The sequence below is a fragment of the Equus caballus genome, chromosome X, assembly GCF_041296265.1.
Source record: "Equus caballus isolate H_3958 breed thoroughbred chromosome X, TB-T2T, whole genome shotgun sequence".
In the NCBI taxonomy this organism is placed as follows: Eukaryota; Metazoa; Chordata; class Mammalia; order Perissodactyla; family Equidae; genus Equus; species Equus caballus.
The window spans coordinates 24,770,673-24,914,851 of NC_091715.1; the positions used below are offsets into that span (position 1 = coordinate 24,770,673).

The 144,179-nt window shown below is 40.5% G+C and overlaps 1 protein-coding gene, 1 long non-coding RNA gene and 2 pseudogenes across 16 annotated transcripts; 2 read left to right on the plus strand and 2 right to left on the minus strand.

Annotated features, from left to right (window-relative positions):
* Positions 1-29,987: 29,987 nt before the first annotated feature.
* LOC106781338 (myoneurin pseudogene) lies at positions 29,988-38,792 on the minus strand (annotated as a pseudogene).
* TAB3 (TGF-beta activated kinase 1 (MAP3K7) binding protein 3) lies at positions 35,132-103,670 on the minus strand. Of its 15 annotated transcripts, XM_070257251.1 has the most exons (13): positions 102,719-102,970; positions 89,429-89,531; positions 85,909-85,993; positions 85,541-85,663; positions 76,900-77,023; positions 66,328-66,519; positions 62,121-62,236; positions 60,404-61,865; positions 59,166-59,326; positions 53,426-53,519; positions 50,221-50,304; positions 43,414-43,515; positions 35,291-39,288 (listed from the first exon to the last, which is right to left on the minus strand). In XM_070257251.1, exons 7-13 carry the CDS (start codon positions 62,172-62,174, stop codon positions 39,140-39,142), a joined length of 2,106 nt encoding a protein of 701 aa, XP_070113352.1. In that variant the 5' UTR covers positions 62,175-62,236; positions 66,328-66,519; positions 76,900-77,023; positions 85,541-85,663; positions 85,909-85,993; positions 89,429-89,531; positions 102,719-102,970; the 3' UTR covers positions 35,291-39,139. The 15 variants fall into 15 exon arrangements, 13 of the variants coding, with proteins under 13 accessions (XP_005614112.1, XP_070113347.1, XP_005614114.1 ...); XM_005614055.4 differs by lacking the exons at positions 62,121-62,236; positions 102,719-102,970 and adding an exon at positions 103,084-103,248 and having other exon boundaries at positions 35,132-39,288; XM_070257243.1 differs by lacking the exons at positions 62,121-62,236; positions 102,719-102,970 and adding an exon at positions 103,639-103,669.
* LOC111771602 (uncharacterized) lies at positions 43,500-54,361 on the plus strand. Its single transcript, XR_002805512.2, has 2 exons — positions 43,500-43,606; positions 54,168-54,361. It is a non-coding gene; the product is annotated as an uncharacterized lncRNA (long non-coding RNA).
* Positions 103,671-118,963: 15,293 nt separating the features above from the next.
* LOC100052785 (tRNA 2'-phosphotransferase 1 pseudogene) lies at positions 118,964-119,740 on the plus strand (annotated as a pseudogene).
* The last annotated feature ends 24,439 nt before the right edge of the window (positions 119,741-144,179 follow it).

Here is a 144,179-nt window from a genome sequence, read left to right on the forward strand (position 1 = left end):
ATGGGTACATATCTAGAATGTTTCTAGATATGACACCAAAAGCATAAGCAACAAAAGAAAAATAGATACATTGGACGACATCAAAATTAAAAATTTTTGTGCTCTAAACAATACCATCAAGAAAGTGAAAAGAGACTCCAGACAAAGATGGTGACATAAGAGGCTCTTGAATTTCTCTACTTCCATAGATACGTTGAATATACAGCTACACACAGAATGAATTCCCAGGAAACACATTCCCTCTGCACTGAGCCCAGGGGGATAGCTGCAACAAGTGCCCATGTGCCCATAACAACTGCTTTTTTGTTTGCTATGATCCCATGGGACTTGTGAATGCAAGACCCATTGACTTTCAGAGCCAGGTGGTTTGGTGACCCATACTTTGAGAGGCAGCCTTCAAGTTGGGCCATTAAATGTGTGGTTCAAACCTTTGGCTCCTCGGGGACAAGCTGGGAATTGGGGATTCCCTCCCAATTGTATGGTGCTGTGCTGGGGGTGGGACTTATGGTGAGAGACTGTCTCAGCCACTCTTACCCATGTCGATATGGGTATTTCCTTAGCCACCCAATGTGTAAGAGTCACTCAACTAGTTTCTGGATTTCTCTCGAAGGGAATTCTCTCTATGTGTAGCTGTATATTCAGTGTATCTATGGAAGTAGAGAAATTCAAGAGCCTCTTATGTCACCATATTTGTGTGGAGTCTCTTTTCTCTTCCTTTTTCTTTTTTCTTTCTTTCTTTCTTTTTGTTTTTTTTGAGGAAGATTAGCCCTGAGCTAACATCTGCTGCCAATCCTCCTCTTTTTGCCAAGGGAGGCTGCCCCTGAACTAACATCTGTGCCCATCTTCCTCTACTTTATATGTCGGACGCCTACCACAGCATGGCTTGCCAAGCAGTGCCATGTCCGCACCCGGGATCTGAACTGGCGAACCCTGGGCTGCCGAGAAGCAGAACGTGTGAACTTAACTGCTGCGCCACTGGGCTGGCCCCTCTTTTCACTTTCTTGATGGTATTGCTTGGAGCACAGAAGTTTTTAATTTTGATGTCGTCCAATGTATCTATTTTTCTTTTGTTGCTTATGCTTTTCGTGTCATATCTAGAAACAGTGGCGTAATCCAAAGTGAGAAGGTTTACTCCCATATTTTCTTCTTCTAAGAGTTTTATAGTTGTAGCTCTTACATTTAGGTCTATGATCCATTTTGAGTTAATTTTTGTATAGGTTGCAGGGAAGAGGTCAAACTTTATTATTTTGCATGTGGGGATCCAGTTGTCCCAGCACCGTTTGTTGAAAAGAGTATTTTCCCTTGTTGAATTGTCTTGGCACCTTTGTTGACAATCAGTTGACCTTAAATGTAAGGGTTTATTTCTGGACTCTCAGTTCTATTCCATTGATCTTTATGTCTATCTTTATGCCAGGACCATGCTGTGGCTTTGTAGTAAGTTTTGAAGTTAGGAAGCGTTAGTCCTCCAACTTTCTTCTTTTCAAGGTTTTACTGGCTTCTGATCCCTTGCATTTCCATATGAATTTTAGGATCAGCTTGTCAATTTCTACAAAGAAATCAGCTGGGCTTCTAATAGGTACTGCAGTAAATCTGTAGATCAATTTGGGGAGTACTACCATTTTAACAATGTCGTCTTCCCATCCGTACACATAGGATGTCTTTCCACTTATTTAGATCTCTAATTTCTTTCTTTTTTTTTTTTTTTTTTTTAAGATTTTATTTTTCTCCTTTTTCTCCCCAAAGCTCCCCGGTACATAGTTGTATATTTCGTTGTGGGTCCTTCTAGTTGTGGCATGTGGGACGCTGCCTCAGCGTGGCCCGACGAGCAGTGCCATGTCCGCGCGCAGGATTCGAACCAACGAAACACTGGGCCGCCTGCAGCGGAGCGCGCGAACTTAACCACTCGGCCACGGGGCCAGCCCCGATCTCTAATTTCTTTACACCATGTTTTTTAGTTTTCAATGTACAAGTCTCACACTTCTTTTGTTAATTTTACTTCTAAGAGTTTTCTTCTTGTTGATGCTATTGTAAATGGAATTGTTATTTTAATTTTCATATTGTACATTGCTAGTGTATAGAAATGCAATTGATTTTCTGTATTGATCTTGTATCCTTCAACCTTGCTGAACTCATTTATTTTTTTGTGTTTTTTTTTGTTTGTTTGTTTGTTTGGCTTTTTTTGAGGAAGATTAGCCCTGAGCTAACTGCTGCCAATCCTCCTCTTTTTGCTGAGGAAGACTGGCCCTGAGCTAACATCTGTGCCCATCTTCCTCTACTTTATATGTGGGATGCCTACCACAGCATGGCTTGCCAAGCAGTGCCATGTCCACACCCAGGATCCAAACCAGCAAACCCCGGGCCGCCGAAACAGAACGTGCTTAATGAAGCAGAACTTAACCGCTTCACCACCGGGCCGGCCCTGAACTCATTTATTAATTTGAGTAGTGTTTTAGTAGATTCTTTAGGACTTTTTGTATACAAGATCATGTCATCTATGAATAAAGATAGTTTTACTTTTTCCTTTGCAATATGGATGCCTTTTCTTTCTTTTTCTTGCCTAACTGCTATGGCTAGAACCTCCAGTACAATGTTGAATAGAAGTGGTGAGAGTGGGCAGCCTTGTCATGTTCCTCATCTTAGGGGGAAAGCATCTGATCTTTCACCATTAAGTATAATGTTAGCTGTGAGTTTTTCATAAATGCCCTTAATCATGTTGAGGAAAATTCCCCTTATTCCTATTTTGTTGAGTGTTTTTATCACAAAAGCGTGTTGGATTTTGTCAAATGCTTTTTCTGCATCTATTTAGATGGTCATGTTGCTTTTGTCCTTATTTCTATTAATATGAAGTATTACATTGATTTTGATATTAAATCCATCTTGCCTTCCTGGGATAAATGCCGCTTGGTCATGGTGTATAATCATTTTTATATTTATTTGGATTCAATTCGCTAGCATTTTGTTGAGGCTTTTCGCATCAATATTCATAAGGGATCTTGATGTGTAGTTTTCTTATGATGTTTTTGTCAAGTTTTGATATCAGTATTACTAGTCTCATAGAATGAGTTGAAAGTGTACCCTCCTATTCTGTTTTTTGGAAAAGACTGTGAAGGATTGGTAATAAATCTTCTTTACATGTTCAGTAGAATTCTCCAGTGAAGCCATCTGGGCCTGGGATTTTCTTTGTGGGAAGTTTTTAATTTTTTTATTTGTTACAACCTTATTACATTTTTCTATTTCTTTTTGAGTTAGTTTCAGTAGTTTGTGTTTCTCTAAGAATTTGTCCATTTCATCTGTTTTCTAATTTGTTGCCATACAGTTGTTCATAATATCCCCTTACAACCATTTTTATTTCTGTAATGATGTCAGTAGTGATGGCCCCTCTTTTGTTCCTGATTGAGTGATTGGAGTTCTCTCTCTTTTTATTCTGGTCAGTCTGGCTAAAGTCTTACCAATTTTGCTGATCTTTTCAAATAACCAACTTTACATTGATTTTTCTCTAGTATTTTTCTATTCTCTCTTTCATTTAATTCTACTCTAATCTTAATTATTTCCTTCTTTCTGTTTGCTTTGAGTTTAGTTTGCTCTTCTTTCTCCAATGTCTTTAGGTGGAAGATTGGGTTATTGATTTGAGATCTTTCTTTTATAACGTAGGTGTTTACAGCTATAAACTTCCCTCTAAGCCCTGCTTTAGCTGCATCCCATAAATTTTGATATCTTTTGTCTTTATTTTATTTTATCTTTTTAAAAAAATTTTTTTTTTTGAGGAAGATTAGCCCTGAGTTAACATCTGCCACCAATCCTCCTGTTTTTGCTGAGGAAGACTGGCCCGGAGCTAACATGCATGCCCATCTTCCTCCACTTTATATGTGGGACACCTACCACAGCATGATGTGCCAAGCAGTGCCATGTCTGCACCCGGGATCCGAACCAGTGAACCCTGGGCCACTGAAGCAGAATGTGCGAACTTAACCGCTGTGCCACCAGGCCGGCCCCATCTTTTGTCTTTTGATGGGTTGAGTCTGAGTTATCTGTGGAATGTTTGGGTGGAACGATTTTGTAGGAAGATGAAAACAGGCCTGGAATTTGAGAGAAAGTTCAGGACTAGCCATAAATGGAGATAGGAGTCATCAGTGTCCAAGTGATAGTTGGCAGGGGGTGGATGGGTTTGTCCAAGGAGAGGACATGGAGTGAAAAGAAAACAGGGTCAGTGATGAAACACTGTGTCAACAACGTGAATATGATGCACAGGGGAGGCGGAATCCAAGAAGGAGGCTAGGAAGTCATCAAGAGTGGAAAGAACCCTGGAAGGTCTGAGGTCTTAGAGGCCAGGACAAGAGAGAAGCAGCTGCAGTTAACCTCACAAGGTCAAGTGAGACAAGGCCTGTGACCATGGCATTCTCAAGTTGAAAAACACTTTCAGCAAGCAGTTCGGCAGAGTCCAGTCTGTGGCAGAGGAATGGGCAGTAGTCAAGAAAGAGTAGAGAGCTAACTCAAGCAACAAGTGTCTATGAAAAGGACTGGGGGGAAATGAGTGTTTGGGGAATTTAAAAGTACATTTAAAAAGTCAGAGTGATTCATGCACATGGTTCAGATAATACCGAAGGGCTACTATTGACAAGCAACCATCTTCCACCCAGAGGTAAACACTGATAACTGTTTCTCTGCTCAGTGTTGTGTCTCTAAGTCACATGTTTATACAAGTTCCTGATTTCACAACGAGAAGACCCCAAAAAAGTTTTTCTTTTTTTGAGGAAGATTAACCCTGAGCTAACTACTGCCAATCCTCCTCTTTTTGCTGAGGAAGACTGGCCCTGAGCTAACATCCACGCCCATCTTCCTCTACTTTATATGTGGGATGCCTACCACAGCATGGCTTTTTGCCGAGCGGTGCCATGTCCGCACCTGGGATCTGAACCGGCGAACCCCAGGCCGCTGAGAAGCAGAACGTGTGAACTTAACCGCTGTGCCATCAGGCGGGCCCCCCCCAAAACGTTCTTGATTGATCAAATTTAGATAACACCCAGTGGCTTTCTGTTTTCACATATGAGGACTGAACTCATTTACACCTATGCCTTATCTCCCTTTTCCTCCCAATAGAGTCATGTCACTGTTTTAGTTCCCTACTCAGTTGCCATTGAAACTTAATAATATGCTTAGAGCTCTACTTCTTATGTCATCAGTTATAGCCAGTGTCCTTTCTCTCCAGTTTATCATATTGGGACCTCAATGCCAGTACCCTCTTCATGTCTCCGTTCACCGGTCTCACCTCCCTGCTTCTGTCATATGTACTTTTACATTGACCACACTGATAACTTTTATACTCTAACTTCTAACCACAGTTCAGTCATTGCGGCTTGGCCTCCAGGTTGATTCTAAAAGTTAAAAATCAATAGTGTTCATATTGCTATGACTTTGTTAACTGTAGAACCAAATTGGGTATTAATGTGTGATTTCCTGGAGTTTCTAAGAAGCGAGAACACTCGCTTCTGTCCGCCTGTTGCCATCTGAGTTGATTGCCTCTGCACAGCATCATCTGGAGGCTTCTTTTCATTGCTCTGCTGAGAGGCACCACCTGGTACCTAGTTACCATTTCTCCTCCTCCTTCTTTACTCCCTCATTTTGCCAGAGCATATCCTCTAGAAATTTCTCCAAAAGGGTACGGAAAAGGTAAACTGCTGAGTCCTTGCTTGGTCTAAAAGTGTCTTTATTCTGTCTTCACACCTAATTGAAAGTCCTTAAGTATATAATTTTAGTTGGAAAATCATTTCTGCCCAACACTTAGGATGAAAACCCATGTGGTGTTAATGTTGAGCATTCTGACACCAGGCTGATTGTTAAACCTTTTTAGGTGATGTAGTTTTTTCTTCCTGGAAGCTTTTTGAGTCTGCTCGTTTTTAAGAAGGTCACTGTGAGGTGTGCAGGTCTTCCGCTATTTATCCAGGTAAATCCTAGTATTTTCCTTAAACTGGAGGAACATTCTTGCGTCTCTCCTTTGATAAGTTTCTCCCTCTGTTTTCTCTCTGGAACTCAGGATTTGGAGACTGAACCTCTTGAGTTGAGCCTATTTCTCTTCGTTTTTCTCCTATTTTCTCTGGCCTTGTGTTTTGCTGTACATTTGGGAGATTTCCTCAACTTCCAACTTTTCTATAGATACCTTCTATTTGAGTAATTGTATTTTGTAATTTCAAGGGGTTTTTATTCCATTCTGATTATTCCTGCTACAGCATCATGTTCCAGCTTACTGAACACAATTTCTACTCATATTTCTCTTACGGAAATAATGAGATTTGTTTTCTTAAGTTTTCTTCTGATCCCTGAATGATCTTGGTTTTTTGCTGAGGTTAGTTATCTGTTCCTTGTAAGTTGCAGGCTTACTCAACTGTCTGGTGATCCTTGATGGTTGGTTATTTTAAAGGGCTCACTGGGCACAGGACTTGTTCTCTGGCAGAGTGTGTTGGTAGGAAGCTGCCGGTAGCTCCAATTTGTTCCGTTTCTTTGGAGAAATGTCCTCAGTTTTGTTGGGTTTTGCTGGATGATGAAACACATGGTTGCAAGCAGTTTTGAGCTGGAGTTTGGGAGAAGAATGCGGGGATTTGATGGTTTTTCATTCCACTTCTCTCTCCCGTCCTCCACAGAACCCGTAGACTCAAGCCGAAACCTGTTCAGGACCTTGCGGTAATGTTGGCTGTCTCCTCGGTTGTAAGATCTTTCGCAGATATTCTAGATGCAGGTTACTCCTATCTTCTGTCGTCAGTCCGCTCGTACTGCCCACCAGAAATTTGTTGTGATCTCTTGTTCCTCAATCGCCCCCACTCTGTTTGTTTAATGTTGTGGGTTTGTAGCTTTTTATTCCTTTATCACTTTAATGGAGTCTTGATGGGGAGAAGATAAATACTACCTGTGCCCATTCCACAACTTTGAACTCAAATTCTTGAGGATTTTGGGGGGAATAACACTTTTTTTTTTTTTTTTTTTTTTTGGTGAGGAAGATTGGCCCTGAGCTAACATTTGTTGCCTATCATCCTCTCTTTGCTTGAGGGAGAATCTCCCTGAGCTAACATCTCTGCCGATCTTCCTCTATTTTGTATGGGGGACACTGCCACAGCATGGCTTGATGAATGGTGTGTAGGTCCATACCTGGGATCCGAACCTGCGAACCCCGGGCTGCTGAAGTGGAGCACACAAACTTAACCACCATGCCACCAGGCTGGCCCCAGGAATAACTTTTTATGTGGATATAAAAATCATTTTGCAGGGCCGGCCCAGTGGCGCAGCACTTAAGTTCGCACATTCTGCTTCAGTGGCCTAGGGTTCGCTGGTCGGGATCCGGATGTGGACCTACACACCGCTTGGCAAGTCATGCTGTGGTGGGCGTCCCATGTATAAAGTAGAGGAAGATGGGCATGGATGTTAGCTCAGGGCCAGTCTTCCTCAGCAAAAAGAGGAGGATTGGCAGCAGATGTTAGCTCAGGGCTAATCTTCCTCAAAAAAATATCATTTTTCTCTATTTGTTTTATCATTGTCACATGTGTGTATACTATATATACATATATGTACACATATATACACATGCACATTTTTTTCTGAACAATTTGAATGTACATTAATGATACTATCCCTTTTATCGCTATATACTTCAAGTATATATTTCCTAAGAATTAGACATTCTCTTACAAAAGACAGTATGATTTTCAAAATCAGGAAAATTATTTGATATGATACTACCTAACCCATGGTCCATATTCAAATGTCAATTTTCATGATAATGTTTTTATAGCAAATTTTCCTGGTCTAGGAGCAAATTCAGGATCTCACACATTACATTTAGTTGTCCTGTCTCTTTAATATAGAACAATTCTTCTGCCTTCTTTGTCTTTCATAACATTGATATTTTGAGGCCGTTATTTTGTAGAGTGTTCCTTAATATTGAGTTTCTCTAATATTTACTTACGATTCAATTCAGTTGCGCGGTTTCAGCAGGAATACCACATGAGTGACGTGTAATTCTCAGGATGTCCTCCTGTCAGAAGCCACCCAACGTGGGTTGCTTGCGTTTCTGGTGATACGCACTTTGCCACTCGTTTTAGTTGGGGTCTGCCGTGTTTCTCCACTATGGAGCGACTGTTCTTTCCTTTGTAGGTTGTAAGCTGTTTGTGAGGAGATGGGGAATTTGAGTGGGGAGAAGCCTTGGGCATATTTGAGGAGGAAGGAGCCAGTGAAGAAGCAGAGTTTAGGGAAGGTAATTGAAAGCATGGGATCCTGGAGGCGGGGAAGGAGGGGTGCCACTGTGAGCGGATGCTCCTACCAAAAGTGTAATACCAAACCATGGCAGCCGGCCCGGTGGTGCAGCGGTTAAGCACGCACATTCCTCTTTGGGGGCCCCGGGTTTGCCGGTTCGGATCCCAGGTGTGCACACAGCACCGCTTGGCACGCCATGCTGTGGTAGGCGTCCCATGTATAAAGTAGAGGAAGATGGGCATGGATGTTAGCCCAGTCTTCCTCAGCAAGAAGAGGAGGATTGGTACCAGTTAGCTCAGGGCTAATCTTCCTCAAAAAGAAAAAGAAAAAAAAAGAAAATATATGGGGCTGGCCTGGTGGCACAGTGGTTAAGTGCGCACGTTCTGCTTTGGCAGCCAGGGTTCGCCGGTTCGGATCCCGGGTGTGGACATGGCACCGCTCAGAAGACCATGCTGTGGCAGGCGTCCCACATATAAAGTGGAGGAAGATGGGCACGGATGTTAGCTCAAGGCCAGGCTTCTTCAGCAAAAAGAGGAGGATTGGCGGCAGATGTTAGCTGAGGGCTAATCTTCCTCAAAAAAATTTAAAAAAATAAATTAAAAAAAAAGAAAAATAGTGGCAGTCCTACGAACAGGCATGTCGTTTGCTTTTTCACCAAGGCGGACAGATCTGATTCACAGATGATTCACTTTATTTCAGTGCCTTTCAAATCTAGTGCTCCTTCTAAAACCAGTAACAGGGGTTGTCACTGAGGAGCAGAAGTGGACAGGCGAGGACAGAGGTGGAGGGGCCGATTTTCTTTCTATGCTTCTCTGTAATATTTGGATGATAAGCCTTTTGGTTACATTACCTATTATAAACTACAAATTGAAAAAGAAAACTTTTCTGATCATTCTGAAAAGTAGTTGCTAATTTCTTCTCTCTACAGGTCCAATTTGACCAAGGACATCAATATTCATATGGCTCATAATTATCAAATCTTATATCTGTAGCATTATCAATATTTTGTTTGACCACAACTACTGTTCCCTTTCTTTACCTTTTTTTTGTCTTTTTAATTAAACTTTTTGTTTTGAGACAACTGGAGATTCACACGCAGTTGTAAGAAATAATACAGAGAGATCCTGTGTAGCCTTTACCCAATTTCTTCCCATCTCACAAAACAAAGATACAGTATCATAATTGTGTCACATCGATACAGTCAACACATAGAACATTTCCAACATCACAAGGATCCCTCCTGTTGCCCTTTTATAACCATAACCTCTTCCCTTTGTTGATGTAAATAATCCATAATCAATCTATAAATCAAAATTGCAGTGAGTTTATGATATGAGCCAGGTCTGAGGACTATAGGCCAGGGGGTTCCTTCCCAAGGAAGCAAGCGCTCCAAAGAAGTGGGGTGTACGGGGTGATTATATACCATCTTGGAGCAAAGAGCAGACATCACATATGACAGGAATCCCTCTTTTACTACTGTCACGAGACGCTGAGCTACCACAGCAGGCCAGTGGTCACCAGGTGAGCACGGCAAGTCAGTGGTCAGCAGATCTGTCATGAATCCTTAGTTTCCAGGAAGAAATGCTTAGCCTAAAGAAATGCTGCTATGGGGGAGGCAACATCCCTATCTTTAAGGGCACCATTCTTGGCTTTGGGACACTGTCAATGTTTGAAGCAGATGTACGATGCATGCTCACTAGGCCATGTCAGGCCTTTCTGGAAAAACAAGGTCAGGCCGAATTAATCTTAAACCAAATGGCTTCCTCATATCCTCCAATATATCCTATTGCTTTTCATTTATTTATCACCTCCCACCCTCACTCTTCCTTACCACCTGTGAGTTCAACTATTTAAAATGTCTTAATGTGTATATATTTAATGAAACAAAGATCTTTCTAGATGTGTGCTCCTATGATATCAGAGAAGAAGCATAAGAGAGCCTTTCTTTTCCCTGCCTTAATATTAGTTCGTAAATTGCCTGGCAAGTCTAATTCTGCCTAATAAGATGATGTAAATGGCAAACATTCACGATCTTCTGTAGCAAAGGCTAGTAATCAAAGGCTTACTGCTTTATTTTTTTTAATAAAATTTCTGTTTTGGAACAATTTTAGATTTAGAGGAAAGCTGTAGAGATAGTACAGAGAGTTCCCATACACCCTTCACTTGGCTTCCCCTAATGTTAACATCTTACATAGCCATGATACAGTTGTCAAAACTAAGAGGTGAATGTTGGTACGTTACTGTTTACTGAACTCCAAACTTTATACTTGGATTTCACCAGTTTTTTCATTAATATCCTTTTTCTATTCCAGAATCCAATCTAGGATACCACAGTGTGTTTAATTATGGCATTAATTTAATTATAAGAATTCATCCTGGGCCAGCCTGGTGGTGCAGTGGTTAAACGTGCACGTTCCGCTTTGGCAGCCTGGGGTTCCCTGGTTTGGATCCCGGGTGTGGACATGGCACTGCTTGGCAAGCCATGCTGTGGTAGGCGTCACACATAGAAAGTAGAGGAAGATGGGCACAGATGTTAGCTCAGGGCCAGGCTTCCTCAGCAAAAAGAGGAGGATTGGCAGTAGTTAGCTCAGGGCTAATCTTCCTCAAAAAAAAAAAAAAAAATTCATCCAGGGGCTGGCCTCTTGGCCAAGTGGCTAAGTTTGCGTGCTCTGTTTCGGTGGCCCAGGGTTTCACTGGTTCAGATCCTGGGTGTGGACATGACACCGCTCATCAGGCCACGCTGAGGCAGTGTCCCACGTGCCACAACTAGAAGGACCCACAACTAAAATATACAACTATGTACTGGGGGGATTTGGGGAGAAAAAGCAGAAAAAAAAAAAAAAGATTGGCAACAGTTGTTAGCTCAGGTGCCAATCTTTAAAAAAAAAAAGAATTCATCCGGTGTGCGTTGGACAACAAAAAATTATAGAACAATTCTATTTCTGATCCTAAAATACGTGCATGTTAAGAGGCTATCCAAATCCAGCCAATTTAATAAATAACATCAGTTTAACATTTTTCCAGGAAACTCTGCCCTAGTACCCGAGGAAAAATTGAAGCAATAAACTGAGGGGCTATTAACGTGTTTCAAAGCTGCTTGGGGAATTGTGGTCATGTTGTTTTATGGTTATTTGCTTGGGAGAGAATTAGAACTGGGATTTTTTCCTTTTTCTTTTGAGGAAGATTAGCCCTGAGCTAACTGCTGCCAATCCTCCTCTTTTCACTGAGGAAGACTGGCCCTGAGCTAACATCCGTGCCCATCTTCCTCTACTTTCTATGTGGGATGCCTACCACAGCATGGCTTGACAAGTGGTGTCATGTCCGCCCCCAGGATCCGAACCGGTGAACTCCGGGCCACGGAAGTGGAACGTGCGAAATTAACCGCTGAGCCACCAGGCCGGCCCCAGAACTGGGATATTTTTAAAAAGGAAAATTGAAGGTTCACAAAAACAGGTACCATTGTCCTTCAGCTTATTCCCACTTTCTGGGTGGTGGAAATACAATATGATAATTATTTTAGAAGTCTTCCTTCAAACTTATTCATTTATTTCCACACTCTTTCATCAGATGTTTGCTGAATATGCCTACAGTATGCCAAGCACCGTTTTAAACCCTTGGGACTCCTGGGTGCAGAGTGGACATCCCGAGTATAAAGGGTTCTTGGTCTCTACCCACACATCGCAGCCACTGTCTTCATGGCTGTAGCTGTTAGTGATGCCATTTGCCTCCACAGGTAGATCCACGTCACTCAAACCTTTAACAGTCACCCTCCTCCGATGAGACTATACTCACCACTAATCCTTCTTTTCAGATAAGCAGTGGTTTTCCTCAGCTGTGCTGAGAAGGGTTTTCTAGCACACTCTGGCTTTTTCTGGTGGGAAGAGGCTTCCACAGTGTGACTTGCAAAGAGACTGCTTATATTCTACTCACTGCTTCCCCCCACCCCCCAATCCCACTGATGCGGGTTTGGTGAGTCAAGGAGTGAAAGAAAGATTTCTTGGACTCTCAAGGTCTGGTAGAAGTGCTCTTTTATTCAGAGAATAGCATGGGGACAGGACCCATGGGCAGTGAAGAGCCACAATGTGTTGAGGGTTAGAGCTAAATTTATAAGGCTTAGGTATGTGAGTTATTTCTTTACAAGACAAAGGAAAGATCATGAAAAATATCGTTAAAATGGTAGCAGTGCAGGTGGGGTCTGGTTATTGGGTGGTCCTATAACTTTAGATAAGAATCAGATCGGATCAAGCCAGGACGTTTCCGGAGGATGATATAGATCATAGGTATGAAGGACCAAGTCACCTTGAGCTTCTCTCCCTGGGGCAGCCGTGATCCTCATCACCACCATCAAATGTCCTCTGGGCTACAGCAATCTTAGTTAAAAACTATCCTCTCTGCAAAGAAGGCCCCACAGACTGCATGATTTCTTTATATAAAAGTGGGCAAAACTGATGTATGATGATCAATTAAAATAATGGTCACCCTTTGGGGAGAACTAACCCTGAGAGACCACAAAGGAGCCTTCTAGGTGCTGGAAATATTCCAAATCTTGATGCGATGGTTACAGCAATGTCTACATACGTAAAATTTTTCAGGCTGTGTGGTGAAGATTTATGTGCTTCTATCAGTAACTCATATAAGGAAACAGACTTATTATCCTCTCTAAAATAATTCTTGCTATCTGTGATATTATAGTTTATAATGAGACACATATATTTGTGCTTTCCGGGCACAGAGCTCCTAAAGCCTTTGGCATTTCCTAAGTGAGGAGAATGATAAAGATGTCTTTGTTATGTTAATGAGGTGACTTCTGGCATGCCCCTAAGTCACCTAAGGATGGGGGCTGGTTGCCAGGGGAACCAACCATGTGAATAGAGAGTTGGAACTTTCAGTCCCATCACCCAGACCTCCCGGGAGGGGAGATGGGCTGGAGGTTGAATCAGTCGCCAACGGCCAATGATTTAATCAATCGTGCCTATGTAAAGAAGCCTCCATAAAAACCCAAAAAGGACAGGGTCCGAAGAGCTTCCGGGTTTAACACGTGGAGAGGTGGGAAGAGCTGTGCGCCTGGAGAGGGCATGGACGCTCCGAGACCCCGCCCGGACGTCTCTTCCGTCTGGTGGTTACTGAATTATATCCTTTTACAATGCACCGGTGATCTAGTAAGTAAGTAAAATGTTTCTCTGAGTTCTGCTGCTCTGGCAAATTAACTGAACCTGCGGAGGGGTCGTGGCAACCGCTGATCTATAGGCAGTGGGTCAGAAGTACAGGGAACGACCTGGACACTGCGTTTGGCATCTGAAGTGGGGAGGGAGGGGGCAGTCTTGTGGGACTGAGCCCTTACGCTGTGAGATCTGACTCTATCCCCAGGGAAATGGTGTCAGAATTGAGGTGAATTGTAGAACACCCTGGTCAGTGTCACAGAGAATTGGATTGGTGGTGTGAAAAAAGCCACATTGGTCTATCTTTATAGAGTTTTTCCACTTAATCTTCTCATGTTTCTTTACCTGTATGTGTTTATTATTTTCACATCTCTCTTGTGTATTAAACTCTTTCTTTAGCTTTGCGTTATAGGATATTAGTAAAATCCCTGTATGATACGATGGAGGGGTTTCTGGAGTAGGTTGGAGTAGCGTGGAGAATAAAGATTCTCCTTGAAACAATAGAAACTCTTGGAAATACCACCAACAGAAGCCATACACTTGTATGCTGTAAACTCAAACTCAGAGGCTCTAGAACTAAGAAGCGGATGTGGAAAATGAATTCTGCAGGACAATTAGGGGGTCCGTCCCAGACCTGGTGTTTCTGGGAGTCCCCAAGACCCTTTCCATGTGTCCCAAGTTCTGGTGGGCGAAGACTGTCATGGCTAGAGGAGCTGGGATTCCACTGCTGAACCAACATGCCACTGGAGTGAAATCCTCAGCTGTGCCTTCATGCCCGTTCCTGATCATTTCAAAATTTCTCCACTATTTCTAGGGCCGGCCTGGTGGTGTAGCAGGTAAGTTCGCACGTTTCGCTGCGGTGGCCCAGAGTGCGCCGGTTCGGATCCTGGGTGCAGACATGGCGCCGCTTGGCAAGCCATGCTGTGGCCGGCGTCCCACATATAAAGTAGAGGAAGATGGGCACAGATGTTAGCTCAGGGCCAGTCTTCCTCAGCGAAAAGAGGAGGATTGGCACAGATGTTAGCTCAGGGCTAATCTTCCTCAAAAAAAAGAAAAAGAAAAAGACTTGTCTCAAAATTTCTCCACCATTTCTGCTCCAAAGAAGAAAGGCACAGGGCGCTCCTTCCCTCTGTTTTTCTCGGTAGGAGACTGAACCTAAAGAAGGGCGCCGGCCCAGAAACCCTGCAGTTAGCTCAGATCGGGCACACCTCCTGGGTGGCTTAAGTCAGAGCTGCTCTGGCACTGCCATGCAGCCGTAGTCTCACAGTGGGGGCAGAACTGTCACCTCCTTTTAACCTTCAGCTGAGACTGGCTTACCATATCGAGCTTCTTTCCCTTATGACAAAATCTCTCTCAGTGGTCCCGCTGTTCGCTCGTAAAATAGCACTTTTGTCAGTTCCCTTTCCTCACCCCCGGCAACCCCCTCCACTCCTTGCCCCAAGTATACCAGACATTCATTCAACCGAGTCCTCAGCAAGCATTTATTATTTGCCAGGCAATGTGCACACCGTGTATTCGTGTCTATAAGACGTCGCTGGGGACATGGGTTGAGTTTTTCTTTTGTCCTATGTGTCCCCTCAGCAGCATATAAATTAGGGAATGGAATTAAGTAGAAATATGTTGCTTAAATCTACCTACCAGAAGATTCAAGTCCCAGCCCCAAGTCAGGCAAAATGCTGTTACGTTTCCTTCTAAGAGAGAGGAAACCTAGAATATTCCACATGGAAAGCCTGCCCATCACCCAAAGGTAGTATGTTTATAGCAATCCCAATAACTGATTACCAGAAAACAAGCCAGAGTTCTAAGGCTGAGATTGAAAAGGAAGGGTGGGGGATGGAGCAGGGACGAGAGACCTAGGGAGAGAAAGGGAGGGGGAGGGGAAGGGGAGAAAAGAGAGGAGGGAGGGGTGCGGGGAGAGCGAGTTCTCCAGTTCTTTTCATTTGACTTTTTCTTGTGCCAAAAACAGCAGCACAAAATTGATCAGAATTGAAAAAGAGTTAATGATGTGAGGATACTTGAGGCCAAATAGATTTTGATGAGCATGTGATTCAACCAAACCTATGACTCACTTCCAATAAGGACACACTTACATGTCTCAGAGGGAAGGAGCCCTACTCCCAGGGAACTGGCAAAGTCAAATTGTTGAGACGGATTGCTTCATGCACAGAGGATCTCGGGTATTTCACTGAAGTAGGTGGCGTCTCCCAACAAAATCCTGGTGCTCGGACACCGTAACCAGGCTTGTCTTGTCCAGTGGTTCTGATCCCTGGCTGGAGATTAGAATTACCTAGGGAGCTTTGTCAAAATAATGATTCCTGGGTCCCACCGTCCATAAATTCTGACTCAGGCAGACTAGGGTGAGGTCTGAAGATCTAATCCTGTAGACCAGCGCTGTGCCTTAGAAGGTTGAGGAATAATCTGTGGTCCACATTGGTTTAAAAAGATAATAAAGGGCATAAAACAATAATCCATCCATCAACTGAAATTCCTTAACTCCCGGAATCTTAGGGGACCCGATCATTAGGTATCATGCTCCAGGTGAACATCCTTAAAGACCAAACCAAGGACAAAAGTCATCCGCTCAAAGCTGGGGTATGAAACTTAATCTCCTCAAGTTTCTATGACTGAGATGGACGAGTTCCATCCCATTGCTGGAGATGAGACAGGGGGCTCCCTCAGAGGAGACCCAGAGACGGGAAATGAGATCAGCAGATGCTGCTGTCAAAATCCCCACTTGTGACAGTTACATTGAACTCAGGAACATAAGGCAGCAGTCCATTCGAGTCCTAACTTCACACAGTGGTGAACTCACCTGATGCCAAACCTCGCCCAATCCTCCTTCTGTAAACAATCATAATCAGTTTTAGCTTGGTTTTAAAACCATGGACTTGAGATACAATTTAGAATTCTAAACCTTTTTTTTTTTTTTTGGTGAAACAGTTCAAAAGACCCTAAAAATTAGACACATTTTTTTTTTTTTTAAAGATTTTATTTTTTCCTTTTTCTCCCCAAAGCCCCCCGCTACATAGTTGTGTATTCTTCGTTGTGGGTTCTTCTAGTTGTGGCATGTGGGACGCTGCCTCAGCGTGGTCTGATGAGCAGTGCCATGTCCGCACCCAGGATTCGAACTAACGAAACACTGGGTCGCCTGCAGCGGAGCGCGCGAACTTAACCACTCGGCCACGGGGCCAGCCCCAAAATTAGACACATTTTAAGTGGCAATAGCATTCGAGATACACATGCACACACTTTTGTACCTACAATACACATTGCTTCGTTTATTTCATCTCAGCTCCCAGGGAGAGAGTATGTGGAAGAATTAATTTGCAATTGGGGGAGTAAGGCGTGGTCTATAAGAATTTTCATCAGGGCACACACAATGATTCTGGGGAAAAATGGAAATCTAAGCAGACAGGGTCCATCTTGTGTCCTATATTTCTCTATGAATGGACGAAGATTCACATCGCCAACAGCAGAAGTATATGCAATTATTTTTATTGGGATATAATTGACATAGAACATAGTAGTTTCAGGTGTACAACAAAATGATTCGATATTTGTATATTGCAAAGTGATCACCATGATAAGTCTAGTTAACATCCATCACCATACAGTTACAGAATTTTTTTTCTTGTGATGAGAACTTTTTTTTTTTTAGGAGTAAAACATGGCCTCCAGGAGGCTGTTTATTAGAAGATTCTGGTTCAAGCCTCATGCCAGCTTAGCACGGCAACCCACTCAGGCTCGCCATTCTTGTGTCCTGCTGCTTCTGCTTCTTCAATGATGTGGACCAGGTGGGTGTAGGGGGGTGCCCACCGGGCCCTGGCGGGTGGCCTCCTGGGCCATGGTGGTGCCCTGGGCCATGGCCAGGGGGGTGCCCACCAGGCCCTGGAGGGGGGCCCCTGGGCCATGGTGGTGCCCAGGGCCGTGGCAGTGCCCCTTTGGATATGGCTCCCTCCTTATGGGGCAAGCACAGAGGGTGACAAATGGAACACCTGAGAGTGCAGAGCAGGGGAGCAGGAGGAAGTCTCGAGAACTTTTAAGATCTACTCTCTTAGCAGCTTTCAAATATGCAATAGAGTGTTATAAACTATAGTCGTCATGTTGTCCATTGCATCCCCATGTCTTATTTATTTTATGACTGGAAGTTTGTACCTTTTGACCCACTTCACCCATTTGGCCCACCCCTCAACCCCTACCTCCGTCCGGCAACTACCAATCTGTTCTCTGTATCTATGAGCTTGGTTTTTTGTTTTCCTTCGATTCCACGTACTAGTGAGATCATACACTATTTGTTTTTCTCCATCTGACTTGTTTCACTTAACAAAATGCCCTCAAGGTCCATCCCTGTTGTTGCCAATGACAAGATTTCATTTTCTTAATGGGTGAATAATATTCAATTGTGTGTGTGTTACATTTTCTTTATGCATTCATCTGTTGATGGATATTTAGGTTGTTGATATATGTTGGCTATTGTAAACAAGGCTGCAGTGAACATAAAGGTGCAGATATCTCTTTGAATTAGTGTTTTCATTTTCTTTGGATAAATACCCAGAAATGGAATTGCTGGATCACATGGAAATTCTATTTTTAATTTTTTGAGGAACTTCCATAGAGTTTTCTGCAGTGGCTGTACCAATTTACATTCCCACCGGCAGTGCACAAGGGTTTTCTTTTCTCCTCATCCTCACCAACACTTGTTATTTCTTGTCTTTTTGCTAATAGCCATTCCAACAGGTCTGATGTGATACATCTCATTGTGGTTTTGATTTGCGTTTCCCTGATGACTAGTGATGCTGAGCATCTTTTCATGAACCTGTTGGCCATCTGTATGTCTTTGGAAAAATGTCAATTCAGATCATCTGCCCACTTTTTAATTGGATTGTTTGTTTCTTTTCATTGAGTTGTATGAGTTCTTTATATATTTTGGATATTAACCCCTAATCAGATATGATTTACAAATATTTTTCCCCCATTCAGTAGGCTGCCCTTTCATTTTGTTGATGGTTTCCTTTGCTGTGCAGAAGCTTCTTAGTTTGATGTATTCCCACTTGTTTATTTTTGCTTTTGTTGCCTTTGCTTTTAGCATCAAATCTAAAAATTCATTGCCGAACTGATGCCAAGGAACTTGCCACCCATATTTTCTTTTAGGAGTTTTGTGGTTTCAGGTCTTACATTCAAGTCTTTAATCCATTTTGAGTTGATTTTTGTGTGTGGTGTGAGATAGTGGTCCAGTTTCATCCTTTTGCATGCGGCTGTCCAATTTTCCCAACACCATTTATTGAAGAGACTCTCCTTTCCCCACTCTATATTCTTGGCTCCCTTGTCATAAATTAATTGACATATATGCATGGGTTTATTTCTGGGCTCTCTATTCCGTTGATCTATGTGTCTGTTTTTATGCCAATACCATAGTGTTTTGATTACTGTAGCTTTGTAGTATAGTTTGAAATCAGGATGTGACAAAGATTCACACCACCAACAGCACAAGTGGAAATTTTTTTTTCCTCTTCTCCCCAAAGCCCCCCAGTACATAGTTGTATATTCTAGTTGTAGGTCCTTCTAGTTCTGCTATGTGGAACACTGCCTCAGCATGGCTTGCTGAGTGATGCTAGGTCCACGCCCAGGATCCAAACCGGTGAAACCTAGGCTGCTGAAGCGGAGCACACGAACTTAACCACTCAGCCATGGGGCCAGCCCCAGGACATGTAAATTTTAATGTCACCATTTTGTGGGGTTTTTTAAATGAAGTAAACAGTGTTTTATTTATTTTTCTTTTACCTATTTTTTTATTGAAATACATCTGACATATAACATTGTGAAATTTACGGTGCACATGTAAATTGGGTAATTTATATACAGTAATATGTTTGCCATTGTAGCAATAATTAGCATCTCTATCATGTTACCATAATTATCCTCTCTTTTTAGTGATTGGATTAAAGCAATAGTTTAACAAACTCTTATGACTGAGAAAGGAGTAATGAAATAGTGACTCTTGGTATGTTGTTGTGGAAATCTCTATAATTATATTTAAAAATCAGAGTGGTGGTGCCAGCCCATGGCATAGTGGTGAAGCTCGTACGTTCTGCTTCGGTGGCCCAGGGTTTGCCAGTTTGGATCCTGGGTGCGGACCTATGAACTGTTCCTCAAGCCATGCTGTGGCGGCATCCCACATAGAAGAACTAGAAGGACTTACAACTAGGATATACAACTATGTCCTGGGGCTTTGGGGAGAACCAAAAAGGGAAGATTGGCAACAGATGTTAGCTCAGGGCCAATCTTCCAAAAAAAAAAAAAAAATCAAAGTGGAAAATAGATTATGATTCTCTTGTATTAAGATAAGGTTCACCTGGGTCTAATTTAGATTTTTGAAAGTCAGTGTTACAGAGCACTCTTGTCAATGAAGATTTGCGGCAACATTGTGAAAACTAGATCCAGTCTGGACGCAGCATTCAGTGAATCACTTTGGAGAGCACGGTTATGGTTGGGTACCTAAGGTAATTTGATGTCTTTACAAACTTTTGACATCATTTTTAAAACTTTTTAATTTGGAGATAATTGCAGACCCATAGGAAGCAGCAAAGTAGCACATAGAGTCCCGTGAGTCCTCATTCGGTCCCCCCAATGGTGACATCTTATGTAACCGAAGGATAATACCATGATAGCATTTTATATTAATAATGGTTTTGGGTTCAGTCAAGATTTGCAGCAAACAGGCTGATTGAGCAAATAATTTCATCTGGCACCACTGAAGAAGATTGCACAGAAAAAGAGTGGTGGCATGTTCTTTTCAGATAAACAATGTGTAATCTTAGAAGAGGTGTCATTCATGTACACAAGAGAGCCCTTCACTAGTTAGGACATGTTTTGTTTAAGCTTCATCTGCTTTAAATTTAACACAATGCATCCTAATGGTTAGCTGATCAACCTTTGATTCTCTCTAAATTCATACATCCTCACAATTTTAGTTGAATGTCTTCTATACTCAATTGCCTATAATTAATGTGACAATCTTTAAGTCACATAATAAGACATTCAATTCTGTTGAGTAAATTGTGCTATTCTAAGAGATGATATGGCAGTTTAAGATCTAATGATATTCCTACACATTAATATCTCAATATAAATAATCATATTCACTATTTGATATCTGTTTAATTGAAGTATATATAGATATTTTGGCAAAGCAGCTGTAAGGGAGGAAGAACTATTCCTTTACCTTCTAGGTCCTTCTGGCTGGTCTGAGAATTAAATTGACATGAGACAGAATAACAGGAGAAAATCAAACAAAGTTTAATAACATGCATACATGGGGAAAACCCAGGAAAACTGAGTAACTGTCCCAAATGGTCACCACGTCAAATGCCATCTTCAGCTAAAGACAAAGGAGGATGTTGGGGGTAGTGGTTTGGGACTTCAAAGGGGAGGAAGGCAATTCACATGGAGATGGAAAAGCAAATGTTTGGTAAACAAATGCTTGCTGGGCCATTTATAGACAATGTGACCCGGAGAGAGAACTTTGATAAAAATGGGCTTGGCACAGATCCTCCCAGCCTGCCATACCGAGTTATCTATGGTGATGGCCTGTCCTGGGACAGGCTTTCTATCTTAAATGCTTTTAGGCAGTTAGGGGAAACTCCAAGTTTCTTTCAGAGTCTTTTGTTCTTAAAAATAATCGAGCCAAAGACACATTTTAGGGTGGCAAATTCTGATCTCCCACATAACCCATCCACGTGGATGAATGAACAGAGCTAAGACTTCCAGTATTTTACTTTAGGTTTACTTAAGTTTATAATCTATTCTGTAAGCATCTTAAATTTGCCTTCTAGGCATGCTGAGGCCTCAGTGATATGGACTAGCAAAGTGGAAGAGGAGCTGAGAACCATCAAGGCCAAGACCAAGAGAGCAAATTTGATCACACACTTGGTCCTAGGGAAGCGTATTTTGCATTTTTAAACAGAACATTTTCCATAACTGAACCTTTAAACATGTTGGTATGGTCTATGCACCTGTTTTTCAAGATGAAGAAAGACATAATATTCTGCAGAAAAATGTCCCCAATTCAGAGCCCATCATTTGCTTTACCTTTTTATATCCAAACAAGGTTAGATAATTCCAACTGTATTTTAAGAAATATCCTTTACATAGGGGATTTGCACTGATCTGATCTTGACATCGTGTGGACAGGGGTGTGCCAACACATCTAGTCTGGATCAAGAAAAAAATATTTTTAAAGGATGAAGGAAATCTATTTGGGTTGTAAAGAAATCATAACTTTGAAATTTTTTTTGGATTATATCAAAGTTTGCTCATATATGCATTTTACTTAGCATTTTGAAATATACCAACTGAAATATTTATTACTAGACTTAGTAGCTTGGATTTACTAGGAAAGGAAGAAAAGCCAGATGATACAAGTTTAAATCATCTGAAACGGGTATTTCAGAAATTTTACTGGTGCAGTTGGAAATGGAAACCACTCTAGTCATGCCAAGCGGGAAGTTATTTAACACAGGGAATTAGACGCTCACATAATCGTTGGAAGGGATGGAGGAGGAGGAGTCTGGAGGGGCTGCCATGGTCTTTCAGATCACACTGATGGAACTGAGATCCAAAGATGAGGAAAGTTCAGAAAACTCCAGAAAAGCGTCTAGTTCCATGCCCTCCTCTCCACAAAGCTGGTGTCTAAACAGTGATGTGGGGAATCTGGCCACTGCAAAAATTCATTTCTGTTAAGAACTATCAGCAACCCCTGCTACAAGATGATTTGTCTCTCCTCCTCCATCCAAATCTCACATGAATTGATGGAACTTAAATTGTATCTAGTTAGTGGAAGGCTGTCTGGGAAATAAAATTTTCAACCCTCTAGCCCTCATAATAGAAGGAGGAATGCCAAGTGCTAATTGACGATATCTGGGACTGAAGACATATATACGCATTTGGAAATACCATATGTATATATGTTATGTGGTTTAGCATGTCCCAAAGAATATTTTATGGAAGATTCATTCGGCAGGTATCAATCAGGAAGAAATGGGATTCATGATGAAAAGGGTCTAGGGATCCTTGCATGCCCATCTTTTGGAGAGTCGTGGGGCATATTAGCATATTAAAGATCTTGAGAAGGCCTACAGCAGAGAAGTCCTCTTTTCCTGTCTGGAGGGCACACAATATACTATAACAGTGGTTGTCTCTGGGAAGTGGAAATAGGGCATCAATGACCGTTACTTGCCACTTTCTACCCTTCTAAACCAACAGAATTTGATACAATGGTGAGAAATTTTCATCTTTTATAAAAATAAGGTTTGTTTTCCTTCTAAGGTTCAAATAAAAATTTTAGGTGTAAAAGCTGTGGGTGTGAGCCCCATGGATGAAGGAGCCCGTGTGCTTTTTACACCAGAGGAACAATATGAGTGTTTTCAAAGTGAGATCTTTGGACTCCCTGTATCAGAATCCCCTGGGGGAAGAGTGGCTTATTAAAATCAAGATTCTGGGTCCCTCTTGAGATGTACTGTCAGAATTCTTGAGAGGGGGACCTGATTATTTGCATTTTTTAAATGGAGGCCCATAATTTTTTTCTTTCTTTTTCATTGTGGTAAAATAGACGTAACAATTTGCCATTTTTACCAGTTAAGTCCACAATTCAGTGGCATTAATTATATTCACAGTGTTGTGCAACTGTCACCACTATCTTGTTTCCAAAACTTTTGCATCACTCCAAGCAGAAACTCTGAAATCATTAAGCAATAGCTCCCATTCCTCCCTTCCCCCAGCCCCCAGTAACCTCTAATCTACTTTCTGTCTCTATTAATTTGCCTGTTAGAGATATTTCATATAAGTGGAATCATACAATATCTGTCCTTTTGTGTTTATTTCATTTTTTGTGTTTATTATGCTTATTTCACTTAGCATAATGTTTTCAAGATTTGTCTATGTCATAGCATGTATCAGAATTATGCCTTTTTTAAAAAAATGGCTGAATAATATTCCATTGTATGTATATACAGCATTTTATTTATCCATTCCTCTGCTAATGGACACTTTGTGCTGTTTCTGCCATTTGGCGATTGTGAATAGTGCTGCAATGAACATTGGTGTACAAGTATCTATCTGAATCTGTTTTCAGTGCTTTTGGAGGTATACCCAGGAGCAGAATTGCTGGGTCATATGGTAATTTTACATTTACATTTTTGAGGAACCACCATACTGTTTTCCACAGTAGCTGCACCATTTTACATTCCCACCAATAACGCACAAGTGTTCCAATTTCTCCATATCCTCACCAACACTTGTTATTTTCTGGGGTTTTTGAAATTTTTTTATAGCCATCCTAACAGGTTTGAAGTGGGATCTCACTGTGGTTTTGATTTGCACTTCTGTAATGACCAATGATGTTGAGCATCTTTTCATGTGCTTGTTGGCTATTTGTATATCTTTGTAGAAATGTCTATTCAAGTCCTTTGCCTATTTTTGAATTGGGTTGTTTTTTGTTGTTGAATCGTAGGAGTTCTTTACATATTCTGGATATTAAACTTACCAGATACATGATATGCAAACATTTTCTCCCATTCCATAGGTTGTCTTTTCACTTTCTTCATAATGTCCTTTGATGCACAAAAGTTTTTAATTTTGGTGAAGTTCAATTTATTTATTATTTAGTGCTCATACTTGTGTCATATATAAGAATTCATTGCCAAATCCAAGGCCATGAAGATGTATCCTTGTGTTTTCTTCTAAGAATTGTATGGTTTTGGCTCTTATATTTAGGTCATTGATACATTTTGAGTTCATTTGTACATATGGTGTGGGGTGGGGGTCCAAATTCATTCTTTTGCCTGTGGAAATCCATTCGTCCTAGCACCATCTGTTGAAGAGACTATTCTTTTCTGCATTGAATGGATGAGGCACCCTTGTTAAAAATCAGTTTGCCATAGATGCATGGGTTTATTTCTGGACTCTTAATGTTATTTCACTGGTCTACTCATCTACTCTTATGCCAGTACCAGACTGTTTAGATTACTGTAGCTTTGTAGTAAGTTTTGAAATCGGGAAATTGAGTGCTCCAGCTTGTTCTTTTTCAAGATTGTTTTGGCTATCCAGGCCTCTTGAGATTTCATATGAATTTCAGGATCAGCCTTTCTATTTCTGAAAAAAAAGCTGTTAGAATTTTGATAGTAATTGCATTGAATCTGTAGATCACTTTGGATAGCGTTGGCATGTTAATACTAAGATGTCTCATCCATGAACATGGGATTTCTTTCCATTTATCTAGGTCTTTAATTTCTTTCCACAATGTTTTGTAGTTTTCAGTGTTCAAGTCTTTCTTTTAAATTTACTCCTAGGTATTTTATTCTGTTAGATGTTATTGCAAATGGAATTGCTTTCTTAATTTCCTTTTTAAATTGTTCATTGCTGGGGTATAGAAACAACTGAGTTTTGTATGCTGTTCTTGTACTCCCACAACTTTGCTGAATTTGTTAACTAGCTTTAGTAGCTTTTATTTTTGAGATTTTCTATATATGGGATATGTTATCTGAGAATAGAGATAGTCTTACTTTTCTTTCCAACACGGATGCCTTTTGTTTCTTTTTCTTGTCTATCGCTCTGGCCCTAACTTCCAGTACAATGATGAATAGCAGTGGTAAAAGCAGGCATCCTTGTCTTGTTCATGATCTTAGGGGGAAATTTTAATCTTAGCTTTTAATCTTTCACCACTGAGTATGATGTTAACTGTGGGTTTTTCATAAATACCCTTTATCGTGTTGAGGAAGTTCCCTTCCATGCATAGTTTTCTGAGTGTTGTGTTTTTTTTTTTTTTTTTTTTTGAGGAAGATTAGCCCTGAGCTAACATCTGCTGCCAATCCTTCTCTTTTTGCTGAGGAAGGATGGCCCTGAGCTAACATCCGTGCCCATCTTCCTCTACTTTCTATGTGGGACGCCTGCCACAGCATGGCTTGCCAAGCAGTGCCATGTCCACACCTGGGATCTGAACCTGCGAACTCCAGGTAGCCGAAGTGGAACGTGTGAACTTAACCGCTGCACCACTGGGCCAGCCCCTGAGTGTTTTTTTTTTTTTTTTTTTATCATGAAAGGTTGTTGGATTTTGTTAAATGCCTATTCTGCATCAATTGAGATGATCATGTGGAGTTCCCCCTCTTTTTTCCATTAATGTGATATATTACATCGATGGATTTTTCTTATGTTGAACTCCTGCATTCCTGAGATAAATCACACTTGGTCGTGGAGTATAATCCTTTTGATACGCCATTATATTCAGTTTGCTGGTATTTTGATGAGGATTTTTGCATCTATTGCGTAAGGGATATTGGTCTGTAATTTTCTTTTCTTCTGATGTCTTTATTTGGCTTTGGTATCAGTGTAATGCTAGCCTAATAGAATAAGTTAGAAAGTGTTCTCTCCACTTCTAGCTTTGGAAGGGTTTGAAAATAATTGGTGTTAATTCTTCTTTAAATGTTTTATAGAATTCACCAGTGAAGCAATCTGATCCTACACTTTTCTTTTTTGGGAGGTTTTTGATTACTGATTCAATGTCTTTGCTTGTTATAGGTCTGTTAAGGGTTTCTATTTCTTTGTGAATCACTTAGGTAACGTGTGTGTTTCTAGGAATTTGTCCGTTTCATTTAGGTTATCTAATTTGTTATTCTCTTATAATCCATTTTATTTCTGTAACATGAGTGATGTCACCACTTTTACTTCTGATTTTAGGTATTTGCTTCACTTCTCTTTTTCACTTCATCAACCTAGCTAAAGGTTTGTCAATTTTGTTTTTCTTTTCAAACAGCCACCTTTTGGTTCTATTGTTTCTCTCTTCTTTTTCTATTTCCTATTTTATTTGCCTTTGCTCTTTTATTTCCTTCCTTCCACTAGCTTTTGGTTTGGTTTGCTCTTTTTCTAGTTCCTCAAGGTGTAAAGTGAGGTTATTAAGATCTTTGTGTATGTTTTTTTAAAATACAGGGATTTACAGATCTAAATTTCCCTCTGAGCACTGCCATCATTTCATCCCAAAAGTTTTGTTGTGTTTTCATTTTCATTCATCTGTAAGTATTTGCTAATTTCCCTTGTGATTTCTTTTTTGACCCACTGGTTGGTTGCATATGTTGTTTAGTTTCCACGATTGTGAATTTTCCAGTTTTCCTTCTTTTATTGATTTCTAATTTCATTCTATTATGGTTAGAGAAGATACTTTGTGTAATTTCGATCTTTTACAATTTCTTGAGACTTGTTGGGTGGCTTAACATATGTTCTGTCCTGGAGAATGTTCCCTGCGCATTCCACTGTTGTTGGATAGAGCGTTCTATGTGTCTGTTAGGTATAGATGGTTTATAGTGTTGTTCCACTTCTCTATTTCTTTATTGATCTTCTGTCTAGGTATTTTATCCAGTATTTAAAGTGTTATATTGAAGTCTCCAACTGTTTGTATAACTATTTCTCCCTTCAATTCTGTCAGTTTGCTTCATATATCTTATAATAATAATGATAGTTTTAAAATAGTAATAATGACGTAATGATAATAATGCCTAACAGCTTTTGAGCATTTAAAATGTGCTCGGAACTATTCTACATGCTTCCAATATAATAATTCACTCAATCGTCACACCAACCAGTGAGGTAGAGTGCTTTCATCATCCGCATGTTACAGGTGAGGTGAGTGAGTTTGAGGAAAATAAAGCAACTTGTAGAAGACAAGAAACGTGCAGATAGGACAGGCGGTCCGCCTGAACAGCTGGAATCCGTAACCATTAATGGTCCAGGCACTTCTCACTCCTTAAATAAGGGAGAACCCTGTAATAGGAATGTGTGTGGCATAAAAAAATGGAGTACGTAAGTGTGTGTGCTTATCATTGGAGGAATATGGTTATTTTAGAGAAAAAAACACAAATGGAGTGTTTCATTCATTGTGCTTCATTCACTGGGGCCATTCAGAAGGTGAACTTTTGTTTTTTGTACCTAAACGTTAATCCTGAGAGTAATTGATATTTGCTGTTGGAAACTAGCATACTGATGCGGTAGAAAGACATGTTTGTTCTTTTGTTTATTTGGTTTAGTACAAATACTTTCGTACAAGTCCTCCTTCTAAAATGAAAATATTTTGTGATACAACAGCAGAGATTCTAACGTTATGTCTGGGCCTCAAACAGCTTCTGTATAGGGGCCGGCCCAGTGGCGCAGCGGTTAAGTTCGCATGTTCTGCTTCTGCAGCCCGGGGTTTGCCGGTTCAGGTGCCAGGTGCGGACATGGCACTGCTTGGCACGCCATGCTGTGGCAGGCGTCCCACATAGAAAGTAGAGGAAGATGGGCACGGATGTTAGCTCAGGGCCAGTCTTCCTCAGCAAAAAGAGAAGGATTGGCAGCAGATGTTAGCTCAGGGCTAATCTTCCTCAAAAAAACAAAAAAACCCAAAAATTTTTAAAAAATCATTAGAGAAGGAAAGTATGAATAAAATTGACAAGATTTGGTAAGCTAGGGAAGCTACAATTTTCTTGATTATCTGTGTAGATCCTGTAATTGTCTCTCACAGATTTCTTTTTTTTTTTTAAGATTTTATTTTTCCTTTTTCTCCTAAAGCCCCCGGGTACAGAGTTGTGTCTTTTTAGTTGTAGGTCCTTCTAGTTGTGCTATATGGGACGCCGTCTCAGCATGGCTTGATGAGCCGTGCCATGTCCGCGCTCAGGATCCGAACTGGCAAAACCCTGGGCCACCAAAGCAGAGCGCATGAATTTAACCACTGGGCCATGGGGCCGGCCCCTACAGTTTTCTAGTTTTAATGAGAAGCTTTTCTTTCATACTTCCTTAGAAAAGTTACTTCCAATTGAATATGTCAAGAGAAAAACAGCACAAAAATCTTGCTCAGAAATCTGAAATTCCATTTTCTTCCCCATAGTTTATTTATTGGTCTATGAACCATATAAACAGCAAAACTCTTGGGCTGATATTATAATAAATTTTGCTTAAATTTTGAGGAAAAATGAATAACAAAAATCTCACATGAAAAGTAAATCATATTAATAGATTATATGTTGGGGGGATGGATTATAACGCAGATTCTACCTAAATAAATGAAGGGCAATTCTAAATTACAAAATAAAAATGGAATAAAGGCAGCTTGAAAAGAAAATTAATTAAAAATTTTAAAAATTCAAAAATAAAAATGTAAATAAATAAATTAAAAACAATTTTAAAGTACTGCCATAGCAATTCATTCCTCAGAAAGCTGTGTGTAAATGGCAAGATTTCATCTTTTTGTAACTGATTAATATCCCATTGTGTACATATATCACATCTTTATCCATTCATCCATCGACGGGCCCTTAGGTTGCTTCCAAGTCCTGGCCATTGTGAGTAATGCTGCAATGAACAGAGGGGTGCATATCTTTTCAAAGTAGCATTTTCATGTTCTTTGAACAAATATACAGAAGTAGAATAGCTGGATCATATGGTATTTCTATTTTTAATTTTTTGAGGAATCTCCATACTGTTTTCCATAGTGGCTGCACCAGTTTGCATTCCCACCTGCTGTGCACCAGGGTTCCTTTCTCTCCACATCCTCTCCAACGCTTGTTACTTCTTATCTTTAACAATAGCCATTCTGGGTGTAAGGTGCTCTCTCATTGCGGTTTTGGTTTGCATTTCCCTAATAATTAGTGGTGTTGAAACATCTTTTCATGTGTCTGTTGGCCATGTGTATATCTTCTTTGGAAAAATGTCTGTTCAGATCCTCTGCCCATTTTTTTGACCGGGTTGTTTTTTGTTGTTGTTGTTAAGTTCTATGAGTTCTTTATATATTTTGGATATTAACCCCTTATCAGATATATGATTTGCAAATCTCTTCTCTTGTTAGGTTGACTTTTCGTTTTGTTGCTGGTTTCCTTTGCTGTGCAGAAGCTTTTTAGTTTGATGCAGTCCTATTTGTTTGTTAGTGGTTACCAGAGGGGAAGGGGGGTAGGGGTAGGGCAAAAGGGGTAAAGGGGCACACGTGTACAGTGACGGATGGCAACTAGACTATTGGTAGTGAACATGATACAGTGTGTACAGAAGCCGAAATACAATGATGTCCACCTGAAATCTATATGATGTTATAAACCAACGTGACTTCAGTAAAAAAAAAAAAAAGATCATAAAAAAAATTGAACTCTACACTTAAGATTGTTGCATTTCAATGTAGGCAAATTTTATTCCCTCAAAAAAAAAAAATTGAATAAAGAAAAAAAAAGCTAGGTGCTATGTAGACTTGAAAGCCAAAAATCAAAACGATCATTGCACAGTTAAGATGCAGCATCAGGTGCTTTTACGTCGGTGAAGGAAAGTTACCAGATACTTAAGTTTACTAACAGAGACATTTGAGCAATTCCGCAGTCCTCGCGAAGTCAGTTCCAACAACAACAACAACAACAACAACTCAACTCTACTCCCCCGCTCACCACAGCAAAGCATCTGACGGAGGAGACTGATGACCAGTCCTAAATGGGAGATCTAGTTAGTGGTAAAGTCATTTCAGGAAGCTTCAAATCCCGGCTTTCTGACACAGGACGTTTCTGTAGGGAATCTTGTTCTCTCAAAGCACTGGAATTGAGAGGTGTGTCTGTTCCAGAATGGACTTTCATTTTATGCTTTTCATTTTTAATAGCTTTGTAACAATTTTCTACATAAGTGGCCTTTCTCAATGAGATCAAACGTTTTTGTTGAGCTAAAGTTTTCCCACAGAAAACCGCTGTGTGGCTTTCCCTTGTATGTTCCGAGCACGCCTGATAGGAGACCTAGAGACAGCAAATGGCTTCTCGCGTGTTTGACACACGCAAGGCCTTCCTCTGGTACGCCTGTGAATGTGACAGGTCAGTGTGCTGGCCTGGGCGAATCTTCGTCTGCTCCTGTCATAGGCATAGCAGCTTCTCTCCACTGTGGATCCTTCCGTGAATCTTCAGTTTACTAGAAACTGTAAATTGTAAATCACATACATCACGTTTATAGGGTTTTTCCTCACCACAACGCATGCAGCTATGGATGAGGAGCTGGCATTTGTGAGCAAAGCCTCTGTCACCAAGTTCACATTTGTACGGCTTCTCGCCTGAATGACTTCTCTGAATTTTCAGCTGGTTACACTGGGTATCTTTCCATATATGTGGCAGGCCTAGTGTGTGACTCCTTTATGTGTACTCACATACCTTCTCAAGGTGCTGGCTTCTAAAAACCCTTTTCCATGCGCGTCACACATCAGCTTGGCCTTGAAGTACCTCTCCTCCAGCTCTTCCCTGCAGCTCTGCAGCTGTAAGGATTCTTGACTCCGGCCACATCAGACGCAGCGTGTTCTCTCAGTGGATAGCTGAGCTGTGATTTTCCACATTTCGCTTTCACTGTTGGAATTTGCACAAAGACATCTTGTGCTGGAAATGTATTTCGTCAACTCAAGATCTGAATTATCATTTCTTTGAGCAACTTGTTCTGAGACAGGTGTGGACAATTTATTTGGATCTAGAAATAATTCAACAGACGCCTTCTCTAAAACGTCGCTGACATACTGCACTCTTTTATTCTGCCCTGTTTTCTGGGAATTGAAAGGCTTCTCTTTAGTTTGAGATAATGCCTTTGCTACAGCCCCTTATTGAGGATTTGCCTGAACCAAATCTGACTTTATTTTTAATTCTAGTTTTCAATCGAGTTATTTAGGAGAGTTTTTAAGTTTTCTTCCAGGTGGCTTGATTTGTTTCAGTAATTTTTAGATTTAATGTCTTACAATCAGAAAAATATGGCCTGTAGAATTGTTCTACAAATTGAGGTTTTCTTGATTTGTTTTTTTCTTTGTTTGCAAATGTTTGGTGGACTTGTGAAAGAATATTGAGTTCATGTGAGATACAAAATTTCATTATGGAGATTTAACCGAGGTGATTATAATATTCACTATTATGATGTCTGTTTTGCATGTCACAATCAGAGTTGTGTTCGAGTTGTACAGAAAGATTTAGGAGAATTCTGATGGCAGCTTTGCTTATAGTTTATCTTTGTAGGTACTATTTTTTAAACCCTCCCCCTCCAATGTTTCTTTTTTCTTTATTTGTTGCTTCTCCCCTGTCTGCTGTGTTCCTTCCTTCTGGTATTCCTTGTTGCATTTTCTGGATCTAGAATTCACTCTTTTTACGTGTTAGCTCTTCACCTCTTTATGCCTTTCCTCTGAATTCTAGAATAATTTCTCTTATGGGCTCAGTTTTCTGCAGTTTCACTACCTGTGTAGTTTAGAATTTCCTAAAAGGTAGTTTTCATTTGAAAGCAACCGTTTCTGATCTGACTGATCCTTTTTGAGAGATAGAACATTGCTGTAAATTTTGTTTGGAATTAAAATGAGAAATTAAAGTTTTCTCTTTTGCGCCGATTCTGTAGAATGAGGTCCTTTCAGAATGCTAAATCTTTCCATACATTCACTGATTTTTAAGGGATTTTTTAAAAAGATTATGTGGGTCACACCGCTCAAATCTTTTAATCCTTAATGAAAAAGAAAGCATAGTTTTCTACTTTTTTCCTGTAGCTTTATTTTTCTCGGTTAGAAATTACTTGATTACAGAGTAGAGAGGAAAGACAGGGAAGTTCACTGCTTTGCTAAGCGTTTGTTTTTAGCCAGTCAACAAGCGAGCACCAGGGGGCGCTGCTTTAGGTATTTATCGTGGGCTTGAAAACTGCTCCCTGGAAACTCGACAGGACAAACAACTTAGTTTCTTCAACAATTAAGTGTCAAGAAAAAAAGGTTGGAGGCAAAAGTTATAAAGGAATCTTAAAAAACACATCAACCAATCACAATAGAATCAATCTTGTCTGACTCCCAATTCCAATGAACTATTTTTTTTTAAGCTACTCATTGTATTTATGGGAAAACATCGTTTGAACACTGACTGGATATTTGATAACATTAGGCAATTATTTATTTTTAGGGGTGATGGTATTATTCCTGTTTTTCAAAAGAATCCTTATCTTTTAAATACACATGCTGAAAAAAACATGGATGAAATGAAATGAAGTCTTGAATTTGTTTCCGAATGATGAGCGGGGGGGGGGGGCAATACTTGGAGATGGATACAGGTTTGGCCCTGAATTGATGGCTGTTGAGGAGGAAGATGCTACAAGAGGATTCATTGTACCTTTGCCTACTAACTCTCCATAAGAAGACATTTTACCAAAAAGAAAAAACAAATTGCTCCCTGGAACCCAAAGCTAAGCCAAGTTTTTTCCTCCATGTTCTTTGTGGCAGCTTGCAGTTACGCCTCTTATCTACGTGGCCAACCACTCCCCTTAAGTGCCTTCCTTATTTATTGAACCGTGGCGCAAGAGACAGACAGTGAATGTGGCCGCCTCTTGTGCTTCCTGGCCAGCACGCAGATTCTTCCATCTGCCTGCTGCTCAGTTTGGGGTCTTCGTGGGCTCTGCTGGGGAGTCCCATGGACCTGCTTTGCAGGTTGACCTTCACTGGCAGCTGGAATTGTGGGCTGGCTGACGCTGTTTGCTACAGCCCGCGATACGTCCCCATCTGCACATTTCCTACTCCGAGAACACCCTTTCCTGTTCTCCAACTCTTAAAAATGTTTTCAGTAATTACTTCAGTGGAATTTGGGAAGAGAAACTCAAACTGTAATCTTGAAATAGGAGTCCCCCACCATGTGTGACCATTTGGTTCACTGTCAAAGTGTATAGGGAATGCAAGCTATTTCAATCTAACCCAATTTTCTCCTCCCCTCAACCCCAAATGCCTTTCAAATGATTATCTTTTTTTGAATCATGTACACCCAAAACAGACTATTCTTAGTGATTTAAAAGAAATCAGAATTGGGAGACGGGATTTAGAAATGGTTATAAATATTCGCACTTCTTCATCCAGGGAGTACAACTACCTTCAAACAGCCTCAGTCCCCAAGAGAATAAATGTACAAATAAGTCAAAAGGAAGCAAAGTAACACAGAATATAGTAACTAGCATTTTCTTCCCAACCACAATGCAAAACTCCAGGACTCTGGGCTCCATCACCTGACTTTTCCCACACTATGGATTTCTTAGCACCGGAATGTCATGAAAGCATGTACAGGAGCACACCCACCACCGTTCGAAGAGGGGGACAAGCGAGATGATTGGAGCGCTCTGAGAATCTGAAACTGGCAAGCCAAAGTCTCACCCGCATATACTCTACTAAAACCTCTGAAGCCTCCATCATGAAACATCACCTGGGAATGACCTAGGAAAAGGCCGAGGCCAAAGTCAGGAAGTCTTTGGAGGAATGCAGGCAGGAGACAAACACTGGGTGTCCCACACTTACCAGTGCCCCGCACTTCTGTGTGGAACACAGCGCTGGTCAATACTTACAGAGAAATCATTTTCTGAACAGCGGAACTGCAGATAGACACTGTAATTCTCACGGTGCCTCTCTAGCAAAATGAGCACCATAAGGAATCACTATTGTAACCAAACAGATTTGAAGTAATTTTCTAGTTCAAAATGAATCAGTTGTTTAAAAGGGACAACCCAGGATGTGGGAAATGACAAGGGGAGGAGGGGAGTAAGAAAAATACTTCACAGACTATTTTTCAAGTTATCTTTGATGCTCTTCCTGTGCATTACTTTACTGTCAAAGGTGGTGGAGGGTCACCAAATAATTGATGAGGGAAAGCTTCCTTACGATTTCCCATAGAGAGAGGTAGAGAGGAAGGGAAACTATATTTACAGATTCAAGATGTAAGAGACATAACAATCAATTTCAAGCATTCCAGTTGGACCCTAATTTTAGATTTTTTTTTTTTAAAGTTTCAGATTCCTTGGTAAATTTAACACTAAATATTGGTATTAAATTATCTTGTAAGGTGTCATATGGTGCTTATGTTAAAAAAGTTTATAGATGAATTGCTATGATGTCTGGGATTTGTTTCAAAATAATCAGGGAGTGGATGAGAATATGGATGTGGTAAGATTGCTTATACATGGATAATTTTGGAAGCTGGGTAATGAGACAGCGGGGGAGCATTTTTAATTCTTCTGTACTTGTGTATGTTTGCAGACTTTCATATGCAGTCATGCATCGCTTAGTGATGGGGATGTGTTCTGAGAAATGTGTCATCAGGCAACTCTGCTGTTGTGCGAACATCATAGAGTGTACTGACACAAACCTAGATGGAATAGCCTACTACACACCTGGGCCACATGGTACTAACCTCACGGGACCACCATCCTCTGAGGTCCGTGGCTGACTGAAGCGTCCTTGGGCGGTACACGACTGTACTAACAAAATGCAGTGGAAATGATTTTGACTTTGCTTAATCACTGAAAAGCCTATGACTATAATTCACCTGTGGTGATTTCAGCGCAGAAGTTGGGAAGGTTGGCTACAGACCAAGATGAGGGTCAGGACCTCTGCGATTGTCTCTGAAAAACTAGCTACAAATGATATAAAGATAAAAAAGAAAATTACTCATTCTTTTGTAAGTAACATACTGAAGTGGAATGAAAAATCTAAGTTCCTAACATATTCCACCTTTATATAAAATTTGTTTAAATATACTTTTGCCCAATTTTTGAATTAACATACACTAAATATCCCAAATCTAACATTACTACACGTTCTAAGAGAGGAGCAGAAAGATTAGGTTTCTGAGACAGCATATTTCAGTCCAGAAATATGAATGTTGGAACTAGGGCTGGTTTGATACTATAAATCATCTCTAACTACACAGAAAAGATGCAGAATGTAGTGTTTGCTTTTAGTTTATTAATTTATTTTGCAGGAATCTGACTTTCCGAATATGTACTGTTTGGAGGTACGATGCATGCATAGCCTTTAAAATGCTTTGTACAATTTCACCTCAAAATAATTTGATTCACAGCATACACAGAAATCTGAAAGAGACTGGTATTTACAAGATTTAATAAGTTCTTGCTGTTTTAATGAAGAAACTGATCAATTCTTTTACAGTAGAGAAACATGGACATTGGGTGTCATTATAAATAAGAATCAGAATTGTTCAGTCTCAAAGCAATATTTCATGGCTTTAGAAACTAAAATTCAGTCATCATTCTATTAATCTCTGAATGCCCAAGCCATGCAAAATCTACTCGTATTAAATATTTGGGGATGCAAATAATACAGAAAAAAAAATGCATGTCTGGTGAATGTGAAAACGTCATCAGAATTAACTTTTACAATAAGAAAATACTGTTAATTCTTTCAAACAGATACAGTAGTGGTGCAACACAGACAGTGCCCAATTTATTCTGATTTTTTAAAGTAATATTTCAATTGTCATTTTTCTTTCTCTACAGATATACAGACACACTGTAACATGGACTCATTCAAAGTCTGAACAATAATTACAATATTAAAATAAATCAACTTTAACTATAAAGGGACATCGTCACATTCCAGGATACATCATTTTTTATGCCTTATATTCTTGCTTTTGTTTATATACTGTCAAAGACATTACAATTACCTTTCAAAATACGATATAAAATTGAGTTTCCACAGAAAGTTGGATATGAACCCTAGATAACTGGGAAAAGCAATGACAAGATATAAGGAAACATTTATTTCTTTTAATAATTAAAAAGTACTAAATTGAGACCAGCTCCTTAAAAATTATTAAACTGCTCGTCACACTTCCCATTTCTTTCAGGGAAATAAACAAACAAATTAACAACACTTTCCCCACCATCATTAAATCTGCTCTAAAACTACCCTTTTTTTTTTTTTTTTAACAATGCATTTCTTTTGTTTCTTTAAAACCCCCTGCCTCCACACTCTCCCAAACAAGGTCACTATCAATTCGAAACATTTTACAATGTTCAGAAAGTTTCTGGCTCCTCTATTAGCACTTTAAACATTTAAGACCTACTCCAAAATTTAAGGGGCAATGTACTTTAACAAAACGGCAAATGTGCTTTCTAAAAACCCAGTTTCCAAAACAGCGAAATGACGTAAAATGTAGAGTCAGGTCTATGTGTTACCAGATACATCAAACTAGTCGTATTTGAAGAAAACAACTTTTTACTCGAAACAAGATGTACAACAACTGATCCAAAGAGCACAGGCGTCTTGGCAGGCGGGCGCCAGCCGCTGCATGTCCTACCACTGAAACGCCGATGGCCTGTCACAGCAGGCTGACCGCGAGATCCTGCTGAAAAGGCACCTTGAAAGGTGACTGAATTCTTATTCAAACTGGTCACAGGCAAGTAGTAGTCTATATATGGGACACAGTTAAATATACCAAATTTATCACTGTCAAATAAGTTTGCTTATTTTAAAAACTGAACATAGCCTATGTTGGCGTATGAAACTTGTGCACAACCAGAAATGAACACATAACAAAACTTCCTTAAAATCAGTCTCTGATGTCTCATATCCCACCCTCTACACCTTTCAAACAGACTGGTTTCTCATTTTCCTGGCAGGTGAAAACAATGATTTACTAGATATATCACCAAAGGACTGGAACCATGCATCTACTGTATGATAACAGCTCAGTAACCTGGACGGATGGTCATGCAATAGTTTTAAAGTCATCTACATGGTTTTAATAAAGCATCAGGTTGTTTTCATACATGCTACTTTCATTCTCAACTGACAACTGCCAAGTTAATTGCTGCCACTTCAGCATATCACTAAGAATACTGGTAAACCTTTAGCTAGAACACCAAGCAGTATATATATTATTCCCCTAAATGGTTACTTACTACCAGTAGGGTTGACCATCACTAAAGAGATATGAAACCATACAAAGGCACAGGCACTGGCATATGAAAGAACAGCGGGACTGACAGCTGTTAGGGGAGACTGACAGGCACCAGTGTTACAAAAGCTGTTAAAGAATGCTGTTTTCAGGTTAATGCTTTTAAGCCCATCTGCTTTCTCACCATGATTTTCACAGTTTTGCCACAGTTGTTGTAGGAGAGATGTTTTATCAGTGTAATTACATAGCCACGTTTACTGTGAGACAAGTGGATATTTTTTAGAGAATTTTCCACATAGGAAAAAACGTCTTCAAAGTTGTAGTTAGAGTGTGAAATTATAATTTTGATGGAAAACTGATGAGTTATTATGCCTTTGGTTTCATTTTGCTATTAAGTGCAGCTTGTTTTTCCAGGTCTGCCAGAGATGACTGCTAAATTAGAACACAAGGACAGCTTTAAGAGTGCGTGTGTGCACACTGGGGGCACCTGGTGTGGGAGAGTGGCTATTCCTAAGGTTCTATCAGGTGAAATCTTTTAGGATTAGAAAATATACCAATTTTGTTGCTGTCTGTATTCACCCAAATAAGGGCAAGATTCCAAAATCCAATTCTGAGCTAAGAAGGAAATTCAATCATGGTAGAGACCTTAATTAAATGTCTTATTGATAATTTTCCAGTGGTGCACCCATTGAGTCATATGATTTTATATCTCTTCAGTTATTCACACCCTAAAGTTCTGGTTTCATAAATAAGGAGTGCTTTATTATCACCTGAACTACCTGAATGAACTCAATATTATCTCTGAATACAGTTTGTTAAGTTTTTTCAAAGTCCTTTGTCATCACCTTTCTTTTAATCATATTTCTTGACTAGCCTTCTCTTCCTCCCCAAATAATGCAGTGTGCAACTTTTATGATATTGGCCAAGTGCAATTTCCCTCACGCTGGTTTATTAACATACATGCAAATAAATCTTTATTGAACAGATAACATTTTTCTTTCAGCTAAGTTAGGATTATGGCACAAAGTATTATCTGTGCTGTAAACATCATGAATTTATCACAAATTGGAAAGAGGGAAAAAAAAGGCCCTATGGACTGCAAATATTTCTTATAGAACCACAGCTGAGATCAAGATTTCCAAATGGATTTTGGAATAGATTTATATTTGGCATACATTCACTGTGCTATTGGCAAAGCGCAGTTTTACGAGAAGGTCCTTCATAAAATCATACTTTGTAAGGACTTGTTTGTTATTTTTAAAACCAATGGCCTAATAAAAGCATGCAGTAACTTAAAAAATCTATCTATTATGTGGTGTAATTAGGTCTTAGTTACCAGTGTTGATACAGCTTGATGAATCATTGTACAAGCAAAAGGGATCTTATCACCTCTGATTGTACTCTCAAACAAAGGGCACCATATGCCTAATTCCTGACTGCTACAAATCACATTGTAAAACATCTTGTTTGTGTGTTTGAGATTACCCCCGAAAAAAGCAGCAATTACAGATAGCCTTATAATTTTGCCCAAAAAAACCCTACCCCCATCCTGGGTGCTTTTTCCTGTCCTCCTCTTCAGCAGGAAGCAACGGGAAGAAGCACGGGGAGCCTTGGCTTTCCAGAGAGCTGTGACCAGGTAAGTCTGCTCTGGGAATTCACAGTTTGTCTGCATCAACTGTAACATGCCACACTGTGATTCAGAGTTCTAGTTTATAAAATAAGGGTCGCTCAGCAGTAACTTTAACAATTGGGATTCCACAGAAGAGCTCTAGGCTTCTCTGTGTACGTTCTTTCAGGAGTGACTCCTTTCCCAGTTTCAAGTACCCTTTTCTATCTCTCACTCTGCAGTGAGTTAAGAAAGGGAAAAAAACCCTCCCCATTTCTCCTGTAGTGAGCACAAGCAGCTACAGTGTTCCTCCTCCCCCCACCACGGAAGCTGAAATGAAAAGGCTGAACAGATTCCCGGGGTTTTCTTTTCTTCTAATGGGTGCTCAAAGCTTCACTCTCAACCTGGTGCAGACTCTTCTGAATTCAAGTGTACCGTGGCATCTCACACTGCTCACAGCGATTTAGTGCTGGGTGGTTCAGAAAGGTGCAACTGTCACAATTCCATGGGGCCCCTTCATAGTCTTCATCTCGGGGTTGTGTTCGAGGACTCTGTTTGGAGCCAGTTAGATGCTCTGAGGGAAGTTAGGATTAAAAGAGAGAGAGAGAAAATAGACTGAATTTCTTCCAAGTATAATCCAAACTGAAATGAAAAACTATCCAAAAAAAGCCCCGGAGGTCGTTTCCTGCCTTACCTAATGTGAAAGCCAATGAGTACACACAGCTACTCGAAATGCAGAACCAAACAGGAAGTTCATGATATGTATTCTACTTTGTTCTGAACAATTTTCTTTTTCGCTCTAAGAAGATAGATACAAGTCTAGCATAGATTACTTTCCTAGTTCAGTATCCGTAGATAGTGGATAGTTATGCTACATTCCAGCCAAACGAAAAAAATGAGAAACGTTACATTCTGCCTGGGTCGTCCTTGACAACTTCAGCCTGCCGCGTCTTCCCTGCATAGTACTAGCTGTACGATATTAAATGTGGGCCTTCTCCCAGGAGATCTTCAGCTCCACAATATGCATGGCTTTAATAATACTGGTTCATAAATGGCACTGACATTTCATAACAAAGTTTTTCCCAGAATGGTAAAAAGATAACGACTCTACAGTTAGTTTCTCACAAAGCTAAATTAATTCAAAATAAAAGGTCTTTTATTCTCAGATTCTTTCCTACCTTTCTGGCATTAAAATGTCCTTCAGATCTTAGTTTTAAAAAATGTCTATACCTGGCAACCTTATGTTGGTTCTTGGGATTTTATGTTAAAAACCTGAAACTTATCTCACATGCCTCCTAGGTCCTCATTCTCTCTGGCCTTGTGCTCAAAAAGGCTCTTTGCTTCTAGGTTAATCAGTAAATCCTCTTATAGGAACAGTCCCTACTGAAGGTGAGGTCAGTGACTAAAAGGCTAAAGACCTCCAGATGGAATTCGCCCTGGAATCTGGAGCAAGGTCAGGAGGCCAGAAAACATACGTGTGAAAACACTGGAAACGCTCACTGTGAACTGTACACGAGATTACGATCTAAGGTAAGCAGCCCTCCTAAGCAGGGGACAAAAGGCACTGAGATCTGGGGACGCTTTCAGCAGTTACCATTGGGGCTTAAGCACATCTTCCACTGGAAACTAATAAGCTGACTTGTGGTTTATCAATTTGTCTTTCATGCCAAATGGCTGGCGTGAACATTCCCAGGAGGTAAAGAGAAGTGAGTTCTAGACCCTGAACCTTTACGGAGGCAGAAGGCGGCTCGGGCTCAACCAGGAAGGTGATCTGGGCCTTATAACAGAACCAAAAACTCCTGGGTTCTTCAGCCTATTCCTAGGACTAGAAAAAGGAGATGAACTTGTTTCTCCAGCCTCAACTGACGCTTTTAACTGCCCTTATCACCCACCTTGTATCTTTTGGCTCATAACTCCAAAAAGATGCAGATTTTTAAAACAGTTTTCTTTTTTGTCTCGTGGAAGAATAAAATGTATATTGTTAAAGCTTTCTGTTACAGAAAAAATGTTCTGTGTGCCATTTCCAGAAAAGATCCTTTCTCATATAGTAGTCTTTACCCTTTAAAAGAACAAAATGCTCCGAAAACCGAACACTTAAAAAAAACCTTATCTTACTGCTGTTGGTTTTTAATAGACAGGCTCTAAAAACTCACTTTAATACTTTTCTAGGACAGGCGACTTTTTATGTTATGAAGTATTTATCACAGGGTGGAAAACTTAAGATATTAAACTACTAAATGGTTACATTCTGTCCGTCTATGCTAACTCCAAACAGCCTTCAATTTTAGATTGTGGCAATGCAAATGTTTAATACGAAAAGGTTTTTCACACTCCTCTTTTTTCCAAACTACACACATAACTGATAAACCTCTTTGAACCTAACTAATCCAGGATACCTAGGGATTCTCTTGACTGTTTAATACTGTAGGGGAGGAAAAATTTTTCCCTCTACCTTTCTGAATTCTTGGCTGAGACCCTCCCTGTAGTAAAAAGACAGATTAATAACAGAAAAACAAAGTTTATTAACACGTCTACCTCACATATACGCGGGAGAGACCCAGGAAAACTGAGTAACTCCCCCAGATGGCCCAAGCTATCACCTTAAATACCATCTTCAGCTAAAGACAAAAGAAAGATGTTGGGGTGAAGGAGCCAGTTAAGGGAGGTTAACAGGCAAAGCACAGTAAATAAGGGTCAGGTTTGTTATGTAGATTTAAGCCAGTGCCTTTCTCCACTGATAAGATTCTCGTGATCCAGAGTCACAAGACTCTAAGTACAGAGAGACACTTAAAAATGGAGATTGTCTTTATAAATGTAAATATCCCTTACAAAAGGGTAACTTCATCCTGTTTTCAGAGCTGCTCTTGCAGTTTCTTAAAACAATCCCAAGGCCAAAGGCACATTCTAGGGTGGCATATTCTGCTACCCTTCAGCACCATAACGCTTTAATTTGGAATAAATCACTCTGAAGTAATTTAGCAAAAAATATATTTAAAAGGCATCTAATTTAGAGTTATCGTTGATCCTTACAAAAGACACTGTTCATTCCGTCATAGGGAAGTACTGTTTAAAGGGAAGCATCTAAAATCCGAAAGATGTTTTGGCTGTCTGCTTTCATCTGATTTACAGGTAAGAAATCTTTTCTGTTTCATGGAATACTTAAGAAATTAAGATATTTCAGGCCTCATGGAAAATAAAAACTGAAAAGGATACGCATAGTTATACACAAATAAGAACTGAAGTAAATAGGTTTTTCCTTTAAGACTTTTTTTTTTTTATTAATGTTATGATAGATTACAACCTTGTGAGATTTCAGTTGTACATTGTTAGTCATGTTGTGGGTACACCTCTTCCCCCTTTCTGCCCTCCCCCACCCCCCCTTTTCCCTGGTAACCACTGATCAGATCTCCTTGTCAATATATGAACTTCCACCTATGAGTGGAGTCATATAGAGTTCGTCTTTCTCTGACTGGCTTATTTCGCTTAACATAATACCCTTTAAGACTATTTTTAAGTGGATTAATTGCAATAGACTAAATTTCCATTAAAATGACCATCCTCAGAAACATCACAAATCAACAATTTATCAGTTTAATCAATACTGTTTATATTATATAGTAATTAGAATATAGAAAACAAACTACTCAAAAGGATGCAACTAAAATTTCAAAAATTCTAAATATTTTCTAGTTTCTAAGATAAATGAAAAACTCATAGAAAAGCTGTTAATTTTCCAATAATGGGAAATATGCCAACGGTAAAGGAGGAAGGATCTGTTTTTTAATTATATGAAGTATAATGTAGTTTCATTCTTGGCTTATTCTTAGGTTGGGATCTTTCCATCATTATTGTTTCTGTACTAAGGGGAATTTAAGAAATATCAAGTAGAATACTCGCACAAACTCAAACATATATAATATTTTTAGAAACCTTATTTCAACTGAATCCCAGGATAAAGTGCAAGAAGCATTAGAAAACTTCAGCGAGAAGTTATAAAGTCCAGAGCTTTCAAGTTTTTAAAATTATTTACTTGGCCTTGCTTTCTAGATACTAGTATCTTAGAGTGATCTGTCCAATATGGTGGCCACTTGAAATGTGGCCACTCTGAATTGAGATGTGCTGTAAGTGTAAAATATACATCAGATTTCAAAGATGTAGTATGAAATAAAGAATGTAAAATATCTCACTACTAATTTTATATTGACTTCTTATTGAAATTATAATACCTTGCATATATATATATACAGTCATGCACGGCATAATGACGTTTTGGTCAACGATGAACTGAATATATGATGGTGGTTCCATAAGGTTAGTACCATATAGCCTGGGTGTGTAACAGGCTATAGCATCTAAGAGGTTTGTGTGAATACATTCTACGATGTTCACACAATGACGAAGTCACCTAATGACACATTTCTCAGAATGCATCCCTGTTGTTAAATGGCACGACTGTACTAGATTAAAGATATTAAAATTAATTTCATTTGTTTTCTTTTTTACATTTTTAATTTGGCCACTAGAAAATTTTAAGTAATGTATGTGGCTTGTATTACACTTCTATGGGACAATGCAGCCGTAGAAACTCAATAGAGAGAGTAATTTTTTAAAGAAAAAGTCGGTCTTTACACGTCACTCTTTGTGGGTTAGAGCATGTCTTTGGACATTTTGCAAAAACTCTGGACACACAAGTACGAACCATCTGCAGCTACTGCCTGGGTGTCATGGACGTCCGCCTGTACTTTGGAGGTCACGCTAATTCTTCGGGCTTTCCTCTCAATTGTGCAGGGGTCTGACGAGTCTGCATAAGAAGTGAAGCCAGGAAGAAGGGATCAAGCCATTCATTAGAAGAGTGGACAAGCTCACAAGGATCGCTCACAGGACTCGCCCAGGTGAGTGCTACCCTTTCTGTTACTTCATGTTGCCTCATCTTCTCCTCTGAGGGCATATTTAATCCTGCTTTCACAACCTATACAGAGCAGTGGCTCGACAACTTTTTCCATCCTCTGCAATTACTTGGAATAAGTGCCTTATTTCATCAGTTTCCCACTTTCTAGTGGGTTAGGGGCACAAACTTAGTGATAGTAATTCAATGTCAACGTGTAAGCAAAATTTAGGAGATTATACTTTAGCAATTCCCTGATTAAGCAAGTTACTAGAAAGTATACTGTCCACCTAGGGCTAACTAAAGAAACCATTACAATATTAAACTACAACAGTTTATAATTAAAGAGGAAGAATAGCAGTACCTGAAAAATCAGAACTCAACACCATGTACTGATCCCACGTGCTCCCCAATCATTTTCACAAATTCCAATTACCGATGTGTATAAAAGCCCAGGAGACACTTTACAACATGTACTGCAGGTGTCCCCATTTCTTGCTAGGGTATTATTTCTATTAATTTATAAGTTATTAGTAAGTAGTCCTTTGTATTAAGTAAAAACAAAAAATGGCACACATTGTTTGCCCTTAAGAACCAAAAAAAGATCTTGCATTTTTAGTTAGTTCTGAGCCCTTATATATAAACAGTCCCCTAGCACAACCCAGGTTTGGAAATCACTGCTCCAGAATCCTAAACTGGTGCTCAGGCACTTAAACACTCCATTATCAGCGTAAACAAAAGCAGAATAAACATCTCCTTAGGCTCCAAAGAATAAGGTTAAAGTTCTATTATAGTGTCACACCTCCTTTCACTGACTCTTAGGAACAACCCTACAAAATACACAAGCTGAGCATTTGGACTGATCACCTCTCTGGTGCACAGACTGGATCTGCACAAGGTCAGGTGGCCAAGACAACCGGGACTGGCACGCAAGCCCGGGGACACCAAGGCCAGCGCCCTCTCCGCTATGAGTTACGAATGATAGGGTGAGGGGTACTTACTGAATCAGCTGAGGGAGGAGCTTACACGCATACTATATTGCTTAACTGCAAAGTCCAGTCCTAATAGGTTTCTCTGGTTCCCTGTCTTTCCTTCTGTTTCTTCCTAATTATCACACTTATTATTCAGATCAACGTGTAAATTCCTCTTGGATTTCTAGCATACATCTGTACATAAACTCCAAGACATTTATTCTAACCAATAAACCAATTCTACGAGTTATTTACATTTTAATTGCTTTTTAAACTTAAGTGGTACTGCAAGATAATCTGTATTAAACTAGATAAACTTGTAGAAAAGGCCGATTTAGTTTAAAAGAAAACAAATTTGACTTCAAAGAGAAAAACAAATAGCTTTTATGAATCTGTGATAAAAGGCTTCCTAAAGAATTATAGAATTTAATCAAGTTCTGTTGTTTTATAAGTTTTAACAGAAAAAGGTGAAAGGTTTAAAAACTACACGGTATATAACAGCACCATTTTATACTCACCAACAGCATGTATTACCTAGTAATTAAACCTCAATTCGATTTCTAAAGAAATTCACTTATAGTGAAGATGTTCCTTAGTTGGCTTTCTGGTCTACTTTTACTAAAGCTCTGCGTGCGGGGTGTAAGCTGCTCGGGGTAGGAGTCGTGTTTTGCCTCTGTGGCGCCCAGCATCTGTCTACATCATCCATCTACATATTGTGCATTGGAGACTTATTTAAGAAACTGAGAGAAATTGGAATCCCATTATGGCTGACTCTAAGGGACTATCCAAGATAGTTGGAGCTAATTTTGTTTGAATTCAAAGTGCCATAGAAAAGAGCCCTTTTAGTGTAGAGGCACCTGTAGAGGGGTAGATGCAGCTTGATATTAAGGGCACATTAAGGCAAGCCTTGCCAATTCCCAGCTGAGAAGTACCCAAATGGGAACCTCTCACCTCAAATACCTGGTGTTGGTCTCAACCACAGAAGGCAGAAGGACATCCCTGCAACACTAATATCACCACTGCTAGAAAACTGTGAGTGAATTCTCCTTTTCTTTGTGAGTTTTTCAGGTAAAATATATACAATGAAATAAATACACAAACCTGAAGTGTACCACTTGACGAGTTTTGACAAACGCGTACACACCTGGGTAGTCCAAAGCCCTATCGAGACTTAGAATATCACCATCCTCCCGTGAAAATCCTCCCATGCCCTTTCCCAGTTCATCCCCAACCTCAACTCCCACAGACAACCACTGTTCTGACGATTTTTTTAAAACCATAATTTAGCTTGTTCTAGAATTTCATATAATGGTCACACCATTTTATACTTCCGCCAACAATGTGTAAGATTTCTGATTGCTCTATATCCTCACTAATGTCTCATATACCTTTGGAATTTTAGCCATTCTTGTGGGTGTGAGGTGGTATCTCAGGATATTAATTTGCCTTTCCCTAATATCTACTCAAGTTGAGCATTTTTCATGTGCTTATTGGCCATTTATGTATATTCTTTTGTGAAGTGTCTGCTCAAATGTTTTGCCCTTTTGGGGGGGGGGGAGGCGGGGTCTTGTTATTATTGTGTTATAGAAGTTTCTTATATTCTGGATACCAGTTCTTTACCAGATATGTTTTGCAAATATTTTCTCCCGCTCTATGGCTTGCCTTTCCACTTTCTTCTTAATTGTGTCTCTTGATGAGCAGAAGTGTTGAATGTTAATGAAGGGTAATCTACCAATTGTTTTTCTTTTCATTGCTTCCTCTGTCCTGTCTAAAAATTTTTATCTACACCTAAGTTGCAAAGATATTCTATGTTTTATTCTGGAAGCTTTATAGTTTAGCTCTATGTTTTATTCTGGAAGCTTTATAGTTTAGCTCTTACACTTAGGTGTGTACGACCTCTCTCAAATTCTTGTGTATAGAATCAGGTAAGAATCCAAATTTGGCTTTTTTCCATATGGATATCCAGTTCTTCTAGCACTGGTTGTTGAAAAGACTTTCCTTTCTTCACTGGTTGCTTTGGTGCTTTTTGTCGAAAGTTAATTGGCAGTATAAGTGAAGTTCTAGTCTGCGCTCTCTATTCTGTTCCAATTATCTTTTTTTTTAATCTCTGTGCCATTACCATACTGTGATTACTGTGGCTTTATAGTAAGGCCTAAAGCTGGTTAGCATAAGAATTTAAACTTTGCTCTTCTTTTCTGAGACTGTTCTGGATATTCTAAGTCTTCTCCATTTCCATGTGAACTTCAGAATCAGCTTATTCATTTCTAACAAAAAAGAAAAGCCTAGGGCTGGCCCTGTGGCCGAGTGGTTAAGTTCACGTGCTCTGCTGCAGGCGGCCCAGTGTTTCATTGGTTTGAATCCTGGGCGCGGACATGACACTGCTCATCAAACCACACTGAGGCGGCGTCCCACATGCCACAACTAGAAGGACCCACAATGAAGAATATACAACTATGTACCGGGGGGCTTTGGGGAGAAAAAGGAAAAAAATAAAATCTTAAAAAAAAAAAGAGAAAAGCCTAGTGGATTTACAATTGGTGGTGCATTGTATCCACAAATCAGTATGAAAAGAACAGGTATCTTAACAATATTGATTTAATCACAAACATGGTATATTACTTAATGTACACAACTCTGGTTAAATTTATTTGTGCCATGTTTTTTGATGGTGTGATTTTCTTTCTAATTTCATTTCCCAATTGTTTGCTAATATATAAAAATAGAGTTTTTTGTATACTGACCTTGCATCCCAAGACCTTGTTAAATTGACTTATTATTTCTAATAGCTATTTTTCAGTATTCTTAGGTTTTCTTTGTAAATGAATTTTGTCAGATGCTTTTCCCTCTATCTAATGAAATGATCATATGCCTTTTCTCCTTTATGTTGTTGATAGTCCATTCCTGAGCTAAACCCAACTTGGTCATGATGTTTCATCTTTTTTAGATATTGTGAATATTTCATTAAGGATATTTTTACTTTTATGTTCATGAGGGATATCGATCTGTAATTTTGTTTTCTTTTCGGGGGATGAGTAGGTAATGTCGCCTCAGGTTTTGGAATCAGTTCTGCTGGCTACATTTAAAAAAAAAAATGAGAAGTTTTCCTTCCTCTTCTATTTTCTCCAAGAGTTTGTTTAAGATTGGCATTATCTCTTTAAATGTTTGAGAGGGGACTGGCCTTGTGGCCAAGTGGTTAAGTTCGTGCGCTCTGCTGCGGCGGCCCAGGGTTTTGCTGGTTCAAATCCTGGGCGCAGACATGGCACTGCTCATCAAGCCATGCTGAGGTGGTGTCCCACATGCCACAACTAGAAGGACCCCCAACTATGTACTAGGGGGCTTTTGGGAGAAAAAGGAAAAATAAAATCTTTAAAAAAAAAAAATGTTTGAGAGAAGTCAACCACTAGTGAAACTATCTGGGTCTGGAGTTTTCTTTGTGGAAAAATTTTTGATAATGGATTCAATTTCTTTAACAGATATATAGCTATTAATATTTCCTATTTAATCTTTCAGTAGGTTATATTTTTGAAGGAACATGTCTATTTCATCTAAGGTGTCGAGTTGATTGGCATAAAGATCACATTCCCTTTTTTTTTTTTTTTTTAAAAAGACTGGCACCTGAGCTAACATCTTTTGCCAATTTTCCTTTTTGTCTTTCCTTCTTCTCCCCAAAGCCCCGAGGTACATAGTTATATATATTAGTTGTAGGTCCTTGTGGTTCTGCTATGTGGGACGCTGCCTGAGCATGGCCTGATGAGAGGTGCTAGGTCCGTCACTAGGATCCCAACCAGAGAAACCCTGGGCCGCTGAAGTGGAGCGCGAACTTAACTACTCGGCCACGGGGCCAGCCCCAACATTCCCTTATTTTAATGGATAACCCATTTTTCATTTCTGATTTTGGTAATTTGTGTTCTTTCTCTTTTTTTCTAGATCAGTCAACTTTAGGGTTTATAGACTTTGTTAACTCTGTTATTTCTATTTTCTATCTTCTATTTACTTTGTTCTTTTCTAGTTTCTTAAGGTCGAATTTTAGGTCATTGATTTTAGATCTTGTCTTATATAAGTTTTTAAAGCTATAAAAATTTCTTTCTAAACACAAGTTTTAACTATTGTGTAGTAAAGAATTTGCCCTTACCCAAAGAAAGGTGTCCCTTGCTCCTGGGAGACAACCTCTAAAATCTTGAAATTTCTCCAAGTGATAGGAGTGTCTTTATTATTTATGGTGGGCCCTTCAGACCATACCTGAGAATTTATGCTAATGAGGTAGCTCATGTCAGACATACTGTCCACCATTTCTCATCAACTTAGTCCTCTGTTCCGTTAACAACTTTTCAGTGCACTCCTTTAAATCAAGTAAGTAATGCTTCTTTAAAAGACACTCAGGCAAAATCAAGTTTAAAGACTCTCATATTATTAATCCAAATGGTTAAAGTGATTTTAAATGCAGATCAGATGAAACATCTATGGTAGTATTAAACAATAAAAAGAACAAATACTTCACTGCAACCTATAAAGGAAATACTTAAAAACACTCCGTACTGAGCTTAAAATATATTGAAAGCTATTCAACCAAAATATAAGTAATTTAGGTCAGATAACATTATTTAGATAGAGTTTATACATTCTCTGATTAAAAATGTCTGATGAGATTTTAAAATGTTACATCCTTAGGTAATTTTTTTTTTAAGTAAGGCATTCTCCACTATTCTATCTTCATGATCAATCTATCTTGCTTAAAGCAAAAAGGATTAAGATATGAAATGCATATACTTTAGCTCAGTCTTTTTTTTTTTTTTAAAGATTTTATTTTTTCCTTTTTCTCCCCAAAGCCCCTCCAGTACATAGTTGTATATTCTTCGTTGTGGGTCCTTCTAGTTGTGGCATGTGGGACGCTGCCTCAGCGTGGTTTGATGAGCAGGGCCATGTCTGCGCCCAGGATTTGAACCAATGAAACACTGGGCCGCCTGCAGCGGAGCGTGTGAACTTAACCACTCGGTCACGGGGCCAGCCCCTAGCTCAGTCTTGAGAATTTATAAAAACATGGGCCATTATTATAATAAGGGGGCAGAAGTTTATCTAAATTCAATGACAACATTTAAATTTAATTCAAATTAATTTTTTAACACACTGAAATGCCAATTGAACATCTGGTACATAAAAATGAGAACAGGTTTGATGCCTTTAATATTACATAGAAATGTGATTCTTCCAAATCTTGGTTATGTAGGATTTATTTTTATTTTTATTTTTTATTTTTTTTTTGAGGAAGATTAGCCCTGAGCTAACATCTGCCGCCAATCCTCCTCTTTTTGCTGAGGAAGCCTGGCCCTGAGCTAACATCTGTGCCCATCTTCCTCTACTTTATATGTGGGACGCCTACTGCACAGCATGGCATGCCAAGCAATGCCATGCCCGCACCTGGGATCCGAACCGCTGCACCACCGGGCTAGCCCCAGGATGTATTTTGTTTTTGGTGAAAAAACACCTAGTCCCTATCTAATTGTTATGCTCCCTGTTGAGAACACAAGGATTCTTTCGTGGCCTGTCAATTAAATAATCTTAGATTTACTGCAGATCAAACTTTCCATTCTAACGTAAGACTTTTAAATTTTAATATTTACTTCTATGATGTTTGTGACATTTCCCTACTCACCTTTTTTAGATGGCTTGGGTGGTACAACTGGGCCAGGTTCTATGTTGTCATAAAAATTATTCATGGCTTTTGGATCAAAGTTTCCTGTAAAGAAAATAAAATCACCAGGCATTTAGGACTCTTTCTCCTGCTATTGAATTTTTTGTTATTTATCTAAGAGGGGAAACTGTTTTCCAGGGTTTTAAAACTCATTATATCATCTTACCCTCCTCCCACTGAAATTTGTGAGAAAAGATCCAAGCAAACTACCACACCAGTGTCCTGTCTAAAATCTGTCACCCAAAGGAATATTTTTCTGACTGTAAAGCTAAGTGTCCTTAGGCAGGATTAAGCATGTGGCGCATTTAGGGAGGGAAATGAAGAAGAGAAATGAAAGGATGGCTGAACTGTTTTCGCCTTTTTTAAAAAATTTTAATGAACAATGAAAAAATTTAAATATTGAAAGTTCACTTTCATGTCTTTCATAATTTACCTTAAAATTTTATCCATTATAAATTCAACTGGGGAAGAAGCCAAATATATAAATTTACAAAGATTAATCAAGTTGCACGATAGCAGTAGCTCATGGATTCCTATCCAAGAAAAACTTAAATGTTGCTTACAGATTTCTCAATGATAAAAGATGACATGGCGCCAATTTCAGAATAAGAGAACAATCCCTGAGAATTTTGTCTTGCCACAAAATTTTCACCTCTCTCAAAATGTTCACTCTCTGATCTCTATGTCTATTTTCAGCCGCATCTCCTGCCATGAGTCCTCCAAGGTCACTTCGGATCCAGTGGCAGCTTTGCTGTGAACCTAACACTGCAATCTGCTTGTTCTGCACAATTCTAATTAAGCTTTATAACTGTACTTTTGCTTACTTACAGAAGATGCTATATGGTACTGGTAGTTCAAATATATTGGATCTCTTTATTTCTAGACCTAATTTTTTTCCCAACAAAAGTTTTCCTCACCAAAACCAACAATAAAGATGCTCTTCATCAAATCATTCACTGATTTGCATCTAGTCTAAATTTCCCAAAAAAATGTCCAGGTTCCTTCTCTCACTTAAAAGTTTAGATTGGAAACTCAGAATAAAATTTTTCCAGAACACGAAAGAGTAGAGTTTAGTGTAAAATGGATATATTTGGACCCTTTATGAAAGGAGATTTAGAAATGCTTAAGCACCAAAAAGAGCTCTTCGCTGCCCAATGGAGACCAAAAACACAGCTCTTCGCTTATAAAACCTTAGTAGTGGTTTCCCCGGCAGGAACTATTTATTACAAATGCTTTTATCCATTTGGATACGCTATTTTAAGATAGTTCTGAAAATAATTCCTATGATGGCTCATGAAAGCCACAATGCTATATTAATTGGGTCTTTTTATACTTTAAGATGCTGCATATATATTTCTTCAATTACTTAAGTTACAGCTGATGTTCTAATTTCTAGATCCCATAAGGCTTACTATAATTAGCCTAACCAAATGTTTGAGTGTTTCTTTCTTTGCTTCAAAGAACACACAGCAAAAAAAAAAAAAAAAAAAAATTGATGAAATCTTCTAATATAGTAGCCATAGTTTGTATAACCCCCACATTATGCATACTAATTCTTTTATTGCTTAAAACTAGTAGGCAGTAGAGTGACTAGGCTTCTGAAAATAACTTTAAGGGTACCTGACTAGATTGCTCAACTTTCACATTCAAATTTGCTTCTGCCTATTGTTCACACAGTTCCTTATTTTTCGGGTTGTCTTGCTTCTACTGTTTAGTCTTGCCTAAAAATGGCAATGGGGTACTTTATTGTATACTCTTAACGTACAGTAGAAGCTCTCTTAGCTGCCATGGTGGGGGGGGGGGCTAATTAAAACACAAAATTGTTAAGAAAAATCACATGTCAACTTTAATATAACAAAATATATAAACATAGCAATATTTTAATGTTGGACCAAGATCTTTCCTTTACGTCTATTGACTCAAGTTCTTTATCGTCTTTCTTACCTAAACTATACCTATGATGACCTAAAGTGGGGGTGGGCAAACTTTTTCTGTAAAGGGCCAGATAGCAAACATTTTCGGCTTTGTGGACCTGTAATGCAGCCTCTGTTGCAAGCCCTCAACTGTGCTGCTGAAGCATAAAAGCGGCCCAGACAATAGGCGAACAAACTGGCATGGCTAGGCTCCACTATAGCTTTATTTACAAAAACAGGCAGCAGGCTAACTTGCTTAACCCTGATCTGTACTTTCCTGTTTTGATTTCTTTAGAATGGAATAAGAAAGATACTTTAATTTGAGGATAGAATCCTCTGAGAGAGATTTTTATGATTTTCCTCCTTAACCCTTTTCAGTTGTTTTCACCCATATCTAATGCACAGTCCCTATTTTTCTTAGTGAGTTGCCTTTGAGTCTTTAAAAAGCATTTGGTTTTTATAGAAAAAGCTTCTCCTGCATTCATGTCAGTTTAAGAGACATTAAATTAAATTACAGAAGTACAGTAATTGGCATAGACACGTTTGGGGAAGAGGCACAACTGACTATTGCTAAGTAGACAATCCAACTGATGGGCAAAAGCACATGGCCATGCCAGAACACAGCCTCCTAGTCAGGAGGATGCAGTGGCTGTGGACTCGGTCAGTTTCTATTTTACAAAGGAAATGAAGAACATCTCTAACCTAGTAAGCTGGGTAAATGAAAGTCAGTTAAGAGAGCTTCTACTTACTGCAGTACACTTCTGTAAGAAATCCAATAAAACAAAACCTCTAAGATAGAGTTGGATGTTTTCATGCAATAGATAAAATATAAAAAAGTGGCATATGGAATTTATTTTAAAACTGAGAAATCTGATATTCTGATTTGGGATCCCTATTTTTACAGATACTTTAGATGAATATCACACAGTATGAATCGAATAAGTTTTAGACTTAAAACCCGTCAATTTATAAAATATTCACAGTAAATGACTAAAAGAGGATAAACGCAGAGTAACAACACAGAACAATCTTAATGATAAGAACTTAATGATGAAATTGCCGAAGTAAAACTATTTTTTGATCCTTCAAATCTGATCTCTTGACCATGGGGTTGGAGGGATCTCTTTACCAGGACTGGAATCTTATAATGGATAAAAACTCTCTCTTAAACTTGTAAAACCAAATGATTGCTATTTAAGCAGCTTAAAACACCACACTATTACTTATGGTTTACCAAATAATCAAGTCTATACCTCTAGATTGAAGGAGGTCAACTTCTTTCAGTGTACAGTCAACATTTATCTGGAGTTGTCTGTTCATGCTTCTCAATCTTGTCATTTCCTCAGGCTAGTAAGAAAGGACCCAAAATAGCAATTGTGGGAAAGTCATTATCAAGCCCAACATTTAAGAACTGCTATTCATGTTAATCGTTCTGATTGGTTATTATCAAGAATATGGCCTTAGTCCACAAGAGGGCATGTTTAAGAAGTCCTATATGTTATGTTTTTCAAGGAATAGTCAGGTATAATGGGGACGTCAGTGTGGCCACATATAAACAAAATCTGCATAAAATGTGGCAGACTAATACTAGACTGTGTTCTATCACACAAAATACTCCCATTTTAATCACAGAGCACTGAGAATACTTTACGTCTATGTTTTCATGATAAGGGAAAACTGTAAGGATAAATCTTTTAAACAAGCAATGTCCATGATTTTAGTCTTGTCCAGGCTGGTAAAAATTACAACAGTACTAATTTTAACTAGAGCTTACTAAGTGCCAGGCACCGTGTTCACCAGAATTCTCTCACTCTTAAAACAATCTTTCAAGGTAAATACTAATATAACTCCCAATTTATAGATGAGGAAACTAAGGCACAATGAGGTTATATGATTTTCCCAAAGTTATAAAAGCTAGTAATTGGTAAAGCTAGAACTTACACAGAAGTCTTCTATATAAATTTATATAAGAAATCTTTTTGTCTTTTTTCCTAGATCGAAGGAAGCAATTAACGTAGCACATGAAAATTTCAGGAAGAAATGGATTCCATTCTTTCTCCAACAGTGTTTCCTTCTGCCTTGACCTTTCCAGTCCAGCCTGCTCCCTAGGCCTTTGAAGGGCATACATGAGACACAAATGTGAAGAGAGCCCTACTCTTCAGTTAAATACAGCTTTTTGGAAGCCTTTATTTCCCCTGACATTCTGACTTTCTTTACTATTTACATATACATATATATATAGTAAAAAATAAAGTTAGGGTTTAGACTCCAGAAGCATGGGTAATGAAGCCTTCAGCACAGCCAGGTGGTAACTCAGTTACTGAAGTGATTTCAACTATATAAAGTAAAAGATAAATATCTGCTATGATAGGAAGACAGAATAAAATCCTCTTCTGTTAAAAAGATGTATTCTGCTAAAAACCAAATATATTAAGAGTGAAGAAAAATGAGCAAAAGGGGCTATCTTAATTCACAGTAACGCAAGATCTTATGCTGTTAGGAGGTGTCATCGGAATAGGTGGGAATGCCCAGTAAATTAAAAGCTATCAAAAGTTTACAATAAGTGATAAAACGGGCAGCATATAATAAGGGCCATAATCCCTTAAAATGCTAGAGGAACACAGAAGGCATTTAGAAATATTAGGGATTGCTTTTCTTTTCTCCTTCCTATGGGCAAACCTTATGTGACATTAACATGTAAAATGTTTACATGTTTACAGCTTGTCTATCAGGCAATATTAAATGAGTTTAAAACATACCTGAGCATTTATAGTAAAGATTAAACACTTGTTCAGGGGTTTCAAAGAGTGATGCTGTCTTCCTAGGAATTTGTGAAAGAAGCTATTTTCTTTGTAGAATCATACTGGGAAGTCAACTACTTGAAGGAGCTGATCCTTCCTATTTTATTTTGGGGATGGGGGGATGTTGCAGCCATGGTGGTCCCAAATAGTAAAGCTCTGTAACTAAGTATGGAAATACTATAATACACTTTATAGTCAAGAGGCTACTGCACATTTGCTTATAACAACAACAAAAACAGCTCTGGTCAACAGGCTCACTTCCAAAGACAGTAGAAGCACTGGAACTCACCAAACTGACAGTTTGATGATTCCTATGTCCCTTTTCATAGCTTCTGATTAAATTTGGGGGGAAAAAGCTGTTTCATTTGTCAAAAAATATGCTGTATTTTCATGGAGGAGGGGTTTCAAGATTCACTGTGTGTAATTTAGAGTTGTTTGTAAAATACCAGGATGTTTATATCTAACATCTCAAAGTAAAAAATTCTAAGCTTTTTTCAAAAGGCGACCAGAAATACCTTATTAAGTCAACTGTTTCAGCACTTTAAGAAGTTGTCTCACAGAGACCAAGGTAAGACCAGTGATATTCTTTGGTGGCTTGGCCCCAATCGTGCAGCTGGGGACTCAAAGCTGTGGGTTAGTCCGAAAATCAAATCAGAACAGGATTGGGGGGGAGGGGCGGGGAGACGGACTTGGGGGAGGGGTAGTCGGCAGCTCTCTACTTATTAAAATCTTATTTACCCTGCAAGGTATAACTTAAATTCCCCTCCTCCAGGAAACTGTCTCATCTTTGACCCCTACTAGCAAAAAGCTAACATTTCTACCTCAGAACTCTGAAACTACTTCATATCACTGCCACTGAGCTGGCCAGCACTTCTGATTTACTGTCTTATGTTATCTTCTCTCTCTCTCTCACACACACAAATGCATATCGTGTCACATACAGATCTCTTTAAGAGATGACATCTTCCACAGCATCTAATACAATGCTTTGCAAATAGCAGATTGAGAAAATGATGGCCCTCATGCATCTCGCACTTCTGCCCTTCTTAGAAAGATTATTTTAAATCCCTCTAAGTTTCTGCAACTGCATATGTAACTGGTCTCAAATGTGCTTTCCAGTCTCACCAGGCACACACATTTCTAACCAATTTTTTTATACACTGCTTGATAAGAAATTAGTTTGAAAACTTGAAAGTAAAAAAAGTCAATTCTCTATTGCGTAATCCTACATGAGTGGGACAATGATAAGGATAGCCATTTACTGAGCACCTACTCCACTTAAGGTACTTTACATACAATGTCTCTTTATTTGACAAGATTAAAATGTACTTGTTATAATGCCCTCTTACAGATAAGGGAAATCAAATGCAGAGAAGTTAGATATAGCCAGCAAGTACCAGAGCTGTTCTGGCTCCACAGCCTATATGGAAGCTTGCAACTATGTCATTGTGCCTCAAATGAGCCCATGAAGAAAAAAAAAATTCTAACAAAGTATTTATTTCTTGATTAATTTCCTACATAATATACTCTCATGCTTATACATGGTCCTAAAGTTAAAAGGAAATCAAAGTTTTGCAAAATGCTTCCGATTTGTGTACATATAGATATCTCAAGTAGATTTTTCAACATTTATTTTACAAGAAGACTTACTATTTGTTGGGCATTGTATAAACTGTTTAATGTATATTATCTTATTTAATCCTAACAAAAATCCATGAGATGGGTACTCACACATATTGTAGATAAGAAAACAAGCACAGAGAAAGTTACTTATCCAAAGATATGAGTGACACATAAGTAGCAGAAGTAGGTTTCAAATTCACACCTGAATTGGAAGCTCACTGTCTTAACCACCACATATAATTGTCCCTCAGCCATGCACTCCTAATAGTCTTGCATTTTACTTTAGGCCTGGCAGCAGAAACACATGGGAATCACACACTCAAATTTCTCATCTCTCAAATATTATCACCCAAATGAGCTACCAATTTCTGAAGCTGGGTGATGGCTATGGTGGGGGGAGGGGGGGTTCACTATACTTTTCTGCCTATTTTATATATCTTTGAAATGCTCTACAATAAAAAGTTAAAAATAAAGTTACAGCCCAGGGCAGCAGTTTCACCAACTTCCCTCTTTTTCTAAGGAAGTCTTATCAATATAAGCTCTCATCTAAAATCTGTTGTTTTGAAGTAGCACTAACCTATACTACATTAGACAGCTCTCCACTTCCAACAACAAAAAGTCAACAGGGCTTTATTGAGCAGGGATTATCACACAGCAAGAGCTTCCTAGACAAAGCTTATAGGACTATTTTAGAGACAATGACTTCCATGCTACAAAGAATTTGTTTATGCTCTACAAGTACCTAAAGGGCTCCAAAGTGCCCAACAACCATAGGTGGATTCCCACATAGGTTACGCTCTTCAGCATCGCCCCCAATCAGGGGGTTCAGTTAAGATTTCAAGTGAGGAAAAAATGAGGTAGAAATTTGATTTACACTAATACTACCTTTCACTTAAAGATAGCTTTGTAATTTTCCAAGTGTTTTAAGTAAAACCCTCCCTTCTTACTCTTAATACTGACTATACTTAGGAATTTAGTCAATATTAGAAAAAATTTCATTAAAATATTAAATATGCCTATTTCTCAATTATCTCCTCCTCAAAAACTTCCACTGGTTCCCTATTACCAGCAGAATCAAGTTCAAACACCTCAAGCTTAGGGTCTAAGCCCCACTCCACCTATGCCCATTAACTTGTTACGACATCAGAAATCTCAGCTGAAGTGAGAACTGTATTCACTGCCTCCCTAAAGTCAGTCTCCGTCTTGCCCTCAAGCCTTCGTTACCTCCTGTTCTTTCCCCTTCTAAATTGCCTTCCCCTTTGCTCACTACCTATATAGCAATATTATACCACTGAGGGCACTGGTTCCTCACTGTTTTTCCCTTCAACCTACTAACCTTATAAAAATCAGATGAAAGCTACAGACCCGCTTCCATATCAACACACATGTGAAACTCTGCACATAATTTCAGGTATTTACAGATCTCCTTTGAAGCCACAAACCTCAGTTAAAAACTGCTCTATGAGGGCAGAGCTGCAGACATGCTGTCTTCCAAGAGGCCTGACATACCTGCCCACTTCTCTAAACTTGCAAACTCTGAGAGATTACTCTCCATTTAGAGAAGGTAGAAAAATAAGGAATGGCTCTGTGGAAAAAGCAGAGGTTAAGGCGAGCCCTGAAGAACAGATAGTATTTATACATGCAGAGCTTTAGAAGGGCATTCCAACTGGAGGATAATGTGAGAGAGTGGAGAAGTGTGTCAAGTATATACAGAAACTAGTTGATGTATGAGTTCTCTCATGACCCGTGAGCATACATGGCACTTACCACTGTAGTATAGTTATCTGTTGATGGATCTATTTCTCCCACTAGCAGGTATGCACTAAGTACCTAGCATAGGACCACATTCATAAACTAAAAATATGCTTGTTGAATGGATGAATGTGACAAGGTGAAATGACATGTTGGATCATAGAAAGCTTGTGATGTCACAAGATTTTAGAAGACTGGTTTCAAAATGTTCAGACTTGTTTACGATGTTAAGAATTCATAAATATTAATAACATGTTAAATAGATATTATCTGAATCCTTTCATGAGAGCAGTTCCTGTTAGGACCACCGGCAATACTGTCGTCTTAGTTTCTACAGCTATTCACACCTAACAAAATTGCTCTGCCTTAAAATAGTCTAGAGTCAACACTTTCCCCAAATTCAAACTGATCTCATTCTAACTCGTTTGAATTAATGTACTTAGAAAAATAACATATTTTTGCTTAGAAGAATAAATGAACACATAAGAACTATTTACAAAATATGTGGTCACAGTGCACTTTTCATTTCTATTTTGACAGAAAGCAATTTATGGTAAATGAGATGCTATACCCTGATTGTAATGGTCAGTATTTGAAAATTCTGATGAGCCTATGGAATTTATACATGTGAAAAAAATAAAGCATCAAATTATGTCAAATTATCAAATTTGAGAACTACTGAAGGCAAAGTCCTTCATCTATTGTTTAGAAAACAGAAACAAAACTCTGCCAAGGAAGAGAACCTAAAGGAAAAACAAGCGGCCTAGACAGCCAAAGCGCCCACCTTCCTATCCATACATCCCAACAGGTCACTTACCGTTGGGGTCGCAGTGCTGCAGCTGACCCTTCTGAGCCGTCTCTGCATCAAGTCATGCTCCATACCGTTCACTTCAGCCTTCAACCGCTCTAGCTCCTCTTTCTCAAGTTTCAATTGCTTTGCTAACCTCTCCATCCTTGCTCGCTGATGTAACAGCAAGGCTATAGCATTACAGATAAAGTCATTGCAGAGAATAACAATGAACAAGTGACCAGGAAATTTTTATATGCACTGCTAATGTATAAAATACCCATAAGGAACCCTGTCATCCAATTTGAGTTGGCATTTATTCTCATGTCTTTCTAATACTACTCTCCCTCCATATCTGCTTTAATTTAGCTCTTGTAACTACTGCCAAAATGACACCACCTCTACATCCCTCTTTCCCTAGTTTCCCTAAGAATCTCTTTAACTATAGCTGTGTGTGTTTTAAACAGGCTCAATACCACACATAGTGAATTACAATCATAACTACTTCCCTTCTTATATACTGAAAGGTATATAAGGTAAATTCTCAGGTATCTTGAAATAGATAGACTTCTAACATACTCTATTCTCCTTTACATTTAGTTAGGCCCACTATTAACTAATCCAACAATGTTTTTCATTACTAATCCCGCTTCTCTTAAATATACATTACTTATAAATATCATTAGACCCTTCAGGAGATCTTCTTTAGAAAAGATTCAAATTCTTTCACCTAGTGAACACTAGTCCACCCTCTATGAATCCTTTTTCCCATTCTGTAGTTTGTATTTTTGACACTATCAACTTCACTTGTCTATATTTTTCTCCCAATGTTCTTCCTAAAACAAAGGCTTATTACATCACTATTATCATGTCTACATTTTCTTTTTTCTCTTTTTTTTTTTTTTGCTGAGGAAGATTCACCCTGAGCTAACATCTGCTGCCAATCTTCCTCTTTTGCATGTGAGCTGCCGTCATGGCATGGCCACTGACAGACGCGTGGTGTGGGTCCATGCCCGGGAACCAAACCTGGGCTGCCGAAGTGGAGCTCACCAAACTTAACCACTAGGTCACTGGAGCTGGCCCTACATTTTCATATTTTAAACAAAGTCTATAGATGACTCTGAAGCACTAACCCTATTCTTAATAGTAATGCTATTGCCCAATATTTAATAAATACTAAATATTTAATTAAACTAAACTATTTTGTTTTGAACAGGAGATTGCTGCCTCCCCACAAAGATCAAATTTCATAAAAGGGTGAAAATTACCTTGTGTATAGGCATAGTCATCTGATCCAGAACTAGAACTCCTCTGATACCTATGGCTTCCCTTTTCTCCCCCAGAGCCCGGTATCACTGAAATGGGCTGGATAGGTTCTGGGGCTGCAGAACGCTCTTCTTGGTCCACTAAATTTAAAAGATTTTCAGTCGTTGCTCGGCCTACTGTAATTTTAAAAACTGTAGTTGGGTTTGGTATCACCCGAGGAGATGGTGATGGAGCACACGAAGGTCCGGTTGGCTGTGTATATGTAATATACACAGGGTTAACACTAAATGGAGGTTTCGGTTGACTGGATATCCCTCTTGAAGGAGAACTTGAAGGTGGCGTGGTGGCTGTGTACAGAGAATGCTGATTCCGTGGAGACGGTTGATTACTGATAGGTGAAGGACTCCTATTAATTGCTGTCCCAGGTCTCTGAGAAGGTTCAACTGTAATTTCAATCTTCTTCATGGATCCTTTGGGTAAGCTAGATGTTGTGTATGGGAGATAGGCTACTGAATGGCTTCCCTGTTTCTGATAGCTAGGAGGTCCTTGTTGATATGGATGGGGTGGAGTAGTTGAAGGACTAGGTGGCATAAAGACATGAGAACTTGGGTGGCCCAACTGGGAAGGTTGCACTTGATGCTGTGGAGAGCTGAAGGGTGAAGGACACTGAGAAGGAGGTGGTGAATGGTAAGCAGCTTGAGGAATCTGCTGTTGTTTGGGAGAATACTGAGAAGGCTGATAGTTCTGTTGATGTGGATAAACAGGTAAAGGACGTTGGCCATAATGAGGCACGGGGCCCTGCGGTGAGGACTGCCATGGCGCACTCTGAGGAGTTTGTCTTCCTGGTGAACTCTGAGATGTCTGTCTAATGTAAATAGAACCAGGAGACCCATAGAGATTGCTTGGAATTTGTGGAAGAATTTGTAAAGCTCTTGGTACAGTCTGTCCAGAGGGTAGGTTTTGGGATACTGTAACAGTAATTGGATTTGTACTATACCGAGGTATGTGCATGTATGAAGGAGGTGGCGGCGGTGGTGGTGAAGGCCCTTGCATAGCAGATGGATTCATTCCTGTTTGCATGGAAGATGGCTGTTGAGGTGGCTGTGAAGGAGGAGTAGCTGCACTTCTATTCTGTTCATTCATAAAAAAAGGATTGTAATTGGGAGTAGCAGCCACAACAGCTGGAGCTGAGTGTGGTTCCTGAACTAAACATATCAGCTGTTTACCTGCTGCATGCTGTGGATCAATATGTCCATCACTTGAGCTATGTACCAGTGTTCGACCACCATTAAGTTGTGCTCCATCTCCTGGGTGGTAGCTACCAGGAGAATGGATACCCAGGTTAATATGCAAAAGGCGATTTCTATTCATCCTGTTGTCATCTGGACTATGGTATTCCATATATAAGTATTTGCTACTCTCCTGTGAAAGGGCTCGGCAACAGGCTTCAAGATTGTTGTTATTCTAAGGGAGAAAAATGGTAAAAGTAACATTGGCAAAATTAACACACCCTAATAGTGGAAGTCAAGCTTTGCCAAAGAGTTATGCAAATACAATTGTCCTAGAATAATTAGAGAACACTACTTCAAGCACAAAAAGCTTCACGATCATCTATCCTGAAAAGGAGATTCCAAACATTTCATATTATTGTACAGACATTTAGCTCACGTGACTAGTACTACCACTACTGCTACTGCTACAGAAACGTAAAGTACCTACTAATGAACATTGTGACTCAACCCCAACTGTTCTGACTCCAAATCCAGGACTCATTTTATACTTGTTGCATCTCAATAAATTAAAATGTTGGGCTAATCTTGGATTCACCACAATTGCTGCAATATACAAGTATAAGTAATATCCATCATTAATATTTAAACTGATAAACATGAAAATAACGATGTTTTAGTTTTCAAAAGACCACAAAAGGAGAAAAAAAATTATAATGAAATTCCTGAAGAGTCAAAACAATAAAAATTCTAAAGCAGCCTTCACTTTCCTTTTAACCAAAGTTATCACTACATAACTTCAACTGTCTGTATCATTATGAAAAATTAAGCTAAACAGAGAAATCAGTAAAAAATAAGCCCACTTTTTGAACTATGGTTCTATGACTTTACCAAAGCTATGGCAATTTAACACAAAAAACCAAGTCTTGACTGCCTTAACGAAATTCATTCACGCTCCCAGAGTCTCAAAACTTTATCCACTGAAAGGTAGCTGGGTAAACTTGCAAAATCATTTAAAGATTTGATTTTTTTGAGTTATATACACACGCAAAGATGGTAATAGTAAATTGACATTTTAGATGTTCCAATCAGCAGTAGTCAAACTAATAAAAGGTTCCCGCTTTTTTAATTTTAGGATGTTATAACGTAGGTTTTCCATTAAAACACAGAATTCAGAGTAATAGTAAAATTAGGTTAGTAAAATAGTAAAGTGACCATGACTGCTTTAAGTTTCAAATAAAACTCTAGTTTTTGTTCTCCCCTTAATCCATAGGTTTATAAACAACTTGAAGGAGAGACTTTATTTTCGCTTTTTGTATTTTTTTTTCTTTAGATAGCTGTCAGTGACATCTTCTAGTAGGCACTCAGTTTGAATCCTCCGGCTCCAAATTTGCTTAATATCAAGCTTCTCTCTCTTGATCAACGTGATTTTCAAACAGGATAAGAAAAAGCCCAGGGGCTGGCCCTGTGGCCGAGTGGTTAATTTTGCGTGCTCTGCTTCAGCGGCCCAGGGTTTCGTTGGTTTGGATCCTGGGCGTGGACCTAGCACCACTCATCAGGCCACACTGAGGCAGCGTCCCACGTACCACAACTACAAGGACCCACAACTAAAATATATACAACTATGTACTGGGGGCTTTGGGGAGAAGGAAAAATAAAAATCTTTAAAAAAACTTTTTTAAAAATGAAAAAAATTTAAAAAGAAAGAAAGAGAAAGCCCAAACTTTGAGTTTTCATTATTATTCTTATATTTCAACAATTATGTTTTTTTCCTATGGCTCAGAAAATATTTTTTAAAGTATTTGAATTTTAATATCAAAAACTTTATATAAGGAAAAGGATAAAAGTTATCTATGGAGTTTGATAAAGCCAATTGTTTAAATTTCTGAGAATTCATTTTGCAAAGGTTTGCTTGACTGAATCTCTTCTACTTCCTAAAGCTTCAGTATAGTAATGTACTTTTGGCCTGACATCCTCTCTCTTGAAATTACTGTTATAGTGGAAAGAACAGTGGGAGTCAGGAGACCAAGAATCTAGAACTGGCTTTCCAGTTAACTAGTTAAGCGCCTGTTGTCAAGCCATGTAACTTCCCAGGATCTCTTTCCTCATCTGTAAATTACTTGAGTAGATGAACCCCAAGCACTCTCCCCACTCTGAAATTGTGGCATTGTATGTCCTGTTTTAGGTTTAACCTTATTTGATTCTCAGCAGAAGTGAAGTGTTTCATTTTTACATAAAATGTACTTTTTCCTAAAATAAATATATAGTAATATATGTATGTGCATATCTATGTATATTTATGAACTAGAGAGAAGGTCATCATAATTGAGAAACTTTAAGTTATTTCAAAGGGAATGAATACTAGCCTTTTAGGTTTAGCAAATTTGGAGCCAAAGGATTCAAACTGAGTGCCTACTAGAAAATGTCACTGACAGCTATCTAAAGAAAAAAATATATAAAAAGTGAAAATAAAGTATCTCCTTCAAGTTGTTTATAAACCTATGGATTAAGGGGAGAACAAAAACTAGAGTTTTATTTGAAAACTAAAGCAGTCGTGGTCACTTTACTATTTGACATTTTTATTAATGATCGGGAAATTTCATGTTTTCTACACTGAATTAGGTAGCCTAATCAGTATCATCACAAAAAGGATCCAAATTCGAAATGATACAAAGTTGGATTTGTCAGCCAATTTAAATGCATGTCTACAGTGACAAGTTGTGTAAATTTTTTTATAAAAAAAAATTAAAACCACAAATACAAGATATTTAAGTATTATCTTTATGGAAGTATTTTCAAAAGAATACCACCAGAATAGATGCAAATGTCATATCTGACCTGCTAAATGTCTTAAAAGAAAAAAACTGGATAAAAATTTATCAAACAGTAAATATGAAGAATAGTTAAAGAAATCAAAATTGTTTAGTTGGATAAAGAGGTCAGAATTTTTTTTTTTTAATTTTATTTTTTTCCTTTTTCTCCCCAAAGTACCCCGGTACATAGTTGTATATTCTTAGTTGTGGGTCCTTCTAGTTGTGGCGTGTAAGGGGTCAGAATTTTTAAGAACATATGAACACTCTTGAAAGGACTTAGGCACATAAGCGTCATACTCCTAAAAAGTGATCCTAAATCAAGGGATGACAGACCAGAGAGAGGCTTTAAGGCTTGTATATGAAATGCAAACTATTGAGTCTCATATTTTCATGCCAACAGAGAAACTTTCCAGAGCCAGTAGGTGGTAAGTCTTCCTACCAATAAACTCTATTAATGCCAAAGGGACAAAATAAGTAAAAGACTTAGGACAATGTAAGTTATCAACAAATGTTCAGAGTTGAATTTAAATTCCATTCCTTCAGTTTACTAAGTGAGATGAAGACACTAAGCTATGAAAAAATACAGGTAATAAAGGGCTAAATAAAATTAAGTTAAAAATAAAACAAGGTTAGAGCTAGGTGCGGTCCTAAGATAGGTGTGGAAGGTGACTGCTAGGAAGTGGTTTTAACTAGAGGCCTCACTCATGTTTGGTTTCATGTCAGTGGGAAGTACCTTTGTTCTACCAGAGACCAAAATGGGGCTAAAATAAAGAGTGTAAATTCAGACTGGGAATGTGCGTTAGAAAAAACAAAAGCAAGCTATAGCACAAAACCCATAAGCCCAAAAGTCTAGACCTAGTAGACGGGCTTGCAAATAAAGGAAGCAGCTCTGTTACCACCACTGTTCAGTGAGTCTCTATTTCTGATTAACCTCAACTGTATATAGACTTAGGCTGTATCCTGAGCCGCTCACACTGCAATAAGGTACAGTTTGCATATTACGCCATAAGGCAGAGTTTGAACTGATTGTGTGTGCGAGAAGTCCAGTGGGCAGGACAGAAGTGCTGCTCCCAAAAGTCAACCAAATAGGGAAATGTTATAACCCCAAACCTACTGAGATCCTGTGAAGGATGATGCAAAACTCAACACGGGGAGTGTTAGGCCTGTTTCTCTGTTGCCCCTTGACTGGGAAGACATGTTCTATCAGAGATGAAAGACTTATTTCAATAAAAGACAACAAGACAAAAAGAACATGATTAAACTAAAGAAAGTAGCCTTACACTTACAAATTAGGCATTAGTAAGCATTTACCAAGTAGAAAAACAATAAGAAGTGGACTCTACAAACTTTGAAAAATAGGCTCAAGAGAACATAGTCTAAGAAGTTATAATGATAAATTTGAGATTCAAAATTCAATTCTAAGGATTTGGGAACTGATGAGACAACCCAAAAAATTTAAGAAGGGAAATGTGAGGAGAACCTTTTTTTTTTTTTTTTTTTTTTTTTTTTTTTTTTTTGCTGCATGCCTCTACTCTTTTCTCTAAATCAGTGGTTCTCAATGGGGGAGATTTTGCCTCCCATGGGACATTTGACAATGTCTGGAGACATTTTTGGTTGTCACAACTGCAAGGATATTATTGGCATCTAGAGGGTAGAGGCCAGGGATGCTGCGAAACATCCTATAATGCACAAGGCAGACTCCAACAACAAAGATTATCCAGCCCAAGATGTTGACAGCGCCAAGGGTGAGAAATCCTGCTCTAAATGCTGCCCCCGCACCACATATCTAAGAAAACTTAACTGAGTTCTAGTCACCACGACACAAAGCCAGCTCTAATAAGGAAAACTGTAACTTAATATCACTATCAATGGTGGGCAATCTACCTGTATCATGCACTGAGACACCACACCCTCTGGAATCTCAGGGAAACGTTGTCGGAGGTCATGGAGAACCTGCATATCAAGCTGTGGACTGCTTTGCGCCATGCCAGAGCAAATGGTGGTCAAGTTTCTCTCAGGAAATGGATGCTAACCGGCCTTCCAATAGCAATGATCTTCCAACGCTACAATCATTTTCTATTAAAAGAAATTAAAGTATGGTTAAATTTAATTACATATTTCACTTTATTCAAACAGAAATCATCAATATATTAAAATGGAGAGAACTAAAATAAGTATATCTAATTCCAAAGTTGGAAAATTGACAAATTAAATTTAGCCAAAGCCCTTCTGATGTAATACAGCCAATCACTGGTTTAAAAAAAAGCCAAAAAAAAAATTCCCCAAAACTTCAGTTTCATTTTACTGTTTAAAAAAACACAAGCAGCTAGATTAAAAATAGAGTATTAGGATGTCTTGGGAGTGGATTCCAAGATGGCGCCGTGAGTAGTCCTCTTTGTCTCTCGCCCTTCGAGTCTACAGTTATTTGGACACTTATCGCTTGACAAAGGATATCCAGACAGCATCTCAGGACGTCTGAGACACCCACGCGACTATACATCGGAAGGCGGACGGACTTTCCTCCGGGAGGATGTGGAAATAGGTGAAAACTCTCCGACCCCGACGGGCAGCCTAGTACCCGCAAGCGGCTTTCTTCCAACGGACGCCCCCAGAGGATCCACACACATCTAGGGCAGGAGCGAGAACACAACAGAGGAGCGACGGTGGAAACAGGTGACCAGAACCCTACTTAAACCCCCTGCAATTACTCCTAAACGCAGAGGGAAACTTTGGAGTTGCACACCTGAGCCCGCGGGGAGAGTCTCTCCCTGCCATTGGCGGGGAGACCCAGCCTGGTGCTCGGGGCGCCCGGAGGGTCCCAGAGAGACGCCCGCCCCGGGGGACTAGGGATTGCCGGAGATCTCGGAGAGGACCGGGGCGGGGGAACTTTCAAAGGCGCATCCGGCGACCCGGTGGGGAAGCGCCGGAGCTCCGCCAGGCAGCAGACAAAACTCTCTGTCTGCCGGTAGCAGAGGGGCCACGCTGAGCACTCAGGGCTCCCGGCAGAGGCCCGGAGAGAAGCCCAGAGGGCGGGGCGACCCCCAGCTGCCGTTGCCCGCCCCGCGGGACTAGGGATTGCCGGAGATCTCGGAGAGGACCGGGGCGGGGGAACTTTCAAAGGCGCATCCGGCAACCCGGTGGGGAAGCGCCGGAGCTCCGCCAGGCAGCAGACAAAACTCTCTGTCTGCCAGTAGCAGAGGGGCCACGCTGAGCACTCAGGGCTCCCGGCAGAGGCCCGGAGAGAAGCCCAGAGGGCGGAGCGACCCCCAGCTGCCATTGCCCGCCCCGGGGGACTAGGGATTGCCGGAGATCTCGGAGAGGACCGGGGCGGGGGAACTTTCAAAGGCGCATCCGGCGACCCGGTGGGGAAGCGCCGGAGCTCCGCCAGGCAGCAGACAAAACTCTCTGTCTGCCGGTAGCAGAGGGGCCACGCTGAGCACTCAGGGCTCCCGGCAGAGACCCGGAGAGAAGCCCAGAGGGCGGGGCGACCCCCAGCTGCCGTTGCCCGCCCCGGGAGACTAGGGATTGCCGGAGATCTCGGAGAGGACCGGGGCGGGGGAACTTTCAAAGGCGCATCCGGCGACCCGGTGGGGAAGCGCCGGAGCTCCGCCAGGCAGCAGACAAAACTCTCTGTCTGCCGGTAGCAGAGGGGCCACGCTGAGCACTCAGGGCTCCCGGCAGAGACCCGGAGAGAAGCCCAGAGGGCGGGGCGACCCCCAGCTGCCGTTGCCCGCCCCGGGAGACTAGGGATTGCCGGAGATCTCGGAGAGGACCGGGGCGGGGGAACTTTCAAAGGCGCATCCGGCGACCCGGTGGGGAAGCGCCGGAGCTCCGCCAGGCAGCAGACAAAACTCTCTGTCTGCCAGTAGCAGAGGGGCCACGCTGAGCACTCAGGGCTCCCGGCAGAGGCCCGGAGAGAAGCCCAGAGGGCGGGGCGACCCCCAGCTGCCATTGCCCGCCCCGGGGGACTAGGGATTGCCGGAGATCTCGGAGAGGACCGGGGCGGGGGAACTTTCAAAGGCGCATCCGGCGACCCGGTGGGGAAGCGCCGGAGCTCCGCCAGGCAGCAGACAAAACTCTCTGTCTGCCAGTAGCAGAGGGGCCACGCTGAGCACTCAGGGCTCCCGGCAGAGGCCCGGAGAGAAGCCCAGAGGGCGGAGCGACCCCCAGCTGCCATTGCCCGCCCCGGGGGACTAGGGATTGCCGGAGATCTCGGAGAGGACCGGGGCGGGGGAACTTTCAAAGGCGCATCCGGCGACCCGGTGGGGAAGCGCCGGAGCTCCGCCAGGCAGCAGACAAAACTCTCTGTCTGCCAGTAGCAGAGGGGCCACGCTGAGCACTCAGGGCTCCCGGCAGAGACCCGGAGAGAAGCCCAGAGGGCGGGGCGACCCCCAGCTGCCGTTGCCCGCCCCGGGAGACTAGGGATTGCCGGAGATCTCGGAGAGGACCGGGGCGGGGGAACTTTCAAAGGCGCATCCGGCGACCCGGTGGGGAAGCGCCGGAGCTCCGCCAGGCAGCAGACAAAACTCTCTGTCTGCCGGTAGCAGAGGGGCCACGCTGAGCACTCAGGGCTCCCGGCAGAGGCCCGGAGAGAAGCCCAGAGGGCGGGGCGACCCCCAGCTGCCGTTGCCCGCCCCGCGGGACTAGGGATTGCCGGAGATCTCGGAGAGGACCGGGGCGGGGGAACTTTCAAAGGCGGGTCCGGCGACCCGGAGGGGAAGCGCCGGAGCTCCGCCAGGCAGCAGACAAAACTCTCTGTCTGCCGGTAGCAGAGGGGCCACGCTGAGCATTCAGAGCTCCCGGCAGAGGCCCGGAGAGAAGCCCAGAGGACGGGGCGACCCCCAGCTGCCGTTGCCCACCCGGTGAGGCTAGGGATTGCCGGAGATCTCGGAGAGGACTGGGGCTGGAGAGAGTTCCAGAGACCCAGCTTAGTAGCCTAGGGGGAAACCCTACAGGCTCACAGAAGCCTTAGGGAAAGCCTCTGCACAGCACCAGTAGAAGGCACCCAGCCGCCAGCCACAAGGCTGGAAGACCCCAGGGCAAAAGCAGCATAGCTAGGTGTACTAACCACAGACTGTAGAAGATGCCAATAGCTCTCCTGCGACCCATAGAGGACAAGTGAGATTTGGTGGGTGCCGACAGCAACGGAGCGACAAATATAAGTGATCCCACCCCTGGCCGCTGGAAAAGCCCATAACACCGTTGCAGACCCCAAGGAGAGAGCGCATCTAGGTGGGCAACAACAGTAGGCCCCTGCAGCCTGAAGCCCCCCGTGACGGCCCCCACGGCAGAGGAGGGAATCCAAAGGGCCACTGTGGCTACGAAGAGGGGCCCAGGCCCAGTTAGCAACTACGGACAGGGTTCCTGGTTGGTGAAGTATAAACAGCTGCTCCCCCCACCGCAGCAGCTGAAACAAGTGAAAGGAGCAACTAAACTCTATCTCCATGCGGAGGCACAAATCAACATCATCAAGCAATATGAAAAAATACATTAAATCTCCAGAACAGAAAGAAAGTAACAAATACACAGAAAACAATCCCAAAGAAAATGAGATATATAACCTAAATGATGATGACTTCAAAACAGCCATCATTAAAATACTCACTGAGTTAAGAGAGAATTCTGACCGACAACTCAACGAGTTCAGGAGCTATGTCACAAAAGAGTTTGATACGATAAAGAAGAACCAAACAGAAATATTGGAAATGAAGAACACAATAGAGGAGATTAAGAAAAATCTAGATGCTCTGAACAGTAGGGCCGATAATATGGAGGAAAGAATTAGCAATTTGGAAGATGGCAATATAGAATTGTTGCAGGCAGAGGAGGAGAGAGAAGCAAGACTTAAAAGAAATGAAGAAACTCTCCGAGAATTATCAGACACAATTAGGAGATGCAACGTAAGGATTATAGGTATACCAGAGGGAGAAGAGAAGGAGAAAGGGGCAGAAAACCTATTCAAAGAAATAATGGCTGAGAACTTCCCAAATCTGGTGAGGGAGATGGATCTTCAGGTGACAGAAGCCAATAGATCTCCAAACTTTATCAATGCAAGAAGACCAACTCCACGGCATATAGTAGTGAAGCTAGCAAAAGTCAACGACAAGGAGAAAATATTAAGGACAGCCAGGCAAAAGAAACTAACCTACAAAGGAACCCCCATCAGGCTATCAGCAGATTTCTCAGCAGAAACTTTACAGGCTAGAAGAGAGTGGAATGATATATTCAAAAATCTGAAGGACAAAAACCTACAGCCGAGAATTCTCTACCCAGCGAAAATATCCTTCAAATACGATGGAGAAATAAAAACTTTCCCAGATAAACAAAAATTAAGGGAGTTCATTGCCACAAAACCTCCTCTTCAGGAAATCCTCAGGAAAACCCTCATTCCTGAAAAATCCAAAAAAGGAAAGGGGCTACAAAACCAAGAGCAGAGGAGATAAGTAGAAGGACAACAACAGAGAGTAGCAGCTCTACATCAGAACAGATTAAACCATGGGACGAGAAACAAAGGAAACTGAAGAAAACCGGAAAACAAGACACAAAATGGTAGTGGTAGGTCCCCACGTCTCAATAATCACTCTAAATGTAAATGGATTGAACTCCCCAATCAAAAGACACAGAGTGGCAGGATGGATCAAAGAACAAGATCCAACAATATGCTGCCTCCAGGAAACACACCTCAGCCCCAAAGACAAACACAGACTCAGAGTGAAGGGATGGAGAACAATACTCCAAGCTAATAATGAACAAAAGAAAGCAGGTGTCGCTATACTAATATCAGACAAGGTAGATTTCAAAGCAAAACAGATAAAGAAAGACAAAGAGGGACAGTATATAATGATAAAAGGGACTCTCCACCAAGAAGACATAACACTTATAAATATATACGCACCCAACACAGGAGCACCAAAATTTGTAAAGCAACTCTTAATAGAACTAAAAGAAGACATCAACAACAATACAATAATAGTAGGGGACCTCAACACACCATTAACACCAATGGACAGAACATCCAGACAGAAAATCAACAAGGAAATAATAGAATTAAATGAAAAATTAGACCAGATGGACTTAATAGATATATATAGAACACTTCATCCAAAAACAGCAGGTTACACATTCTTCTCAAGTGCACATGGAACATTCTCAAGGATTGACCATATTTTGGGAACCAAAGCAAACATCAATAAATACAAGAGAGTTGAAATAATATCAAGCATCTTTTCTGATCATAACGCTATTAAACTAGAAATCAACTACAAGAAAAAAGCAGAGAAAGGTGCAAAAATGTGGAGACTAAACAACACGCTTCTCAACAAACAATGGATCATTGAAGAAATTAAAGAAGAAATCAAATATTATCTGGAGACAAATGAAAATGAGAACACGACATACCAAATCATTTGGGATGCAGCAAAAGCAGTCCTAAGAGGGAAATTCATCGCAATACAGGCTCACCTCACTAAACAAGAAAAAGCTCACGTAAGCAACCTCAAACGACACCTAACAGAACTAGAAAAAGAAGAACAAACAAGGCCCAGAGTCAGTAGAAGGAGGGAAATAATAAAAATAAGAGCAGAAATAAACGATATTGAAACAAAAAAGACAATAGAAAGGATCAATGAAACAAAGAGTTGGTTCTTCGAAAGAATTAACAAAATTGACAAACCCCTAGCCAGACTCACCAAGAAAAGAAGAGAGAAATCGCAAATTAATAAAATCAGGAATGACAGAGGAGAAATCACAACAGATACCAATGAAATACAAGAGATCATAAGAGAATACTATGAAAAACTATATGCCAACAAATTGAACAACCTGGAAGAAATGGACAAATTCCTAGACTCCTACAATCTCCCCAAACTGAATCAGGAAGAAATGGAGAATCTGAATAGACCAATCACAAGTAAGGAAATAGAAACGGTAATCAAAAACCTCCCCAAAAATAAGAGTCCAGGACCAGACGGCTTCTCTGGAGAATTCTACCAAACATTCAAAGAAGACTTAATACCTATTCTCCTCAAACTGTTCCAGAAAATTGAGAAAGATGGAGAACTCCCTAACACATTCTATGAAGCCAACATCACTCTGATCCCCAAACCTGACAAGGACAACACAAAGAAGGAGAACTACAGGCCGATATCACTGATGAACATAGATGCAAAAATCCTCAACAAAATTTTGGCTAACCGATTACAGCAATACATCAAAAAGATTATACACCATGATCAAGTGGGATTTATACCAGGGACACAGGGATGGTTCAACATCCGCAAGTCAATCAACGTGATACACTACATCAACAAAATGAAAACCAAAAACCACATGATCATCTCAATAGATGCAGAGAAAGCATTCGACAAGATCCAACACCCATTTATGATAAAAACCCTCAGTAAAATGGGTATAGAAGGAAAGTACCTCAACATAATAAAGGCCATATATGATAGACCCACAGCCAACATCATACTCAATGGACAAAAGCTGAAAGCCATCCCTCTGAGGACAGGAACAAGACAAGGGTGCCCACTTTCACCACTCCTATTCAACATAGTTCTGGAGGTGCTGGCCAGAGCAATTCGGCAGGAAAAAGAAATAAAAGGAATCCAAATAGGTAACGAAGAAGTAAAACTCTCGTTGTTTGCAGACGACAGGATCTTATACATAGAAAACCCCAAAGAATCCACAGAAAAACTATTAGAAATAATCAACAACTACAGCAAAGTAGCAGGGTATAAAATTAACGTGCATAAATCAGTAGCATTTCTATACACTAACAATAAACTAACAGAAAAAGAACTCAAGAACTCTATCCCATTCACAATCGCAACGAAAAGAATAAAATACCTTGGGATAAACTTAACCAAGGAAGTGAAGGATCTATACAATGAAAACTACAAGACTTTCTTGAAAGAAATAGGCGATGACATAAAGAGATGGAAAAACATTCCTTGCACATGGATTGGAAGAATAAACATAGTTAAAATGTCCATACTACCTAAAGCAATATACAGGTTCAATGCTATCCCAATCAGAATCCCAAGAACATTCTTCACAGAAATTGAACAAACAATCCTAAAATTCATATGGGGCAACAAAAGACCGCGAATTGCTAAAGCAATCCTGAGCAAGAAAAACAAAGCCGGCGGAATCACAATCCCCGATTTCAAAACATACTACAAAGCTACAGTGATCAAAACAGCATGGTACTGGTACAAAAACAGGTCCACAGATCAATGGAACAGAATTGAAAGCCCAGAGATAAAACCACACATCTATGGACAGCTAATCTTCGACAAAGGAGCAGAGGGCCTACAATGGAGAAAAGAAAGTCTCTTCAACAAATGGTGCTGGGAAAACTGGACAGCCACATGCAAAAGATTGAAAATTGACCATTCTTTTTCACCACACACCAAAATAAACTCAAAATGGATCAAAGACCTAAAGATTAGGCCTGAGACAATAAGTCTTTTGGAAGAGAATATAGGCAGTACACTCTTTGACATCAGTTTCAAAAGAATCTTTTCGGACACTGTAACTCCTCAGTTGAGGGAAACAATAGAAAGAATAAACAAATGGGACTTCATCAGACTAAAGAGCTTCTTCAAGGCAAGGGAAAACAGGATTGAAACAAAAAAACAGCTCACTAATTGGGAAAAAATATTTACAAGCCACTTATCCGACAAAGGGTTAATCTCCATAATATACAAAGAACTCACACTGCTTAACAACAAAAAAACAAACAACCCGATCAAAAAATGGGCAGAGGACATGAACAGACATTTCTCAAAAGAAGATATGAATATGGCCAATAGACACATGAAAAGATGTTCATCATCGCTAATCATCAGGGAAATGCAAATCAAAACTACACTAAGATATCACCTTACCCCCGTTAGATTGGCAAAAACATCCAAAACCAAGAACGACAAATGTTGGAGAGGTTGTGGAGAAAGAGGAACCCTCATACACTGTTGGTGGGAATGCAAACTGGTACAGCCACTATGGAAAACAGTATGGAGATTTCTCAAAAAGTTAAAAATAGAAATACCCTATGACCCAGCCATCCCATTACTGGGTATCTATCCTAAGAACCTGATATCAGATATCTCAAGAGTCCGTTGCACCCCTATGTTCATCGCAGCATTATTTACAATAGCCAAGACGTGGAACCAGCCTACATGCCCAGAAACTGATGATTGGATAAAGAAGATGTGGTATATATACACAATGGAATACTACTCAGCCATAAAAAAAGACGAAATTGGCCCATTCACAACAATGTGGATGGACCTCGAGGGCATTATGTTAAGCGAAATAAGTCAGTCAGAGAAAGACGAACTCTATATGACTCCACTCATAGGTGGAAATTAGCATATTGATAAGGAGATCTGATCGGTGGTTACCAGGGAAAAGGGGGGGTGGGGGGAGGGTACGGAGGGGGAAGTGGTGTACCCACAACATGACTAACAAAAATGTACAACTGAAATCTCACAAGGTTGTAATCTATCATAACATTAATAAAAAAAAAAAAAAAATAAATAAAAAAAAAAAAATAAAAATAGAGTATTATTCTTTGGCCACCATATTTTTCTAGCCTTGAGAAATCCTCCTTGTGTATAATCATTCAGTTTCCCAAAGGCTATCACATCACTCCTCTAAAGCAGAGGAATCATTTTAATGTCTGAAATAATAAAATAAGGAAAGACTTGATAACAACACTGCAAGGCATACTTGTCCTGTTTGCCTTATATTCTCCCTATACTTTGAAGCCAAAAGGTTCAAATTTGAAGTCCAGGTAAAGGAAACCCAACGTCTAAATGAAACAACTGGGCAAAGAAAAATGAAAATGGAGAATCTTTTGTTTTCAAAGATGATGCTGGTAGCCTACTATCAGCCAGACCTGCCTAGCTAGGCCTTCGCCTAGTTCTGTGCGACTGGCACAGGTGCGAAGATGGTGGGATTGGCGGGGACAGTTTGATTAGAGGTAACTGACCTCAAATCTCACTGGCACTAGTCAAATTAAGCACCCATATAAATAAAGGCAACTACAGTCAAGTGCTGTCTAACAGCATTTCAGTCAACGCTAGACTGCATATACAAGGCTAGTCCCGTAAGATTAGTACCATATAGCCTAGGTGTATAGTAGGCTGTACCATCTACGTTTTGTAAGTACACTCTATGATGTTCGCACAACGAAAAAATCGCTTAACGACACATTTCTCAGAACAAATCCCCGTGATTAAGCAACACTTGACTGTAGTAAAGTAATAATGAAATGATAAATCAACTGGTAGCATCAAGGGACAATTAACTGATCCACTGTTTAACTTGTATTTCCCATTTTTTTTTTTTTTTTAAAGATTTTATTTTTTCCTTTTTCTCCCCAAAGCCCCCCGGTACATAGTTGTGTATTCTTCGTTGTGGGTTCTTCTAATTGTGGCATGTGGGATGCTGCCTCAGCGTGGTCTGATGAGCAGTGCCATGTCCGCGCCCAGGATTCGAACTAACGAAACACTGGGCCGCCTGCAGCGGAGCGCGCGAACTTAACCACTCGGCCATGGGGCCAGCCCCGTATTTCCCATTTTTAAAAGGGAAAAAACATACAGTGTATACCATACAATCTCGTAATATTTTTCCTGTGTTCACTCACTAGATAGTCAAATATTTTTAAGAATGAGAAGTAAACACCTGCATATTCATAGGATACACGGAAACCATGATTATAAGATACATGTCTAAACCACACACATATGAGAGTATCATCCCACACCAGATCTTTTATTTCTTGCAAATAGGCCCCAAAACTTAAATTACACCATTACTTGGGGCAATGTAGAGAACTATGGAGAATATTTTAAAAATAAAAAATGCTTAAGGAAAATATTGAATTACTTCTGCTAGTTTATAATTACATACGTAATTAAAAAATAAATATGTAATCTGAAATTTGACTTTCATTATAGGAAAGGAATTTCATTTTGCATGCAATCTGCTGACTTTTACTGGGCATCTAGCTCTCTCTCTTCTTTCTAAGCCAAGACTGTCAAGAGTTATGTAGGGGCCAGCCCCATGCCCAAGTGTTTAAGTTCAGCGTCCTCCACTTCAGTGGCCCGGGTTCACTTCCTGGGCATGGACCTATACCACTTGTCCACAGCCATGGTGTGGTGGCAACCCACATACAAAAATAGAGGAAGACTGGCACAGATGTTAGCTCAGGGCCAATCTTCCTCAGGGGGGAAAAAAAAAGGTGGGAGCTTGTTAGAATAACCTGGAAATCAGCTTGAAGAGGCTCCCGCTGGCTGAATCTCTGACAATTTGAGCACCAAAATAATTAAAAATAGTAATGAATTATAGGCCTGTAGAAAAGAGAAACCCATGAGTCCACATCAATAATAAGTAGACAGTTAAATACAAACATACATAGATGGAGAAGGGAGGGCTTTTGCTTACAGTGGAATCCAGCTGGTAAATGTGCAGAGAGTGTTGGAGCTGGAAAAATCATCATTTTGCAGCCATCACAGTACAGACTACTTCAAGCAAGAATCATCAAAGGATGCTAAATCTAGGGGGAAATCTGGATAAAGAGTAGGATATATTAATAAAGTGTTTCCCCAAAGAATTGCTTATTAGTTGCAAGGGGGAAAAATTTAACTATAGAGTGGATATAGCCAACAGTCTCTTGACTAGGTAATCAAAACATCACCCATGAGGGACAGATGCACAGCATACACCTGATGTGATACCCTGAGAAGAATATATCACTATATGGTATTCCAGCCAGAAATGCATAACCTGAAACTACTCATGAAAACAGATAAATCCAAAATGGGAAATGTTCTATTAAAAAAAAAAGCAGGGAGGGGGCTGGCCCTGTGGCCGAGTGATTAAGTTCGCACGCTCCAGGGTTTTGCCAGTTTGGATCCTGGGCACGGACGTGGCACTGCTCATCAGGCCATGTCGAGGCGGCGTCCCACATGCCACCAACTAGAAGGACCCACAACTAAAATATACAACTATGTACTGGGGGGGATTTGGGGAGAAAAAGCAATTAAAAAGAAAAAAAGATTGGCAACAGTTGTTAGCTCAGACGCCAATCTTTAAAAAAAAAAAAAAAAGCAGGGAGTAGGGTAGTGAGAACGTCATCTTAAAATTGCCAATGTCGGGGCCGGCCCAGTGGTGCAGCGGTTAAGTTCGCACGTTTCACTTCTCGGCAGCCCAGGGTTTGCTGGTTCAGATCCCAGGTGCAGACATGGCACTGTTTGGCTAAAGCCATGCTGTGGTAGGCATCCCATGTATAAAGCAGAGGAAGATGGGCATGGATGTTAGCTTAGGGCCAGTCTTCCTCAGCAAAAGAGGAGGATTGGCAGCAGATGTTAGCTCAGGGCTAATCTTCCTCAAAAAAAAAAAAACAAAAAAAACCCACAAATTGCCAACGTCATAAAAGGCAAAGGCTAGAAAAATATTACAGATTAAAGAAGACACAGCCATAACAACTAAATCCTAGACTGGATCCTATACTAAATGAAGAAAATATTTAAAAAAATAAATGGATCAACTGATAAAATTGAAATGTGGATGATAGATTAGGAAAAGTATTCTACCAATGTTAAATTTATTGAATCTACTAAGTTTACTGACTTGATAACTGCTGTAGTTATATATGAAAATATCCCTATTTTCAGGAATTAAGCAATGAAGCATTTAGGGGTAAAGGGCATGACATATGCAACTTACTCTCAAATTGTTCAGGAAAAAATACATATCCTATATATGTGTGTATGCACACATGCACACAGAGGGAAGGAACAAATTACAAAGCAAAAAGGGAGAAATGTTAACAACAGGTGAATCTCGTTAAAAGGTATACCATGTTCTTTGTACTATTTTTATTCTTGCAACTTCTGCAAGTTTGGAATTATTTCCAAATAAAAAGTCAAAACAAAATAAAACCAAACAGAAAGCCTGCAATTCTGTTAGGGGCTATGCATTGTTCACCACTGCATTTGCAGAGCCTCACCTAGTACCTGTTCAAGTGTTTGTTAAATGATGAAGAATTAAGTTTACTATACTAAACCAATCTAGCTAGTAAGACAGAGAAATATATATATGAACCTTTAGATGAACCTTGCCCCCCTCCTCCTGCACAAACTCCCAATAAAAATTTGGGGGTATCAGAGATCACCTATGTAGAGTGATTTGTGAATGCTTATAAAAAAAGGAAAATAGGGTTAGGCCACTGAATCAATGAGAATATTTTTACAGTTTGCCCCTTTTAAAATACCCCAAATCCAAAATGCTAAGAGATTCTACCAGATTAACAATCTAGGCTTTAATTTAAAATGCAAACTATTTCAAAGTCCTTAATGTTAATTTTTTTCTCAAACAAGGTTTGAATTATCCACCCTTTTGATCAAAGCAAACATTACCTGCCATTTTCACAGTAAGGCAATCCATAATTTGCACTAGCCACTGGAGTCCTAACTAGATGAGCAACCTTGCTAAGTCACTGAAGCTCTAAGGCAGCGCTGTCCAATAAAAATATAATGTAAATCATTTTAAATGTTCTAGTAGCCACATTAAGAAAGTAAAAAGAAACAGGTAAAATTAATTTTAATCTCATTTAAACCAATATATCAAAAATACTGTTTACTGCTTTAACATAAAATCAATATAATAATCATTGATAAGCTATTTTACATACGTTTTTCAAAATAAGTCCTTGAAATCCAGTGTGTATTTCACACTTACAGCACATCTCAGTTCGGACTGACCACATCTCAAGTGCTAAGCAGCCACCAGTAGTTAGTCACAGCTACCTTATCGGACAGCACAGCTTTAAGACTTCAGGATTTTCATTTAAATGACAGGCTAAGACCTAGAACTCTTAGATTCCAATTCAGCATGTCCTTTAAGGGTATACAACTGACTAGGCACAGACCAGGTATTCATTGAATATTTGTTAGGTGAAATGAAAAAAAAAACAGAATTCACTGAATTTAATGATAGGAATGACCTTAGGTAATCAACTCTGCTTGTGTCTACAGAAATAACAGCTTTCCTACCAGGAATGATTCCTCAATATTTGAGGGGCTAACCACATTCCGAATACTTGATGACTATCTAATCATTGTCAGTAAAGAGATTCTGAAACACGCAAAGGCTTAACTTGAGCTTTCCTAGTGGCTTCAAAGAACAGTTTTATTCATTCTCAATCCTAATGTCAAGTCTTTAAAATATAAGGGCAATACAATTGCCTTTTTATGAGAAGAAAGAAAAGGCAACAAGGGTCAACAAGAACAAAGAGGTTTCAGGCGTCAAGAGCTTGGGCTCCGTGTATTTCAAAGCTCCTAGGAGCTGCTAGCTCTCAGCTTTGTCAGCCATCAGAACCTCAGACGCTACCAAGGCCAAAGGTACCATTAATTTTATCACTATTATCGTCAGCTATCACTTACTAAACAACTACGCCCTGAAAGGTAGCTATTATCATCTCCACTTTACAAGTAAGAAAAGAAACTCAGAGAATGGGCATATGGCAGAAACATGACTCAAACACAAGCCTGCCTTCTCCAAAATCTCTGTTCTTTCCACTATGTCATTGGTAGGAATCAAGGACGTTCCCAGCAGAGCGATGATGAGTGCCCTTCTTTGACTGGCTGGGAAAAAAAGAAGCAAACCCTCATCAGTTTATCATCCAAATAGGAGCTTACAGGCATTTGCAAGGTGGAGGGCTGAGAGGGGAGGAAAGAATCCTTGTACAAACAAGCTGTTTTAGGACACACAAGAGGCAGAGCTAAAGGGAAGAAGTTGCCTTTTAAAAAAAAAAAAATGGTTACAAATATTTGCCTTTGAAAAAACATATTAGAAAGCATCTTTAAAATTGAAGCCAACAACTTACACGCCCACAAAGATGGCTATCGTCTGAAAAAATGATTAATAGTAGACCTACTTTTTGAGTAGGAATCTAAACTGATAAAAATGTATTCTCTCTAAGGGCTTATGTATGTAATCTTAATAGTGGTTAGCACTTTGTCCTGTACAAACATTCGCTCACACAAGCATTAACAGACATGGATAATCATTAAGTATTTCAAAATAAATAACACTCTCAAATAAACTTAGTAATTTCTTGATGATTATTAAAATGTTAATATACTTCTTTTAAAAAAGCAATTTCCTGGGCCGGCCTGGGCACAGTGGTTAAGTGCACACCTTCTGCTTTCGCGGCCCGGGGTTTGCTGGTTTGGATCCTGGGTGCAGACACGGCACCGCTTGTCAAGCCATGCTGTGGCAGGCATCCCACATATAAAGTAGAGGAAGATGGACACGGATATTAGCTCAGGGCCAGGCTTCCTCAGCAAAAAGAGGAGAACTGGTGGCAGATGTTAGCTCAAGGCTAATCTTCCTCAAAAAAAAAAAAGCAATTTCCTTTCTGCCCACTGGGAGGTTAAGCCAATAGATAGTTAACAAACAGAATATATTCCAGCCAATAAGATGGGCCTGTTTCCTTAAAAAGCACTTAAAGTTTTACACTAAAGTACTACACTGTATTTTTGTATTTAATTAATCCCATAGAATACAACTACAATGGAACATTGGCATATAGTATATTACAGATTTGGATATGGTGCAGATCAAAACATACAATCTATTCCAGTCCATATATATCGATGAATGCAACAACTATGCAAAAACATATGGACTTTGTTTCTTAACAACTTTATAATAAAGTGATGGGTGATGATTTGACACCTTAAAACTAGGCAGAGGACTCAAGCAGTATCTGAACTGTCCTGGCTAGGCCAGGACGTGACCCCACTCCTGGAACACCCTTGAAACACCTCCAGTAAAGCACAGATGGCCACAGCTGTGGAATGTGGAGCTAGGTAGGCGGTGACCCTAGATCAAGAAAGCAGAGATATCGAAGGCCTAAATCCTCTGATCGTCACCCAGTCCCGAAGCCACATAAACCAGGAGGCTGCAGGGTGGAGCCTTTACCGCCTCGCAGCCTTGCAGGGACTCCTGTAACTTCTGAAGCAGGAGGAGAATGGGGGGCCAGGATGGTACGCTTAGCAGGAGAACCACTCTGAGGCTTCCTCCAGGGGGGGCAGCTACCCACCTCGTTCAGAAGTGCCAGCACCACAAGGCCCAGTGGGCTGTGTCCCTCAGAAAGCAAGTGCTGGGATTTCTCCCACAGAATTCCTGCTCCCAATCAGAGAGGCAGGTCCCCCAGAGCTCTGCTCTGATGCCGCCATTCTCCACACTCTAGAAAATGACCTCGACACCGAGTGCTTTGTTTCCACAGACTTTTCCAAGCTCAGCAAACGTGCAGGGCAGTGTTGCTGTGGCCGTGACTGTTTACCTCTGCCAGAATTTTAGTTCACTTCCTAAAATAATCATATCACAGGTTACAAACCAATGCTCTGTGGGCCGCATCCAGTTCATTGATCTGCTTGGTTTGGCTCTGGCAGTGTAAAAAAAAAAAAAAAAAAATTGAGCCACACTTTAAAATAGGGAAATTTTACATAAAACTGTGGATATCTAGCTTTTCTCCGAAAAAATCAGAAGAGCTAGCAACAGTAGGCAACAATTGGCTAAAGCTGAGGCGTTGCTCCCATTTAGAAAGGACACATACTCTCCAGCCTGCCTAGTTCCTACACTCCCTAGGGTGTCCCACACACTCAGGCCAGCCTTGCTTCACTCATTGATATACTTGCTGGGTCTGTGACACCTGAAATGTGTTCGACAGTGAGGTTTAAAGATAATACTCTATCAGTCTAGTCTAGTGTGTCTCAACAGTATGCTACTGATGTGGTAATCTGGGCACAATAATTCTTCATAATGCGAGCCTGTTGTGTGTGTTGCAAGGTGCTTAGCATCCTGGCCCCTCCTGTAAAATCCCAGCAGCCCCCCCAAGTGGCCCCTGGACAGGCAATAGGATCTCGGGCTGACAACCACTACTAGCATGTTGTTTGGTGAGGCGAGCATTTCCCAAGTTTGAAGAAAAGTTAGCATCGTCCTGAGAGGACTTTTAAGATTAAAAATAAAGGAATCATTCATTTTTCTGACTGGTCTGGTCCAAGTAATAATGGTTGAACAAAAACACGTATACTAGTATAAAGCTTTGGAACATTCATCCATCTTCTTGCTGCTTTAGAGGTTTTAATTTTAGATAGTATTTCTTGAGCCATATCTATGTCCCAGGCACTGTGCTAAGTGCTTTATCTCATTTAATCTCTGTTATCATCCATGGGAGACAGAATAACATCATCCACATTTTACAAATGAGGAAATGTGAGGCTCAGAAAGGGCAAATAATTTGCCTGTGGTCACACAGTTAACAAGCAGCAAAGCTAGGATACAAACTTGAAGGCTATGCTTTAACCATTATTCTCCTGTACTGTTGGCCACATGGTAAGACTTTGATGATATCATAACTCTTAAAGACAGTGTAAAGTTTAAACCAAAACCTGCTTTTAAAACAAGAATTTTTGTACCAGGTTGTGAATTCTTCAAGGTAAACAGCAACAAGAAGTGGCTGACATTGGGGCATAACAAATGGTCTTTTACTGGCAGAGGTAAGGGTCCTAATTTCAGGATTTTGCACATATATATGCAAAGGTACTACCAAAATAACAACAGAGAGATAGGAATATGGTGATTATTATTTCCCTTAAACGAGCCTTCCAAATAATTTCTAAGACAATCGTCCTATATGATTTTCCTTACAGTGGAAACCATTTTGAAATAGTTACATATTAACGACATCTATCTCATACTGTTATATTCTCAAAAGAGATATACTATGGATCAAAATAATATTCATATTAAAAGAATCATCAAAAGCATTTTCATTTGTCTATTTGTTTTGTTTTGTTTTTTTTGAGGAAGATTAGCCCTGAGCTAACTACTGCCAGTCCTCCTCTTTTTGCTGAGGAAGCCTGGCCCTGAGCTAACATCCATGCCCATCTTCCTCTACTTTATACGTGGGACGCCTACCACAGCATGGTGTGCCAAGCAGTGCCATGTCCACACCCGGGATCTGAACCAGTGAACCCCGGGCCACCAAGAAGCAGAACATGCAAACTTAACCGCTGTGCCACCGGGCCAGCCCCATCATCAAAAGCATTTTCACATTAAACATAGCCCCCCAGAAACAAATAGAAACATATTCAGATTAAATTTAAGCTTAACATCCTCCCCCTAAGTGACTATCTGTTTGCCAGCTGTCACCTATGCAGGACATATCATACAGGCCACCCCCTGCCTTCCTCCACTAACCTGTCCAACAAAAACAAAAATAAAGGTACTTGGCATCTCCTCCCAGTTCCGAGGTCAGTAACAAAGAGGTAAGATATTAAAAAACAAACAAAGTTTAATGACCTTCTATAATGGTGTATGAAAAAGAAATGCAAAAGCCTTCATTCTTATTTACTAGAAATATTTTGTTCAATTAAGAATATTGAATTGGTGGTTGGGAAAAAATGGTATCTAGGTTAGAGAAATCAAAGATTTCCTTTATAAAGTGACTAAAAATATCTCAAGAACATTCTGGAAAAGGCAAAACTATAGAGAAAGTAAAAAGATCACTGGTTACCAGGGGTTTGTGGGGAGGAAGAGAGGGTTCATGGGTGAAGCATAGGAGATGCTTAGGGCGGTGAAATTATTCTGTATGATATTGTAACGGTAGATACATGACATTATGCGCTTGTCAAAACCCATGGAACTTTATAACACAAAGAGCAAACCTTAAAGCATGCAAATTTTAAAAAGCCTTTTAGGAGGTCAGGGGAATCCCAGGAAGGAATGGAGACCATATGACAGCATCTAACTGTATTATAAATGTATGAAACAGTACCACTGCAGGGGATGAGGGAGGAAAATGCTGATCTAAATAACTTTAGAAATGAGCGGAATCTATAAGACTAAAAGCAGAGGGAACTGTACATAAGCACTGTACTCTAGTAACAACCTACAGAAATGATCCCTGAAAGTACAGTCTATAAGCATTGTACTCTACTTGATAAAACTGTTTCCCACGGGGGTACAGGTTGACAATTCTGATACATATCTATACACGTATACTAGGGCTGAACAATTAAGAAAATGAATGGTGAATGGTAGGAGCCAGGTTTCTCACTGTTATAGTGGAAGGTTACAGACAAGCAAGGGGAGAAGGCTAGAATGATAATGGATTAGAGTTGGAGATATCAGTATGATCTCATGTTTAGCTTAATATTGATACAGACAGATATACAGAAATGGGATACACAGAAATATTTATGGATGTGCATAAATATACAGATAGTATATACACGGGATTTCAGCTAAGAGGGCCTAGAGGCAACGATATCCCAGTAGCAACAAGCACACCTAGCACCCAGATCTTGATTTCCAATAGCACTCTCTAATAAAAGGAACCAGGGATTTGTAGAGAAATTGCTGATTCTAGAACTAGGACGGGGATATACAGGATGAGCCTGGAGTATCTTATAGTGCCAGAAAGTAAGGATGTGCTCAAAAGAAGAACCCTATTACAATAGGGGCATGTCTAAGTGACACAGGAACCAACAGAAAGAGCTCCCAATGGCCAAAGCTGGAAAAATTTGAGCCAAAAAATAAATAAAGTAATATTGGATTATGACCCAAAGGATAAAATAAATATCCATGAGCCCATACTAATATAAAGAAATAACTGAATGAATGAATAAATAAATAAATGAGGGAGAAGAGACAATCTCCCACACAGAAGAATTCCCCTTCAGGAAACGGAGCATAACTCCCACTCCTTAAGTGTGGACTACACATAGTGACTTCTTTCCAAACAGCACAGTACAAAAAGGGGTTTTAAAAAAAAAAGGAGTAACTGTACTCTTACAGGTAGAGAAACCTGACAAACACCTTCTCAGCCAGGTGACCAAAGTCAACATTCACAGTGATAAATCATGTTGACGGTATATACTCTTGATACAATGTGATGAGAATGTGAGAATGGCAGTTTACCGGTAGTCATCCTCCCAAAAACCCATAACCCCAGTGTAACCGTGAGAAAAACATCGGACAAATCCCAACTGAGGGGCATTCTACAAAATACCTGATCAGGTCTCCTCAAAACTGACAAGGTCATCAAAACAAGGAAAGTCTGAGAATCTGTCACAGCCAAGAAGAACCTAAGGAGACATGATGACTAAACGTAACATGGTATCCTGGTGGGATCCTGAAAAAGAAAAAATACATTAGGTAAAAACTAAGGAAATCTGAACAGAGTACAGACTTTAGTTAGTGACAATGTTTTAATACTGGTTAGTTAATTGTAACAAATGTACTATGCTAATGAAAGCTGTTAATAATAGAGGAAACTTGGTGCAGGGTAGATGGGAACTCTATTATCTTCTCAGTTTTTCTGTAAAATTAAAACTGTTCCAAAAAATAAAGTATATTTAAAAGTTTTCTTTTAATTACCTCAAGATGGTTTATGAGCCCTGGCACAGGAGTCTTATACACATCTCCAGCTCTGAAAGCACCTTCTTTTCAGTAGTCTGGAAATCTAACAAAATGAGATAGTTATCCTTTTGTTAACTTCTCAACTCAATACGGAAAAATGACAAAAACTCATAGACTTCTGGTGCCTTAAAGTAACAGCAGACAGGATGCTAGACCATACTTTTAGGTCAGGTGGTTCTTTCCCAAGTATCATCATAAGCTGAATTTCCTTCTTTTCCTTTAGGTCACAAATATCTTCCACAGTAATTAAATTCTACATTATCCCACAGAAGAGAGCAGCAGTTCAAAGAGACAAAAAGATAGGCCATGGCTTGTTTTCTTAAGGCTTCTGTAGCACACCTGGTTGTGACTTACTATCCTGAGACCCCATTCTACTTAGAGAAGAAAGGATGAAGCCTGGGCCTAGGAAGCATATATAAAATTTCAATTGCATAGCCAAAATAGCATATAACTTTAAAAAAATGCTATTATATAACCCATTTCTGTTCCATGAAGAGCAATTTATCTAAAGAATAGTAGCCTTAATAGCTTATTTTGACAGATGAGCATTCTCTCTCCCCATCATTTAGAAATTATCTTCATTCTCAGTAAACCTAGTCATTCAATGTTAACTTTATCATTTTAGGGCAAATATTGGCTTATATCAAAGCTATCATGCATATAACTTTCTAATTAATCTCCTGACTCAACCTCATTTTATAACCACAATAGAACTAAAATGACACACCCTATTTATATACTGTATATTTTCAGTGCTTTATCATACTTTTTATTTTTTAATTTCTCACTTTATCTTAAACATTACACAAAAAATAAACTTTAAGTATGAGCAAGAAGTACCGTGCACCTACATGAATGCTGTTTTCTACCCCGTGTAATCTTTTTCTAATCTCTGATACGACAATGCAAAATCTACCCCACATTCATATTAACCTTCTCCCATCAACTTGACTCAGCACAACTTTCTCCCCTTCCTAAACGCCTACAGAAGTCACTGTGTGTTTATTACTACTTTCAGCACTTGAAATGTTTATTAACTTTTTCTTCCCCTCTAGGTTTTATCACCATAAATCTTGAGAACGAAAACCAAACATGCTCTTTGAACTATAGTGCCTCGTGCACACTAAATACTTAGTATAAATGACAAAATATAGGACTTTAAAATAATTGGAAATCTAACTTGCTCTGGCTGAGGTGTTCCAAGGTCTTTGTTGGGACAACTCTTATTTGACTTATTAAAAAGAAAGACAGGACAACCTACTGGTAACATATGCCAGACACAGATCATCTCCACATTTTATTACTTAAGGAGATTACTTAGAACAGTGTTTTTCAAATGGTGGGTTGTGACCTATTAGTGAATTGTATAATAAATTTACTGGGTGATAACAAGTATTTAAGAAAAAAAAAGAAGGAAAGAAACATAACAGAAAATATCAGAGTGCTTCACACATTGTATGGTAACATTATTTCAAAAAACTTCTTTGAGGTATGTGTTTATGTGCAAGATGATGATTAAAATGTATTTCTTACTGTGGGTTGCTCTGAGAAATACTGACAGAATATGGTGGCTCTAGGTTATACAAGAAAAATATCTGCTACCTTTCCTTTTTATCTGAATAGATGGCAGCATTCTAATTAACAAAGTGGAGTTATCTGAGAAACATCTGGATATGAAAGCTGAAACAACTTAACCCTTTATGTTATCAATTTTTGTGTGACTGTATTTTCCTCAAATGCAGCCTTGATGTCTTTTCTGCAGCTCCCTCACACACACTATTTAACCTTCTAAAAAATTAAAACGAAAAAAAAAAGAGTAACCAGTCTCATTAACTCAGAAATTCAAGACCACAAACTGTTGGAATTTCATACTGGAAGAGTTTGAAAGATTAACAAAAATGCCATTCATAATCACTTCTTTAACAACGTCTAACCTGACAATACTCCTGACTCCACGGCTCACTCATTTAATAAAATCTGAGCACTCAGCTTGGAGATACAGGAGGCCCATGCCTCGAAGCGACAGAGACACACTGATAGTTCTAATAGAGTGGGATTAAGTCCTATAAGTTGTGAGAAAAAGAAACAATTAAGGACAAGGAAAAGTAGCACCAAGGAAAGCTTCACAGAAGAGAGAACATTTAAGCTGGGTTGCAAAGAAGCACAGGATTTTTAAAAATAAAAACAATAGAATTATAAAGCTGGAAGGAACTCTACACATCATCTACCCGAGTTGTTCTCAGCTGGGGGCAATTCTGCCCCGGAAGGTAAATTGGGCAATGTTTGGAGACATTTTTGGCCGTCATACTGGGGAGGGGTGCTATTGGCATTTGGCAGGCAAAGGCCAGGGACACTACTAAACATCCTAAGTACACAGGACAGCCCCTGACAACAATTATCTGGCCCAAAGTGTCAATAGTGCCGAAGCTGAGGAACCCTGAACCCAACGTCAGTACAATCCCCTTGTTTTACATGAGATAACCAAAGGCTAGATGGATTTAAAAACTTGCTAAAAAGCTAAGATTATAAAACAGGCCTCATAACATCTTGTCCAGTGTTTAATTCACAACACACACCCACGTATGTTATTACACTACGAAACAGATGTTAAAGAGTGGGAACATTTTTATAAGGTGGAAAAACAAACTATCTAGAAACCAAAGCTGACACTGCTATATAGTCTTTCTTGATATAGATCTACCACCGGCTCAAAGCAAGAATTATATTGTGGGGGGCCAGCCCCACGGCCAAGTGGTTAAGTTCGTGCGCTCTGCTTCGGTGTCCGAGGGTTTCATCAGTTTGGATCCTGGGTGCAGACACAGCACCACTCATCAGGCCATGCTGAGGCCGCATCCCACATGCCACAATTAGAAGGACCCACAACTAAAAATATACAACTGTGTACCGGGGGGCTTTGGGGAGAAAAAGGAAAAATAAAATCTTTAAAAAAAAAAGAACTATACTGTAATAACACTTTAAAAATTATATCCTTATTCATTAATACTAGATCTATCATCTATACAACTGAGGTACTGATATAGATCTGAGATTAAGAAACATTACAATAAAAACTAGAAAGCTGGAAGATCAGCACATGCACACACACCTAGTACTCCTTGGAGCAGGTCTTTCAAGCTCCAGCAGCTTCAGGTACTGCGTGTCTAGGTTCTGAGTGGGATGAGCCCCTTTGATTTCAAATCAACTGCTAAATTACCCTTTCGTCTGCTGGTGAGGTTTCTAGTAGCAAATAAATTGTACAAAGAATTTGCTTAGGGTCCTGACTTGGGGCCTAAATCTAAACATGAAATCACCTGGACATTTTTATTTTTTTCATCCTTGCTCTTAAATGCACAAAAGGGATGAGGATGAGGGGATGGGTTAAACAAACATGTGAAGAGCAATACAGATTGGTTTTCAAAAAAGTTTTTTGCTCTAATATGGCTACAAGAATACAGACACACAGATATACACTCCTTACCTCTAATTTTTCAATTGGTGAAACTTCAACTAAGATACCTTGTCCAGTTTGACATGCAACAAGTCACGGTGAAAATCTTGAAGAAAAGGCTGAAGACACTGTCCTAAAAAAATGAAAGGCCAAAGAGGTAAGATTCAAACTGTGAAAGGTTTAAAGAAGACAGCACAAGCAAGTGATACAGTATATGAATGAAAGGTCAGGAAAAAGAAAGCAGCCATCTGTATACCTTTACTAACTGAAATTTTAGTGAATAAGATTTACATTCCATAGATACTAAAAGAAAGTTAAGGGGCTGGCCCCATGGCCTAGTGGTTAAGTTTGGTGCACTCCACTGGGGTGGCCTGGGTTCAGTTCCTGGGCATGGACCTACACCACTCGTCAGCCATACTGTGGCAGCAACTCACATACAAAATAGAGGAAGATTGGCACAGATGTTAGCTCAGGGCCAATCTTCCTCAGCAAATAAAAAAAAAAAAAGAAAAGAAAAGAAAAGAAAGTTTACCTGACTGCCTGAGTCACCCTGCTACCCTTTTCCAGTCACCTCTAGTGGCTAAGGCAGAGCTGGCAAAGCAGAGGGGACAGCCAAAGCTTTTCTGAGGTTTTGGCTTCAGAGAAAGCTGGCAAGAGGAATCTTAGTTGCATTCCTGGCAAACCATCAGGGGTCCCTGCAGCTCCCTATAATAAGTACATTAAACTATTGTATTAAATAAGTTATTAAATTGTAATGAGTTTGACTACAAAATTGTGCTGAGGGCCTTTAAGGGTCAGAGGTCTTTTTTTGGGGGACGAAGATTAGCCCTGAGCTAACTGCCACCAATCCTCCTCTTTTTGCTGAGGGAGACTGCCCCTGAGCTAACATCCGTGCCCACCTTCCTCTACTTTATATGTGGGATGCCTGCCACAGCATGGCGTGCCAAGCGGCGCCATGTCCACACCCAGGATCCGAACTGGTGAACTCCAGGCCACCGAGAAGCGGAACATGCACACTTAACTTTTGTGCCACTGGGCCAGCCCTGAGGGCCAGAGGTCTTTAAATTTAAACAACTCCATACTGAGTCTGATTTATTCTCTGGTAAAGAAGCGGAATTTTTAAAACTTCCACACCCCAAGTGAGCACCATACCCTCACTGCAAGGCCCAACAGCAAAAGGGGCTGACGGTTTTTTCTCTGTCCCCTCACTACCCCTTCTCAGTAGAATCACAACTGCTCACTCAGGACCGGGAGGCCCTCGACAAGCCAAGCCATGAAATCACTAGTCTACCATTCAAGAGTAACTTTAACTTCCTCAAGAAGGGACAAAAGTACTTATCAGAAGCCTTAGTGAATTAAAAAAGAGTCTGAGCTAAAGAAGAAAGCAGACTCTTGGTTCCTCACTAGGGGACCTTAACAACTCAAGAACTCATTAGTAGATATTTCAGGTTAACCAAATAGCCCTAGTGAATGAGGAAAAAGTTCTTCCATAAAGAAAAATTTCAGCTAATCATTGCAGAACTGATCAAATTAGAACAATCACAATTTTGCACCTTTCAATTAAATCGTTAATCCATGCAATGACAGTCGATGGACGGTAAAAGCATTAGGTGAAAAGTGGACCTTCATGAAGGGATCAAGCTGTCACCACCTGAATCCTCTGATGAATCAAACAAACCGACTATAAAAAAATCATTTTAGACAATTGGAAAGACTTGAACATGGACTAAGTATCATATATGTTACCAAGGAACCGTTATCAGGTGTGTTGTATATAACAATGCATTGCAGTTATGTAAGAAAATGTCTTGTTTTATAGACATTATTTAGAGATTAAATGTCTTTGATAGGCTATAAATTCTCAGCAGAAAAAAGGGTTGGGGGAAGATGAAACAAGTATGGTGAAACGCTGATGACTGCAGCATCAGAGGTTCACTGAACTTGTTATTCATGTACACTCGGAAATGTTCAAAATAAGAACAATCGGGCCAGCCCCATTGACCTAGTGGTTAAGTTTGACGTGCTGTGCCTTGGCAGCCTCGGTTCAGTTCCCAGGACTGGACCTACACTGCTGTTAGAGTCCATGCTGTGCTGGCAGCCCACACACAAAAAATAGAGGAAGACCGTCACGGATGTCACCTCAGGGCAAATCCTTAGACCCCCACCAAAGCAATCTTGAGAAAGAAGAACTAAACTGGAAGCATCATGCTCCCTGATTTCAAACTTTATTACAAAACTAATTAAAACAGCATGGTAGTGGCATAAAAACAGACACATAAATCAATGGAACAGACAGCCCAAAAATAAACCTACACATGTGATCAATTAATTTATGACAAAGGAGCCAAGAATATAAAGCGGAGAAAGGAGAATCTCTTCAATAAATGATGTTGGGAAAACTGGACAGCCACATGCAAAAAAATGAAACTGGACCACTATCTTATACCATATCCCCAAATTGATTCAAAATGGATTAAAGACTTGAATGTAAAACCTGAAACCATAAAACTGCTGGAAGAAAACATAGGTGGTAAGCTCCTTGACATAGGTCTTGGCAATGATTTTTTGGATCTGACACCAAAAGCAAAGACAACAAAAGCGAAAATAAACAAGTGGGCCTACATCAAACTAAAAAGCTTCTGCGTGGCAAAGAAAATCAACAGAATGAAAAGGCAACCTAATGAATGGAAGAAAATATTTCCAAATCAGATAACTGATAAGGGAATAATATACAAAATATAGCTATTATCAAAAAGACAAGAGGGCTTGGCCCGGTGGCGCAGTGGTTAAGTTCACACGTTCCACTTCGGCGGCCCAGGGTTCACCAGTTCGGATTCCGGGTGCAGACATGGCACCGCTTGACAAGCCATGCTGTGGCAGGCGTCCCACCTATAAAGTAGAGGAAGACGGGCACGGATATTAGCTCAGGTCCAGTCTTCCTCAGCATAAAGAGGAGGATTGGCAGCAGATGTTAGCTCAGGGCTAATCTTCCTCAAAAAAAAAAAAAGACAAAAAATAAGTTTTGGTGAGGATGTGGAGAAAAAGGAGCCCTTGCGCACTGTTGGTGGGAATATAAATTGATGCAACCACTATGGAAGACAGTATGGAAGTTTCTCAAAAAATTAAAAATAGAATTACCATACGATCTAGCAATCCTACTTCTGGGTATGTATCTGAAGAAAATGAAAATACTCACTTGGAAAGATATATGCACCCCCGTGTTCAATGCAGCATTACTTACAGTAGTCAAGATATGGAAACAACCTAGGTGTCCATCAGTGGATGAACAGATAAAGAAATTGTGGCGCGCGTGTGTGTATACACACACACACACACACACACAATAGAATACTATTCAGCCATAAAATGAATGAAATCTTGCTATTTGTGACAACATGGATGGATCTTGAGGGCATTATGCTAAGTGAAATAAGTCAGAGAAAGACAAATACCATATGGTCTTTTTTATATGTGGAATCTAAAAAACAAACTCATAGATACAAAGAACAGATTGGTGGTTTTAAGAGATGGGGAGTGAGGGTGCGAGAAATGGGTAAACTGGGTTTTTTAGTTAAAATAAGTTTAAAAAAATTTTTTTTAAAAAAAGAAAGAGGAGGTATATTCCTTAACTCATTCTACAAGGCCACCAAAATCTCACAAAGACAGTACCAGAAAACAAAATTAGAGGCCAATCTCACTCAAAAACAAAGATCCAAAATTCCTTAGAAAAATAAAAAGAAAATGTGATGATGACCAAACTGGGTTTATTTCTGGAATGCAAAGTTGATTTAGCATTAGGAAATCAACTGATATAATTTGATTCAAGGAGCAACATCATACGATTACATTAACAGTAGGGAAAGCATTTGATAAAATCCAGTATCATTCATGATATAAGCTCCTACCAAACCAAGAATAGAAACTTCCTTAATTTAATAGAGTGGGAAAAAATTAAAGCAAATGCCACATTTAGTGGAGAAATGTTGAAAGTTTTCCCTTTGAGAAGGGCAACAAAACAATGGTGCCCTCTATCACTACTACTATTCAATATTAGAAGCTAAGTACTAGTTAGCACAGTAATAAACAAATAAAAGTATAACAATTTGAAAGGAAGAAATAAAAAGACTCTAAAGAAAAATTACTAAAAGCAATAAACAGCACAATTGCTAGATTTTGGTCAATATAAAAAAGTCAATTGTATTTTTATAAACAACAAACAAAATGAAGTCTATAAAAATTTACGATATCAAAAAATATCAAAAATCTAGGCATAAAACTCTCAAAAGTCGTGAACGACTTTCTGGAGAAAATTATAAACATTATCAAGAGAAATTAAAAAGGATCTAAATAAATGGAGCAGTATATTGTGTTCATGAATCAGAAAACGATATGATAAACATGTCAGTTCTTCCTAAACTGCTCTGTAGATTCCATACAAACACAATCAAAATCACAAGTTCGTGTGTGTGTGTATTTGTGGTGTGTGGAAAGTGACAAGATGATACTAAAATTCATGTTAATGTGCAAAGGGCCAAGAATAGCCAAGACGCTCTCAAAGGACAACCAGGTGGAAGGACTTGTTCTACTCAACATCGAGACTTACGATAAAGCCATAGTAAAGGAGACAGTGTGGTATCAGTCCAAGGACTGACAGAACAGAATAGACAGCCAAGAAACAGAACCCTAGACATAGGGATATTTGACTCCTGACAACAGTAGGAAAAGATCGTGTGCTGGGACAGTTAGCCATCCATGTGGAAAAAAATAATATTGTCCCCTTTCTCACATGATGCACAAAAATCAATTTCAGGCAGATGCTAGACCTATACATGAAAGCCAAAATAATAAAGCTTCTGGAGGATGCGAGAGAACAGGAGAGGATATTTTAAACTGAACCTGATCTGACGTCTAGTTTAAACATTAAATAATGATAAATCACACTACATTAAAATTAAGAACTTTGGTTTATCAAAAGACGCATTAAAAATAAAAAACCATGCCCTTGCAACCAGCAAGGGCTCATTTCTAACATATAATAAAGAACTTCTAAAAATCAGCAACAAAATAGGCAAAGAAGTACATAACACATTTTTGAAGGAATTCCACCCAAAATAGCTATGAAAGCACAAATCTCAGTCACCTAGAAGATTTAGCTATGAATACGGACACTTTCCCTGAGATTTACAAAGTAAAGGAGTTTATTATACATTAACTCAAAAAATTTTTAGATGCCCATATTAAAACAAACCAGTTCTCCTATTCTTTCTCCAGTCAGAATTCTAAAAGAAGTATTTATCATTGAAAAAGTCCTGTTTAAGAAAGCTTTGCCCACTCCAAGGTCACAAAGACATTCTCCAAAAACTGAAGCCTACCTACACATCCCTCAACAAGAGAACAATACATAGTAACATATTTACACGATGGGATATATACAGTAATGAGAACCAGTAGTCTACAACTACACACAATGTAGCTAAATCTCACATTCATAAGGGTGCACAAGAGATCACAGTGAGATTCCATTTATATAAAGTACAAAAGTAGGCAAAACTAATCTGTGATGTTAAAAGTGGGGAAATAATTGGAGGACAGGATGATAAGTGACCAGAAGAGCACACAAAGGGGCTCCTAGGTGGCTGGTAACATTCACTCTCTTGATCTGGGTGCTCGTACACGAGTGGGCTCAGTTGGTGAAAATCCACTGAGCTGTTCACTACTGATGTGTACTTCTACACATATATTAAACTTTAATAAATTATTTTTTAAGTGTAAAGCAGTATCTGTTTTTCAAAATTGGTTAAGGGATACAACAGCAAAAAAGTTTGAAGTCCATTGCTTCAGGTCAAAGCACAGAAATAACTAACAAAAACTAAAAAAGCAGGTATTAGACAACATGCTAGTTACCAAAAAATATTAATAGAGGTGTCAAACCAACTAGTGACTCTCAAACTTACAGTAACATTGGTTAGAAACTATTCGAATCCAAAAAGATAAACTGATTTATAACTAGATTTAGTGACTAGTGTTGATTCATAAAGATCAAAGACATGCAACTCGATCTTACAGGTTTTTATTAAATAAGAGGGTCTTTCAAACCTCAGAAATGAACTAATAAACTCACACATCTAGTCAAATTTCCTAACTTTACAAATGAAGAAACCAAGGTCCTTTGAAGTTGGGTGATTTATACAAGGTCATAAGCAGCTCTCAGTAAGTAGAAACAACCTAAGTTAAGTTCACCCCTCTCCCAATTTTCTGTAAGTTCTAGGGGATTTCCACCCACCAAGAGAATTTGTTTACTGGCAGTGTGTCTCAATGCATATCATATTCAATTGAAATATTTTCATCCAAATGTTATCAACTCAAAATTAATTTCTTTGCCATCCATGACTAATAGCCAAAAGCTCTTTCTGAGGCAGAAAAGATAAGACTTTCTAGAAGTCAAGTTCATGCTGTGCAGCCTAACAGATAACTTTCTGTTTACGCTAAATGATGACTCTTACGTCAAACTTAAGGCATATGTGATAATTTAGAATGACAATGGCACCACAGCATATGGTACTCCTGAAAAAGACTTAAAAAAAAATCAATCATGACGACAAACTGAAACCAGTACGTATAAACAAATGTGCTAAGTAATTGACATTAAATTATTGTACTAAATATTAATTTCTTATTAAATCATAAGTACAAAAAATTAATTTCTCCCATTCATTCCAGTTACCTTCTATATCCAATATGAAGAAAATATGCTTTCTATATAACTATAACATTTTTAAAAGGAAGGATGAGTTGTCATTTTGAAGCTAAATCCATCAAAAGTGAACAGTACATAAAACAACCCATTTAATCCTGTGAAAACATATTTTTAAATTATAAAAATGCTTTAGTCTCTACCCCATCCCTATAGCATTCTTTCCACTCTCATTAAGTCTCTCTACTTTTATGTCAAACTATAAAGTTCAGGGCTAAGATGAATCCCTGGACTTGCCATCACCAGGGGAAACCCCTGGCCTTTTGAGGACCTGCAGACAACTCAAATCAGAAAATGGTTTTGTGGCCACAGAAACTCATTCACTAAAGAACAGGAGATCTCAATGATATAAACGCAAACAACTAAAAATGACAACTAAATGCAACGTGGTATCCTACATTAGCAAGAAAACTGGTGAAATCGAATAAAATTGCAGTTTAGCTAATCTTAATATACCAATGTTAGTGTCTTAGTTTTGACAAATGAAGCATGGTTATGCGTACCTGGGTGAAGGGTATACGGGAACTCAGTACTATCTTTGCAACTTTTCTATAGATTTAAAATTATTCCAAAATAAAAAGCTTACTTAAAAACAAAGGACTTAGCGTGAACTACCAAAGGTTGAGAAGTTTGTACCTCAATTCCAACCCAATCAAATGTCCACAGTCAGTACCTTCAAGTAATGTATCGCCATCCCCGCAAGGCCTGCATAGGGGACAGGGGTGGGTTCACAGAAGAAATGTTACCTATTTCTCCAATGTTACTAAATAAAGTAAACCCCAGAAAAGCCTCCAAAAAAAAAAAAGATGCTTACTTTAGGCAGGGATGAAAATAAAAAGTTATGAAACCATCTCAGTGGATAAAGGAGGAGACCAATCCTATTTAAGTACAACAGATATGGGCATGGACACCCAAGCAAAGGGGCGGGAGTTGGTGTAATTCTAAAGGCTCTAAAACAGTAAAGCTTCATAATAAATATATAACACTTCTTATGCACTCACCTATGGGCCAGGTGCTGTTCTAAGTGCTTTATATATATTCATACATGTAACCCTCCCAAGAGCCCTGTAAGCTAGGCAGTACCTGTACCTGCATTTTACAGACGAGAAGTCCTGTAAGCAATGGAACAGAGATTTGAGGGCAAGCACTATACTACACAGCCTTTTGAGGAGCCAAGCCAGGAAAAAGCTCCCGCCTTCTAGAGATCAGGTCCCACCCTCCACTCTCTCCTCAGCCTCCACCAGAGGAGAAAGCCCTCCGCCCAAGGCTTGAGTCCTTGCTAAAATCACAAAGGAATGTGACCCAGCTGCCGCATCTTCGAGACTGTTCTCATAATCTCTCAGTACCCATTCTCAGCGCATGTTCTTGCTGAGACACTATTATACAGAGAAGTTCGTTTTTAGTACTATCAGTCTTCAAATTCAGATATGTTGGGCTGGACAGGGAATCTGAAGGCCATATATGACATTATTTCTGTGGGAAAATGGTGCTGATTTCCAAAAAGAAAGTCTTATAAATGGACCATTTAGAAATTGAGGCTCTGTCTACGCAGACTCTGGTCTTATAGATGCCAAGATAATAAAACAGATTTTAATAAAGACACTGTGGTTATTCAAATAACCAGTTTCGCTCATACATCAAAGTAGCATAGTTCCTTATACTTAACACAATAGGAATGGTGTTACTGAAAAAAATTAGCTTAATATGTTATGGATTTCCTGCCCTATGGCCAATTTTGGATATATCTAATAGTTAATACACTGTTCTCCCGGGACCCCCATAAGCTTTGCACCAAAAAATTACTACTGAATAAACAAGTATATCTTTCACACACACACATCCAAGACAGAAGAGGTGTCATTTCAGAAGGTAGCTAAAGTAGTAACAGCAGCAGTAATAATGACAATGACAATGTAATAATAACAGGAAGAACCAACTTTGAGCATTTACCATTGCCAGGCATGTTCTAAACATTATACATCCTCTGGCTCATTTAATCTGCACAAAAAAGTCCTGTGAGGTAGCTATTACACGATCCCAATTTCAAAAATGAGGCAACAGGTCAGAGATTAAGCAATTTGCCAAAGACCATCACAAAGCTAGTTAAGTGTCAAAAGTAAGATTCGAACATCTGAGCCTTTTACCTCTAGAGATCACGTTTTTAACCACTGCACTCTGTGTGTAATGAAATAATTTGGTAAACTCTTTTTTTTAATTGAGGTAACACTGATTTTGGTAAACTCATTTTTAAAATAAAGGGTGCTTACTCAAATTCATTTTTAAAAAAAGAGTGGTTTGGAGATTAAAAAAAAACACCCATCTTGCCTTTTATTAGGAATGTTCTTCAACCAAGCTAAGACTGAACACATTCATGGAGAACAAATTTAAAATATATTTTACTTTGATCACTTTGAAATCCCTCGCTTAACTGTTTGAACACTACAGATAGCGCTAACAGCATCTAACTTCACCAAGACTACTAAAACTTTACTTCAAAATCTTCAGGAAAAACATACTGTCCACATTTACCATTAGTTAAACTAGGGTAAAATAACTGCACGAGTTCCAAGACCCTTGAAAAGTTTCAAAACAGCAGCAAGAAATAGTGGGAACAAGATATTCCTTTCATGACAAAGCAAAACTGTTCTTTCCACAACACTGTAACATCTGCTTTAATGACAAACATTAACCTGAGATGGACTGAACTTCAACTGTATTTCAAAACATGTGCCTAAACGCAGAAATTCTTCACTGACAATCTAAAAAGGCTATCAGTCTATCTCCTAGAAGAGCCATCTGATCCACGTAACACATCTAATTTTGGATAGCTAAAGGTGCACTCCCTACCATCCCACCGAATGATTAACAAAAAGCACCGAACCTCCAACAACTTCTAGAGCACAAGCTGACTTTTTAAAATCATCTATTTGAATCTCAGAAGTTGCCTTCCCAGGAAACAAAGGTCTATGTACCAGGTTTCCAAATCAGCACACAAAAGCTTAAAGCTTAAACACCCATAAGGTTACAGAAGGATAATAAAATACCAGACCTGCATGGGCAGTGTTTCTATGGGAAAACCCATTTAGCATTCAACTTAAACTAAAAGCAACTGCCCCTGCCCTATTCAATTCTGGAAGTCGGAAACTATTCTTTCCTCCCCTAACTGGGAGTCTGAGCTCCCCTAGGACCACAGGCCTAGGCTTCCATGTTCAAGGCAGAGCCACGAGGAAAGGCGGTGCATTAGGCTGCAGAGTTAGAAGGACAAAAAGGCAGAGCTTCGGTGGGAGGAGATCCTGAGATAAGAAAGGCAAAACCTACTTGGGAGAGAAGGATGAAGGGTGAGATGGCAGCTAAAAGGAGAGAGGACAAAGTGCGGGGGGCGGCGTGGGCTGTAGAAGAGGACGAGGGAACAATGCCTGCTCCTGCAGCAGTGGGTTTTGACACACTCTCCTCCTTAACGCTTAGGAGAGGAAAGGAAAAGAAAAAGAGAAACCATGGCAAGAGTCTTAACACTGCCTCCCTCACTCTGGCTACTCTCACTCTCCTTTTCAAGAAAGAACGGACTGGGCTAAGGGGTCTTGTCCAAGTCCCTCTTGACCTTCTAGAGCACCGGGATTCGGAGAAGGGGAATCGACTTAGAGGAGTCTCCTTGCCCACCGTGTCAGCAGCCACTCTGCCCAAAGACTTCAGCGTCAACTGAGAACTACAGCAAGGCTCCAGTTATCAGTAGAGCAGTGTCAGAAAGAGGAAGAAAAGGAGAGAAATCTGAAGCAGGAGGGAAGTGGGATGTTGAAGGGTCGGACAAATAAACGAATAGAACTGCCCATGAGGTAAACTATAATAAATGCTCTTAAATATTTAGGATTAACTCATTTTGACAGTTCCAAATATTTCATCAGGTCCATTTCACTTTTAGACAAACGAATATTTGTGGCCATGGGAATAAATTGAGGCTTATTATGGGGAAGGTATAAAAATAAACTTCTAAAGACATCTGAGACAATTTCCTGGTGTCTTTTCTTTATATAGTGGCAATATAAATCATTTCAGAAAAGCTTTTTTATTTACTTGGTGAGCACTCAGTTACATTATCATTCGTCGATTTTTTCACCCAATAGCCCAAATACCATGAGTAATTACCTTCACAAATAAGGAAGTATGTTTAACTCTTTCTTGGGAGTATAACTATAATGAAAAACTTGCTCCTTCAGACCAAACGCTACCTGTCAGGACTCCAAGGTATTTCAAGAAAAGCTCCAAACTCCATATAACACACACACGAGCAGATGTGTCCTGAGGAGCACAGAACTTCTTTTGCCTCCAGCCTCTAATGCCCATTGCTTCCGGGAGATACGGTTACTTAACCGAAGGCTCCCAAATAATTTATTTCTTAAAAGCAGCAGCAGCAAATCCCAAGTTCCATAATAACTTTCCCAGAACTTTCAGCCAGGGGTAATTAATTCAACAGGTAAACCTAATCAAATAACCTGCTGGAGGATGAATGCCAGACACTTAACAACCTTTCCTTTTTTTTAAATTTCAGCAGCTACTCTTCCAGATGAACTCTCTCTTGAGTAGAGATAATGGCCAGGATTGGCAACTCAGCAGCACATCAAAGATGCAAGAGCAGAGACCAGTGGGGGACAAAAGTCACTAATGGCTGTGCACTAGCAAGACGTTCCTCCTGTTTGCCAGACATCTCAGATACTGCCTGGGAACCCGGAAAGTCTTTTATTCCCTAGCCCCATAGAAGATTATGCTGGATCCCAGAATAGCTGCCGTATTTTCTGGAAACTGCGAACTGGGTCTGAAACCTCTGTACTAAATTAAAAAGAAGAAAAACAGTGTCTGTTATCAAGTACTCTACTTGTTGGAGAAGTAGGTGGGTGGGTGAGTAGGTGGGAGGGTATGGGTGTGTGTACCTCCCAGCTACGATAAAGCAAATTCAAACCCCTACAAACAGCTGATATTTTATTTTAGTAATGCAATTTGGAAAACTATTCAGGACCAGAATAAACAAAATATTTGATCTTTGAATTATCTTGGGCGTACTGAAACTGGACACAAAATTACTGAACATCTGAATTTCAGCTAGGTCTCTAATGGCTACTGGGAATCTTTAATAATCAGCAGACTTCTGCTAAAATGTTACCTCTGGCTAGAAAATGGACATAAAAAGAAAAAAAACAAGATTATCTTCAGTCAAGGACACTGAAAGCTTTCGCGATTACCAACAGAATTGAAAGGTTTCTTTGAAACAAAAATTTCCATTTTCATAAACTTTGTATTAGTCAGCACATACACTTATGCAGAGTACAGTAGAAAAAGCACATATTCTAGAATCAGACACACATGAGTTTGAGTTCTAGCTCTGCAACTCACTAGCTATATGAAAAGGAAAAGTTAGTGAAAAATACTGGGGTTACTGTCGATATTTGTACAACAGAGATAACATTATCTTTAGCACAGAGTAGCTACGAGGATTACATGCAGATGGACATAACTCACTGAGCCCAGTGCCTGAATATATTCAACGTTAGCTCCCTTCACTCCAACACAAACTATGGTATCCATAATTGAGAAGGCTGTGTCAAATAAACGTGGAAGAAAACTAAGAGTGACAAAACACAGATTATTATGTTCTGCCAAATGTAAAGATGGAAATCACGTATCTAATATTTACCTTCACTAAAGCGTTTCCCTTGATTAAGCCAGTTGTAGGCAAATGGGGGGCAGGGGAGGTCTAAAGCTGAAAAACTTTGTATCACACACTGACTTAAAATTATGTACATGTATATGCTTGCATTCTTCTTCCAGAGTTCATCAAAAGACACCATCACAAAACTTACCATGGGTGATGACGCCTTTTATAACTTAATACTGTGAAAAACTAAACTCTGATCTCAAAAGCCCTTTCTTGGTTGAAATGTTTCTTTCTTCTCACAAATGTTCTTGCATACTACTGCAAAACATTTGCAAAGCAAAGAAAAAAAGTAAATCCCCTTATCCTTCCAAAACGAAAAAGTGTGCCAAAGAAGCGAAGTTTGTCAAATTGTTCTTCTTTCCCATTCATTCTTGTCCTTTTACAAACCAGAGTTAAATACATCACAAGCCAAAATTATTGTCTAACTGACAAACATCCCGAAAGAACACATGGAATTGACAAGCCCTGTCTGGACCCAAAGTGACAAGATGTCTTAAGCAATTTAAAAAATTATGTTTCAGTAAAGACAGAAGTGCTTTTCATCACCAATATGAAAGTTTGACTTTATACGTAGCTTACTTGATAACCCACCTTGTCCGTCCATCCCATCCCCCAAGTCCTGCTTTTATGCGCTTTAACGAGCTGGTACATGGTAATAAACTAGAGAATTCCAACTGGGACTAACTCACATCTGTTACTGGACCTCACAGAACTGCTTCTGTGATCTTCTTTAAACGAACAGAGACAACGCTTTCTCCTGACTCCACACCTGCCAACAGCCATCTGCAAACCTCTTTTAGAACAATTATTACGATCACTACTAATCTTCCCCACGTCTCTCAAAACCCTCAACAGCCCCAACCTTGGCGGTGCTAGTCCTCATCCCCAAACGCCTTGCTGGGGCTTGAAGCCCGTCCACAGAGGTTCACTCTTCGCAAGGACATCATCCCCTCCGTTGGAGGGGCCAAGGCCAACCCAGGCCCCCGGCCACTCCCTCTCTCCTCGGCCTCCCGGGGCGTCCAGGGCGGGAGCGGGCGCGCGAGGCCCTGCGCAGACCTCCTGCCGCCCCGCGGTTCCCGGTGTCTGCCGCAGCCCCAGGCCGAGCCGAGCCCCCGGGGCACCCGCAGTCGCGCACACGCCCACCGCCCGGGCGCGGGGTCACCGGGACGACCCCGGGGCCACCCCCGACGCACTGGGCAGGTGACGGGCCTCCTCGAGGACACTCACCCGGCAGCCGCTGCTCCCCGTCCGCCGCTGCCACCGCCTGCTCCCACGGGGGGTCCGGGCCGGCGCCGCTTCCCCGCCCGACCCCCCTCGGGTGCGCGCCGCGCGGGGCCCGGATCTGGTGAGAGCCGCCGCCGCTGCCGCAGCCGCCGCCGCCCCCTTTCCTCCCTCCTCCCTCAATGCGTCCCTCCCACCGAGGCCCGCCTCGTATTTCCTGGATCCGGTCTCGGCGAGTGCTTGGCAAGCGAACCGCCGGCTTCAGGGCTCCCGTCGGGCGCCGTCGCTCGCCAGGCACAAAGATGGCGCCGCCGGGGACTGCCGAAGGCGATCTCGCGAGGCTTCCCCCACAGCCATCGGAGGGCGGGGGCCCACGGGAAAGGTGGTCAATTAGGGTAGCCTGAACTGGCTTGGGAGCAAACGCTCCCCTGCATCGAAAATGGGCAGTCCCGGTTACTGCGGAAGCTACTGCGCCTGCGCGCGGGCGGGCAGTGACGCATGCCCAGAACGGGCCCCGGAGTAAAAAAAAAAAAAAAAAAAACCCGGTTCTCCGTGTTTTACCTGTTTCCTCTAGAGACGCGGGGCGGAGACGAAGGGGGCGGAGGAACCCAGAACGAAACCCAGGAAGGGGCGGGGCGGGAGCCTGCGGGGGAGTGAGAGGCGTCCCTTAAAGGCATAACAGTCTCTCGAGAGCCCGAAGGGTCAACACACTTTGGCGTCCCGGGAGTCCTCCATCCCATTCCTTCTCCCTACCCTCCTTGTCACCGAGTATTCTTTGCAGAGTCCTAGCGGCCCCTCCATCCTCTTGTTGATTCGTGTTATTGAGAGCTTGCCGTGTGATCGGAGCTGGGCGCACAGCTGGCAGCCACAGCCCTCCTGTTTCTCACATTACCATCTAACTTTCTCTTTCATTTTGGCGCTCCGTGAGCCGTCCAAATCTCATACTATTAACTGCTTCTGTTTTATTTTTCCTCGCTCATTCATCTGTTCATTCATTCAAACGTGTCTTGTTCAGAGTTGCCTGTGTGCCAAAAACTGAGGAAACACGTGCTCTGACCTCAGGGAGCTATTGGCCTGGGATGGAGATGGATGAGAAAAAAACAATGATGACAGTTCAGCACAGTAAATTCTATGATAAAAATGAGTACAGAGAAGAGTGACAGATATTGGGGGCAGGATGTCATGAAGTGTATCAGAGAGAAAATAGTGAAGGGGAGTCTCACAGGCATTGAATTTAGTCCAGTGAATCATTCAGGATGATGTCAGGAAACAAACCACCTCCATTATTTTAACAGAATTTAATATAAAGCATTAATAATTAGATAACTGAAAAAGCAAGAAGAGAACTCACTATATCACAGAGATAGCAACTGCAGGAAGCAGCTGCTATGCAAGAGCTAGGGGGATCAAGGCAAGAGGTTGGGATTATTATCATTTAGACATTTAGAGGGGGAGCCTTGTGGAGCCGAAACTCAGACCTCTGAGGATGGAGCAGCAACTGCTGGTGCTGGTGTCTCTGAGGGGGCCTCAAGATGCCGTGTCTGCAGGTTTAGGGAAAACTTCAAGCTGGATCCAACTGCTGCTATAGGAGGGGACTGTCACTGTCCTTCTGAGAACTTGCAGTCTCCCTCCAGCCTGTGGATGAGAATGAGACGCCTGGAGCGGAGCCTAACTTGACCCACATCCCAAAGCAGAGCAGCTCCAGTGTTGAGAGCCACTCATTTTGGAAGCCAGATCTGGTCAGAAAGGGGCCATTCACTCCTGTCACACACCTCACGTAGTGGGGACCATCATATTAAAACATTCGTAGAAGACTTGTTCAAGTTCAGGGTTTTATACTAAACAGAGCTGCCCCAGCTGACTCACAAACCCATGAGTGAGAAACAAATGTACATCATAGTACGGCACTGAGACTTTTTGCTTACTAAATGCCAAAGTGGACTAATACAGCAGCTCCGTTCCACAAAGTGAGCAGGCGTTTGTCTCCTGTCTTCTTCCTCCACCATCCCTAGAGTACACCATAATATATTTGGTCCAGAAGGGCTCAGCACCATGTCACATTCCAGTCATCAGGAAAGGGAAGGCCTACCCATTTCCTTTAAGGGAATGACCCAAAAGTCGTTAACATCACCTATATTCACAATCCATTGGCCAGAACTTAATCACATTACTGTGATTAAGGGAGACTGGGAAATGTGGTCTTATTCTAAGCAGTCTTGAACCTAGCTAAAAATTCTATGACTTTAGAAAAAAGGTTGGGGGGACAACCAGCAGTCCCATAAAATAATCAAAACTTTAAATTTGATTTAAAGTTATATCTTGTCCTGTCTCCCAGTTGGGTCCTGCCACCTGTGAGGAGCTTGAAGTCAAAGAGGGTATAATCCTTCTCTTTCTGTTACTTAGGCTTCTACTTCTCCTCCTCCATTTTGCTAACCAGTTTCTTCTCCTCCAAAGATGAAGAGGGCGGGAATGGAGGTGGGCAAGTGATTGCTTTACAGGTACAGTCATAAGATGGCTTTGTCCTCTCTGGACATGGCAGATGCCTAAAATCGGCTCTTGCTCTCTTGGTTTCTTTTGGGGGTTCTTCTTATCTCCCACTGGGAAGATTTGATAGTACATCTTAGGACACAAATGATGCCCTTTCCTCTGTCTGGCCTCTCTTGCCTCAGCCCCCGGTCTCTTTTACTTTTTGATGTTGCTGTAAGTCCCGTCTTGGTTGTCCATGCCTTCTATGTGACTGGCATCCAAATGCCAGCTCTCTCATGAGGTGAATGTGTTTCTCCAGCACCCTCCACGCAGCGCAGTTCTTCGAAATAGGCTCAACCTTTTCTAACTTCTTCTCAACCTCTGCCTCTTGTGGAAGACCTCTCTTGGAATACCCAAACTGCCAGGATCCCCTCACCCACTGGCACGGCGTTTGGGAGGGCACAAGCAAGAGGCTCAAGCTTTTTTGCTTTCTGTGATAGTCACTTGATCCGTGGGAAACTCACATACCCTTGCCATGCTGGAGCAACAGACATGCTGCCCTGTCATTGCTGTTCCGGCAAGCTTCCTGTCTTCTGAATTCTTCTGGCAAGAGGCGGGCAGCAGTGTCTATGCTGACTCCACTCTCCAAACTCCAAGGGTATGTGGTCAGCTCTCCCTAAAATTCTCTGTGTGAGTTGGCCCTGTAGATAGCTGCAGTTCAGTAAGCAAGCAGCTGAAGGGTGATACATCGTGAAGACGCTCCTAACTCAGCTCTCGGAGGCCCCCCTCTCTTAGCGTTGCCTTCCCCAATGGGAGGGAAAATCTACAACACTCCCTCAAAAATGACAACTAATAAAACTCTTCCTTCTAGTCCTCTTCTATTTAGGCTGGAGGGAGTGTTTGGGTGATAGTCATAGAACCGGTTTTGCTGCCTCTTCTGAGCCTTTAGGGAAGGGCCCAGAAGCTCTCTTTAGCATGTGATAGAACTTTGCAGGTATTTTCTTCAGCTGTATCACATACGTCTTATGTACTATGTCAAATATTTTGGCCTCATTTGTTGTATCAATAATCTATTGCCATGTAACAAACCACTCCAAAACATAATAGTCTAAAATAATAACCTGTTTATTTGCTCATTGTGCAGTAGGTCAGCAATTTGGGTTGGGCTCAGCTGGTCAGCTCTTCTTCTAGTCTTACTCAGGGTCTCTCATGGTGACAAGTATAATAGCTACTCATGGGACTAACCAAGGCTTCCTCTCACCAAGGCACCCTGACTCCACAGGATATGGTCTAAAAGCAAAAAGCTTAGCTGGGCCTTTAATGGGCCATTTCATTAGGCCGTGTGCTCCTGGGTGATGACATATTTGGTGAGACCCATGATTCTCGTGGTCATGTGCAACTCCTTTGCAATAACAGGGGTCCATTGATTTTAGGCAATACTGTATGGGATACCACGTCAATAGATGACCATTTTGTAAACTCTTGAATGGTAGTGCTGCTAGAGGAACTGTGGATAGGAAAGGCAAACATAACAACAGTATGAATCAGTTCTGGAAAGAATGAATTTCTTCTGCACAGTCACACACACCTCATGTGGAAGGGATACAAAGTAATCAATTTGCCCAAGTGGCTGGCTATCTCCTTTAGAAATGGTGCCATACTGTGGCTCAGTGTTGATTTCTGCAGGTGGCGGGTTGGGCCAAGAGTAGCTAATTGAGCCTTGGTGAGAGGAAATCTTTGTTGGACCTGAAGGGTGAGTCTGGGTTCCATTGATGGGATCCCTTGCTCTCCCTTCTTCTGGAGCAAGCCTACAAGGAACCTTGTCAGTGAGGGACTACTCAGGCACATTTAAAGTAGAAAACATGCTCAATATCTACTTCTAAATAAACTCATTATGACTCTCAGTTTTCTCTCCTCAATGCTAGATAAGCTCAACGATGCTCTTAGAGAATCCTCATACACAGGCTGACAGTTGCCCACCTTCCTCAATTCTCAAGCTGAGAGAATCACAAATAGATTTCTTTAAAAAAAATCTCTTCTCTAATGAGCTAGTAGGTAAGTTTGCTATAGATCCAGTGGGTAGATAACAGTGGTAGGAGAAGACAGCAGAGGAAAACATTTGTTGTGTATTGGTTTGATATGATTTCAAATCCACTTATTTATGACTTAAGTGAAGTTATTTTAATTCATTTGTTTATGACAAAGAAAAAAGTTGTCTTAATATAAAAATGAAGCAAATTGTGTCAAGATGTCATCATCTCATCTGTTGTCATTAGTAACTCAGTAGCCTAGCTGCTGAGGGGACTTGATTGGGGCTTATCAATAAGAGCATGTGGAGAAGCAACTATGGCAAGGGGACATTTAGACTATAAATACCAAGAGTTGGTGAAAATTATTCGAGAGTTTTGGTCTGGGGATGGCACTCTTTGCTGACCTAAATAAACTATCCGAAGACTGGGGGGCATTAGCTCCTATCGTGGTAAGGGTGACTGCCTTATCAGTAGTGGTGACAAATCACGCAGTGGCCCCATGAAGATTAGCCTGCCCTCCAACACCAGCGCCATCATTCCCTAGCAACGTGCTTTAGCAACAGGGGACTTTTCGCTTTCATTTTGCACTGGCAGCCAGACATCAGCTCTCAGTTGATCAAGCCATCTCTCCTGAGTACCTACTCATATAAAAAGGTACACCTTAATTAATTTGGACTTGATTCCTTTCATCTCCCCTTGCCTGAAACAATAATGTGATTAATCTATCGTTGTTTTGGAGTATGTTCTGGTATTTCTTGACTGGCTTATTAAGACACATTATCCTATATGCTGTTGGCTTGTGAAACTATTATCAACCCCACAGCAAATCTGTGAAATAAACTATTGGCAAAGACAGTCTCAGTCTCTGAGCATAACTTTGCCTTCCAAAACAAAACATCACCGTTTCAGGCTAGGCAGGTACAAGAGAATGAGTAGATAGGTGAATTAGGAAGAGTTCATATGGAGTGACCTCACTAAGATTACAGCAATGGTAGAGAGCATTTGTAGTGGACACTATGGTGCTCCACCAAGATCCCCTCTTCAAGGCAATGTATCTATCCCCAAGTTGCTGGGACTATCAGTTCCTGACAGCTGACATCTATGTCCTTCACTGGGAAGTGCCTTTGCTTCAAGGATCTGCCTCACAAAGTTTATACACTTTCCCAGTGGGTGGCCTACAGCCAATGACTGGCTGACGTGGAAATACAAAGACTTGGCATCCTTGCATGAATTTGAGTCAACTTTGAAGGACTGTTACCAAAACGGAAGTGGATCCCTTCCTGGTGAGTTAAATCAGACTCTATACCAGAAGTAGTTGTCTCACAAAGTAAAGCATATTTGCCGCAAATAGGAGACCATGAGGAATCATTTCCAAAGTCATGGCATCCCCAAACAAAGGGAAGCAGGGACATTTATTTTGGATGGGGAATGAATAGTCAAAAGGGAGAGGTGGGTATTGACTTTCTCGGGCTCACTTGGAAAACATGTTTCCACATACACTGTAGGTGATGGTAATAAGACCTAAGCTCCTCCTGAAGAGATCTTAGCGCTAAAAATAAAGCAAAGTTCATAGGCATAGCTCTTATGGTGAGGCTTGGTCTGGTTCCGGGTGGTTGGTTGGTGCTTGCATCTCCTTAACATAACAAAGGGAAAAAAATTGGAACAACAATTAAATGCTTCCAAACCCCTCCTTGAGTTCCTCAGGGCGGCCAGTCGGTGACAGGACCGGTCTAGCTTCAGAGCTCTATATAAGATAGGCTGAAGCCTTGCTTACAACCTCATCATGGGTCAGTGTCTCCCTCTGTCCAATCTTGCTTTTCTTACTTCCTTACAGGTGTATTTCCCAAGAGACTTTCTCAATAAACCTGCACTCAGTTATTCATCTCAAAATCTGTTTCCAGAGAACCTAATCTAAGACCTCTGTATAATAAACCTATGTATACTGGACTGAGTTGTTTTATTGTCTTGTGCCTACCAACCCTTCTTCTAGTAATTGTTCCAGATTTTCCTTGGTGGGAGATGGAGGAGACTACTCCTCTCTTTGACTGTATGTGCCTCTAGTGAAGTTGGCTTCACTCTGGCTCCAAGGGTAATTATATTATTCAGTCCTGGCCAATCAGAGCTGCAAAATCCTCAGGCCACAGTAATTGGTTCAGGGGTGGGCACATGACTTAGGCAGAGCCAATCAGATGCAATGAGACTTTTGCTGAGACATCTAGGAAAGACACATTCACTTTTTTCTAGAGGATGGAAGATCTGGAGTTCCCACAGCCATGTCATGACTGCAGTGAGAACTCCTGTCTAAAGAATGGTACCGGGGCTGGCCCGCTGGCACAGTGGTTAAGTTCGCCCATCCCACTTCTTGGCGGCCTGGGGTTCGCCAGTTCAGATCCTGGGTGCGGACATGGCACTGCTTGACAAAAACCATGCTGTGGTAGGCGTCTCATGTATAAAGCAGAGGAAGATGGGCATGGATGTTAGCTCAGGGCCAGTCTTCCTCAGCAAAAAGAGGAGGATTGGCAGTAGTTAGCTCAGGGCTAATCCTCCTCAAAAAATGGTACCAACCCAAAAGAAGTGAAACTAGAGCTGGAGAGAAAGAGAGAAGAACTAGATCGGGAGGATGTCATTTCAACTCCAGTCCTATCCCCTATCCTATTCAGTGACATGAACTAATACATTTTCCTTTTACATAAGCCTGTTTAGGATAAATTTTCTGTTGCTTGCAAACAAAAAATTCTAAACTGATATGCCATGAATCAATGAGTATAAGAAATAACTTGTTTGAACACCAAAGACCATGATTGAGTGTAGGGAAAGCAAAGTGACCAAAAATATTTATATTCTGTGTTAATAAAATGCATCCTATCTTTGCCTAGTGCTTAGTGCTAAACATATAATAAGTGCTCAAGACATAAGTGCTCCATAAACATCTTTTAAATTAATTGTAATTCTACAAAAGGAAACAAACCTGGAGAATTTAAGTTGACACAGTAAGTTTGGACAGAGGCAGGATTTAAATCCTTCCACACCAAAAGTAAGTGATTTATGGATTAATACTGCTGACAAAATGTTGTAACTGAGTCTTCATTGCTCTTGGGAAGATTAGAGCCAAGCCCTCAATACATATGAAAAAATGACTCCTGGGGCCAGCCCGGTGGCGCAGCGGTTAAGTTCACACTTTCTGCTTCTAGGCGGCCTGGGGTTGGCCCGTTCAGATCCTGGCTGTGGACATGGCACCACTTGGCAAAAGCCATGCTGTGGTAGGCGGCCCACATATAAAGTACAGGAAGACGGGCATGATGTTAGCTCAGGGCCAGTCTTCCTCAGCAAAAAGAGGAGGATTGACAGCAGTTAGCTCAGGGCTAATCTTCCTCAAATTAATTAATTAATTAATTAATTTAATTAAATAAAAAAATGGCTTCTGTTTCAGCCACTTTCTCTCCCAGATGGTCTTGAGATCTTTCTGGACCACAGAGTTTCCTTTTCATAGTAAACATGGCATAGTACAAAGAGACATTTGACAGATGAAGATTAAGGTTAAGAGAATTGCCCAAGGTAATAGGTAACTGGTCCAGCCAAAATGAGAATTCGGCCCTTGCCTTCCCAAATGCAATGAACTCTGTCAGGAACACCAGAATCAGTGAGTGTCATTTACTCATAGCCTTAGGAATTCATTCATTGCTCAACATACATTTACTGAGCCAGGTTTTGAGGATATAGAGATGAATAAAACAATGCCCTTGGCTTCAAGGTATTTCCAGTCCATTCGAAAAAAGTGCCACATAAACAAATAAGCATAATGGAATGAAATAAATGAAGCTATAGTTCACATCTTTGGTGTTCTAGAAACTATGGGTTGAGAAGAAGTATTTGGGAGAGTTGGGGATGGGAGAAGTTATAGGATGGAGAAATTTGTCTGGGGATATTATCCTTAAAGAGGTCATGTGTAAACTCATAATGAAAATGAGTAAATATATGTTAGTTGTTATTAGTGAAATAATAAATATTTAAAAGTAAAGTTTATTATTATTTCAGTTTTAGCAGGGAAAAATTATGTAGAGAGGTTTTTTTAAACTTCTCCTTTTGGTACCTAAAAAGATCATTTGTGGGGCCGGCCTGGTGGTGCAGCAGTTAAGTGCACGTGTTCCGCTTTGGCAGCCTGGGGTTCGCCGGTTCGGATCCTGGGTGCGGACATGGCACCCCTTGTCAAGCCATGCTGTGGCAGGCGTCCCACATATAGAGTAGAGGAAGATGGGCATGGATGTTAGCTCAGGGCCAGTCTTCCTCAGCAAAAAAGAGGAGGATTGGCAGCAGATGTTAGCTCAGGGCTAATCTTCGTCAAAAAAAAAAAAATCATTTGTTTACTCTCAAACTTCATGCTCTCAATTAGAGATTCGTGACATCACAAGAATTCTTTCTTAACTTCTCATTTTATAATTTTCTGACCCATTGTCATGAGCCTAATGATGTAGGAGGGAATAGCTGGGAGATAGTAAATCAGGGTGCAAGAGAGTGGGCCCTTGTGATTTATCATAAGAAATGTATATTTGGTCTTTGTCCCCATTCCTGGCACAGAGCTCCTAAAACCCTTGGAATTTTCTAAGTGATAAGAACTATAAAAGTGCCTTTTGTTATTCATAGCAAGTCCCTTTCAACCACACCTGAGTTTATGTTAATGAGGTGACTTTTGGAAAGCCCCTAAGGATCCCTAAGGATGGGGGCTGGTTGCCAAGGGAACCAACCCTGTATTTAGAGGGTTGGAACTTTAAGCCCCACCTCCAAAACTCTGGGGAAGGGAGAAGGGTTGGAGGTTGAATTAATCACCAATGGCCAATGATTTAATCATGCTTACTTAATGAATCCTACATAAGAACCCAAAAGGACTGGGTTCAGAGAGCTTCCTAGTTGGTGAACATGTAGAGATGCCAGGAAGGTGGCATGCCAGAGAGAACATGGAAGCTCCAAGCCCCTTCCACCATACTTTGCCATAGGCATCTCTTCCATCTGGCTGTTTCTGAGTTCTATCCTCTTATAATACACTGGTAATCCAGTAAGTAAATTGTTTTCCTAAATTCTGTGAGCTCTGCTAGCAAATTAATTGAGCCCAAGAAGGGGGTCGTGGGAACTTTCAGTTTATAGCCAGTTGGTCAGAAGCATGAGTGACAACCCGGACTTGCAATTGGCATCTGAAGTGGGGAGGGTGGGCAGCACCGTGAGACTGAGCTCTTAACCTGTGGGATTTGACGCTATCTCCAGGTAGAGTGTATTATTGACTAGAATCTTAGTCGTATGACTACATCTAACTTCATATGCCTAGGAAACAGATTGGAATGGATTTTGCTGGACAGCTAGCAGACGCCACCACGATAGTGTATATAAAATCTTTTTGTATATTCTTACTTTCCTTATCATTATATCAAACATTTTCTATGTTTCTTCATAGTCTTCATTACTTTGGTAGATTTTATTATGGTTGAAAATATTTGCTGCCCTTTCCTCTGGGGCCATATTTACAGAGCCAGCTCCTGATGGGCATTCACTGTAGGACCAGTATCGGCTTCATTGATATCAGGCTTGGTCATATGACTTACTTGGCCAGTGGAATTTGAGCAGCAATGACATATCCCACATCTGGGCATAAGCTTTAAGAGCGATTGTATTATTCTGTTCTTGCTCTTTTTCCACTGCCTTGCGACCCTGGGTCCTGCAGAGCTGCAGCTAGCCTGCAAAGGATAGATCACTGAGTGAGAAATAAGCCTGTGGTAAATCAGAGATTTGGGGATCATCTCTTACTGCAGCATAATCTAGCAAAAGCTGACTGATACAATAATTATAATGGCTGCATTTTATTTCATTGTATTATATACCCTGATTTTTTAGTCCGTTCTCCTAATATTGAACATTCAGGTGATTTCCAATTTTCTCCTATTATAAATAATGCTGAAATAGACATCTATGTGCAAATTCTTTCGCTGTTGTTTCTTTTAAATTATTTCCTTAGGCTACATTTTTAAGGGTAGAAAACTACGTCAACATGTATCATCATCATTATTGCCCTTATTCCCAAAAGGGATATATTGTCTGTGTATTAGGTCAGGTTCCAGCAAAAACCACAGAAACCACTCTAGTAGTTTTAACAAAAGAAAAATAAAACAGGAAATTGACTTTACAAGTAATAGAGAAGCTGAGAAGTCAGTGGTGAAATAACTCAGAGATTGGCAACAGCAGAAATACGCTGCCACCCCTAGGGATGGAGGGATGAGGTGGTATTACCAGAGCCCAGAAACCAGAGCTATCTAAAGGGAACTAGAGATGCTCCCTGGTGGTCTAGTGGTTAGGATTCGGCACTCTCACCGCCGCGGCCCGGGTTCGATTCCCAGTGAGGGAAGCCTTTCTTCTGGAGGCCGGCCCGGTGGCGCAGCGGTTAAGTTCCCACGTTCTGCTTCTCTGCGGCCCGGGGTTTGCCGGTTTGGATCCCGGGTACGGACATGACACAGCTTGGCAAAAGCCATGCTGTGGTAGGCATCCCACGTATAAAATAGAGGAAGATGGACATGGATGTTAGCTCAGGGCCAGTCTTCCTCAGCAAAAAGAGGAAGACTGGCAGTAGTTAGCTCAGGGCTAATCTTCCTCAAAATACATAAATAAATAAAAATAAAGGGAACTAGAAGCATGACTAAGTCTGCCTAGTCAGAACCGTCCAGTAGTTTCTGGGACTATCAAGGGAGGTTTGGTCTGGCAAAAGCTGGGTCCACAGAAGAGATGCTCTAAGAAGCAGAAAGAGAGAGAGAGAAAAGAACTGGAACTCTCTTCTTGCTCTCCAATCTTCCGCAAGTACTGTCCGTTGGGCAAAACCACCTAGAAGCCAGAGAACAAAGGAACTTGGAAAATTTAGTCTCCCATGTTGCAGAACAGAGCAAGAGAAGGGCAGCAAGGTATCTGAAAGCAAACTGGACAACCATGAATGAGAAACCACTTACCGGTCTTTCCAGCAATGTGTGTTATCATCAGTATAAATGTGACTCTGGGCATGGGAGGTAATATAGTTTAGTAGTTGAGAGTACTGACTCTGAAGTCAGAAACCCCTGGATTTAAAATCCTGCTCTAAGTACTTCTTAATTATGTGACTTTCGGTGAGTTGCTTAACCTCTTCAAGTCTTGGTTTTTCATATATAAAATGCTGTGAAGATTAAGTGATATAAAACACTTAGCATAGTGCCTAGCATGAAATAGGTCCTCAATAAGCATTAGCTAATATAATTATCAGGGGGTAACATGAAATTTCTTGATTAGTTTAATCTTTGCTCCTTTGATATCTATAGAGGATAAACATCTTCCAAGTGATTTTCCTTCACCATATGTATTTCCTCAAGAATCACTTGACTGTTTATTCTCTTAACTACAGGATTTAGATGTCTTTCTTATAAATTTAAATGACTTGTTAATATGGTATAGTTATTAATCCTTTGTCTATCACATTTTACATTTCATATTGCTCAAAGCTAAAGAAGTTGTCATTCTTAGACAACTATTTTCTTCTGGGTTTCTAGAATTTGATTGTGATGTATAATTACTTATTAATTAAGATATAAGTTTGACTATGTATAACAGATAAATAAAATTTCTCCTATAAAAGCCTAGGCTAGTATAGTGCTCTAAAGTGTCAGAAAACCAGGCTCCTTTTGTCTTGTCCTGCCATTCATAGAGTGCTGCCATGATTTCCTGATCCCAGATGGCTCTCCCACCTCAATATTCCAACTAGCAGGAAAGAGGAAAGGGAAAGACATGTGTCTTCCCTTTAAGGGCATAACCTGGAAGTTGCACACGTGCCCTCTCACACACCATTGGCTAGAACTTAGTCTCATGACCACATCCAACTACAAAGGAGACTGGGAAATAAAGTTTTTATTTTCGGTGGTCATATACTCAGCTCAAAATTGTATTATGATAGAAGAAGAGGCAAACAGATATTGGGGGAAAACTGTTGCCTCTGCTGTAACTGCAGGCCCTCCAGGACCAGTTCAACAGATCCTGTCTTCTCAACAGAGTGATTAAGAATTGCCTTTCAGGGGCCAGCCCTGTGGCTGAGTGGTTAAGTTCATGCACTCTGCTTCGGCGGCCTGGGGTTTCGCCAGTTCAGATCCTGGGTGCAGACCTAGCACCGCTCATCAAGCCATGCTGAGGCAGCATCCCACACAGCACAACCAGAAGGACCTACAACTAGAATATACAACTATATACTGGGGGGCTTTGGGGAGAAGAAGAAGAAAAAAACGAAGACTGGCAACAGATGTTAGCTCAGGCGCCAGTCTTTAAGGGAAAAAAACCCCCAAAGAATTGCCTTTCAGAAAATGTGCAGAAGAAGAAATCTTAATCTGAAATGACTGCAGAACCAAAGATTCTCCACTCCATGAAAGGAGACGACTGGGATATGACCAGAACTTAAAAGAAGTGAGGGGTCTGTCATTCAGGAAGACCTGGTGTTAAAATTCCTTCCCCACCTTACCATAAATGTTTAGAACCTCATCACAAATATTTAGAACCTCATCAAAAATGTTTAGAATCTTATCATAAACGTTTAGAACCTTACCATAAATGCTCGAAGCCCACCAATCAAATCCTGTCCTGCCAGCGTTTCCATGTGTCAGCCTGTTCTCCCTAACCTCTTAAATTTCAGCCCTAACCCTGAATCAAGGAGACAGATCTGAGGGCATATGCCCCCTGTCTCCCTCCAGATCAACATCTGGCAACAGATGTTAGCTCAGGTGCCAGTCTTTAAGGGAAAAAAACCCCCAAAGAATTGCCTTTCAGAAAATGTGCAGAAGAAGAAATCTTAATCTGAAATTTCAGCCCTAACCCTGAATCAAGGAGACAGATCTGAGGGCATATGCCCCCTGTCTCCCTCCAGATCAATCTTGCAGGATAAAGCTGATTTCTTCTCCCAAAGGCTGATGCCATAATTAATTGGCTTGTTTATGTGCATCAGGCAACAGAACCCCAGTGTTGTGCCACAACACTGCCACTCTGCTTTTCTGGCCACATAAACATCTATGCATGCACTTCTTCCCGCACATAGAAAATATGTGTTGCCAAGGGAGAGAACTCCCAAGGACAATTCCATTGCTACTGAAGGGGAACAGAATATGCCACCCCACAATACACCTATTTGGCATGTTGATTATCTCGAGCTGATTATTTTTAAGAAACAGCAGACACAGGAGAAGCTCTGAAAACTGAGTAGAAGTTATCATCTTTTTAAGAGACTTAACATTTATAAGGGAATTTACATTGTAAGAGTGTTTCTCCCTCTACACCAGGAAGAGGAGAGTGGCCAAAATTCTAGAAACTCTTATCCACGGAAAAGGCAGGGTCTTAAATCTGCGTAACAACCTTGCCCTTGTTTACTGTGTTTTTCCTGATAATGTCTCATAACTGGCTCCCCAACATCTTTCTTTTGTCTTTAGCAGGAGATGGTATTTAAGACAGTGACTTCGGCCATTTTGGTGAGTTACTCAGTTTTCCTGAGTCTCTCCCACGTGTACAGGAAGCATGCGTGTTATTAAACTTCTGTTTGTTTTTCTCCTATTAATCTTTTATTACATGGGGGCCTCAGCCAAGAACCTAGAAGGGTACAGGGAAAATTATTTTTCTTCCCCTAGACTACATACATCTCAAAGTCCAGGATCTCTGAGTGATGTATGATCCTCTATGTCAGGTTCAGATGTGTCTCCTTGTGATCCTGGAAACTATAAAAAATAAGACAAGTGATATGCCCCATCCACAACATAATGGTAGAGCAGGAGCAAGGTGACAAGAACAGAAACACTGATCTTAGAAAGTGTCAACGAAAATAATCCATGACCAATCTATAAATGAAAATTTGGGAGAGTTTATTCTGAGCTAAAATGTGAGGACCATGGCCTGGGGCCTTTCTTCCCGAAGGAAGAAAGGACACCAAAGAAGTGAGGTGTACAGAGTGGTTATATACCCCCAAAGAGGATGCTTTACATATGATTGAAAGGTCCCTCCCCCAATAGTCACAAGATTGCCCTGTTGGCACAGCGCTTGATGGACACAGCAGGTAGTGGGTCTGCTATCTCGCTGGGCGCAGCAGGAAGCAAGTCTGTTGTCTCGAGCTGGGTGGTCACAGGTGAGTGCAGCAATCAGTTCCTAGCCTAAGGAAAGATGCTTAACCTTTAAGGAAATGCAAATGTTGGGAGGGGGAGGGAAGTTGCACCTTTATCTTAAGGGCCTTTGTTCTTGCCATAGGAAATGTCTAAAGCAGATATACAATGCATGCTCAACGGCCACGGTCAGGTCCTTTTGCAAAAACAAGTTCAGGCCGAATTAGGTTTACACCAAATGGCTTCCTCATATACTCCAATATATCCTATTGCTTGCCACTTCTATTTGTCAAAAGGGAGAAGTGGAACCACTCAGTGCTCATCAGTTCACGGCAAATATTGAGTCCTACTGGCTTAGAAATGCAAAAGTTCCGTGTCCTAGCATTGGGTTAAATTCCTTAGTTAGCTCATCTGACAGCCCTTAGCTCTGCTCTCTTAAAGGAACTGCTTTTCAGTGATTATTGTGGTCACATCTGCAGTGGGCCTTTCTCAACGATTGCTCAGCTTTCACAGCCTGCTTCCTGCTGAGCAGTTTGGGGGTCCCAACACTGCTTGGAGGTGAAGGGGAAGAGAACTTGCCATCCCAAAATATGTCTCTTTGGCATAAGGATTATTTTGAGCTGATTATTTTTAAGAAACAGCAGAGACAGGAGAAGCTCTGAAAACCAAGTAGAAGTTACCTTTTTGTAAGAGATATTTGCATTTATAAAGGAAATTTCTATTTCTAAGTCTCTCCCTCTCTTCACCAGGAAAAGGAGGCAGACTCTAAATCTCTGGAAACTCTTATCAGTGGAGAAGGCAATGACCTAAATCTGCATAACAACCTTACCCTTGTTTACTGTGCTTTTCCTGATAATGTCCCATAACTGGCTCCCCACCCCCAACATTTTCTTTTGTCTTTAGCTGGAGACGGTATTTAAGGTGATAACTTGGGCCATTTTGGGGAGTTACTCAGTTTTCCTGGATCTCTCTCCTGTATACAAGAGGCATATGTGTTATTAAACTTCTGTTTGTTTTTTCCTGTTAATCTATGTTTTATTTCAGAGGGTTCTCAGCCAAGAACTTAGAAGGGTGGAGGGAAAATCATTTTTCCTGCCTTACAGATGCTCTAATCATCACAGACATTTGCCAGGCTTTTGGTTGCTTTGGCTTTTAGATTCCCTGTAACACTTAATAGGCTTCTGGTCTATTTGTTGCTTGTCAATTAGATATAGAAGTAACCGTCCTGCACGGTCAGCTGCTCAGCAGCAGGAGTGTGTCTTGGCCATGAACTCCTCTGGCGGAAGGAGGCAGGAAGCAGCAGGGCCTGGGGGCAGAAGTACTCACAGATCCCAAGAATCAGATGTGCAACTGTCCAAGGCTCTGCCCTGCGCCCTGTGCCACGGGGCCCTGAAGCTGAGGTTTCCCACGGGGGCCAACAGCTTTGTGCCCCTGGGCGCCCTCCTGCAGCTCCCCAGTTCCGAAGCATCTCAGCTAAAGGTGTGCACTGTGTGGTGGACACCAAAGGGAAGCAGCGCTTTGCCCTGCAGCTGGGGGACTCCAGCACTGGCCTTCTCATCCAGGCCAATCAGGGACACTCTCTGTAGGTACCTTAGTTGGAGTTGATGCCCCTGGGGACCCCACAGGCCCTGCCCTGATGCTCATCCATGGCACATTCTGGCAGCACTGGCCATCCATCTTGCTCAAGGGCCTGTCCTGCTGGGGAAGGATGCACATCCACCTGGCCCTAGGACTGCCTGGGGATCCTGGTGTCAGTGGCATGTGGTCAAACTGCAGATGGGTCATGTTCATCAACAGGCCCCTGGCCCTGGCAGATGGAGCCCTTTTCTTCAGCTCTGCCAATGAAGTGATTCTGACTCCAGGGAAAGCTGATGGCTTCCTGCTTCCCAAGTACTTCAAGGAGGCCCTGCAGCTATGCCCTACCGAAACCCTCTCTCCTTGGCTGATAATGAAAAGACAGAGTGTCAGAGTGGCCCTGAGCACAGCTCCAGAGGAAGAAGGATAATAATAAAATATATATTTTTTAAAAAAAAAGAAATGTAAAAAGATAACAAAAAAGAAACTCTAGTTTGAAAAACAAAAAATAAAAAGGAAGTAACCATAGCCCAGGATCTGTTCCAGGCAAATTCTCTTGCTGTTTCACGGTTCTCTGTGCTGACTCATTGTCCTCTCATTCAACTTGGTAGCTGCTTCTTTAAGCTCTTCTTAATAGGTTTGGGTGGGAAGTTGTCATCCTTAATATCCTCTTTACCTCTGCTCTGGCTCTCATTTACCAGTCAAGAAGGAAGGTGCTTGAGGAGCCAAAGTAGTATCTTTTGCCAAATCTTCCCCTTTTTGCAGCCTCTTTAAACTGCTTCACTGTGGAGCTGCAGACAGCAGTTGGCTGTTTCAACTGTATGGGGCTCTGAAATCGCAGGCCACAGGCATCGAATGACTCCTGACAGAGCTACGTTCTCTTCCATTTTTGGTTGCTGTCTGGCTACCTCTGAGTGGGGTCCATCCCTCTGTAGGATGTTGCTAAAAGTAGTGAGAAGCAGCAGACAGTGTTCAACATTATAAATCTTTCTTATTTACCCTAATGCTATTGCTTCTGATGCGGGTGAGCTGCTTTCCAAGATCTGGCCGACCTTTGTTAATGCTGTGCCTAGCTAAAATTTCTGCTTCCTTAGAAGAAAGAGAAAATGGGTGTTGGGGAAGAACTAGCACTCTCTGCCACAGATGCCTATTGATTCAGCCGCGTTCTTAATTCTACTCCGAAAAGTGAGTCAGCAACTTGGAGAAGGCATGGGGCCAGCGAACTAGAAAACTGGCACCTTCAGATTGCCATATCATACAGTATCAAAGGACTCACTATGAAAAAGGAGACACAGACAGCTCTCCCGCTGCAAAAAAAAAAATTGCAGCTAAGCTTTAGCTAGTTTTGGTATGATTGGGATAAATGCTCAAAGATTATCTCATAACTAGTAATGAAGCTGACTTTCTGGGCCCTGTTCAAACTTGATTTTGAAAGTCTAGCAAAACAGCTGCACGGTGACTTTAAAAACTGTAAAGATGAGAAACCCCACACACCATTATAATTTTTCAATATGATTATCGGATTGCTGAAGTTACTTACAAAAATTTTCATTTCTCTTTTAGATATGTTTAATGTGGATTTAGAGCTTGTAATATATTCTAAATACCTCATGATGTTTCCTCCCTCCTTACATTATGAAATAAACCTTTAAAGAGAATGAGAAATTAATGATTGCCACAGAGATTTTTCTTTTTCTTCTCAGCATGTTTATTTTCTTATTATATGTCATTTATTTTAAAGATTGACACCGGAACTAACATCTGTTGCCAATCTTTTCTTTTTCTTTCTCCCCAAAGCCCCCCAGTACATAGTTGTATATTCTAGTTGTGGGTCCTTCTAGTTGTGCTGTGTGGGACGCCACCTCAGCACGGCCTGATGAGCGGTGCTAGGTCTGCACCCAGGATCCGAACTGGCGAAACCCTGGGCCGCCAAAGTGAAGTGTACAAACTTAACCACGCGGCCACAGGGCCAGCCCCTACATGTCATTTTCTTGATGTTCATTTCATCTGATAAATCTACTCCAGATCCCTTCATCTCTAACACTAAAGATACTTTCATCAGTTTGCATGTCAAAATACAAATTAAATACCAGTTTTATTTGAGAATGGAGACAATGACCAGTCTAAACACTAGTTCTGGAACAAAGTCAGCAGACTTGGAGAAGTTTATATTATTACAATTGTTTATCCTAGTATGAAATATAAGGGACTTTGGTCTATTTTGTTCACTGCCATATACCTGGTACCTAGGACAGTAGTTGGTGGACCCAATAAATATTTATTGAGTTAATGAATTAATAGATTTTTCTTTTTAATAATCTTAAACGACACTGAAAATATTTAACCAAAATAGTTGGAAGATAGTTGGATCTTTTTGATTCTAACAAGGAGAAGTCATGGTGGGATGATATAATTCAGACTATTAAAATTCATGAAACCATTCAGACTGGGTGAAAAGGCATTGAACTTCGGTTTAATGTCTCTGAGTATTCATACCAGGAGATAGGAGGAAGGGTACAAACTGTGGGAACACAATTATGTGATACAGTGTCTCAGATGTGTGGACCTGACGGGAGATAATGGGTGAGAAGACACTGACCCAAATAATTAGCAACACTAATATTGAAATAAACATTTTCAAGTATCCTTCAAATAGTCTCTTGCTCTCGAAACAAACTTGAGAAGTGCTTTCTATTACTATTCTCATTTTACAAATGTGAAACTTGGGCTTTGGAGAGATAAGTAACTTGTCCACAGCTGATGATTAGTAGAGCCAAGACCTGAAGGTCTTTGATAATCAAGGTCGCGTTGGATAAGAAGTCATGCCTTTGCTTCATTGGCATTCAGCTACTCGGCAGTTCTCTCTGCCCTTCACCCGCTTCTGCAGCATATCTCCCTTTCTTCTTGTTAAGGATATTGTACTAACATTGTAATGGCGCTATGTGCTCTGAGTTCATAAAGGGCTTCTTTTCTCTTCTAGCATCCAAAGGGAAGTACAATATTTGCTGGGTCTTCAAGGAGGAAATAATGATGACTGGAACCAAAGTCCCAGAATTCTTCACAAGCAACCTGCCGTGTTACGGACTTCTGGGAGAGCTCTTTAGTAGGAACACTCTATTACGGACTGAACGTTTGCCTACCTTGCAAATTCACATGCTAAAGCCTTAATCCCCAGTGTGATGGTATTTGGAGATGGGGCCTTTGGGAGGTGATTAGAGTCAGATGAGGTCAGGAGGGTAGGGCCCTCATGATGGGATTAGTGGCTTCATAAGAAGAGGAAGAGAGAGAGACAGATCTCTTCTCTCTCTCCACACAGTGCACTGAGGAAAGGCCATGTGAGGACATAGCACGAAGTTGATCACTTGCATTCCAAGAAGAGAGAGCTCACCAGGAACTGCATTGGCCAGCACCTTGATCTTGGACTTCCCATTCTCTAGAGCTGTGAGAAAATAATTTCCACTGTTTAAATCACCCCATCTATGGTATTTTGTTATGGCAGCCTAAGCTGGTTAGTATATACTCTGTAGTGCTTTGACCCCCAAACCTCTGGGTGCACATCAGCCCAGGTGAGGTGGACTGGATCACTAGTGAGGAGCGAGCACTGTTTTTGCCTAGACTGGAAACTAGCCTCAACGCCCTTTCTCATGTGTTCTTTCTCCTGAACCTGAACTTGGCTTCTGCTCAAGCTTCTAAGGGGATGCAAATGGGGGTGGGGAGCTTCTTCCTAGCTGAGAGGGTAGTGACAGAAAGAAGGGATATGGCCCATTGTCATTACCAGTCACCAAAAGAGGCCACGAGTAAGAATCTCAAAAAAGAGAATCCAGAGGAAGAGAATCTATGTAGAGATAATCTCTGTACATGTCTTGTACAGAATCAGTTAAGTTCCCAGCTAATCATGGAAGCTGAGGTCACTGATTTCAGACCTTTCTTCTTTTGTGGTATAGGTGTTTAGTGCTATAACTTTTCCTCTGAGCATTGCTTTAGGTGCATCCCACAAATTTTAATATGTCATTTTTCATTTTCATACAGTTCAAAATACTTTCCAATTTTTCTTTTGATTTCTTCTTTGCCCATGCATTATTTAGAGTTGTGTTACCTGAGGATTTTCCAGAGATCTTTCTGTTATTGATTTCTAATTTAATTCCACTGTGGTCATGTAATACACTTTGCATAATTTGAATCCTTTTAAATTTATTGAAACTTGCTTTATGGCCCAGAGTATGACCTATCTTGGTAAATATTCCACACGTACTTGAAAAGAATGCATATTCTGCTTTTGGTGGATGGAATATTTTATAAATGTTAATTAGGTCACATTAGTTAATAGTGTTTTTCAAGTCTCCTATAAACTTGCTGATTTTCTGTTTACTTGTTCTATTAATTATTGAGAGAAGGGGATTTAAATTTCTGACTGTAATTGTGGAATTATCTACTTTACCTTTCAGTTCTATCAGTTTTTGCTTCAGGTATTTTGAAGCTCTGTTATTAAGCTCATAAACATTTATGATTGTTATATACTATTGATGAATTAACTCATTTATCATTACAAAATGACCCTCTGTATCCTTGGTATTATTTTTTGCTCTGAAATTTACTTTGATGTTACTATAACCACTCCAGCTTTATTTTGATTAGTGTTAGCATAGGATATACTTTCCCATGCTTTTACTCTTAACTTATTCACATCTTTAAATTCGAAGTGAGTTTCTTATAGGCAGCATATTTGGATCTTGCTTTTTCATCCAATATGATGATTTTAAAAATTATTAGACATTCTATACCTATTTAATTTGTATTTCAAACTTTAAAAAATTCTTTATTGTGTGTGCTGGCACATGTATATATTTTATAAATATAAGTATGAACAGTTGTCCCTTGGTATCTGAGGGGGATTGGTTCCAGGAACTTCCCCAGATACCAAAATCCACAGATGCTCAAGTCCCTTCTATAAAATAGCATAGTACGATGAACACAGTCGGCCCTACATAGCCATGGGTTTCGCATCTGCAGATACAGAGGGCTGGCTGTATATATTTTGAGAGTGCAATCAAAAAATCCTTTTACTGATGGGGCAATCAATCAAAAAAGCGTGGAAATCATGGCTTTAAGGACAACGTGAACAACTGACCAATACTCATTTCAGGTGAAAAGAAATAACACTGGAGGGTGAGACAAGGCCTAGACATCACACAACTCTAGTTGAGTAGCACCCGTTGGATTACGTGAATGGTGCTCCCTGGAATTGTGTTAAGCTAGGGCTTTGGCTAGAGGATCCATTTGGAGGGATTAGAGTCATGTGTGACAAAGGCTGTGAAGGATTTGTTCCCAAGCAGACACAAAGCCAAGCAAACTTTTCTAATGTACATCATTGCCCATGTAGGGGAGGAAAAATAATTTTTCCTCTACCCTTCTAAGTTCTTAGTTGAGACCTCCCTGTAATAAAAGATAGATTAATAGGAGAAAAGCAAACAGAAGTTTAATAACATGTATACCTCCTATACACGTGGGAGAGACCCAGGAAAACTGAGTAACTCCCCAAAATGACCCCAGCCACCACCCTAAATACCATCTCCAGCTAAAGACAAAAGAAGATGTGGGGAGAACCAGTTATGGGAGGTTTCCAGGAAAAGCACAGTAAACAAAGGTAAGGTTGTTATGCAGATTTAGGTCATTGCCTTCTCCACTGGTGACAGTTTCTAGAGATTTAGTCATCCTCTTCCTGGTACAGAGAAGAAGACACCCTGATACACAGAGGTTTCCCTTATAAATGTACATGTCCCTTACAAAAGGGCAACCTCTACTCTGCTTTCAGAGATATTCTTGAGTCTGAAGCCTCCTAGAAACAATCAGCCCCAAATAATCAATATGCCCAAGAGGCATATTTTGGGATGGCAAATTCTGCTCTCCTTTATCCATGTGTCCAGAAAGATTGTCTGGTGAAGGGAGATGTGTATGCTGAGTAAAGTACTGGAGGGGAGGGGACTAGACAGAAAAGATCCAGAAACCTGTATAGGGGTCCCTTTGAGGTCTATGGCTGAATACTAAGCTGTGTACATGCAGGGTTGAAATACACAGTGTGTCCAAATGTCATGAAGGCAAAAGTTTAAAGTACTGTCTCTGAAAAGGAGAAATTTTACAAATGTGAATGCTTACAAAACATGCTACTCAAACAGTTTACTTACGTAAACAAGTACATTCTGCCGAAGAATATCAGTAATCACCTATTTTAAAATGATAGTTTTGTAACCACTGGCCAGTTCGAACAGGCTCCATCTCTTATCAGCACAGTGATTAAGAATTGCCTTTGAGACAATTGTCAAAACTTGAACAGGGCTTGTAGATTAGTGGATAGTAATGGATGAATGTTAATCTCCTGATCGCGATGGTTGTATAGTGGTTATGTAGGAGAACATCCTTGTTTGCAGCAATCATACACTAAAGTTTTAGGCAGTCACTGGGGTATCATGTTGGCAATTTACTCTCAACTGTTTCAGGAAAAAAGTTATTTGTACTATTATTGTTGCAACTCTTGTAAGTTTGGAATTATTTCAAAATAAAAATTAAAAAGTTATGTTTAAATAAAAAAAAAAAGAAATGCCTTTCAGAAAATTTGCAAACTCGCGTAGCCAGACCACACACAGAAGAAAAAATCTCGACCTGAAATGACCACAAAACCAAAGATTCTCCTCCCCATGGAACCAAAGGACCAGGGCATGACCAGAACTTAAAAGTCAGACTCTTATCAGAAGGAAGGGGTCTGTCATTCAGTAAGATTCGCAGTTAAAATTCCTTCCCCACTTTACCATAAATGTTTAGAACCTCATTATAAATGTTTAGAACCCCATCGTAATTGTTTAGAACCTTACCATAAATGCTTGAAGCCCACCGATCAAATCCTATTCCACCAGTGTTTCCATGTGCCAGCCTGTTCTCCCCAACCTCTTAAATTTCACCCCAAATCCCGAATCGGGGAGACAACTCTGAGAGCACATGCCCCCTGTCCCCCTGCAGATTGATCTTGCAGGATAAAGCTGATTTCTCTCCCAAAAGCTGTTGCCATAATTAATTGGCTTCTTTATGCGCATTGGGCAGGAGAACCCCATTTTTGCGAGGTAACAGTTTTAAAGACTAAGTGTATATGTAGACTGTCTAAGATGATCTCATTCAATATCAGGCTTGTTGAATTTATTCTGTGAACTTCCAAAAGCAATCTAAAGCCTGATACTTTCTGAGTTGGGGATTGAAGGTGCGAATTTCCCTCAGCCCTTGCAGGGAAGCACTTTGAATTCATTTCCCTGACAGGAGATTGCTCTCCCCAAAGCAATTTTGGAGGGAACATTAAGTGTTATGGAACTAGAATTGGAGAAACAGGCCCCAGAAAATGTTTTTAATCAGATCTGTGTGGGAGCCCATTTAATCATTGTGTAATAGAAGACGTTAAGGGAACAACATTTTGTTTAAAGGACTTACTGACTGAGAAGTTCATTTAAACCGGGTCCTCTCTTCTCTGGCTTCCCATTTTGGAAATGTTTGGCCAAGATTGAACTCAATACTTCCGTTTGATAGCTATTCTGCAGCCCACCCTTACCACCTGCCCCCAGCATCTTTATCCTTTGAACTATAAAAGGAAATGCACATGTTTTGGTTTTTGTCCTTGCAAGTTATAGTTGTCTCTGACAATTCCCTTTTTGTTTGAGAAAAGCCAGAGTGGTGCTGTGTATTTTCAGTCATATTCTCTTTGGTATCAAATGTCACAGCTGGGTTGCATGAAGGTTTATTTGTATTATAATAGCATTTCCTGTAGATCTCAAGGGGCCTCTATCTCTAAAATCACTTGTCTACAGGAACTTCAGCGAGAATAACTTGACCTTTTTAAATGTAAACTTTCCAACTGAATATCTCCCTCTGGATCTAAGTTCAGATGGTTCTGTGTGTGTGTGCGCGCGCGTGCACGTGTGACTTGAGCTTTTAGGTTAATGCAGATTTTGACTTTTCAAAGTGATGTAGTGTGTCTTTGATTTCCCAAACAGAGAGATCTTTTGTTAATTGTGATGATGAGTAAACTGCAAGTGTTGTAGGGAGGTAATTTATGGAGATCATAATTTATGCTCCTCCTCCCCCCATTCCAAAAAGTTAATTAATTGTTTTCGTGCTTCTTCCCAAATTTATATTATATTTGTAGGCAGAAGTGGGGTGGCCAATTGTCCCAGTTTGCCCAGGACTTGGACAGAAGGGGTTCTTGGCATGTGGAACTTTCCATAAAAAAACTGGGAAAGTCCCAGGCAAACTGGGACAAGTTGGTCACCCTGGGCAAAAGTCATGTACAAGACGTCTCCCATCTTGGAATTTTTTGTAAACCCTGAGTTCACTGAAGAGAAATGTCCATAAGGGCAAAAGGAGAGTGGGATACCATATTAATTAAAATATAACATATATATGATGCACAAATCATAAGTGTGTAGCTCTACAAAATTTCACCAAGTGAACACACATGTCACCAGTATCCAGATCAAGAAAGAGAATATTTCCAGAATCCCGGAAGCTCCCTTGTGCAGCCTTTCAAGTCACTGTCTCCTTGAATAACCATGAAAAGGAGGAAACACAATTTTCCCTCTACTATACTGAGCTCTTGACTGACATACCCCTGTAGTAAAAGAGATCAACAGGACAGAAAACACAAGCTTAATAACATATATACCTCTTGGATACATGGGAGTTACCAGCAAAACTGAGTAAAACTCTCCAAAATGGCCCAAGACACCATCTTAAGTACTATCTTTGGCTAAAGGCAAAAGAAAGATGTTGGGGTGTGAGCATAGGGAGGCCAGTGATGGGAAGTTATCAAGAAAAACACAGTTAGACTGTTATGCAGATTTAAGTTGGGCACCTTGTCCATTGATAAGAGTTTTTTGTGATTTAGAGTCATTTTTCTCTTCCTGGTGTGGAAAGGGAGAAACCCATGTAAATGGAGATTAACCTTATAAATGTAAATGTCCCTCACAAAAGGGTAAATTCTACTCTGTTTTTAGAGCTTCTCTTGTGTCTGCTTTTTCTCAAAAATACACCACCTCAAAATAATTCTTATGCCAGAGAAACATATTTTGGCGTGGCCTATTCTGTGACCCTTCAATTGTTATCCTTGTAAGCGCGGGCCCTCCAGGACCAGTTCAACAGAACCCATCTCTTATCAACAGAGTGATTAAGAAATTGTCCTTCAGAAAGTTGCCAAGTCATGTAGCCAGAGCATGCACAGAAAAAATCTTGACCTGAAATGACCGCAGAACCAAAGACTCTTCTCCCTACAGAACCAAGGGAACAGAATAGGACCTGAACTTACAAGTTGGACTCTTATCAGAGGGGTTCATCATTTGGGAATATCTGGCATTAAAATTCCTTCCCTACCTTACCGTAAATGTTTAAAACCTTACCATAAAAGTTTAGAACCTTACCATAAATGTTTAGAATCTCATCATAAATGTTTAGAACCTTACCATAAATGCTTGAAGCCCACTGATCAAAACCTGTCCTACCAGTGTTTCCATGTGCCAGCCTGTTCTCCCTAACCTCTTAAATTTCATCCCAAATCCTGAATCAGGGAGACAGATCTGAGGGCACAAGCCCTGTGTCTCTCTGCCAATTGATCTCGCAGAATAAAGCTGATCTCTTTTCCCAAAAGCTGATGCTGTAATTAATTTGCTTGCTTATATGCATCAGGTAGGAGAAGCCCAATTTTGTGCACTAACAGCTTTACTTAAAATACTTTAGATTGGTTTTACCTGTTTTTAAAATTTATACATATGGAAACATACAGTTTATACTCTTGTTTCTAGTTTCTTTCATTCAACATTAAGTTTGTGAGATTCATCCATGTTGTTGTGTGTCATTTAGTTTATTCATTCTTGTTGCTGTATAATATCCCATTGTCTGACTAGACCACAATTTACTGATCCATTCTACTTTTGATGGACATTTGGATTGTTTCCAATTTGGGGCTATTACGAACAGTGCTACTATGAATACTTTTGATGGAAGGAGAGAAAGGGGCCAGTGATTTGGCAGAATCTCAGGGAGGCAGCAAACACTCAAAGGGGTTGGTGCAAGGTGGACATTGACCCTAGCCATGGAGGTTCTCACCTCTGCAAATTCTGTGACTCATGCAGGGCACAAAAGCAGGAGATTGCTGTACCTCAAGGGAAAGTCAGTCTTTAACAACAAAACAATCAGCCACGATGAAAGGATAACTTTCATGGGCCTACATGGCGTTAGCCAAACTGCAAGGTTAAGGGCACAACCCTCCGGACTGCTGGGTCTGCTCAAGAATTCTGACACCAACTACAAGTGCAGGGGTTTCCTTTTTTTTCAGTTTTATTGAGAGATAATTGACATACGGTACTGTATAAGTTTAAGGTATACAGCATAATGATTTGTCACATATATATGGCAAAATGATTACTACAATAAGTTTAGTTAACATTCATTACCTCCTAAGTCACAAAATTTTTTTTTTCAGTGATAAGAACTTTTAGGATTTTCTCTCTTAGCAACTTTCAAATGTACCTATCCAGGCAAATAATAAATAATCAATCTATAAATCAAAATTGGGGTGAGTTTATCATATGAGCCAGTTTTGAGGTCTATATTGCCCAGGAGAACACCTTCACCAAGGAAGGAAGCACTCTGAAGAAGTGAGGTGCACAGTATGCCTATATACCTTCTTGGAACAAGGAACATACATCAAGTATGATAGGAACATCTCTCTTACTACAGTCATAAGACGTTTTACTAGCACAGCAGTCAGTGGTCAAAGATGAGCACAGTAGGTCAGTTTGGCCCTTAGTTTCTGGGAAGAAATGCTTATCTTTAAAGAAATGCTGATATAGGGGGAGGCATACATTTCTGTCTTTAAGGGCATCACTTTTGGCTTTGGGATGTTGTAAATGTTTAAAGCAGATGTACAACACATGCTGGACAGGCCACGTCAGGCTTTTCTGGAAAAACAAGTTCAGGTCGAATTAGTTTTAAACCAAATGGTTTCCTCATATACGTCAATATATATATTTTTCTTACAGCTTTTCATTTATTCATCATACCATATGGCAGTGTTAACTATAGTCACCATGCCATACATTACACCCACAGTACTTATTTCTCTTATAACTGGAAGTTTGTGCCTTTTGACCAGCTTCCTCCAATTCCCCCATCCTCTACCCCTCACATTTGCAACCACAAATCTGATCTTTTTTCTGTGAGTTTGGTTTTATTTTACTGTTTTTTTTAGATTCCACATATAAGTGAGATCATACAATATTAGTCTTTCTCTGCCTGACTTATTTCACTTAGCATAATGCTCTCAAGCTCCATCCATATTGTTGCAAATGGCAGGATTTCCTTCTTTTTTATGGCTGCATAATATTCCATTATATATGTTTTACATATATTATATGTATACTATATATATAATGTATATTTCACATTTTCTTTGTCCATTCATCCATCGATGAACACTTAGGTTGTTTTCATATCTTGGCTATTGTTAATAATGCTGCAATGAACACGGGGGTACAGATATCACTTTGACATAGTGATTTTGTTTTCTTTTTTTTTTTTTTTTTCCTTTTTCTTAGTTGTGGGTCCTTCCAGTTGTGGCATGTGGGATGCCGCTTCAGTGTGGCTCGATGAGTGGTACCATGTCCACACCCAGGATTCGAACCAACAAAACACTGGGCCACCTGCAGCAGAGCACACAAACTTAACCACTCGGCCACGGGGCCGGCCCCTGATTTTGTTTTCTTTAGATATATACCCAGAAGTGGAATTGCTGGATCATATGGTAGTTCTATTTTTAATTTTTGGAGGAACCTCCACTCTGTTTTTCATAGTTGCTGTACCAATTTACATTCCCACCAACAGTGTACAAGCAGGGGTTTCTCAAAACTACCTTCAGGTTGGATAATTCCCTAGAAAGACTCACTGAAACCTATGATACTCACAATTAGATTTATCACAGGAAATGTATACATTAAAATCAGCCAAGGATGCACAGGGCACAGTCTGGAAGGGTTGCGAAGGGTTCCAAAGGGTTCCAAACTCAAAGCTTCCATTCTCCTCAGGATGCGTTACCCTCCTGACATCGATGTGTAATAATGTGCACAGAGCATTGCCAACAATATTCCACGTGTATTGTCAATCCAGGAAGCTCATCCAAGCTTTGTTGTTCAGAGTTTTTATTGGGGCTAAATCATGTAGGTATGATTGATTGAACTGTGGTTGAATTCAATCTCCAGCCTCACCCCCAATCACATGATTAGTCTTTCTAGTGTGGCCAGTCCACACAGAAAGACTATCTAGTGTGGCTGGCCCCACCCTGAGTCATCTTGTTAGCATAAACTATCAGGTGTGGTCCAAGGAGCTCACTATGAAAAACAAAGACACTCCTATCACATGGGAATTTCCAAGGGTTTAGAAGTTACCTCCAGGAGACAAGATTGCCAACACTCTTTTGGCAAGGCCAAATTCCTTGTTACACAGGATCTTTTCCCCTTTTCTCTATAAGATTCCTGGTTTCCGATGTTACAATGAGAGGGGAGTTGTTCCAATATTGATTGAGATCATCTTCCCAGAGGGAATGGAGCCTCAAAATGGAATTTAAGGTGATTTATAGAAAACAAAGCAATGTCATATTTCCTGTAGCAGAATAGGTTCTGTTTTGTTTTGGTTGGAAAGATTCTCTCTGAGCTAACATCTGTTGCCAATCTTCCTCTCTCTTTTTTTTTTCCTCCCCAAAGCCCCAGTACATAGTTGCATATTCTAGTTGCAAGTCCTTCTAGTTCTTCTATGTGAGCCACTGCCACAGCATGGCTACTAACAGATGAGTGGTGTGGTTCCACGCGTAGGAACCAAACCTGGGCCACCAAAGTGGAGTGCACCAAACTTTAACCACTAGGCCATCAGGGCTGGCTCAGCAGAATAGTATTTTGAAATATAAACCAATATGTTTTTCATTATTGATAATTTCTTTATACCTCCATATCCCCTCCCTTATTAAAAGTGAGCAGAAACACAGGAAAGAGAAACATTTACTTTTGTGCTATAAAACAAGCTTTTGAAACTGTTTGCAGAGCTGATATTTATGAGAGAAAAGGTTTTGGGATTGCAAGACCTTGAGTGGTTTGGGTATCAAAAGCCAAGGCACTGAAGGCTTCTGGGTATACACAGAAAGATCTGGAAGAAGACCAGATCAATCAGAACCACCTAAAGCTATATAAAGGCTTCCCAGGACTAGAAGAGAGAAGAGTCAGAGGGGAAAAAGAAACTTACAAATGTGTTCCTGAGAAGGGGCTTTATATTCTGTGTGCACTCTCTTGACTCCCACCTAGGCAAAGAGAATGAAAAGGTAGACACACAGTCAAATGTTGCTTATAGCCAACACTCTCAGTGCCCCATCCATGGCCCTCCCATCTTAATCATTTCAGTGTGCTGTCTCTGCCTCCACTGGCCAATAGCTGCATCTGTGTCTAAAGGTTTTTTTCCCCCCAGAACTACCCTGCTTGGTGCAGCAGTGCAGAAGTGCCAGGGAATCAACTCTCTGAGAACAGCTCTCAGCCAAAACTCTCATTATAATTATTTCCCTTCATTATAAATCATACTGCATCTCATTATTAATACCCCAGCTCTGGCCCGCTCTTGGGCAGGATAATTCTGAGGTATGTGTTTTATACCATTTCTCTGAGTTGCCTCATGGGGTCAAGCTCCAGGTGCCCACCAGAGTAGTTGGCTTAATAATGCACCTTATCTGCTTTGCCTTCTCTGCATCACCCCCTCCTCCACCTCCCCCACCCCCAACCACTTCCAGTGATTTCTGTACAGTTCAGGTCAATTACTTGCACTTGAATCCTTGTCTCAGAGTCAGCTTCTGGAGGTGCCAAAACTAAGGCACAGTTCTTTCCATTCCTTAAAGAGGCAAATTCTCCCTCTTAATAGGCCCGTTAATAAGAAGGAAAAAGGAGAAGATGCTTCCCCCACACCTATTAGATTTTTCTGTGGTTCCTTGCAATGGATTCTCTGATTAATAGCATCACCCAGGGCAGACTTTCAGGGAAGAGACTGTTCTCATGTAGTTTGTAATTTTTTTGCTGTGGGCTTATTTTCAGTGGGAATTAGCTTCCATTAGAGTCCTCTGCGTGCCCTGGGTTGAGGAGGTCTCTCAACTGGATGGCTTAACATTTGCCTCTCTTCTAGTCTTGCAAAATTCATCAATTCAAGATCAGTTTCAAGTAAGTTTCTCAGCAGAGAAAACTCATACTCTAAGGTAGTGCAAACTTGTAGCCACCCCAGGCAGAGGTCATGCTTGGGGTTCCAGTTGCTTGCAGGTAGCTCTCTTTCCTCCAGTGGCTCAAGGAGGGCACCCTGCTTGTGTATATTCTACTTCTACTTTCTGACTAAGGACAGGGAAACCCCTTCCTAGTGCCTACCTTTATTTAGAGAGGCTAGGTCTGGTTTTCTGATTTGACTTGTTCCTTTAGCCTGGATTCCAGTCCTGTTCTTGTGTCAATAGTGTAACCCCTGAGTTGTATCTCCAGACCCAATACTCCAAAAACTGCCTGGCTTCAATTCTTCCTCACTGCTTTGATTCCAACATCCCTCATTCTTCTGACAACTGGGGATTTGCTTAGGAGCTCAACTATGTTTTAAAAATATTTTCTCATTTCTTATCTAGAATTTCTGTGTGTTAGAAATAGGAGAAGGGACTCTAGCATCTTGCCAGGCAACAATGGTCACCATGATACTGTAGGGGAGCAGAATTTGCTACCCCAAAATGTGTCTCTTTCGTTTGATTATTTTTAAGAACAAAAGGCTCAGGAAGAAATTTTGACCTTCCCCCTAACTGCCTAAAAGAATTTAAGATAGGGGCCAACCTGCTGGTGCAGCAGTGGAGTTCACATGTTCTGCTTCGGCAGCCCGGGGTTCAGCAGTTCGGATCCTGGGTGCAGACCCATGCACTGCTTGTTGAGCCATGCTGTGGCAGGCGTCCCACATATAAAGTAGAGGAAGATGAGCACGAATGTTAGCTCAGGGCCAGTCTTCCTCAGAAAAAAAGGTGAGGATTGGCAGCAGATGTTAGCTCAGGGCTAATCTTCCTAAAAAGAAAAAAAAGAATTTAAGATAGAAGGCCTATTCCAGGAAGGAGCTATCACCATAGATAACTATAGTATAACATGAACTAGGTGTGGTAGACAAGGAGGAACCTAGCAAGGCCCACTTGATTAAAGTCCTCTCCAGGTCCCATTGTCTTTGTAAGGCATAGCAAACGTTTGTATATGAAACATTTGCTTTTCCATTTCCGTGTGAATTGCCTTGCTCCCCTTTGAAGTCTCAAACCACTGCCCCCAACATCCTCTTTTATCTTTAGTTGGAGATGATATTTAAGGTGGTGGCTTTGGATATTTGGTGAGTTACTCAGTTTTCCTGGGTTTCCCCCATGTATACATGTTATTACACTTTGTTTGATTTACTCCTGTTCTTCTGTCTTGTGTCAATTTAATTCTTATATCACCCAGAAGAACCTAGAAGAGTAGAGGAAAATTTCCTCCTCCCCTACAACACAAAGCAGCATAAACTCTCAGCATGTCACCCTGCTCACAATGAAGACAATTTTGTACATTATACAGAGTAGATTAGCTCTTCATAGTCTATTCTGGAATAGGATCTTGGCTTTACTTTTATATATCCCAAAGGCTCCCCAAAGCAAAAGAGCCCTCAAAGAGGAATATAAGCATCCACTTCAAGCACTTAGGCTTTGTTTTAAGATTTCAGTTATCTGGGGACAGCCTGGTAGCACAGCGGTTAAGTTCACATGTTCTGCTTTGGCGGCCTGGGGTTTGCCGGTTTGGAACCAGGTGCGGACATGGCACCGTTTGGCAAGCCATGCTGTGGTAGGCATCCCAGATACAAAGTAGAAGAAGATGGGCAAAGATGTTAGCTCAGGACCAGTCTTCCTCAGCAAAAAGAGGAGGATTGGCAGTAGATGTTAGCTCAAGGCTAATCTTCCTCAAAAAAAAAAGAAAGGATCTCCAGGGCCGGCCCCATGGCTGAGTGGTTAAGTTCCCGCGCTCTGCTTCGGCAGCCCAGGGTTTTGCCAGTTTGAATTCTGGGCGTGCACATGGCACTGCTCATCAGGTCATGCTGAGGTGGCATCGCACATGCCACAACTAGAAGGACCCATAACTAAAAATACACAACTATGGGGCTGGCCCCATGGCCGAGTGGTTAAGTTCACGCACTCCGCTGCAGGCGGCCCAGTGTTTTGTTGGTTCGAATCCTGGGCGCGGACATGGTACTGCTCATCAAACCACGCTGAGGCAGCGTTCCACATGCCACAACTAGAAGGACCCACAACGAAGAATATACAACTATGTACGGGGGGCTTTGGGGAGAAAAAGGAAAAATAAAATCTTTAAAAAAAATACACAACTATGTATCGGGGGCTTAGAGGAGAAAAAGGAAAAAATAAAAAATCTTTAAAAAAAAAGATTTCAGTGATCTCAGGAACAACATTTTAGGCAGATCTGATGTCAGTGTACCTGTGATATTCCTTTCCCCGGAAATCTCTACAAGAGGAAAGCTCTTCTCACACAAATGGCCCAAGATGGGGGCCTATCCTTGACATGAGCAGAAATAAGCAGCATAAGATATCTCTCTCAATTCTAGAGAAAATTAACCTCAGGGGATCACAGCTCTTTTTCTGTTCCAACGTATATCAACATGCCCATACTGAAAGGTCATCTAGTAGAGGGAAAGATCAAGAACTTTGAAGACATTATCATGGTGTCAAAGAGTGATTTTCAAAAGTTAAAAACATGGCTCTCATACAAATATAGAGTGGGACTATGCCAAAGATTGTATTTAACTCATTAAGGAGGGAATGAATAAGATGGTAATGCTGGTTCAAACAGCATTTTGAGGACTGGAATATTTACAGTCCACCAGAAAAGGAAGCTTGAAATCAGTTTGTTAAGTTAGAGACAAAACTGGTTAATGTCTGAAGGGCAATGAAATGGTAATTTTGGGTTATATTTTTTATTTGACATAAAAATGACCATATAACTTCAGAGTCTGAGCCCTTAATTAATAGCAAATGTCAGTTGCACACAGATATATCCCTTAAATAATTAAATAATCCTTAGGCGATCCTGTAAACATCCTAAGATGGCATTGAAAGGACATGCAACCTAATTTTCCCCTTATTTCCCAAGTTTTAAATATGTCTCTTAACAGTAGCTAGGACACCTAGCTATGAAAAATACTAGCTTTTGAGCAATTACCTAAATTCTCTTGGACTCGGTTTTTGCATCTGTAAAATAGAGGTAAAAATATCTATCTTGTCCTATTATTTTTTCTTACTCCTCAACTAATGGAGACCAAGCAGGGATGACCCCTTGGTAGGCACTTGGGTGCCTTTTAAACTCACGATTGGGAGCAAAGACCTGAGAGTACCAGGGTGTGGGTCAGGAAATAGACCAAAGCCTGGGTCACTGTATCTGAGGGACAGAAGCCTAGAAGACCAATCAAGTGAAAATGAGCAGCAAATCTAAGGAGCAGTCAAATTATCCATGGAAATAGAACAAAGACTCCTAAAATTCATATGGGGCAACAAAAGACCCTGAAGCTAAAGCAATCCTGAGAAAAAAGAACAAAGCTGGAGGCATCACCATCCTTGACTTCAAAATGTACTACAAAGCTATAGTAATCAAAACAGCATGGTACTGGCACAAAAACAGACACACAGAACAACAGAACAGAATCTGAAGCCCAGAAATAAAATGACACATCTATGGGCAGCTAATCTTCAACAAAGGAGTCAAGAACATACAATGGAGAAAGGAAAGTCTCTTCAATCAATGGTGTTGGGAAAACTGGATGGCTTTGTGTAAAAGAATGGAAGTAGACCATTATCTTACACAGACACACAGATTAACTCAAAATGGATTAAAGACTTGAATGTAAGACCTGAAACTATAAAACTCATAGAAGAAAATATATGCAATACACTCTTTGATGTCAGTATTAGTGGCATCTTTTTGAATGCCATGTCTACTTAGGCAAGGGAAACAAAAGAAATAATAGACAAATGGGACTACAACAGACTAAAGAGTTTCTGCAAGGCAAAGGAAACCATGAAAAAAATGAAAAGTCAACCCACCAACTGGGAGAAAATATTTGCAAATCATATATCCAACAAGGGGTTAATTTCCAAAATATATACAGAACTCATACAACTCAGTAACAACAACAACAACAACAAAACGCGATCCAAAAATGGGCAGAGGATATGAACAGACATTTTTCCAAAGAAGATATATAGATGGCCAACAGGCACATGAAAAGATGTTCAACATCACTGATTATTAAGGAAATGTAAATCAAAACTACCACGAGATATCACCTAACACCTATCATAATGGCTATAATTACCAAGACAAAAAACAACAAATGTTGGCAAGGATGTGGAGAAAAGGGAACCTTCATACACTACTGGTGGGAATGCAAACTGGTGTAGCCACTATGGAAACCAGTATGGAGATTTCTCAAAAAATTAAAAATAGAAATACCGTATGACTCAGCTATCCCACTACTGGGTATTTAGCCAAAGAACTTGAAATCAACAGTTCAAAGAGACTTATGCACCCCTATGTTCATTGTAGCATTATTCACAATAGCCAAGACGTGGAAGAAACCCAAGTAGTCATCAACTCATGAATGGATAAAGCAGATGTGTGTGTATATATATATATATATATATATATATATGTACAATGGAATACTACTCAGCTATAAAAAAGACAAAATTGTCCCATTTGCAACAACATGGCTGGTCCTTGAGGTTATTATGTTAAGTGAAATAAGCCAGACAGAGAAAGACAAACACCATAGGATTTCACTCATATGTGGAAGATAAACTAACCCATGGATAAAGAGAACAGATTAGTGGTCACCAGAGGGGAAGGGGATAGTGGGTGGGCAAAAGGGGTAAAGGGGCACATATGTATATGGGGACGGATAAAAACTAGACTATTAGTGGTGAGCACAATGCAGTCTATACAGAAACTGATCAATAATAATGTACACCTGAAATTACACAATGTTACAAACCATTATGACCTCAATAAAATAATTGAAAAAAAAAGAATCCCCCCCCCCAAAAAAAATCTAAGGCATAGTCAAAAGGAGAAGAAACCCAGAGATAAAGCCAGGAATGTGTGTCAGCCAAAGTCACACACAAGTTTGGAGTTGAAAAAACAAAGCAGTGGGAGAAAGGGGACCAGAGTGAATCTGAAGCTGAGTCAGTGAGGGTGGCAGCTTATGTTCTATTCAGTTTTGACAATAGCGTGGGATGGCCCATCCTTGGAGATTAGGGTTACCCTTGGACAATGAATAGTGTAAAGGTTTAAGAGAATTTATACCAGACACCTTGCTTAGCATCTAAAAATAGCAGGTGCTTAATAAAGGCAGTGACACACTCTTTATCTACTTTTCTCTCTGTGGAGGTTGTAGGTGAGGCAGTTTTCTTTAAAAAGGAACCATAAGAATAAAAGCCTCTACGACTTACTTGTTTAGTATAGAAGGTGTTCATACTACTGATGCAAATGAGGTCAACATCTGGTGTTACTGCCTGCTAAGGAGAACAAAGAGATGCACCACTTGCATCTTCCTTCGAGAAAGAACTTGTTCACCAGCTGCAAGGAGTGCAGTTAGATGACAGCCTCCACATGCAATGTCTTCAGGGTCTCTGTCAGCACATAATTGTGAGGCTCTGCTGTTCTGGGGCCAGCCCTAGCCAAAGCTTGAGCATGATGTGCCTATAAAGGCCCGGCCATTTCTGCAGAACATAGGTAATCACTATCGGGCAATCTTTGTTCGGAACTCCCCACCAGGTTGGCTGAGACTTTGTGAGATCTGCACTGCAGTCTGAGGCTCTTTCTGCCCAATTCGACTTTCCCCTGCCTTTTATCATAGGTGACAGATCTGCGTCACGGTTTGAAGCCTTTCTCTGTTGATTCTTCTTCCTCTCTCTTCATTTTTCCCAAGTGTTAACCTCCCCCCAATAAACCGTAGGCACTCTTCGCTCTGTCTCACCGTTTGCTGCCCAGAGGACCTGAACTGACGCAGTTGGTACTGGAAATGGTCTGAGAAAGCTGGAGGAAAGAAGGGGATTGGTGACTGGGTCACTCATCACCTGTTTGGCAATGAGGACCCCATCTGGGATAGCATGTAGGACATGGAGAGTCCCTGACCTATTGTCACGGTCTAATTGCTAAAACTTGCACTGGTGGTGACTGGGAGAAGGTTCCAATGGAAGGGAATGCTCTGGCTGGTGCAAGGATTTGAAAGTCCAGAGGTGGGGGATGGGGAAGGGAGGGAGGTGGCAATGCACATAAGAACAATGGAATTGTCTGGTTGCTATTAAGTTTCAATGACAGCCCACAGAGAGATAATGAAAAACTGAGGGCGGTTAGTAAACAATTGAAAAAAACAGGTGCGGAGGCCCCAAGACTTCTTTGGTAGTTTACAAAGAGGCCCTTATCTCTTGCAGTGGGAGAACAGAAAAGCTGAAAACAAAACTCAAGATTTAATAATCACTGACCTTCAAAGATGATGGAACGCTCAGCTGAGGCAGTTTATGTCAAGGTCAGAGCGCTATTTGGGGTAACGCGGGACTCTGCTACGTGGGTTGAGGACGTGTGGGTGGATGCCCCTGAAGATGTTGGCTTCCCAGTGTTAAAGAAACCACATTAGGCTCAAGATGGAGTCACTCATGCTAAGCCTCACATCAGCAAAACAAAACTTTACTAAATTTCTATGCCAGTTCTCCCCGAAAAGGAAGGCCTAGGTCAACCAATCAGTGCTTGCCTGCTCAGCACAGGTTGCCTGACCTGGCGCCAACACTTCTCTTTGCTCGGTACAAAGAAAGTAATCCTGCTTTAACCAACTAGCAAATGCCCAGCATAATTTTCTTCTTCTTACTTACTTATTCTTACTCATCTTGGTCTATAAAACTGTATCAAATTGTACAACTCTTTGGAGCTCCTTTCTATCTGATAGATTCGATGCTGCCCGATTCACAAATCACTGAATAAAGCCAATAAGATCTTTAAAATTTACTCAGTTGGATTTTGTTCTTTGCACCAGACTTCTTTGAACCCCGAGAGCCTTCGGAGGCGGCCTGCTCATCCCTATTAAGAGCTAGCATGCTCCTTACCTCTAGTGTAGAAAGATGCTATAGAGACTTCTCCCTAACGAGGCAACGGAGTCCACCCTCAGGATCTGCCCTACGTTATCTCCTGGTTGCCAGGCCAATAACTAGGATCACGTGGCAGCATGACTCAGCTGGGAAGTGCTGGGTCTGATAAAGGAGGAAAGGGACCATACCCCAATGGAGCTGCAAGACCTGTTAAGCATGTACAGGCAGGAGCTGAGGGGTACCAATGAACTGGGGCCAAAAACTATGACTGGATGGGGGAGAGTTTATTGACTTAACACCCTTAAGGATCCCAGGGGATGAGGCAAACTCATTGTTAGGGTGGCTTCTAGATGCCCTGAGAAAGTGATGGCCCAAGATGAGCCAAACTGAAATGCCTAAATTGCCATAACAAATTGTAGAGCGAGGAATAAAGAGTCTGAGAGAAGCGGGCGGACAGGAATGCATATATTATATGAGACCAGATGACTCTCCAGTGGATTATGCCCTATGGAAAAGCCCAGAGAACACACCATTCACCAAGACCATCAGAAATGCACTGGGGAGCCAGGTTTCAGCATTACTAAGACATTTAGTGGTGGCTTCCTCTGCATGAAGGCCGGGATTAAGTCAGAGAGACTGTCGCAAAGCTTGGCTTGTTGATAGCAAGGGAGATGATGGGGTGGGACTCAAAAGCAATAGAGGCCAGGTGGTGGTGCTTAAACTTCAGAAGCCATGGGAGCGCAATTATCATCGTGACCAGAAAGTTTGGAGTAGCCACCAAGAGGCCTTAACTAGGAGAAAATTGTGAAGATGGTTAAAAACTTACAGCTCCCTATGGGCAACACTATAGCTCCCTAGGGGAAAACTGATGGGTACACAACAAGAGTGCTGCTTAATATACACAATCAAAAGGAAGCAAACATGCATGTGTAAAAGGCTTAAAGTGTTGCTCCAATAAACAGTCATGACCCATTGCTCATTTCATTGTCTAGTGAGCCAGTTTTCAGAATTGGAGCCCCTTGAATGAATAGATGGCGAGGGGGCCATGTCCTTAGGTCCCCAGGTAGAAGAAGCCTGCAACACTATGGCAAATATAGACCACAATGATTCCCCCAGTGTTTTTCCAAAGGAACCAGCTGTCGTTTACTCAGGTGACTGGACACTTGTGAAAAGGAGCAGAATTCGCCACCCCAAAATATGCCTTTGGCATAGGGATTATTACAGGCTGCTTATTTTTAAGAAACTGCAGACACAGGAGAAGTTCTGAAAATCGAGTAAAAATTATCTTTTGGTAAGAGATAGTCTACATTTATAAGGGAAATCTCCATTTGTAAGGGTGTCTCCCTCTCTGTACCAGCAAGAGAAGGATGATTCTAAATCTTTAGAATCTTTATCAATGGAGAAGGCAAAGACATAATCTGCATAACAACCTTATCCTTGTTTACCGTGCTTTTCCTGGCCACCTCCCACAACTGGTCTCCCTCAACCCCAACATCTTTTTTTTTTTTTAGTTGAAGATGGTATTTAAGGTGGTGGCTTGGGCCATTTTGGGGAGTTACTCAGTTTTTCTGGGTCTCTCCCATGTATATGGGAGGCATACATATTATTAAACTTCTGTTTTTCTCCTGTTAATCTGTCTTTTATTACAGGAGGATCTCAGCCAAGAACCTGGAAGAATAGAGGGAAAATTATTTTTGCTCCCCTACAGTTGGGAAAGGGAAATATGCAGACATTTTGAGGACTATTGGACATAGGCTCTGAGTTGACATTGATATACAGAGACTCAGGGCATCATCATGGACCCCTGTTAGCATGAAGGCATATGGGGGCCAAAGTCTAGCTTACAATGTCTCTTTTTTTAATGAATCCACCTGGTAGTCATTTTCCCAGTCTTTGAATGTGTAATTGGGATGGACGTACTTGGCAATTGATTTGCCCCCCACATTGTGCTTGGCCTGTGTGTGGGGTAAGAGCTATCATAGGAGAGAAGACCAAGTGGATGAAACACAACCCTCCTTCTACCCTCTACTCCCTTACCCTCACCCCCAGTAGCCAATGTAGTAACTCAAAAACAATAGTCTGTTTCAAGGGATGGTAGAGATTATTGCTACTCTTAAGGGTCTGAAAGGAGCTCATGAATCCTTTAATTTGCTAGTCTGGCCCCTGTAGAACCGGATGGATCCTGGGGAATGATCAGGGACTGCTGCACGATAGGCCCATCCACTGCTGCCATGCCAGACTTGGTGTCTGTGTTAGAGCAGATTAACGTGGCATCAGGTACATGATATGCAGCCACTGATTTGGCAAATGTCTTCTTTTCTATCCTAGTCAGTAAAGAGGATCAGAAATCATTCTCATTTACCTGAAATGGACAAAAATGCATTTTCAGTTTTGCCACGAAGCTATGTTTACTTGCCTGTCCTCTGTCATCACATAGTCCAAAGAGATCTGAGCAGTCCCACAGAATATCACATCGATCCATTACATTGGTGACATTATGCTGATTGGGAAGAATGAGGAAGAAAGTGGCTAGTAAGCTAGAGGCCAAGGTAAGTCACATGCACTCCAGAGCATGAGAGATAAACCGTATGCTTCAGTATATGAGAACGAAATAAGCTTCCGTTGCGTTTAAGCTAATGTTTTTTGAGTTACTGGCACTCACAGCCAATCCTAATTGTGATACAGGATGATTTGCCCAAAATAATGGTGTTTTAGAGTAATTGATCTTAAGAAGTATTTCTGATGGTAATTGGATAACAAAACTAATTGCCTATCCATATTGCTGCAAGTTCATGTCAATAAATAAACATGCTGATTTTCCTATTCTACAATGGGAGTTAAAGTGAGATGGTATGATTCTAAGTTATCTAAAAGAAGTTTATATACAGTCAAGATACAAAGTGAGGGGAGGAAGATAGAATGCAGATCTGTAAAATTAAAATTATTCACTTATCTATCAGGAGGCCATTTGAACAGAGCCTAACTCTCACAGTAGCACTGAGGGAGGAGCCCTAGTAGGTATGAATAATCATGAGTCAATGTTTAAGGAACAGTCAATTCAATCAAACCTGCACATAACTTGTTATTCTTAACAGATGTCCCTAAAAGTTAGGAAAAAGTATATTAGTAGCCATTCATGCCCGTGTAAAATATTGTCTGATCAATCTCATACACAAAATTTGCTAAGTAGGAACAGCTATTGAATTTAAATTGAGTGATCAGCAGGCCAATATGTCTGTAGTTTGGAATGACTCAGAAGATCGCACATAAAAATAATTTGATACTGTATGAAGAAGACTTACCAGCAACACAATTTAAGAGGGCTTAATAAAATTGTAGGTAGCTGTCCTTGGATCATAAAAGCTGAGTCAAGGAAGCTGCCTGAGTGTCAGCTGAAATCTGAACGCGCTTCTTCAATTTCATTTGCTAGATTCAAAATCTGGATTCACTACGTCCTCTGAACTGTGTTCATCAGTGCTTCCAGAGGCCCAATGTGGGATGATCGTATAATTTAACAAGGACCTGCTTCACCTATGCAATTTCTTTTACTTAAAACATTTAAAAACATTGTTATTTTACTTAAGCAATTTCTTAGGCAGTAAGGGTTAACTGTAATAAGACCCCTCCAGGTGGCCTCTTCTATCTCCATTCTTCTGGCACCGCACTCAC

What these genes read in the sequence shown, in the direction of transcription:
- TAB3 (XM_005614055.4), bottom strand. Translation starts at nt 66,429, where the DNA reads ATGGCGCAAAGCAGTCCACAGCTTGATATGCAGGTTCTCCATGACCTC. An exon ending in TGTCTCAGTGCATGATACAG is followed by an intron (nt 61,866 to 66,327) that starts GTAGATTGCCCA and finishes TTTCTCCCTTAG; the next exon opens with AATAACAACAATCTTGAAGC. An exon ending in GCAGCACTGCGACCCCAACG is followed by an intron (nt 53,520 to 59,165) that starts GTAAGTGACCTG and finishes CTTTCTTACTAG; the next exon opens with CCTGAGGAAATGACAAGATT.